The 144,179-nt window shown below is 41.4% G+C and overlaps 2 protein-coding genes and 1 long non-coding RNA gene across 4 annotated transcripts; 1 reads left to right on the forward strand and 2 right to left on the reverse strand.

Annotated features, from left to right (window-relative positions):
- Nucleotides 1–23,675: 23,675 nt before the first annotated feature.
- On the reverse strand, nucleotides 23,676–28,090 carry LOC136555201 (uncharacterized). Its single transcript, XR_010783441.1, has 4 exons — nucleotides 27,986–28,090; nucleotides 27,497–27,592; nucleotides 26,829–26,879; nucleotides 23,676–24,037 (listed from the first exon to the last, which is right to left on the reverse strand). It is a non-coding gene; the product is annotated as an uncharacterized lncRNA (long non-coding RNA).
- A 273-nt stretch (nucleotides 28,091–28,363) lies between these two features.
- Nucleotides 28,364–99,095, forward strand: FBXO11 (F-box protein 11). Of its 2 annotated transcripts, none has more exons than XM_066546293.1 (23): nucleotides 28,364–28,729; nucleotides 63,083–63,210; nucleotides 63,325–63,406; nucleotides 69,120–69,264; nucleotides 70,492–70,621; nucleotides 71,612–71,695; nucleotides 71,784–71,916; nucleotides 77,008–77,114; nucleotides 77,206–77,317; nucleotides 82,300–82,406; nucleotides 82,491–82,628; nucleotides 90,664–90,881; nucleotides 91,194–91,279; nucleotides 91,361–91,455; nucleotides 92,499–92,621; nucleotides 92,724–92,809; nucleotides 93,187–93,263; nucleotides 93,379–93,522; nucleotides 94,429–94,539; nucleotides 95,688–95,795; nucleotides 97,057–97,165; nucleotides 97,582–97,680; nucleotides 97,760–99,095. In XM_066546293.1, the coding sequence occupies exons 1-23, from the start codon at nucleotides 28,615–28,617 to the stop codon at nucleotides 97,887–97,889; spliced, it is 2,667 nt and encodes an 888-aa protein (XP_066402390.1). In that variant the 5' UTR covers nucleotides 28,364–28,614; the 3' UTR covers nucleotides 97,890–99,095. The 2 variants fall into 2 exon arrangements, with proteins under 2 accessions (XP_066402390.1, XP_066402391.1); XM_066546294.1 differs by having other exon boundaries at nucleotides 69,123–69,264.
- On the reverse strand, nucleotides 99,062–113,269 carry MSH6 (mutS homolog 6). The gene is made up of 10 exons (XM_066546292.1): nucleotides 113,177–113,269; nucleotides 111,460–111,662; nucleotides 108,835–109,007; nucleotides 105,131–107,675; nucleotides 103,554–103,819; nucleotides 102,882–102,999; nucleotides 100,627–100,716; nucleotides 99,938–100,092; nucleotides 99,574–99,773; nucleotides 99,062–99,218 (listed from the first exon to the last, which is right to left on the reverse strand). Exons 2-10 carry the CDS (start codon nucleotides 111,617–111,619, stop codon nucleotides 99,137–99,139), a joined length of 3,789 nt encoding a protein of 1,262 aa, XP_066402389.1. The 5' UTR covers nucleotides 111,620–111,662; nucleotides 113,177–113,269; the 3' UTR covers nucleotides 99,062–99,136.
- Nucleotides 113,270–144,179: the final 30,910 nt, after the last annotated feature.

Consider the following 144,179-nt stretch of genomic DNA (forward strand, 5'->3'; position numbering starts at 1 on the left):
ATCTTCCATTAGATCAGGTTGCCCAAAGCATCACCCAACCTGGCCTAGAACACTTCCAGGGATGGGGCAGCCACAATGGCTCTGGGAAACCTGTGCCAGTGCCTCACCACCAAACTTGTTGTCCACCAGGACTCCTGGGTCCTGCCCTGAGAGCTGCTTTCTAGCAAGCCCTGCCTGTGCTGTTGCAGGACATTATTCCTTACTGGGTGCAGGACTTTGCCTTTATTGGACTTTGTGAAGTTTCTCTCAACCCATTTCTCCAGCCAGTTGTCATCCCCCTTCAATGTCCTGGCCTTCAGTACATCCACTCTTCCACCAGTTTTGGGTCATCAGTGAACTTGGAGAGGTTCCATTCCACTCCAAGTCCAGCTTTAATGAAGACATTGGATAACATCAGAGCCTGCAGTGAATCCTGAGGAGCACCACCAGTAACCAGTCACTTCTTTCACTCTGATCTGCTGCATGGAATACCTGGAGTCCTGTGGTCCAGTCAATTTTCCACTCATCTTACCCTCCTGATCAGTGCTGGAATCCCAAATGCAAGGAACTCTCAGAACTTTGGGCCTGCAAGCCAAAGCTTTGAATTAAACACAGGATTTGATCTGAGACCTTGGAAAAGGCTTCCAAACTTATGTGCTAGAAACAAGAATGTGGGTTTATAGTTTAAAGCAGAGACATGTTAAGCTAAGTAGAGGAAAGTTTAGAGTTTTAGAGTACAGTACTCTAGGTTTGTGTGTCATAACATGATTGGATAAGAAAGTTTACACTGTAGCATGAGTCCATAAGACAAAATATTTAAGGATTGGGTCAAAACCATAAATATCCTTGTTGGCAGTGTTTTATTGGTTAATAAATCCTTAAAAAATCTTGTAACTAGAGGTTTTGTGGCTTTCTGAGCCATGTGGTGAAGCTGTGAGCCAAACTCACCCTTCCTGCCTATGTAGAAGATAGTAAAAATAAATCACATCATCTAAAGCAACTCAGAGGTCCTGTCTCTAACTCATCCAAAATTCCTTCACAAATCCCTACTCTCAGTCCCCTTGTCTCCAGCTCAGAACCCAGGACACTGCAGGAGGCTGTCAAAAGCCTGGTTGAAGTTCAGGTAAACACCACCCACTGCTCCCCAGTGCCTGCTGAGATGGCCATGGCCCTCTGGCACTGCCCCTTTCAGTGCCCATTGGCATCACTGCCCACAGTGTTGTCCCCAGGTTTTGTCACAGACACCATGTGAAAGGATTCTAATGCCATTGTGGTCTCCTGGTACAGCTGATACAGCCACGAGGACTTGATTGAATACCAATGCCAAGAGACAGCAGCAAAGTAAATTTTGTTTGGAAATACTGCTGCAAAATCATCACATCCATAGAGAAGGGTTTGATGTATTAGTAATCAACGTCTCTGGAATATTCCTGTAATTGTTATGGTTCCTTAGGCATAAGGAAACAATTTTCTGGATTTGGATCACTGTGTTAGTTAGTCTGACAAGCCCAAAATAAAGTAAATTTTCACACATCAATCATTAGCATATTTGCCTAAGAAACAGTGTGCAGAATTCATGCAAAATCAACAGCTTATTCAAGTAAATACATATTCATAATTATTCTATGTGAAATATTGCTTTCTGAGTTTATTCAGTGAATGCTAACTACATTCCTAACAAATATACAAAAATAACAGTTCCCCTGTTACTATGGCGAGGGAGAGGAGAAGGTATTGTGCTGGAGGACTAATTGTAAAATTTGTAAGGGTAAGAACAAGACAGTGTGGTTCCCTCAGATACAGTAATAATAATTCAGCAGCCCAAGGTTTTACATTCAAGGGTTTGGAGGGAGCTGCTGCTGAGTTGGTCTAGAGATGTACCAAAGGGGTGTTTCATAGGAGGGACATTTTCCATCACTCCGAGGTACAAGAAGGGAAGGTGTAAACCTCAGCTGAAGGGAAACAAACACAGGAACAGGTTTGCCATGAGCATCTGAAGAAAATGCATCACGAACAGGTTTGCTTCACAAACCTGTGCTGCATCTGAAGTTGCTTCGAGCTCGCCGGACACAGCCACCCCCTCTGAGAACCCATCCCTGTGACATCTCCTGCAGCCCAGCCGGCACAGCCAAGCCAGGATACCTTATATCCTTGCATAATCCTTGCAGGAATCACCGTGCTCATGTGTGCACCCGCGGCCACTCGGTACCGATCCCCCATCTCCACAATGGCATTTGCTGGGAGCGAGCAGAGCGCTGCGCTCCGCCCCTGCGCTGCACCGGCAGGAGCCAGCGTTCCCTGTTCCAGTGCCATGGCTGTGGAAAGCCGGGCTGCAGTGCCATTGCTCGGAGAGGCAGGAGGAGGCACCCTGCAATATGGAGCAGTGAAACACAGGATTTGGTGTGAGACCTTGGGAAAGGTTCGCTTTTCCCGAGCACCGCCGGGGAGGGAGCGCGGCGCTGCCCGGTGTCACTGCAGCCAGGCACAGACAGGGCTCAGCGCTGCACCAAAGGAGCGACGGGCACGCTGCATTTACTGCAAACACCTTGTAAATTTACTAACTTACACCCTTTTGCCAAAGATTGCTAAGCACTCTGCCCAGATTCCTGACGTGCAGGTTCCCAGAGCCAGTGTGTGGCAGTTTTCCATATGGCAGAGGGGCTTTTTCATCCCTAACAGGGCGCTGCACTCATTATTATGCAGCAGATTTTTTTTTTTGTTTTTTTTTTTTTGTTTGTTTTTTTTTGTTTCTCTGTACACCAGGCCTGGGATCTTACATGGAAGTGATTATACTTGCCTAAATAGAGATTCTGGTGACAAGATAATTTACAACGCTCTGTTGCATAATCATTGAGGCAAGGTCAGGGAAACCATTGATGTAGCACAGGCAGGGCAGCTGTAAATAAACCCCACATCAGGAAAGGGGCTACAGTCAGTGAGAACAGACGGACAAGAAAGGACAGAGAAGAAAGAACCTCCAGCTCTCTCACCATGGTAAATTTTTACTCCCCTCCCTTATCTCCACAGATCCCATGGTTGGCTAATTAAAGAAGGAGGTGTAACTATCAATCTAACCTCACTTGTTCTCAAATTTACCATAATTTCTACACTTGAGAGGCTGGTGAAATGAAACAGCACTACTAGAATTTCCCATTCATCAGCAGGAAGCAGAATAACTCTGGGAATAGGGCTAAAAATAATTAAGAAGCAAGATCAGGTGTTGTGCACATGCTGTACATGGGCATGCAAGCACACAAGCATTTACTGGAGGTAGAAGCAGTAGCACAGGGGGAGATGAGCACCACCAGTAATTTTATCTTAACATATGAATGCTTGCAGATGTACTCACAGCATACTTATTAGAGCAGCAAAAACGCCCAAGAAAACTGCCATCAAATTATGCCACAAACAAAATGAGCTTTTTAAGCAGATAAAACCACCAGCAGTACCTCAGGAGACACTTGGGAGCTGCTGGGGTGGCCACAGCATGCAGGGTGCTCAGCACATGGCCCTTACCCCAGCACACTGTGGGCACAGAGAAGGTACACCCCCTTTGAGCAGGAAAGTTGATATATTCTGGAAGCATCCATGTTATTTCACATGCTTTGCTGTGTTTTTGTGAGCTTTTCAGAAAGGGCTGGGAGTGGCTTTTGCCCCTTCTCCATACAGGCAGGCTGGGAGGGAGGTGCTGCTGGGGCCTTGCTCTGCTCAGCACAGGGAGGGTGCAGCTGGCCCAGGAGCTCCTCCAAAAGAGAGACTGATCAGACACACAGAAACCCTGGATCACCAAAGCTGTTCTTCAAAATCCACTTTGGTTTCAAAGGGATAGCTGACGAGGAAGATAGCTGACCTGAGAGGCAGGACTAGGATGGAGGATTTAACTAAATAAATGGCTTTTACCTGAGGAATCAGCTGTCCAGCAGAATGATTTTTGAGAAAGATTCCCCAGCTTTACTACCAGTCAGCCTAAACAGACAGTTGCTAGCCATGTTACAGGAAAAGCCTTTATCTAGTTCGCAGCTCCTCCAAGAAGGGCATAAGGGGATGGTGATGGGCCAAATCCTCAAGCCAGTGTAAACCAATGCTATTTGTCTGCCTCTGCTGGAAGCCCACTCTCTGTTTCAGTTAGGAGCTAACACACAGCAACTTAACATCCATTTATGTTGATATTTGCACTTTGCAGGGTTTGGTAGATTGCATGGCTGGCACATGTCTGGCTGAATGTCACTTGGGAAAGCTAGGGGATGTCCCTTGCAAAAGCTAGGGGATGTCCCTTGCAAAAGCTAGGGGATGTCACTTCCAAAAGCTAGGGGATGTCACTTCCAAAAGCTAGGGGATGTCCCTTGCAAAAGCTAGGAGACCTACTGGAAACTGCCATTAAGAGTGACTAGCTGACCACATGTTGCACCTCTCCAGTAAAGCCTCCCCACCTCAAGCACCTCCTTGTGATTAATCTTTCAACTAGACAGTACACATGACTGTCTTAAAAAACTCAATTTCTAAGGACAGGATGCATTAATGAACAGAGGAAAATGTGGACAAATTAGTACCTTCAAGCACTGCAAGACACAGGGAAAGGACACATGGACAGAGTGGCTGGGTCCCTTCAGAGACCACAGCAGTGGCTGTGGTGCCTTCTGGCAGCATTCCTGCATCCAGCCCTGTAATCCAGACTCCATGCCAATCACTCCAGAGCATTATTAAGATGCATGGCATCTTGGTGCAATTCAAATCAAAGCTTCTTTCCTGCACATTGGAGTGGGATAGGTAGCAAAGGTGGATGTAAAAAAGTGAGAAAGCAGAAATGATGGGGGCTTATATCACACAAGCTTAATAATAAGCTAAAATAAAAAAAAAGTGTGCATTGTTGCCTTAGACACTATAGCTCATCTTGCACTACCAGACAACTTTAACTAAGTGTATCTGGCAGTATTCAAGATTATTTTGCAAAGACTTTTCAATCTCCTTCACCAGATCCCTCTCAGTAAGACCTGATGGAGAGGGAGTTGGAATACATCATATTAGAATGAATATAAATGGTAATGATCGTGCTCCTCCACAACACTTGCACTTTGAGGAATCACTTAATTAACCCTGAATTGAACAGGCTTGCCAGTCAGGAATGGAGCAGTTCAATTGATAAGAGCTTCCTGACCCCTCCTTCTCAAGGGCAAGATTCAGTAACCCTTATTTATGTTAAACATTAGCTTACCCTGTGAGGAACCTCCAGAAATCAATAGGAATTGCACTACATGAGTAAGACTGGCAGAGTCTGATACCAATTATAAACTCAGATTGGCCCTCAGCTGGGTATTTCTGTCTGCTCTTTTCTTTTTTATTTTTTTCTTTCCATATTCCTCCTCCCCCATGTCTGCACCCAAGAAAATACAGAACGTTCTCTCTTATAAAAGGCACTTGAATGGCTGCTTCTCCTCTTTCTCTTTAATCCAAAAAGTATGACTATTTCTTGTTAAATGAAGGTAATGTTTGACAAAACTTGGCAGGTTTAAGTGTATTTCTAAACCTGGAAGGAGCTCAGCCTTTTTGACAAAATGGAAGCCACAATTTGTGACTTTTAAATGTGAAATGGTTTATTTCTTTTTGAAGGAAAAAGTCTAGCTGAAACCACTAGAGAAAGCATTAAGGGAAGCAATCTGGACTTTTTAAAAAAATATATATATATAAGAGCTACACGTTTTTCTTTTACCAAAGCATGTGAGAGAAGAGGTGGATAGAAACAAGGAGACATATTTTCTATTTGCAGCTCCTTTCCCCAAATTTTCCCAGAAGCAGAACAGGCTGTAGCTGGGTAGAGGAACTGAAAGCCTGAAGACACTGCTAAAGAGAAAAATACCCATGTGATGTAAAAGCGAGGTGGGAGAGAAAAATCCTCCAGCCTTTTATTTTGAGTCAGCTCAAAGTTAAATTACATCTTGCTGCACAGGGAAACCACATCTCCTGAGAGCTGCAGCCTGGGTTTCTGTGTCTCCTCTCTGGTCTGGCCTCCCACACTGGACTCCTTCTCCCAAAATGTCACTGCCACACACCACCTACAGCAATCTCCTTGACTCAGCCAAGGCAGAACAGCCTGTTTTGCTGTTGGAGCAACCATTGGGAATGGGGAGACTGGAGGATGGCAGGGGAGCAATTCAGCCTTTAATCTTCTAGCTCAACAGGCTGAAGGACAGTAAGCTCAGGCTGGGCAGCCCTAAACACAAGACTTTTTTTTACATGGCCTGATAAAAGAGTTGTTAGTGCTCATGTGGCAGAAACTGCATTTTTGATCAAAAACATGGTTTTAATGGGAAATTTAGAAGCGGATCTATTCTTACTGAAAAAGGAATAGCAAAAAGCCCCAGTGGGATCTCAGGAATGAAATCATGCAGAAATCATCCTTCCAATACTGATGTGCAGGCACAATAGATGCTGGTGTTTTCTTCTTCTGAATGGCTGTTGCTCATGCTGCCTTTTCCCAAGCCCAGTGACAGATTGTGCTGGAATTAGATGGGAGGCATTGCTACCTTGGAGCTCTGTGTCTGTGACTTTACAGCACTGACTAGCTTTAAGTCTCTATTTTCCCCCAGTTTAGTAGGTACTTTTCTGCATGAATTAGATGCTTCCAGATTTTTGGAGCTTGTTTTTCACATCAGACAGTGTCTGATTGCCTGAAACTATTGGATACCTAGCAAGCTGGGGAAAAAAAAAAAAAAGAGCTGTGTCTGGCTCTCTGGCTCTGGTATTGTTTTCTGCTCATGTCCTAAAGCCATGTCAGGTTGAAATAAGGTACACAGCATCTCTCCCATCCTCCTTCATTGGCAGCATCCCAGTTTCTGTGGAAAATAAAACCTGGAGCGTGCACTGACAGGGAATTGCAGCATGGTCAAATAGGTTTCTGCTAGAGAAGAGTGGGGCAGCAAGTCTGCAGGCTCCTCCCTGGCTGCAGAGACACAGCCAGCAAGCCAGGAGCTCCTTATTTGCTCTGTAGACACAGACAAGAAGATTTACTGCTTAGTGTAGCATTGCCTCTGGGGCTGGAATTGGATTTCTCCCCAAACTGTTACTTCCTTTCAAGCTCCTCTTCTCTGCAGAAAATTTTAGAAGGAAATGCCACTGGATTACACAGCTGCTGTCTGCCTGGGCTTTAAATGTGCCAATTTGCATCAGTCTGTAGGCAGTGCTGAGAACAGGCTGGAAGTGACTGCAGCCTTCCTATGTTACTAGTGGCATCTTACTTGCAAATCTGAAACAATTGAAGGGAAAAGGTGAAGTAGGACTAGGAACAGCCAGCTCTGACATACTACAAAAACCCTGAATTCTTCTTTTCTTCTGAGAAAAGCATGTGTGAAACACAGCACTCTTGAGGGATGCCCTACAAGACATCAGGATGAAGCCTCAGTAACTGATGGAAGCAAAATGAAGTACAAAATGTCCCCATGAAGTAAAAATGTGGAACTAATCATGCTGGGACTGACAATTGTTGAGAACAAACCTGTCACTAAATACATTGAAAAAATTTTAAAGATAAATTGTAACAGTATCAGTGCACTATGAGAAAGCTGATTCCTATTGTTTTGCAGAAACAAATAAATAGGATAAGAGCCCAAGTGCAGAAATGCTGGCCAGAAGCGAAGTGCTAAAGCTTTGCAATTACCTTTTCTGTTAACAGATAAGCAGGGACATTGCCATGGGAAGCATCCCCATGTAGCACCACTACAAAGCCTTCAAATGTTACCTTTAAATGTGCAAGCAGGTTTCCATCTCTTAGAGAGACCTGCTCTGTTGCTGTTCAGTGCTTGGGTTATGCAAGGACTTTGTACCTTGGCAGGCTCAGGAGAAGAGGAGGCAATGTGAACAGCCTGGAATCTGGCTGCCTGCCTTGCTTCTCACTGAAGTAATTCTGCTGTTAGGAGCTGTCACTTAGGAACCAGACAGAGATGTTGGGCTGGGACTCCTACATGAAGGAACTGCCTCAGATGTTGGCTGTACATCCTCAGTTCAGGACTGGGATGTATGTGTGAGTCAAGTGACTCAAATTTAGAACTCCCTCAGACTTCTTCTATGCCCAAAGGAAGGCATAAGCATCTGCTACTGATGCACAAGACACCCAGATGTTAGAAGAAAACTTCAACTTACTGTCACCTGCCCTTCTTTGTAGGAGAGACTTTTAAAGGGTAAAACACAGGAAAAAACCCTGCATGTGCTCAGTGTTTCCCAGAGGAGGGTAAATTAAACCCTATAGGCTTTGTTGAACCAAGAAAGCATAAAAATATTTAGTAACCACCATTCTAGGGGTGCCAACCTTTGCTGAATGGTAACATTATTTCAAGACATTTCTAAATATTTATATCAACACTGTCATGACTGCAAGAGGAGCTACTTGAGTGCCTCTCTCCTCAATGGTACGTGCTCCAGTTCAGCTGGCACGTTTGAGGAGCTGTGTTCAGTATCTTGGGTGAAGAAGCACTTAAAAAGTCATTAACTAGTAAATTAACATCCCTGTTTTCAAAGGGATGTGTGAGAGGAAGAAAAAGGCAAACTCTCGAGTTAGCACTTAAAAACATAAGTAAAATCATACAGAATTTTTTAAAGAAACTAACTTGGACAGCTGCTGTTATGATTATCTTATGAGATTCATTAAAGCCCTGTTTGACATTCAAATAAGTTCTTGTTTCTGGTGGTAAGAAAGAAGGAGGGTATGTACTTTAAAGAAATTACAGGATTTAGAAATGAAGATGAAAGATTCAGAACTACCTTGTAGTTACTTTCTGCTCCCTCTGCCCTCTTATAAACTGGAAATATTATGACAAGAGGCACAGTGACCTCTGATGTTCTGCACAGGAAGAAATGAGAAAGTTAATAGGGGAAGCACCAAATTAGACACCTGAAAGAACAGGATTAAAAGATGAATAAGAATATTATATCACTTGTCAGCACGGCATTACAGAGTCCAACTTCATCTTTTTTTCAGCTTTCATTAAAGAAATGAGTAGATAGGGCTGTTTCTTTCCCAGCCCTGCACAGCCTAGTGAAAAGGCAGGATACATTCACTCAGCAGTTGCATTCCAACAATGTGCAAGGCCTAAAAATTATTCCATGATGTTCCTATGGATTTGCACTGCACCTCTCTCCCCCCATCCTAACTGGGCACAAGTGCTCCATGCAGTTCATTCTGTGAGTGGGACTGAGCTTCCCAGAGCTGCTCACAGGCACAGATGCTCCTGGTGCTCCCTTTATTAAACCCATAAAGCAGAGGGATTTGTATCATCTCCCTCTCTGGCTCTGCCCCACTCACCCATCCCATGACAGCTCAGAAGATCAGCTACAAGTTTCCACTACAGCTTTAGAGCAACTAAAAAAATGTGGGTGCATTCTGCTCCTCATTTCTTCTCCAGCAGCACCCAAGCTTCAGGTGTGCATCTGCCTGAAGCAAAACCAGAACTTAATACTTCCTTGAAAGTATTAAAGATGTCATTAGCCACCCAGGCTTATTCCTCTTGGACTCCCATTTGTTCCTGAATATCTACCAGCCATATACCAGAGTATTTCTTTCCATATGTGGTCTGTAGGAGGTAATGATCAAATACTATGATGATGATCAAGATGCTCTAAAAATATACAAAATCTAATCTAGTTTAGATTTGACTAAAATAAACATGGACAAGGATATGCTGGGAGATGATCCTTTTACTTGGAGCTTTCACCTTAGTGTGGTAAGAACCAGATTTTTTTCTTTCCTGGTGTATTATAAATCTTGTGTTTTTCCCTAGGCAAAAAGATGTCTTGAGAACAGAGTAAGTGGGTGAAAAATATAAGAATTGGCAGACTGAAGTGTCATGGACGATGTTCTGCTTTTTATCAGCTTATTATATTTGATTTTGTGCTGGTTGTAAGCCTGGGAAAAACACATTTCATAAATTTTAAAAAATCAGAAAAAACCTAGCTATTGCAATATATCTTCACCTGTTATATGCATGCAAAATCTTCTTAGAAATGGATTCTCACATTCTGAGTGGCTTCTAAGAAGTGGATTTTGACCTTTACAAGAAATTTTAGTTACAGAGAAGTTTGGAAGTGACACACATTAAAGATTAAGATGTTCAGATATTGTAGTAGCTGGGCTGACTGGCTCAATATCAGAAACCAGTAGGGTTTTCCTCTTTCTTTTCAGCTTGTACAGGTTTGTATTGCTTGGCAACTTGCATTAGAATTTAGCTGAAAATAAAGCTCAGTCAAAAACCACTCTTATCAGAGTGAATTCCAAATGGTTTGGAAGATTATTTGGTATTCAAGTACCTCCATTCCCACAAGAACTCCTGCCTAGAAATAAGAGACTGAGTTTTAAGTTAATTAAACATGAGACAAGATTCTAATTGGTTTGATTTTCTTTCAGAAGGCTTGATGTGCCCTTCACAATTTCTGGCACATACCCCTAAGTAAGCAATATGTCACATCCCTGTTGCCATGCTGCATCTGTGGGACTGAACAAGCAAAGCCTTTCAGTTACCAAGGGATGTTCAGCCCAGGCCACTGAATTCCAGTTCTACCTGTGTGATCCCACTTGATTTACCAAAGGCTGCTTCCTTAGATATCTGCTTAACCTGTCTGAAGTGACTCACTGAAATATTCTTAGCATTTGCCTTAGGAAAAAAATAAAAAGAAGAAGCAGAAGAGTGAAAGGAAAATAAAGAGAGAAAAGGGAAAATAACTGTTCTGTGGTAATCTCTCAGAGCTTTATTTCATCTTTCATTTTGTCACTGTAAATCTCTCAAGTATTTAATTACTCATTTTTTTCTGGTTTTGTTATTTTTATAGGGGCTGTGCAGATTGATCTGGAGGATTTCTATTTTGGATGCCATTAAGTAAGTATTATCTGTTCATTCTGACAGCTGATCTCTGACAAGAAATCTGCTGTTATCATTCCTCTGTCTTTTTCCTGGGTTCAGATGGAAATATTTCACTTGAAATATTCTCACTACAAACATAAGAATTTTTCTTTACACCTGACATTATCTCATGTATACTGGCTTTCTAAGAAAAAAAAATCCCAGGGTCTTTTTTAACATCTTTCTTACACTTTATTGCACTTCAATAAAGATGAAATGTTTACCTGGGACACATCCATGCAACAGGAGAGTGCAGTTACAAGGCTGCAGCAAGGATGTTAAATGCCCACAGACGTGTCATGTCATGAAGATTGATTTAGTTTGGTTAAGGCATTTGATGCTTCCTTTTTATGTGGGGATGTTCCTAAAAGAGTGGCCTGTACTTTGGGAACACCCTTATGTGCTATGTAATCTGAATTAATCCTCTCCTTTATCACAACCTCTAATTTACCTTTCCATACTTTCTATTTCTTCTGCTGAAAGTTTCACTGGAAGAAAGAATCACAGTAAAACTTGTTTCTTTACTTCTTGTCAAGGCCACTGTCTCTCTTGGAATCAAAATGCCATAGTTGAAATCTTCAACTCCTTTTATTTTAGATTCAAGAATTTATTTTAGATTTAAAAATGTGGGCATCCACATGTATTTATCCAAAGATACAACCCCTTTCTCCATTAAAGCATATTTCTTAATCTTCTGCAATGACACCAGGAAATTGTACCCTGCCCCTCACATCCTCCTGGCTTCTCCCCTGCTTCCAGCTGCAATTTGCAATTCCAGGGGCTCCAGAGCAGCCCCACTTCCATGCAGTCACCCTCCTCCCCATCTCCAGCCCCGTGCAACAAGCCCTCCCCACCAGGTCCCTGCTCACTGAAGGGTCACGTCCCTCCCAGGACATTTTGATACCTCAAGCTTCATCTTTGTCTGTCAGGGAAGACTTCAAAGCACTGCTGGGGTCAGGGTTCAGATCCTTCTCTGGAAAAACAAAAGAAGGTTCTAACTGTAGCTTATGAGGAATGATGCAAAGCAACTGATTGCATTTTGTCAAGGAGAATGAACTAAGCCCGGGCTACCCAATAAACAAATCAGTTAAAACAATTTGCAAGTCATATTAACTCCACATTCTTTTAGGGGATATCCTGAAGGACTCGAGAGAGAGACATTTCAGAGGTATTGTACATACCAGGAGACAAAGCATTGACTGAAATACTAAAAGACTACCAATGAAATCTAAGCAGTTTCATACTGGAGGGAATTTTCTTCCTTTTCTTGAAATGCAGAAATTTCAAAGTGCTAAAGTGCAAGCAAAGACAACGGGAGTAGAATAGCATAAATCACTCTTTCAGGAATTCCAGACACAATCTATCATGCAAGTAGGTACCCATACTAAACTGCAGAAAAGAAAAATGTTGCAGAAAAGGAAGGGAAACGCATAAAACTAAATGCTAGCCATATACACTTGTCCATTGTTGAGTTATAATTTATTCACCAGAAAAAAAAAATATTAATCTATAACCAATCTTGAAAATATGAGGAGAGCTGACCAAGTTTCCAGTTAACAACCAGACCACCCATTTGTCCCTTGAGCCTGTATGAGATTGAGCAAAGGGAGTATAAAATATCCTGAAGGATGCTGAGATGTTTCAGAGGGTGTTTACCACTTAGCAGAATGGAAAGCAGCACAGGCAAAAAGGTTGGTGACACAAGCTGGACCTGAGACAGCTGGGAAGAAATGTTGGTTTGAGTAAATTTCTCAATGATCCTTCTGATGCCATATACTTAGAAAAAACAAGTAAAGACAATCTGAGTTCCTTGGACAAAATCCCCTTGCCTTAAAGCCAATTTGCTCTAATGACATTAAATCTTGTTTTGAAACTGATGAGGTTATACAGGGTAAGGGCAGAAACTGGATCCCTATCCAGGGAGATGCTTACAGCTCTCCAGAGGATGATCAGTAATAACACAAGTGCAGTTCTTACTTGTTAAACCTGACATCAGTAATGGCAAGCTATTCCCCTTCCCACACTCTATTGCAGCTCCTTGTTTTTGTGTTACTGATAACAGCTGCTCTGGGTGCAGCAGCCTGGAGATGTTCAGCCCCGTGGTGCTGAGGGCTTCACACACACCCAATAAATGGAATTTGCAGCCTCCCCCTGCCCAGGAGCTCAACTTCAACAAGACAAAGCAACCAAATGGCATCAGGAGACCAGAGCAAGATGGGAAGGGAATCAGCTAAAGGTCTCCTCTTAGTGTCAGGAGGACAAGCAAAGCCAGGCTGTGCTGGCTGCAGTCTCTGGAGCCCCTGGCTGATCTGCACTGGTGCCACTTTCCCAGAGAGCTGACTCTGACCAGGCTGGCTCTTCCAAAACAGAACTCACACAAATCCCCAGATTTCTTGCCAATTACTTGCATTTTGTGATGCAGATGTTCATTTGCCCCTCACAGCTGAGTTAGGTTACCCACACAAGCTGATTGATTATTTTTCCACGCTGATACTTGGTAAACCACTGCTGAGCCATCTGGGCCCATGGTGCCACTGAGCAGGACAGCTTTGGCTCTGTCTCTGATCCATGCATCCTCTGCTCTCTCCTGTTGTTAGCTGGTCATTGACACAGGCAAACCACTGCTGCTCCCAGCTCCAGCCTGAAGGCAGCAAATGCCCAGCAAGAGATCCAAAAGAATTTTGATACGAGGAGCTACAGCCTGAACATCAGCCTCTGTTGGAAGGGAAGGGTCAGCAAAGCACTTTCCAAGACTGATTAAAAGCTCTGCTCAGCTGCAGGAGGGTGGGAAATGGCAGCCAGGCTGACAGCTGGCACATCCTCACTGCAGAGGGATGGGGAGGTGGAGGTTTCTGTCAAGGGTAGGAACACAAATCCTTCTTGATACCAGGAGTCGTAAAATCTGTAACAGTGAATTAGGAGAGAACAAACAGGTTTTGTGCCTTTTTTTAATCCCTTTGAGGGAATTTCAGCTGTTTGTTGTGCATAAAATACACAGACATAAACTTGAACACCCTGGAAAAATTTAAAATAAATATATTTCAGGGAACTGAAGTGCTACAACATTTGTAATCCACCTCTCCTCTCCCCCTTCCCCCCCCCCCCAAAAAATACCAAAACAGAAAAATAATGACATTTTAAGAGGATTCAATAATATTTCTTTGGGGATTTTTTTGGCATACTCCACTCACGTTTTCCAACTTCTCAACTGCAGATGCCAGAACTTACTTTTTTTTTTCTAGAAAGTGGTATTTGAACATTACTAAATTATAGCTGAAGTGGGAACCGACACAACGCTAAATAAGAACACCAACAGGCACAAATGCCAATGCTGGTGATGCAAAAAACCACTAAGCCATTTCATCTGACTGAACAGCAGAAGAAACAAAAGCCTTGGAATTGCTAACAAGTTAAATCACAAATTGTACGGTTTGCTATTAAGTATGATATACCACAAGAAACTTTATCACAAACTATTAGAGCTGGCATTAATTTGTGCTTGGCTTCCACTGCATAAAGCCCAAGTGCACCCCTGAGAGGGGAAATCCTTGTGCCTGTGGAAAATAACTGTGAACTTTGCCCTGTGGCAAGTTTGTAAGAGGCTGACACAGGAAAAAAGAAGTGAGTGGAAAGGATCTGACTGGAAACACAATAGCAGACTTAAAAGGCTCTGATAAATGAAAAGTCATTCCGAGATTAGGGTCTCATTCAAAAAAATAACAAAGACATTTTCTGGTATGTGGCTGAAAATAGATTCCATATGAAAATGCTTAGTAGAGCTTATCAATACTCTCCATTCTCAGCAGTCTCTGAATAAATGCAGCAATTTTAAAAACTAAAATGGCATTTTCAAAACATTCTGTAATTTAGACTCAGAAGCTACACAACTAATGTCTTCATTTTTCCAAACCAATAATGCAGTTTTTAAGATTTTGATCTTACAATTCCTTCACACTTTTTTCCCCTTCCATCTGCCTGATCTTGTCCTCACTTCTTGTAAAAACACTACCAGCCAGAAAAAAAGAAAACAACTTTCCTTGCCTGAAAACTGAACCAGCTTAGAGTTAGTTGATTCAAATGTTTAAGAAGCTTTGTGGAAAATTTAGAGAAAGCACTGAGAAATGTTTATCATTTTCATACCATCTCTAGTATTCAATGAATCTTTAAATCTCCTTTTGCAGGGCGTATGTAATATTCCAAACTCTGTAATGGACTGTTATGAACAGAATTTTTTTTTCTTTTCTGTTAAAAATCAAAACAAAACCAAAAAAAACTAAATCCAAAAAATCCAAAAAACCAAACTGATGGAATTTTTAAAGCAAAATGAAAGCAAATTTTGCTTTGCATCTGGAGCAAGTAGATGGCTCCTACCACCAAGCTAGCTGAGAATGGGAATTGTATTTGAAAATCCTATGAAGCAGAGAGGCATCATTCTGAAGAAATTTGTTTTCAAGATTTTACTGTAAAATTAAAAATGCTTTCTGGAAAATCAGATGACAAAAGAACTCTTACTAGTGCTGCAATTCATCTTCCTGTTTTGTTTCAACTAACTAGACCGGATAGCAACTTTCTTATTTTTCTACACTTGTGATAACTCAGTGCAGATTGATAGCATAAGTAAAATCTGAGATTCCATTTTTGTATGGGTTTAGGAATAGATTTAGAATAATCTATTGTTGAAGCTGTGTAACAATAACTTCTTTCTAGCAACATTTAAAAGAATTTTTAAAGCAAATTAAAGTTTTGCTCATGTTGTAGAGTCAGTAAAGTAGGCAAATAAAGTTTTTTTTCTCAGGCTGTCTAACATTTGTTCATGGTGAAGCATGTACTAATCATTCATTTACCAGCAGGAGCACACCAGGAGGAAATTATTCTCTTGATACCCTAGATATTAGAGCAGCACAGAGCTGGGCAGGGGCTCGGCGCTGCCACGTTTCTCACGGAGCACACGCACCTGGGCAGCAGAGCCGCGCAGCAATGGCACACAGGCGATGATGCCCCGCTCCTGCAACCTCCGCCAAGGAAACAACACCCAGGCTCCCCGCAGCGATTTCGCTCTAGAAATTTAGAATTTGCTGCTGTCCAGCTCTCTGACTGCCACGCTCCCTTCCCAAAACCAAGGGAGCCGCTGCCAGCGCCACCTGGTGCCGGGCGCCGCGGGAATTGTCCCCGCGGAGCGACACCGGCACCCGCCCGGCGGCTGCTCCTCCTTGGGGATGTCTCGATTCCACCAAACAGCGTTCCAGGTTTGCGTTGGGAGCATTGGGTTTTGGTTAAACGCATCCTCTGTGTTTGCAGCCGGGCAGGTCTGCAGTTTGAAGGCAAGAACACCCCCAACACAATTATAAACACAGTCAAAACCTCCTTCTTAATCAGCCTAATCCCAATAACAATCTACATCCACTCCAGAACAGAAAGCCTCACCTCCTTCTGAGAATGAAAAATCATTATAAACTTCAAAATCCCCATCAGCCTAAAAATAAACTTCTACTTCCTTACCTTCTTCCCCATTGCACTGTTCGTATCCTGATCTATCCTACAATTTGCAACATGATATATCGCCTCAGACCCCTACATTACAAAATTTTTCACCTACCTGCTATTCTTCCTAATCGCCATACTCGTCCCAATCATTGCCAACAACCTATTTGTCCTATTCATTGGCTGAGAGGGAGTTGGAATCATGTCCTACCTACTAATCAGTTGATTAGTAGGAAGGACACCTAAACTAAACACCTTCGGAGTTTGTGCTTCTGTTAAACGTGCGGTGTAGGAATCTGGGAATCCAAACCTCCAAAAAGTCAACTCTGCGGCCATGACTCAAGTGAATAATCATGAGGCATCCGTGGGACTGCTTCCAGGAGTGGGAAAAGCAGCATATGTCTCCAAAAGTGCTTAGAGCAGTGCAATTCTGCCAATTCTATCGTGCATCTCCTAGCTGCTGGTTGAGGACGCAGCTTTGGGAGTCAAGTGCTTCCATCTGAATCTGAATTCTAACCTAAAAAGAAAAACAAACATTTAACTCTGTCAGATAAAAAAAGCTTGGGGAGGTATGAGACATGTGAACCCCCAAAACTAGATATCACCACGAGTAATAAAGCAGTATATTTTTAAATTTTTGTGAATACTGCCAAGAGACCGTGGGCACGGGTGCCTGGAGATGACAAAACTGAGCAAACTCTGGACCTTGCTCTTGGATGCAGCAGCTCAGTACATCAGCCTGCCAGGAGAGATCACAACCACCCCCAAACTCCCTAGGCTTGCACTTCACCTTCTGCCTTGCTGAACAACCCTGTGCAAGAGGCTGCAAAACAGTTCTGAATCACTTGGGGAGGAAGGGGAAGAAGAGGAGATACAGACAAATCCTATTTATTTTCACAGATCAAATGTGGCAACGGTGGGTAATTACAATTGTATTAATTTACATAAATGGTAACTACAATGTACCTCTGTCACCAGAAAAATAGCCTAAATGCAGATACAGCCACAAAAACACCATGTATTGTCTTACTCCTCTTTGTACTTTTATTAAAAATTATAAACCAAAACACAAACCTAATTTATGGCTTGTTTCTTCTCATTTCCAAAATGATCCCAGGTTTCCTCCAAGAGTAGAATGAAGCAACCTGAAGCAGCAAATGTTCCCTCTTTTTTATCTGAAATTGGGCAGCTCATAGGTTTGTGTGATGGTACAGGAAACTTATTTTACAGTTCTTCTGTTGTGGTTTTCACCCTTATGTGATATTTCTTTTTTTTCTTTTTGCTTGCTGTTCAGGCCATCTTGTATCTTCTAGCAGGAAGTCAGAGTAGCATCTCGACTGCATCTTCAAACAAGACTTTTGCAAGCTGATGCTCACAAGGGGCTCTGTTTAGAGGTTTGTTCTTGTGGGGAAGCAGGCAGCTCCTCCTGGTTGCTTCTGAAAGCATCTCTTCACTGCACTTTCCATCTGCACCGGCTTCTGTTTTAACCACTAAGGTCAAGTCTGTGTGGTTTTCCCACTCTGCCTGTTGCATTAGTGGCACTCTGAAAGTGAGACTTGCATTGGATGGGAAAGTGTTCGGTGAATTTTTAAATACCATTATTGATTTCACATTAATTTTCTTTATGAACCAGGGAAAGCTCTTATGCGAGGGTATAACAGCCAAGAAATATTTGACAAGTTGTTTAAAATCTATTGCCTGGAAGAAGCCTGATAGATCAATTAATTTATTTCCCTGCTATTTCAGTATATCCTTTAAACATATCTTCACTGATTGTTATTATCCATCCTGAAGTATACAGCACAAAAGCAATCATATATTACCTGCAGCAGAGGTGGCTACCTCCTGGATCTCTGCCACAAGAGATATGGATATTTTGCCCAAAGCTGGTTTTTCCTTGCCTTCAATGAAACATGATTAGAACATAATGATTTTGCCTCTGCACCAGTCCACACCACTCTATGGCTTCTTTAGGGCATCAAACCTGTAAAAAGGGCAGATTCTTTTACATATGCAAACTCCTCTACCTGTTACATCAGTGTATTTCACATTCCACCAGTGTTCCTTTGGATACAGATTATTGATTGCTCTCTAGTGAATAACTTTTTAGTCATTCTTTGGCCTCAGAAAATTACCTTTGAATGTTTTATGCAAGAGTATTCATTATGAACAATTAATGTACTGAAAATGTCAGCACCTCAAGAAGGCATTTTATAAAAGATGAGTAAATTTATGGCAATGCATCATTCAAACTTCCTGCACTTTTCATTTTTCTAAAATTTATGTCTTACATTGTAGTTCAATAGCTTGTAACAATTTGATGACCTGAACAGAATAATGTCAAAAATGTCTGTGTATTTTAGAAAAATTTTAGAACTTAATTTTTTTTTATTTTTTGGTTCTTCACTATTTTTAGGTATGTCATAGCTTTATAGTAATTCAAAGTATTGACTTTACAACAGCTCTTCACATGCTTTTTAATCAGAAGTGAAAAAAAATTTGGTTCAGAGGAAGCTTCAGTCTATATAGAGACATTCATAGAAAGTGAGGAAAGTCTTTTGTATCAACTGGAGGGTGGAAGGACTACTTGTACCCATTTATATTGATATTTGTTAATTTTTATAATGTAGAACACCCTGAATTTAAACCTGTTAAACTTTTCCCTTTGACATGTGGAAGGATCTCAGATTGTTTTGCTTAATTTAGTAAGCTTTAAGCCTTGAAAACGATGAATGTTTCACACCATTGTCCAAATGCTCTAAAAAAGTATTTCAAAGGTACCGCCAGCTAATTACCCAAAGCCAGGAGCAGCAGATTCTAATCTAATTTCCAGTACCACTTGGAGTAACAGTCTCAGTGCAGCTGGTTTGCAGTGCTGGGAGGGAGAGGTCACTCCAAGTGATGAGCTGCAGTCACGGGCAGCACATACCCCTCTCTTGAGTCACAGCACCACGCCTAGGAGAGCGTGAGCAGAGCAGCTCAGGGCTTGGTTCCTCCTCGGCAAGAACAAAGCTCCCCCCCAAAACCAAGAGAACCTTCAGCTCTGAGCTTTGCAAGTATCAGCTTCCTGCTCTGATTTACACTGCCACTCTTCTAGGTCACAGTACCAGTGCCATCTTTGTACCTTTGTGAGGGGACAGGTACAAGAAGCCTTGGGTTTATGAAAGAAAGTTTTGGTTTTTGAGCTTTATTAATCTTTTAGCTGACAGAGGTAATTGCTAAGTTTAATACTGAGGCAGTACTGAAGTACTTTGGATTTTAGACAAAAGTCATCAGTTGCAGAAAGATTAGGAATAAATACAATGCCAGATGACTCTCACTCATACACTACAATAAGGGAAATACTGTTGGAATGGGATCTGTATTTCAATTCAATTATACTTGGCAGCTCAATTAGAATTGCTCACTATAATACAGATATTTCCTCTGTCAGTGTACTGTAGTAATGGATATTCTTCCCTTTTTATCTCACATATGAGTGATGAACAGGATGTTTCTAATTAAAACCAACGCCAAACATTCCATTCCCCAATCTTCACCTTTTTATGTTCCTTCACTGACTGCTCTTCCACACCTCAAAAATTGACTCATAGATTGGACTGCCACCTCCTTTTTCCACACCTCACAGGCTGAGTATGGAAACCCTGCACACGCACAGCCCAACAGAGTGTGGTGCAACAGAACCAGTCACCTCTCAAGATGCTCATGCAGGCTATGGAAATTCTGGGATTGTGAGAGCTGGACCTCCCCTTTCCACCCAAACGTGTTCAGAGCTATGCAAAATTCCAGCACTGAGCAGCCACAGCCCAGTACTGCCCAACACTAACTCCTGCACCCAATGTCATGTTGGAACAAAGCATAGAGAGAGAAAATTAGATTTGATGCTTTTCCTTCTTCTCAGTTGGTTTCTGTCTCACTAAAAAAAAAAAAAGTAAGATGCCTGACTGCATTTTTGAACAACTATTAATTATTCCATACCCAAAATGGTTCACAGAAGAAATGCCATCTACACAAATGTAAACCTGAAAAAACCCAACTTGCATCAAAATAAGCCTTGTTTTGCCAAGCAGCTTACAAGACAAAGTCATCCATTTAATCACACACAGTAATAAGATGACCAGTTTGATAAAAAACAAAGACAAGGATCAGCTATTAAGAAATGAAGATTACAAAACAAACAATAAAGGTTAAACATTTATAAACTTCTAGAGTAACAGCTTCTCTACTGATGTTGAACATAAACTTAGAATGACAGTCAGTAATCTGTTTCCATAAAACAGCATAGAGACATCACTTCCCTTTATCCAATTCCTAAAAGGAAAATTCTCTAGAATATCACACTAGCCTTACTCAAGTTTTCCTTCTCATCTTAGCGAGACTTAAAAATATACAATAATCCTGATTTCCCATTTTTCTTTTCTGATTTGCTGCGTAAAAAGCATGAAAAACTTAAGCAACAAGAAGATTTAAGACTCAGGAAGTCAGGGACTCAGTAAATCTGAGTTTGTAGTACTGGACACAGCCAAGTGGAGGAAAACCAGATTTTATTTAACATATTTAAATCAGTTGTTCTGTAAGCTGCCCTTATAGTGAATGTACATTTACATATACTATATAAATTTTGTTAAGGCCTAGATCACACTCAAGTTAATCACCAAGAGTTGGTGGAGAGGATTTTACAGTGCCATTGATCTCATTTATAAATACACGCTTCTGAATGGATGATCTATCCTCTGTGTCTGCTTATCAACATAAAATAAGATAATGGTAAGAACCGGACACATTAGGGATTCACCACAAAAACAGGGTCATTGGGGAACCAAAATGATCACAGCCAAGCCTTTGGTGAGATAAAGATGGGATAGGAAAACCTTCTAGATCTGGAACAACCTAAGATGACAACTGAGTAGACTCAAAAGGGGATACCTGCAGTGTGCTACCCTTGAAATCTATTATATTTTGTCAGTTATTCCTAGGAAAACACCTCCTGCTGTTGATTAGCTGACCCTGCTGAGGTGTAGGAATGTGTACACAGAAAATGGAGGATAAACAGAAGCAAACATATCATCACCATGTGGATAACTGCACAAACCACGCAGCACTGGAGAAAGTCACCTATAGGTGACTGTAAGACATTTCTTGCCAACTTATGTGTCACGTGCCCTCAGCAGCAGAAGTCCAAAGCTCCTTGAAGGCAACAACAAACATCACCACCACGTGGCAACAGAGAGAAATTAACTGCTTAAAGTCATTACATAGGTTAAAGTCTCTATTCTCTGTGTGCTCCCGAGTTGGGGATCCCTGGAGTATGTGCTGCCTCCTGCCTGGATGCACTGCTCAACCACAGAGCAGAACGTGGGGCTCCAGCAGCAGCCCAGACAGCTCCTACAGCAGCACAGCCATGGCTGAGAGCATTCCAGTAAAACAGCTCCAATTAGGAATGACTTTCACAGGCCCAGGGAAACACTGAAGGCATGCTTCCTTCGTGGAAGGGCCATCCTTTCCCACCACTTTTCTGCACTACCATTGCACATGTCTGCAAAACAGCTGTGCCTTCAGCTGGATTAGTTTGCAGTCATTTTACCTCCTTGACCTGCCTAACTGTGCTACTGCAGAGATGCTGGTTGACAGAACAGGGCACAGGGTAGGGCAGCAAAAATGTGACTGTGAAAAGCAGGATTGCTTCTTAAGAGGAACAGCAATTTGGACCCCAACTGCAAAACACTCTTCAGGGCATCCAAAAATGCTTTCTGATGAAATATCTCTTGGTCATAAGAATAATTAGACCTTACTCCCACTTATCAGATACTGCACAACCAAGAGGTCCACCTGAGGCAGCAAGATGGAGAAAAAGGACCTAATTTCCTCTCTTCTACCTGCTCCAACTAGAGGAGCAAGCTGGCAGGACATATGTACACAATATGCTACACACTTTTTTTTTTCCCAAGCAGTTCTAATCTTTCTATACAAGAGAACTCTTATGGTAGAAAAGGATACAGCTTTAGAGCAGGACATTTAAAAGGGCATCTGTCTACCAGGCAGCAAAGTGAAAAACTGTAATCTCTCTTTTTTTACCATGAAGAACTTGTTCCCACCAGTTAACAACAACAGTTGCTGTTGGGGTTAAAACTGTCAGTACCAATAAAACCCACATCCACCTGCTCTCCAGATTTGAACTGAAGGCAGCTGTATTCACGTGCTGATGGTGAGACCACTTTTGTCTTCCTGCCTTCAGGACTGAAAGCAGCATCCATTCCTACTGCTAACCCCTTTCTGCATGGAGATACCAAATCCCATTTAGCACCCCACCTCTACAATGGATGCTCTACAATGCTGCCAACCGTTTGACACATTGAAAATGAAGACTGGGATTCCTCATACTCATTTTGTATTTAGCTGTTCCTAACAAAGGTGAAGCAAAGTGTCCTCAACTGCTCCTGCCCCTCTAGGCCTGTGATAGACCAGCTTTAGGGAACTTAAGTATTTTTTAAAAATGAGGACCTCAGAATCCCACTGAGCTATTTCTAGGGAAGAACCACCCCCTAAACCAGCAAAAAATTTCATAAAGAAGCCATTATTTTCCTTTCCTGCATCTAAATCTGGAGCCAGGCCCTCATATTACTCCAGCATCCTGGTATTAAATGATTGATTTTTCCAGTTGGGAGTATTGGATGTACTTCTTGTAGACACTTCTCATTTGGGACCTGACTCAATTCATTATGTTGAAAGATCTCTTCAGGCTGCATCCTCTCCAAGGCAATATAAGTAACACCCGCACCAGCCTTATTTGGGGGGCAGAAAACCCCAGCTCTAAAGACAGAACTCATCATATGGACACACTGCTGATGCAATGTGCAAAACAAAAGTAGGCTCCAAGGAATAAAAACTGAGTGAAGCCCATACTTGATCTCTGTATATGCATGTCTGAAAATGAACAGTGAGAAGCAAACCTTGAGTGAATGAGACCCACCAAGTCAAAAATAACCCATCATCACCCAAAAAATTATGTGATTTATCCCAAATATATTTTAATTAATTTTAAAAATCAAGCCTTGTATCAGGCTTGCCTTGTATTCAGACTATCTGAAGCACCTAAACTCAGTACAATCCAGAGGACCAAGTTTGGGAGTTTCATTGTGTACTATCAGGAAAAATGGGCTGAAAATATAGTATGGATACTTGAAACAGCTCCATACTCCCACTCTCTCTCCCTCCCTGACCATACAAAAAATCCAGAAGGCAGCTGTGTAGATATTTATCTAGCTATGAAATTTCTACCAAGACAGCTAATAATGCTTTAAAACTCAGACACAACCCCTCCAGAACTTTTTTTAGAAGTTACTTTTATTAAAAAAAAATAATTAATGAGAACTGAAGTACCACTCATGTTTCCAGAGAGCTTTTGTTAGGGCAGAATTAGAATTAACATGTTAGATAAACATGTTGCAACAGTCATGTGAGCTTATAGGAAACAACACACATTCCCCACCCTGAGGTCTTTATTTTTAGTGCAGAAACCAGGTTGATATAGCAACAGAAAACATCCCAGCCACAGACATTCACCCAGAAGGCAGCCCAGGAAGGTCAGCTAACATCAAGCTGGATTTCAGTAGACAAGGATTCCAGGTAAAAGAAGGAGAGATTTAAGAGTCTTTTTCTGCAAGAGTGGGAAGATTCTAGATGCAAGAGATGGGCTGTAAAACACAATTAAGAGGAACTGAGGGTCAGAGACATTGCAACAAAATGACATTGGAATTTTTGAGCTGCACAGCAAGCACGTTCAACCAGTTCTAGGTATCCTTAGCTATTTCTGAAAGGCCCACATCTCCCCATCTCAGCAGACACATGCCTCTAAGTTTAAAGAGCTACAAGTCAGAAATTCACGCTGGGCCAGTCCCAAATCTTCAATGCAGTAATTTTAGTCCAGGGACATATTAGCAGCATATGAGATGGCTCAAAATAATAGACAAAATTCTTATCCTTCTGAAAGCAGTAACGTGACAACATGGAGAAAGCCTTAGGTAAGGACTCTTGTACCCTAGGTTCTGTTCACAGCCCTGTTAATGCTCTTGGACAAGTCACTTCAACCCTTTCTGCTTCACTTTCATCCATACAGAGAGGGAGAGACATGTGGCTCCTTTGCAAAACCACTTGAATCAATTAAAAAGTACAATAAAAAAAAAAAATTACTCCTTGTATTTCTTGTTCAAATCCACAAGCTGTAGGTAAAGGCTTTGTGGTGGGCTTTGTATAATTAACTATAACCATGTTCTCAAAATATTTCTTGTTCTCTCACATATATAAGGAAGCAAAAGCTAGGGAGAATACTGTCCATTTGTATTTAATTAAAAGTCACCAATTAAGTTGGGGGGGTTGTTGGTTTTTTCTTTTCAATTTTCAGAATTTTTGTTTCTGAATAATTTTGAAGTAGAGCTTTAGGCCATCATACACAAGTTGAAGGCTGTCCTTACTTACATTTTGTGAACCCCTTAGAAGTAATTCACCGATCACAGATTCATTGACATCTGTTATCCTAGATTTGTTTTGATCAACTGTTAAAGCAATACCCACATCTTCAGGGTAAGGATGGGTCATGACATGTTAAATGAATCTATCCCATAAAAAGCATTTCTAATAAGCTCTGAAGCAAGGCTTTTCAGGTTGCTAGTAGACATATACATTAAATCGAATAAAATAGTGGTGATTCCTGCAGATCACTCTGGCCTCAATCAGCCTTGTTGACTTACCACTTTGCACTGTCCCATAGTAATTTCCCAATCCTGTGGCAAATTTCTTTATTCTGTAACCCCACCACCTCTAATCTCACAGCAATACTCTGGGATTATAGAAAAGAAACAGTGATTCACTATCTTGATATTTAAGTTGTTTTAACTGTTTTCACTTTAGAGAAAGTCAGCCGACTCAAAGTTGCTCTTCTGTCTCTGCACGTCACCCTCACAAACAGGAATCCCCTCCATGACAACTTGCACTAGATCTCTCTGTGAAGCTGCCTCATCTCTAACTATTCTATGCTAACACATAATTAACAAGTTACTGTTATCACTAAGCACTCTGTGGCATCTCTTCCTTCATGCAGGAAGGAAGGTGATCTCTTCAAAGCAGCAGCCAACTCTTCAAGAAACAGAGAACCAGTTATCATTAACATTTAAATACACACTCATTTGAAGTTCAGTGCAGCTCAGAAGATGGTCTGAATATGATGAGCTAGCACTTGACAACTCTGTCCAAATTGCTTATGCTATAAATGCTCCAAGCAAGCTCCTCACCCAGGTCTTGCACCTTTCTGTTCATAATGTGAGGCTGTTCAAGGGTCACCAAAAGGTGATTTGTGGCCAACATAACCAGCCCAGCAAGCATTTCTATTGTCAACAATTATGCAAAGAGATCACTGTACAGTTTAGCTCCACTTCCCATTCCCTCTCTTCCCAATTTAAATAAAGAAAAAGCTGTCTTGACAAAGGCAAAATTATCTTGCCAGTATAAATCACACCCACATTCAGGAATGGCTTATTAGCACATCATACGGGATGGCTTAAAGCACCTCCACAGTGGTCAACACAATGAAGCCAAATTATTAATTTGGGCTTTCAGTGCCATTTCCATCACAGAATAGTGTTTTCCTTCTCAGAGGCTTTACAGCAGCAAGGAAGACACAGGATGGCAAAGTACAACATTTTAAAGACTGACAAACAAACCTGAAATTATGGCCAAGTCCCAGACAGGATACATTTAACAGCTATGAGAACAGATACAGAGATTTAGTCAATAATGTTTTGATGAGTTTTCAGGCTTTCTACTGTTTAGCCTTCTAAAGTACCCAAGAATGTCAGACAAGAGTACTGCAAGTATTTCTTTACTCCAAGCCTTGTAAGCAAACACTGAATACTTACAGGAATCACTTTTTCTGCACCAGTAATTTATTGAGTCACTGAATCAACTCTGTATAATTCAGCATGAGGTTTTTATTGCATCAACTCAGAGCATTTATCCCAAACTTCTGCATAACTTCTATAGATTGCCCTTGATGTATTTTGGTTGTCAGTGAGAGTACACCTTGGACCTTAAGGAGCTAATTACAGAAAGTGTTTTTGTAGGCCAGGAGACCATTCGGTTTCAAACTAGTGCAAGACTTCTTAAGGAAGTTTAGAGTTTGCTTCAATAAATAAAGTTTTATTCTAGTATCAGAACCTATAGATTCTTGAAGGCTCTCTGAAAATCAGCTTGTCATCCATCCTTGAACAAGCTTCAAAGATTCAGAGAACTAAAAAATTGGAGTATACCTACACTGAGCAATTTCAGGTAATCTTGTGACACCAAGAATTCATTTGCTTGGTGAAGAGAGCACAACTAGAACAGCTGAACAGAAATGGATTCAAACAGTTGAAACACTCCAGTTTAAAGATTAGAAGTTTCCAGTGAGGGGAAAAAACCCTTAATCATGACACAGTAAATTCAGCACCATACCTGGGTATGATTATTCTTCCCATTCAAGAGTTAAAGCAGAGTTTCACAATGCTAATACCAAAAAAAAAAAAAAACTTTAATGATATTTACATGTAATTATGTAGCTCTACCGAATGTTCAGTACCGTAGCCTAGTAATCACTATGACAGAAACTGGCCCCAAACAGATTGATGTTTATATTCTTTTTCCCTACAAAGTTCTTCTCACAGGAGCTTAACTTCATTATCTCTTCCCCTAATATCAGGGCATTTGGCAAGAATTATTTCTCTTGGACATGGAAAAACATCCTCTACTGTTTCTCCAGTCATTCTTTAGGGCAACAAAATGTTAAGTCTAAAAAGTGCTCCTTAACAACTACTGAGATTTCTCACACATTTATATTTGGTCTAATGTGAACTGAGAATTAGAATTTCACTGTCATTTCCTTTGGAATCACAAGAGTAAGTGTTTTTAAAGCTTTTTTCTTTTTAAAAGCTGTCATTTTCTTTAGCTATATTATACCTTCATTTGTCAGCTTGAAACAAGCTCCTACCTAATGTGTTTTTAATTACCATCATTTATTTACATTTTATACCAGATAACACTCTTTTGCTTTTCAGGCATAGACAAGGGCCCTGGTTCCAGGAGCTCCCAGAGCTCAGTTTAAGTAGGACTCCACACAAACCCACCTTCACAACACTAGCAGCAGATTCCTGAGCAACCCCACAAAGAGATGATCTCTTCCTTACTGCCTGGGTTATGCCATCCATTTTATTAAGTGACTCCTGAAAAGAAAAAAGACCACAGCTAGCTTCCTTTACTTCTTCTCCCTGCTCTGAGGCCATCAGCTGAGCACCAACACAACAAATATAATAAAGGAAAAGCCTCAGACACTTCTCTGAAGCCCAAACTAAAGAGCGTTATCGTTGTATTGGGAAAAGACAGCACGAACAAGAGTGGGCACGCCGGCCAAGGAATATACAAAAATCCAGAGAGGAAAAAATGGTTAACAAGCAGCCTGGAAGCCGAAACGAGCCGGCACCCACAGCACGGCTAATCCCAGCCCAGGCAGGGTTACCAAGGCGCACGGCACCACAACAAGGCACCATCGCCAGACGCCCGCCCTCTCTCCTTCATCACACACAGCCTGAGCGGAGCCTGCCAGACCCCTCCACTACCCGTGTGCTGCCGGCGGCTTCCGGGCTGCCCCGGGCCCGGCTCCCGCGCCGGTTCCTCACGGGCGCTGCCGCCACCACAGCCGGGCCCGAGCGCCGCCATTGCCGCCCCACACGCGCGGCCCCGGCCTTTTATAGGCACCGCGCCGCCCCACCCCGCGCCGTGCCGCCCGCCCGCCCCTCCCCAACCCGCGCACCGATAGTACGGCAGCGCCCATTGGCCGCGCCGGCGCTGGCCGTTTGTGTGGGGCGCGCCGATTGGCGGAGCGCGGCCGCCCAACGGCCGCCCGCTCGCGAGCGCGTCCCTGGCGGTGTCAATGGCTCCTCCTGCCACGGAGCAGCGACGGGCCTGAGCCGGGCAGGACCGCGGGATCGCCGGGGGCCGGGACGGGGGGGCGCGGCGCCATCGTCCCCCACAGCAGCGCTGAGAGAGCCGGCGGCTCCTTTGCCTTCGAGCGAGCCGGCAGCGGCGGCGGGACCCGCGCCCGGAGATTTCCCCCCCGCCCTTCCCTGCTGCCCGCGCCTGCGAGGCGGCCGCCCCGGGGCTCCCTCCGAGCGCCCCCGTCCCCGCCGAGGCACCGGTTGCCGGAGGATTCCCCCCCTCCCCTCCCGCCGCCCACACGAGCCGGCAAATGAACTCGGTCCGAGCCGCCAACAGGAGACCCAGGCGAGTGTCCAGGCCGCGCCCGGTGCAGCAGCAGCAGCAGGAGAGGAACAACGCCGCCGCCGCCGCCGCCGGGGATCGGGGTAAGCCGGGCTCGGGGCCCGCCCTGCGCGGAGACCGGCAGGAAAAGCCCAGGCTGCTTCACCCTTGGCTCCCGCTCAGGCCGCGCTTTGTTTGGCTCGGGCTCTGCCCCGGCTCGGGGGGAGGCGGGGGCTCGGCCCCTTCCCGGGCCGGCGAGGGGGGAGCGGATCGCCCGCGGCCCCTCGGGACAGGACACCCCCCCGAGCCCCCGCCCCGTCCCCGGGGACCGCGAGCGGGCGAGCCGCCCTCTCCCCCCGGGAACACCGGAGCCTCCCCGCGGGGAGCGGCGGGCCTGGCCCTGAGGGCCGCGGGGGGAGAGCGCCCGGGGGGCTGCGGGGTGGGGGGAGGCGATGGTGTCGGGCCACTCTCGGCGGCACCTTCCCCGAAATGGTGTCCGGGGGCGGCGGCCCCGGGTCTGGCCGAGGCTCCGCGGGGCCGGGCCCGCTGCGCCGCGCCTGCTGCGCAGTTCGGGCTCCGGCTCCAGCGCCGGCGGGGGGGCCGCGGCCCATCGGCCATTGATCCCCCCCGGCCACGCCGCCCCCGCCACCCCCGAGCGGAGCGGGGGCTCGGGCCGCACGCAGCCCGGCCCTGCCCGGCCGGGGCCTAGCCAGAAAATGTTGACAATTGTGAGCTAGTGGGGGAAAGCACCATTGTGTGAGGGCATGAGGAAGCGGCGAGGTGGGATTCGCCCCTCATGGAGCCCGGAGCGGGGTGCGGGGGGGCTCGGGGGTGGCGGCCCCTCGGGCCTGTCGCTGTCGCCCCAGTGGTGGCTCTGGGGGTGCCGCTGTGCCTGTGCTCGAATGTGCAGGGCTGCTGGTGGCTGAGTTTTTTTTTTTTTTCTTTTTTTTTTGAAGGCGAGATGGGGGTGGGATTGGAGGAGACATTTTGCATGTCTTATCTGGTGGATTAGATTTTAATTTTTTATGCATTACCTGTCACAACTCCGGCATGATAAAGAAGACTGATCCGTGGTGCGGTCTTAGGTGTACAAATGCCTTTTTAAAATTAAAAAAAAAAAAAAAGCTTCATTGTCAGCTGAATGTCTTTTGTTTGAATATCTAGGATATCGCGTTCAGAACAAGGTGTTTTAACTACGGAGATGCGTCGTGATAAATATTTTAGTGCATTTTATGCAATCAGAACATTTTAAGTAAATGAGGTAAAGAAAATTTAATATGAAGAAGTATTTTTAATTCTCCATTCCTCTCCCTCCCCTCCCTCCCCTTCCTTCCCCCGCCCCCCCTCGCACACATTGGTCAGAGCAAAGAATGTTACCCAGACCAGATTGCTGTGTATATAACCAGAGGATGTGATGTCTTATGCCCAATTATGGGTCTTGTGTAAACCTTCCAAAATCTTCAGTAATTATATGATTAAAATGACTTCTCTGGTATACTGACATTTAAAAGAAAAACGACAACACAGAAAATAAAGCAAAACAACAACAAAAAAAAGAACTTCCTCTCAAAGACATGCACTGAGGGTTTTCATCATCAACGTTCCATATGCAGAATATAGGCATTTTTTCAACCTCATGACTTACTTTGCCTTTTAAACAGATGAAAATACAACTTATAAAAGGCATCCAGAATGATGTGCTTATGGATTAAATTCAGTGATTATTCAGTTTTACGTTGGACTGCCACTGTTCATACATTACTAATTTGCTAAAGATACAGGCAGAAACTTTCTCTATTGAAATGTGAGGCTGCACTGTATTTGTATTACTCTGACATTTCTGGAACTCTGGACTCACCTATTTTTTTATTCTTTTTCTCACATTGTTCTTATGGTTCACATGGTTGACCACTCAGTGGTGATGAAATTATAACAAAATCAAATCCCATGGTTTGTGGAAATTACCGTCCCATGTGGATCACTGCTAGCTTTTTCCTTGCATTTTTGAAGGTCAGTTGTGCTAGTCTCACTTGCCCAAAAATGTGTCAACAGCATTAAGATTTTTTTGTCACTAGCGTTCTATCTGCATTTGGGGGTGTCTCTAGTGCAGTTTCTGTTCTATCTCAGGATTTGCAAGGTCTGATCCACTATATCTGGAAGGTAATTTCAGTTTTACCTGTGACTTTGATGGCTTTGTGCAGGGCTATTGCAGTAAAGGCTGATGAATTATGCTACTAAATTAAAAGCCAATATGCTGGGGTTAGACTATACCATGCAAATCAGTGTTGACTTTTTTCACCTTTATTCCCAAGCAATGTAGGTCATCCTAAAAAAGGCTGTACAAAAGAATCAGTATAAGTTATTAGGAAAGGGTTTCTATTGAACTCAGATTTAAATTTGTTAAAAAAAAAAAAAACCTTTTACTGGATACTGTGAGTGCAGCTGTGACTGAACAAAAATTATTTTTTGTTACTGTTAATTTCTTTCCTCCTTCATATTACAACTCTGTGCTTATAGGCACAGATATCATGGGACAGAGTTGATAATACAGCTCACAGTTAATCTTTGGAACTTCTTGTTTCATATCATTAAATTGCTTAGTAAAACATGTACTAGGTCTTGAGCTTTATTTATTATTTAATGCTGCGTAAGTAGACAGTGTTTTACAACTGAGTAACAGCTGTTACATGTTCACTGCTGGGTAAAAATCAAGTTATGACGCCTATTGTTAATAAATTGATCACTGAGAAAAAATACTTTTCTAAAAATCCTTCCTCAAAGGCTCCTTATAAGAATTTAAAAATCATACAAAGCTGTTCTTTTTACTGAAGTAATTTTCGTTTTATGTGTGTAGTAGGAACAAATCTAATGAATATATAACCATGCTGCCTATAATATGCATTGATGAACAATACCTGTGTTCTGATTAGTGGGGGAGATCATAAATGATTGCAGATAAAAATATTTTCTCCCCCAGACTCACTGTGTTGTTCAGCCAAGATAAGATGTCATCAGGATACACTTCCCAAGATGTTTTGCCTTATGCTCTGCTGTTCACACCTCCCTCCGTCTAAGTTAGCCACTCTGCTACACCATGCCACTTCTGTTCTACCTTCTCCCTCCTGATCTCTCCTCAGTCACCAGTGGGGTTACCAGTGGTTTATTCAGTGGTTTTGCTATTCTGCATGAATGATATAGAATAGATGTGTCCTTTTATTTTCTTTAGGACAAAGGTCTCCCCAAAAGGAAATCTGGACTCGGTAATGTTTATGATTAAATATTCCCATGTTTGCTTATAGTGCTGTTTTTTTCTTCCTTGATTGTAGAGGTTTGGCTAGTTTTGCTAGGAAGAAGACAAGGTTATACACTTACTTTAAAAGACCAAAAGATCTTGTCCGGAATGCAGCTGAAATTGTCAACCGCAGAGCTATCATATGAATATTTTTTTCTTGTTTCTCTTCTTCTCAAAATAATAACTCCATTAGTGCATATGTGCCTGTGTAAAACCAGCACATCATTGGCTGTAGTACTAATGAGGTTCTGAGCTGCATGTCCAGAATTAAGTGCTCTTAGGCTTGGCTCCTGTGTGCTGATAAGTCCCCAGCTGCATCTGCCATGGTGCTGCTGTTCCCTGCTGCCGGTGTCCATGTGACAAGGCAGGAGCTGGCTCCAAGCTGCCTGCACCAAATGCTAACTGCCTTTTTTTTTTCCCAGGTTGATTTTTGGCACGAGTGCTGCTACAAGGGAAGGGATAACACTGAACGCCTGTGGGTGTGGTGGGACTGTGGCAGCTCCATTTTAGATTGGGTTAAGCTGGGTCAATACTTTTGGAGCTGAGGCAAATTTAATACATGCATGCTGTAAACCTACCGTGCAAGTTTGCTTCCCCTCCTAGCCCCAATCTATTTTGCAGTGAAAACAAGATAGATACACCCATATAGTCTGTGTGTCACTCTGCAACTTCTGAACTTGTTAGCTCGTTTAAACCAAAGTTGCCAAAGGGGTGTGAAGTTTTTTGGCTGGGCAGAGGACGAAGACAATGAGGGAAAGACATTTATAACTCACCCTCTTCTACCCATGCCAAGAAGCAGCAACCAGCTGGCCTGTCAGCACACAAGGTAATTGAATTAGTCATTTACCTGTATAAGGGACACGAGGGCTTGACAGACTGGGAAAAGGAGTGGGTTAGGCTGTGTAAAACAAACATACAGAAACTAAACTCCAGTAGAGTTCTTGCTCACAACATTTGAATTTTGTAATGTTGAGATAAATATCTTAGGAAAGGTAAGGAGTCTTTATTTGGCTCTGTTTCAAGTGTGTGTGTGAAAGCACATGCATTATTATATATGGTTTTTTTTGTATGTGCTAAAGGCTTATTTGGTGAGTGCAGGGCAGTAACAGTAACTGAATTAAATTATTCTTATTCTGAAGCAAGTGCACAGACTTGCATCAAAGCACCTAAATGGGTTTCAGTTTTTGTAGGGTCACCCCTTAAGGCGAGAAGTCAAGTCAGGCATCAGTTGCTCCACATGGAAAGAAATCTAGTTAAGGCTTTTCTCTTATTTCTTGAAAGTGAGTCACGGGCTGGGAAAAGATATGGAAATAAAATTATTGTTTTTGCAATGAAAAGTTTCCAAAGTCTACCTTACAGATAAAAATTTGGAGTCTCTAAACTTGGTTCTTCAAGTACAATTTCCATTTCCCAAAGCCTCATTCTGCATTAGGAGTGCGAAGGAGTATCCGTGTACCTTTGTTGTCCTTCATATAGGACAAGTGCCTAAACCTATGCTAAAGCTTTCTATTTCAATTGGAGAGATCAAAATCAAGTGTATTTGTTCTTGGCATACACAGTAATGTTCATTGCCTATAGTCTTGGTATATTTTACTCAATCATAAGACTATTAACATCTGTTATAGTTTCCCAGAAATACCAAATCTTTTTTTACTTTCTGTGTGACAAAAACTTGGAGCCCAGTGGTTTAAGAGATAATGAAGCCTCCTCCACGGGTCTATTTTATATCTTTGTGGTTTGGGGAAAGGTTATGCTCTGTGCCCCCCTCCTTGCTCTGGTGCTTCCTGGGACAATCACAGCTACAGAGTAGACCAAAGCTTGCAGTGTATGTCAGGCTTTTACTGCAGGTGTACAGGCATGAAGCATCTCATTTGTTGAGCATAAATAAACATTCTGTGCGCTGGATGTGAGGCTTTGATGTAGATGCATGGAAGTGGAGCCCTAGGAAGGCTGTGTCAGGCAAGCAGCTGCCTGGGAAGGTCAGGCTGGCAGCCTGCTTTCATGGCAGCTCCCTCAGCACCATGGTGAGCCCGGTGTGCCTCACGAGTGCTGAATATGCAGAGCCACTGCTGGGCCGGGTGTTTGCTCAGCACACTGAGCACACACACACACAGAGGTGGCATCCCAGGGGCTGCCACTGCAGCCAGGACAACTCTTTGGCCCACACTCTCCTCTGGGTCCCTGGGTAATTGGAAGGAGGATGCACCAGGTGTGTTGTTAACGTGCATCACCTGTGGCAACACTTAAACTTCCTCTTGCAGGCCTTGCCTGTAAACTCTTTGGTCTGCTAGGAAGAGGAGGTAGTGTGCTTCTGTAAGGTTTCTAAATTGCATTGATTAGTGATTAAGGGTATTTAGTCTTACACATTACAACAGATGCAATAGGAAAATTAACCCAGAGCTGCACAACATATGGATAAAAAAAGAAGCAGAGGTGAACTGACTGAACTAACAGGAATTGAGAAAATGGAAGGTTTGTCAGTTGAATTTGTCATTGCCTAATCTTTTCACGGTTTCAGATTATTAGGTATTTCTTTCTGTTTTTTGTGTGATGTTTCTGCATTCAGCACTTGGATTGGAAGGGGAGTAAAACGTGGCGATTCTTGCTCATGATACTACTGTAGTATCTGAATATAATCTAGGTTTTTAGTCTGAGTCCTTCAGTTCTTGTGGAATGGGGGCCAAGGAGGGGGGAGGGAAAGAAAGCAAATTAAAACATGCAGTGAAATTACAGAGTATCAAAATTCTGCTTTTGTAGTATATTATTGCTTTTAAATTTTTGTTGAAGAAAAGAGTGAGTTCTAGATGTGGGTTCCTAACTAAAGAAGATGCTCTAGAGGCATCTTCTATTATATGCCTTGTACTTCCTGTTAGAAAGTTTAATTAACTTTTCTTGAGATGATTAAAATACATTATTCTGGAATCCTTCCTAAAAGATAGCTTGAATAGTAATTATTGTGGTTCCTCTCAATAACAGTTTTCCTGATTATAAAAATCAGGAAATTCCCTGTTCTTAAAATTATTATTCATTTGTGGGTAGAAGCTAGGCTAAACAGGCAATGAACACTTATAAAACCTGGAGTTCTTTCAGTAGGCTTTTGGGGACTATTTTTTGTGCTCTCCTCTGAGAGACTTCCTTTTCTTGCATTTTTCCAAGAGAGCTAAGTAATTGTGGAGCCTGTTTAAGAAGGAGGTTGTCTTGGTTCTCCTGCTTCTAACTTCATGCTCAGCCTTTGCCTTGCTTTGACCCCCTTAGCTCCCTGAACCATATCACCACAGAAACCAAGCCTCCAAAGCACTGTGAGTAGTGACCTGCTGCTTTAGCTGTTGGAGCTCTCTAACTGCAGGGTTGGGTGAGTAAGAGAACTGCCCATCACTGGGACTGGCCCTTGGCCTCACAGGTCACCCCTAGATCAGCTTGGCTGTGGTGTGGGGTTGGAGCCTGCCCCAGTGCCTGGTGCCAGTGCTGTTTGAGAGGAGCTGTTGCAATGCTGCTGGGGCTCTGTGCTGTGGGACATACAATGAAACCTTCTGTTCGTTGTTACAGAAACCTGCAGTTTCCATTCCGTTGCCAGGTTTGTCAGGTCCCTCTGATGTCTTGTATGTGAGAGTTCAGGCACTGCTTTGTTCTGGGAGCTCAAAGTGCTGCATAGTTGAGCTCTGCCTGGAAACCTTGTCACTCAGGCTCCTGGGTTTGTTTCTGTTGAGCTCTCTACCTCGACTCTATGTAGGTTGTTCCACAGAAGCCTGTATAGATATGCTTCCCATACATACCGGATATCTCTGGTATTCCAGTATCAAAATAATAGTAGTGTTTATCTTCTTGCACAACCAGTTCTGTGTTCCAAAAAACTGATTCAGCTGTACCATGTGAGTCCCAGTCTAGTGCTGGTAGAGCCTATAGAGCTTTTCCTCACTTTTTCTGTGCTGACTGACTGCATCGAGCTAGAGAGCTGAGCACTCCTGAGAATGAGATTGGAAAACAAAAGCTTGGGTTTTATCCTACTTTGAATTGCCACTACATGGCAACAAGGCCAAATGAACAACTGTACTTGAAATTCCTATACTTATTTTAAATAACCACTGTCCACACCAGCAGACGAGCTGAATTTGCAGTCTCATGGTCATCGTACTGTGTGTATGGTTTTATACTGAAGGGCTGATTAGCATTAATAGGTCATGTTACAGTAACTATTTCCTTTTGGTAATCCCAGTTTGTAGTATTTGGAAACAGCCTGTTTACCTTAAGGGCTCTCATCTGTGGGTTCTCTTCTGTTGCTTGTTTTCAGCTTATGCATCCAGAAGCAAAGGTTCCAGGGTTTAGTGTCTTGCTTTCTGAATAGGGGTGAGTTGTAGCTCTACAGCAGGTCTACATTTCAAGCTATCTTTGTATTTGGACAGGTTATTGTAGGATGACAGGTTACCATATGTCAGCTGATCTGGGGTGTCTGATTCACAGTAATTGTTCATGTGTATGCTCTTAGCCTGTGGCAAATGGAAGGTAATTTGAGTTAGCTTGACCCTCTTTCATTATGCTCTTGCAAGGCACTCCCTTCTCCATGTGGATTGTTAGACCTGCTGAAGAGCCTTGGCTAAAACAATAATGCAGTTTCTGTCTCTCAGCTAGTTTGGCTGTAGAACAGCAGGATGAGGACTTCACCACCTTCCTGTATTGTTGTGGTTTTGAGACCATACCTTGCTGAAGAAATAAATCCTACAAAGATGCTATCCTGAAAACCAGTCAGATGTTACAATTGCCAGGTGTGTTTTTCTTTAGCAGAACATACAAAGTTTTATTAGTGCACTTATAAACATATAGAACAAGTTGTTTATTTCACCGTATCTTGGTATACTTCTTTCTTGTTTTCGAAGAAGTACATTTTACCTTGATTTCTCTCAGATGATGCTTGGTAATTGAAATAAATTGTAACTGCAGTGTTAGAATTTCGATGTTCTCATTCAAAGCCTATTGAAATCCCAGCTAACTGAAAAATTCCCATTTGCCAGAAATGGTGCTTAAATTTGATCTGAAATTACATGAAAGGTAAAACAATTGATTTTCTTTTTAGTGCCTAGTTCTTATTTGAAATTTGATTTTGCAACAGCAAATCCAGTCCAGTCTGGTTCATCAATAATTGTTAAAAATCTAAAATACTACTTAAATGTTTATGGGAAAATATTTTTCAGTAGTGTGATACTGCCATCCTCTCTTGCTGCCTTAGTAAATTCTTAGGCTCCCAAAGAGAAACCCAGAACTGTCTCTTGAATCTATTCAATTTCCTCTTCTTCCACAGATTAATCTCTTTACTTAATTACTGCATTACTGGTCCTGTGTGTATATAAAGTATCCTTCCTATTTTTTCGTTCTTATTTGGTCAATAAATGTTTTTTTCTAGGAGATAATTGGGTAAAATTTACAGTTCCCAAGCTTCTTGTACTTGGAAAAGTCAGAGGAAATGTGTAAATTTCTTCTTTAATTGGAATTTGAGACATAAGTCTTGGTGCAGACTTGTAGTCCTGTGAGAAATAAATAGTTGGGAAGTTTATCAACATACCTTTAGAAAGTTAGGTTTGTCAAAGTACCTTTAGAGAGAACATTATGTTGCAGAAGCATGGGAAAACTTCAGATTTTAGTCATTGTTTCCAAGAACTGGGGACAAAATTGAATGCTTTGTCCAAATAAGCCTCTCCTGACAATTGGGAAAGCAGGAGGCCAGAAAGGTGACCCAAATGCTGTTGGGTCATCAATGTAAATTGTGTGTAGTGGCTGCTCAAATTAATGTTTGCTATTTCCTTCAGTTGTTGCTGTCCTGACGAAGGACTACAGCTCTCGGATGGTTGTTACATTAATCCTGCTCAAGATGTGATGCCTCACCCTTCTCTGCAGGTGGTAGGATCTGTGACCATGTCCTTGGACATGCATCCACACTCTTTGAAGAGCAGTTATCCAAAATAAACCAGTTACTCTGAGTTTTGTTTGCTCTATTTGGACCTGTGTTGGCTGCAGCTGTCCAAGATGAGACCATAGGTAGAGACAAGAGGTAGCTGAGCTCCATCTGTTATGACTTTGGAAGAGCAAAGGTCCAGGACAATTGCCATGTATGAGAGTGCATAGTGGTTTTTCCATCACAGAAGAATTGCTTTTCATGGAACCACACACTGGTTTGGGTTGGAAGAGACCTTAAAAACCATCTAATTTCAATTTCTAATTTCCCTCTTGTATTAAGATCCATTTGGAGCTTCCTCTGGTTCCATTTTGAGTCTCCCTAAAGCTCTATGATAATTGAGCCTCTAAGGTATGTGCCTTGGATTGCTGTTGAGAGAACCTCCTTCAACACAAGAGTTGTTTGGCCAGCTAGGCATCGGTGGGAGGAGAGAGGATTAGTGCTTTGGGCTACTGTTGCTGTCAGGATGACTAGGAGAAGAATGGGTGTGATTGTGATAATGGGTGATACCTGAGCAACTTCAAGTGGCCTTTGATAACAAGTTTAGAACCTTTCATATCTTGCCAAATATCTTCTCATTGATCAGCAGCTTGTGATCAATAATCTGCTGATACACTTGACAGTATCAGTATGGTTGTTGGTCATTGTCAAATTTAACCTTAGTTTGAAAGGTCTAAGTAACTGAAAAGGGCATATCCCAGTAGGTTCAATGGGTGTCTGTCTAATGAAGCTCAGTTCTGAAGATCAGTTCCTCACAGTACTTGTCAGTGTGATGTTGGCTCTCCCATTTTGTCTAAATAACACTTGAACATCTGAGCTTGTTAACTTTAAACAGGACATAATGTTTGCTAACAGCCCCATACCCTCTAAAACTGTTTTAAAATGTCAGAAAAGAAAGAGGAGGTGAAATTATTGATTTTTTGGTTACAGACAACCTAGCTTTTAATATGTAAGTTTAACAGAAAATGTATTGATCATACTAATATTGAAATCTGTAAATTTGTAAAAATGTGGCCAAAAGAGAGACAACAGAAAATTAGTTTCAAACAAATTTTTATTTTAAAACTTCAGTCTCAATAGTATGTGGTGTTCCAGTTCAAGATCAGTTTTCATTAATTTATTTCAAAAATACATTAATTTTTCAGCCTGATTTTTTCTGGATAACTTTTTTTAGAAACTGAAGCTTTGAGTTTTCTCTGTGCCATGGGTTGCTCATATGCTGATTAATACAGTGGAAGTTAAAAGTAGGTAGTGTGTGGAAAAAGCATGATTTTTAACTCCTCTTTTTCAAAGGCCTGCCAAACAATACCTGTTATCCATTGGTGCTGAGTGGATTCATTGCCATGTTCTTGGGTAAATCCCAGCAGACTGAGTGCATTGTTTTTCATTAATTTCAATTGACACAATGACCAGTATCACAAAGAATGCAAGAAGCTGCCAGTATATTTTTGTGTGTATGTATAAGATTTAGAAATGTTGCACAGTTGTGTGGCATCAAGAACATTACCTGATTCATAGTGAATTGGGCACAGTGATTTTTCAATTTTTTAAATACACTTCAGTTGTTATCCTAATGTTTCTTTCCTATCGGCAGCGTTGGCCCTAAGCATTCCTCTGGGCTACCACTATTAGCAAACAGGTAGTCTGGTGACATGGTGCTGTAATGGCTGTGAAGGGCAGAAATTTTCAACTCTTTATGTCACTGGCATGGTAGAAATAATTACCACTTTCATAACAAGCAAATTTTAAATAGTAAAACAGACAATTTCTTTTTCTTATTATCTTTATGATGTTTTGCTGCAGATGTAGTCAGTAAAATTATGTATATATACTGAGTATTAAACATTAACTAAGATTTATTTCTTGTAACCTGTGTAGGGTCCTGTTGACCGAAAGATTGTTTTGAAATAATATAAATGCTGTGTGCATTATGGTGGCTGGGGTAACTGCTTGAGCTTGGTTAAGATTTCCTTAAGATTTCTGGGACATATTTTGTCTTCTCCCCAAGTTTAAAAGTACTACAGAAATGGCCAAGTACATTACAGAAAATGAATTTTAATTTGTCTAGCTTTTGAAATCTGTGTATGGTTTGAGAAAGGGCAAAGGCATCAGAAGAGCAGGGTTTAACAATGTGGTATCCTTCTTGGGTTGAGTTTTTTCTCTCAGTTAAAACCAAAAATCAACCTGCTCTTTTTTTATTAAAAGAGATAAGTGATATATTTCCTCCCAAGTCTTGCCTCTACCTCCCTGCCGTCAGGTATTTTTCACTATATATGGAGACAATTCTTAAGTATCCCATTCTGCAACCCCAGCTGGCAAAAATCTCCCCATCTAGATAAAATTTCTTAGAGACAGTCACTGTAGTAGTCTTAGTGACTTTAAGAGTTTAAATAAGAATTTCTTCTAAGAGTGGATTTGTATGCATGTGTGCATATTTAATTTTTAAAGTGAGAGGACCAATTCAGTGGTTCTTTGTTTCCTCTTTTAGTATTTCTAGTAACAGCCCTGCAGTGGGTGGAGTAAGACTAATGAGCAGTTTCTAGTCCAGAAGGTTCCTGACTTACTGATCTTTTCACAGAAATCCTTACTCTTGTATATGCTCAGAGTTTACTTGGGAAAGAGCTGTTCAAGCATTCAGTGATGTAAAAAGAATACTAATCAGTGCACTCAACTTTAATCCTTCCCTTCTGCCTGAAGGTCTTGTGTTGGAGTTGCAGCAAACATGGGGAAATATCTGTTATTCTGCCACTAGTGATTGCCTAGAGTAATTTCAGCTACTGGTAAAGGATCCCCTTTGTTTTACTAATTTGGATATTGGTATTGCAGAGCTCGTGTGTCTTGCAGGCCTTTAGTGGTGTCTGTAGCTGTCATTGCACACCTGGGATGTTCTGATGTATCATTGTTCTGACATCAGCAGTGGGAAATGAAAGCATGAGGAAATGGCATAGCTTGCCCTAAGTCACCAGGGAAGTCTGTAGGCACAGTTTCACTGATATTTTAAGCAGTGTGATTGCAAATGGCTACCAGAAGGGATTTTCTCAGTGATTTGCTTCTTCCTTCCTTCATTTTAATGACTGTGTAGCTGTACAATCACTCCCACTGTGTGTGGGAGCTGGTGGGAAAAGGTCTGCACCCTCCTTTCTGGCAGTATTATACACTTAAATTGTTTTATCTTTATCATGGAACCACATCTGTGGTAAAGCACAGAATTGAACGTGATGTCCTTGGGTTCCTGTGGTTGGTACTCCAGTTGTGAACCATGTGGTGTCTCTTAGTACAATACCTGTTTTCTTTCTGGGCTTATGCTAGTGCTCATTTTGTCCCAGGCTAAAATCTGGATGGGTGTACTGGGAGCTGTTGCTCTCAGTTGCCCTTTGTTCTGTGCTCCCAGCTGAACCTTGTTCAAGACGGGGATCACTGAATGGCTCAGGATATGGCTGTGGTGGTGCTTTAATCTTTCAGGACACCATACGAAGGTAAGGGAGAGTTGCAGTTGGTTGGCTTAATTATGCTGGGCTGAAAACTGGAGCTGCTCTTGCAGTGCCACGTGAGCTGTATGGCCATCTGTCATTGGGGCACCAACTTACATTCTAAGGGGCAGCTGGCAGGGTTGAGGCTTGCTTTGCCTGGCAGACTTTTTTTTTCTTTATTTGCCAGTGTGTGTCAGTCAAAGCCCTTATTTGTTGGTAAGGCAGAGAGTAAGGCTTGTTTTAACTGTTTGTGCAATTAACTTTAAAAACATCCCAAGAGGAACAGTGGGCATTTCTGTGAGAATAAATAATGTTCTTATTACTTGCATTCTGTGTCCTTATAGACTCTTTTTTGTGCTTTTGAGATACAACATTGTGACAGTTGTGAAGCCATAGGTGTGCCTGTGGGTGCACTGAACCGTACGTATGGCACAAGAAAATTACACATTTGTACTAAAATGCAGTGTGACATTAGGAAAGCACAAATACCAAAGGAAGTGCATTGAGAGATGACCTACAGCTCATGTGGAAGATTTAAACTCTGAGATTTTGCTTTGCTTCTTCAGGAACTTCAGCATAGGCTTCTGAGTAGGGATGTGGGAACTCCTAATGGTATTGATCATATTGGCACATTGCTGTGAACAAAAAGAGAAAAAAACACTGGTAACATTTTATCTGAGGAAGACTATGTGAGTTTATAAAAGGTAATGGTTGGGAAAATAAGTAGTTTAGTTTTAACAGGAGAAAGCATTGCAGTTGGCAGTCAAACAGTGTATGGCTTTTAATTTGAAAAGCTTTGAATATTTTTATCAGAAAGGGAAGTACTGCTCCCTCTCTTTTTGTTTGGTGGTTGGCTCTTTTGTTTTTTCAAGACTAGGCATGAGTTAATGGTTTAGTGGTTCTGGAAACACTTAGCAAGTCCAGCATTTACATTGGCTTTACCTGCTGTAACTTGGTCATGCCTACAGCCCTCAGATGTGCTGGGGAGAGAGGCTAGGAAGCAACATAATTTAAATAATGGATTCCTAGTACTCAGAGGTAATCTGGGCTGCTACAGATGATGTTCTGCTCCAACTTGAACCTGCTACTGGCTGCCCTAAAAGGACCTTTGTAAAGATGGTACCTGGCATATGGGTGCTTTATCCACTTCTGTCCACTTCTCCATCCATTGGACCAGAGACTTTTAAAGGGAATATGTGCAACATGCATTGCTCTGGTATGAATCCATAGTTTGGTCTCAGAATCTGCCACATTGTTGATTGTGCCTTTCACAATCATGTCTAGGAGTAAATGGTAGGGCTTCCAGGCTGTTAAGGTTGAAGTCTTATGAATGTGCAATAGAACGTGTCTGAGACATCCCCTCATTGCTACACGTAGCTCAGAGAACAGTCTGGAATTTAAATTTTCCTTATATCTGTCCTACTAAATTATGTTGTTTGCTAGAGGAAAGCATTTTTTTTTCTTGTACATGTGGTGGAAACATTTGACTTTAATAATTGCTTCAGATTTGCAGGAAATTATATTTAGTTCTCTGTACTTTTCAAAGTTGATTCAAAAAATAAAGCTGTAATGACTTGGAATAAAATGTTACAACTGTTCAGAAAGGGCACTGACAAAGTATTGTACTCATTTGTACTGGCAAAATGAAGTTCAGTGGCACTTTCACAATTACTTCCAGTGTAATTATTTCTGATAAGGAACTTGACTGATACTGTCTGTATTTTGAGATGTTCAAGTCCATTACTTAGTTGCCTTGCTTTTGGTCTTTACTTGGGCACCATGCTCCCCAGTAGGACCACATCAGAGACAACTTCATGTAGGGACCTCCTGTCTGAGCCTGTCCCATCACTGCAGGAGGAAGTCCTGCTATTAGTATATTTTTAGTGTTTTTAACTTGTGTTTTTAATACATATGTGCCTCCAGTGTCATTTGTGACTGAGTGGGGAGGAATGTGTTGATGGGACTTCGTCCCTCCTTTATATCTCAAGTCTGTTCTATGCTGGAAAACCAGAAGTCCTCTGTGTTTACAGTGAGACAAGTTGACAGTAAGGTATGGCTTTATAAAAAATGAAAATTAATTTTGAATTGCTCTGTAGTGAAGATGATTGTACCTCTGTATTTGTCCACTACAGGTACAAAACAGATATTTTTGCCACTTGTGTCATTGACAGTTTTATTCCTGTGTTTATTCTAGAAGTTTTCACTTTTTAAGAGTTTCTTCCCAACGCTGTCTTAGCTGAAGGTTTTCAGGACTTCAGCCACAATTGATTACTTTTCATTAAGGGAAAACTTCTCTTCTTTTCCATTTGTTTCCTAAAGAACATAAGATATTTTAATAAGGGTTTTCTTTTGTCTTAAAATCTAAGCTTAAATAGCCAAACTGGATTTTGATTTTGAGATGCACGTGACTTCTTTTATTTTCTTCTTAAGTTTGAAGGCTCTGGTTCTCAAGTGTGAAATGTTATTAACAATTTTTTCAGAACCTGTTATTTCATAGCTCTTCACTTGGTTCCCAGGAATGATGACATTTTCTGACTAGTAGATGGCACTATGTATAGCAGAGATGGTTCTTGCCCTTGGAATGCAGAAGACTCAGCTGCTGTGAAAGATGGTTTTAGTCTGTGCACCTAAGTGGTGCTCTTAAAGTCTTGTTAGCATAATACTGATTTTGTGTCCTTAATTACATGCATTCAGCAGTTCACTGCCTGGTAACAAATCTGGCCTGAGCTCTAAATATGACTTTTACTCTCTCAGTCTAGGTTGTTATAAATGTTTAATATTTTTTCATTCTGATAACTGCATTTGACTAGTGCACTTGATCAGAAAGTACCTAATTTGTTATTTCTGTACACTGTATTTCTGCCAGGGCTCAATCTGGTCCTGCACGATTTACTCCTCTGTGTATTTAATTAAAAGGAGCAGGTGTATGTTGCTTATAGGAGCCACCAGCCTCTTGCCTGGAGGCATTGCCTGGAGTTGCTTGTGGACTGTTCTCCTGGAGAGTGCCTATGTTTTTTGAGGAATATGGATTGCTAGATTGCCCATGTCAGTTAAGGTAAAAGTTCTGGGAAGCAGCATTTGTTCCTACCAAAATACTGGTTTGTGAAGTTGTGAACAAAACCTCAGTAATCAACTAAACCTCAGAAAGTGAACCCAACCCACCATATTTACAGCATCTGGATGTAAGATGGATGGTGGTGTATGTGGAGGAAAATAAGTAAAGGTTGCTGTAGGTTACTTGTTGATTAAATTCAAAATGGTGAGACATAATGCAGTATTTTAAAGAATTATTCTTAAAATATGTACTTTGTGTAAAACAATCGTAAAATTACATGTGAACAAATTATTTAAATAAATACAGTACCATTTTTTGTATAAGTTTACTCGTTCAACCTATAGAGTATGAACAGTTTGTTTTTTTAATTAGCCATAGTTTGAGAATAAACATGTCAAAAATTCAATCTGACAGTTGCTTAGAATACATCTCAAGACAATTTTTTAGCTATGTTGAGCATGAATATAACAAAGATGACTAATACTCCATGGGCTCAACCAAAATACAAGGGGAACATGGCAAAGCTCAATGCACTTATAAGCTGTCTTTGATACATATTAGAACATGGAGAATATCCCAGTTTTGCCTCTAGAACAGAGATGTAAGAATGCTGTACTTGATGCAGTATAATTAATATTTGACAAGTATTGTATGTTTTAGTTCAGTGAGAGAAAATACCCATTTATTTAGTAAGCTGGTTTTAACTGTGTTCATGACCTTTGTGGCATACTTGAAGTTGAGTGCACAAAATATATTTCACTTGCTGGAAATGTTTTGAATGCTTTTGATTTAAGAGCAACTCACAAAGGATTCTTTTCTTTTGAGTCTCTAGTGATACTGAATCTGCTTGTGTCTGTGCTGGCACTTCAAATCTGACAGACTACATAAATGTACTTATGTAATGGGGGGCTTTTTGTGCTTGCAAATGGACAGTGTCTTGCACATTCTACATGTGTAGGATTTGAAACTCACTGTGATTTGTTGTTCTGATTTTGCATCTATGGTCTTGCTGTCCCATGGTAGGCATTGGTCTGTGGAGAAGGTGGATGTGGAGTGACTGTAAAGACAGGATCATCAGTCTGTAGATGCTTTGCATGCAAGGTTTTCCTCTAGGAACACTTAGACACTTCAGAGGCACTCTTCAAGGTAAAGATGCTAGGTAGTCAATAAAAAACCTCTTGTGTTTAGAAGTGATGTTTAGTACTAGATTGGTGCTGAATTGTTGGCATTGACCCGTGTTCCCTGAAGCACTGCAGTTCTCCAGGATTAAATTATACAGGAAATGTGAAAAGACAGGAGCAGAATGAAGTGGTTCTGACTCTTAATTCTTCTAAGAATTTAAGGTTGGTTCTTATTTTGGTTTTAATTAACTAGTATATGTATGCACACATGTGTAGCTCTTGCTATGTGACAAGAGTCTTGAGCTTGGCTCCACCAGAGACAGGACCTCCTGTGAGTCCTTTGAGAGTCTGAGATATAAAGTAGAATATCTTTTTCTGGAAATATTTTTCTACATGTGGCAAATGAGAGGCATCTGTTTAAGGGAAGGTCATCTCTACAGCAGTGCCTCAGCTTTGTTTACTTGTTGATTTCTGGTTATTACTGGACATTCCAACTGCCATAATATTTTCCCAGAATATCACTGTAGATAGTGCAGTGCATCCATCTGCTATGAGTGTCTATTGTCTATCATATGGAAGTAAAAATTCATTCCATCATAGTTCAGTCACTGGCCTGTTTCTCATTTTGTGCCAGTATCAGAAATGTACACAGCACTGGCATGAAATAATTCACTGACTGTTAAGTACTACACTTCAAAGATAGCAGCCTGATTTGATGTCAGGCCTCATAGTTTTTCAACCATGGTTTGACTGATGCACCAAAATTTCTTTGTGTTCCTTACTTGTTAGTCATCAGTGGTGGCATATGCTCTGACATCTAAAGAAAAAAATATTGTGAAGCAGCTCCTGTACAGTGACAGGGTTCTTCAAGGTGTATTTCTTTATTGCCTGCCTTCTAGCTGTGCTGGCTGCAAGCTTTTGGATTCACAGGGTTTGGATAATGCCCACTTCTCCAGCCCTTACCTGGTAGTATAGAATCCATGGGCTATGTGGTTTTTTCCCCAGTTTAACTGCTGCCCAAAGCCCTTTTGGGAGTGGTTTTTCAGAAGCACAGGAGTGGCATTGAGATGGTTTTGGTAGCTTTGGGTTGGAGGGAGGAGGTGGCTGCTCTATGAAAATTTCAGTTGCACAGTAATGAGTGTGACTGTGTAGTTGTCCAGTTCAGTAAAGAAAAATGTGGGATAAGTGTGGTTAATGAAATTAAGGACTTTTGGTACTGAATTGATCTCCTCCTAAGTGCTAACACAAGGCAAAGTAATTCAGATCAAACATTGGAAAGTGGTTCACTAGATTCTCCTTTATTTTCACAGTAATTTTCAGTAATATTTAAATTCAAATGAGTTCATGGAAAATACTTTTTCTACCCTCGCTTTACAGTAGTGATGTCTGAAAGAAGCAGCAGGTGAAAGAATATAAGCAGCAATGTCTTTTAAATCCTCCCCACCTACTTTTAAAGATGTTAATCCTTTAACTCATGAATCAGGCAGAGCGTGCCAAGATGGCAGCAGCCAGTTTTGGTTTGGCTCTGGCAGTTCCAAGCAAATTTGTGAGTGTAGAGTTCTTAAACAATGTGCCATCATCTCATCCCAGATTATCAATTAGGAGAAGGAATGGCTGCAAGCAAACCAGCAGGGAAAGAGATGTGAGTGTTTTCATGTAACCCCTAAGCACTGCACAGTCAACACACCAGTCTAAGCCTGTGTGAAAACAAGCTCACTGTGCCTCTGTGTTGTCTTACTTTCTCCTGTTCTAGCCTTGCTTGCAGCTGTGTCCATGAGCTCTTCAGGGTAAGTTTGAGTTTTTTCCCCTCTGCTCTAAGTGTTTGAAGTGACTGACTTGGCTGAGTCTCCAGGTGCTCCTGTGCATTAATAACAGTGGAACAATTGAGTAGTTTGCAGGTGTGTCAGATTGGTAAATTCAGAACAGGTGAAACTGTGACAGGATGATTTGATGAAGGAAGCTGAAACTGAGGTGATGATTACAAAGACTGACAGAAAATAGGGCCTGGAAAATAAATTCAATTTGCTGATGTTATATAACCATCTTAGTGCAGCCTGTAGATTCATTAGTTTGGGAACATACTTTGTAAGGGAGAGTGATTGTGTGTGGCTTTGCTTTTAGCAAATTGACAGTAATTTAGAGTGAAGGTGTAGGAGGTAGAATATATTAAACTCTGACTTTCTAGCTGGTGTGATCTTGTCTAGCAGGTGAGTTTTTCAGCGTGTTCAGACAGCATGTGTTCCAGCATACTTCAATTTACAGCTGCAAAGGTCCTTGAAACCATGAATTGGCACAGTAGCACTTCTTGATTTTTCTTTTTAATTTTATTTTTGTAACTGCTGAGAGCTTAATAATATGGAGAAAGAGATCAACCATCCTTTCTGTACCAATGACATTCACAGGATTGTCAAAGATGGTGTACAGTAATAGTGTAAGTATTACCTCATTCCAGGTGAAAGACCTGGGGGTGGGAGTAGACACTATTTTGAAGATCACCCTTAAGTAGGTGGTAGTTGCATGTCATTCCTCCTGGTGTGAGCAGAAATGACTGGAAAAGGCTGAGGTAGGGAGAGGAGGAGCAGGAGGGGAGTGTAGCTTGCTGCAGATAGCCCAGAGTCGTTTCTGAGCCTCGGGAGAGCCCAGCAGGCACAGCCCAGGGCTTCCTGCCTGGCAGGACCATGGCCTCTGCTCAGCTCTCTGTGTCTGGGGGGCTTCACTTCTGAACAGAGCTGGGGGTTACCTCTGCTCTGCTACCACCCCAGCAGTGCAGGTTTTGAAATCTTCGTTCTCTTAAAGGTCTGGTGGATGTCTTGGAGTTTGTCTTCCCTTCTTTCTCAGCTCCAGCAGTGAGGGATTAATCTTCTCCTGTAGCTCTGTAATCAAAGCTTTTATTTTGGTTATAACCACGTTTGAGCAGTGTAAACAAGATCACACAGTCAGGCAGGGGTTTGTTTACTTCATGCTGGTCTTCCAGGTAAACACTAATAGCTCATTACCTTTTTGTCTTTAATGTGGAAAGGTGAGGAGAGAAGCAGCTTGAATCCTCATCTTTACAATTTCTGCACATTGCCTCTGCGACTGACCTCTTAGAATTTTTTTCTGTACGTATAATTAAAGATATTGAAAAGGAAGGATGTTTCTATCAGTTAATCATCATTATTCAACTTCATAGAAACGTTGCTGCTTCTCTAAAACAGCTTTTGGTTACTAATACCTTATCAGTTGCTGTCCCTTTACAAAAACACTGCTTATTTAAAAACAAATGGATAAAGACTTGGTGATGTCCCACTTGCCTGATCAAGTGTATAGAAGGGCCCTGGGATGTTTTACAGTCTTAACTCTTGGTCAAAATACACAGCACTGGTGTTTTTCTGCTCTCAAATCTTTGGACCGGGATGATGATGAAATGAAACTGAGTCTGACAGTTGGGAAGGAATGATGGTAATGTGTGAATTATGGAAATCTAAGAGAAGGACACAGTTTCTATTACTTTAACAAGTTATATTTTAGCAGTTCTAATCAAATCTTTAAATTGCTGTGCTGGGGGTGCTTTGATTTAACTTAAAATAGTATTTCTTCATAATAGATTTTTGCTGACAAAATACAAAATTCTGATACAGATTATTTGACAACTTAACATAGTAACACTGGTGTGGAAAATATCCACATTTATGTAGCAGTGTAGTTTTACATGTGTATGGTTGAAAATACTAAGGTCTGTCTTCCTGTCCTAATGTCACCATGTCTGGGATTTTTAGAAGTGTGGAGTACTCAGCAGAATTAAAATGGGCTGAGGTTTTTGAGATGCTGAAATACTACAAACTTATGTTTTATAGCAAAACAGTTGGATTGGAGATTCAGTGAAGGCCAATGGTAAGGCCTTGTAATAGAAATCTGGAGGGGTAAATACTTCAGGTGTAGGTATATTAAGCAGGAATGGGAGAGCGCTTACCTGATGAGAATGCTGGAGTCAAGCAGTGATTGAATTGTTCACCAATGGTGCCTTCTGCCTTTGCCACATTAACAAAGCCATGGCCATCTTAGAAAGGACTCACATAGTTTGGAGACTCCACAAACTCCAGGCAACCTGTGCTGCTGTTTAGTCACCCTCACAGTCAAAAAAAAGAAAAAAGTCTCCTTATGGAAATCTTTTTCTTATGTACTTCCAGTGCTTTAATGCTTTTTCACCTTATTTGTGGACAGCTGTAAACTCTGTGAACTTCTTCACAGTGTTTTGGGCCAAGGAAGTCTTTGTTTTTAGTTTTAATATCTGAGCAGTTTGTCCTGCAGAAGAGATAATTATCTGTAAGATTGATTGTCATACAGAACTTACCTGAAGGTTTGTTGGCCATCTGTCTGGTTTGTAATACGATGTTCCTTCTTAATGTTAATACTCTTTATACCTGCAGCTTTTTAAGGATAGAGTCAGATGACCTAAAAACCACAATAAATTAGTACTGTGAAATGGCAGCCCTCTCCAGCAAGGTATTGTGACTCATGTAGTCTGTTGATGCACTAAGTAAAATTAGTTTGGCTAAACAAGGGGTGTTTTCTGTTCTGGTGGATCAGTGTGTTCAGAACTGTATCAGGTCTGCACACCCCTGACTCTTCTCTCACAGTGTGTTTTTGTGTATATATCAAATTTGTCTCCAGAAGAATGCCTTGATAGCTCTGCATACACGCAGAATTACATTTTTATTTTGTACATGTTTAACTTTTCATCAACACTAAAAATTATTGAAAGGGAAAAGATCAAACTGTGTAGGCTCACTGGGGATGTGGGGGTGACAGGGTAGTCAGCACTAGTCAAGGCATGAAGGGGAGCCTCACCATGGGGCAGCTGTCATGCCACATCTTGACATCTTTGAATACTTTCTAATCAGTCTTTCAATTTTTAAAAATTTTTCTTTGGATAAAAAATAATTGGGAAGTGTAGGTAAAATAACCAGAAAAGAAGTTTATTGATTTCCCTTTTTTCTGCATGTGTTTTGTCCACTGACTCTCCAGAGTGCCCTGGTCTGTAAATACACTGCTTGGTCTAGATATCTGAGAGAAAACATTTGAGGTCAGTGCGTAATGACAGAACTGTGGAGATATGAAAAGAGAAAATTGACCATCTTAATGTGCAACTTCTAGATTATCTTTGATTTTTTGGCATAGTGAGAAAGAACATTGTTCTTAAAACTCCTTTAGGTCCTTTTAGCATAGGGTCTATTTTTTGATGGCTGTTTCAGTGTCTTTCAGTGGCTCACAACACAGGGTTACTGTGTATAGTGAAGGGCTGTGAGAGTCTGCATGGAAGGGGCTGTTGTTACTGGGCTCTTCTTCAAACATACTGTTTCCCTATTGCTTTTTGCTGCATATGTTCAAACACCTTTTACAGTTAATGCACATGATTTAAAAACACATTTTTGAATGGAAATTTACCATACTGAGACATAACAAATTTGTAGGAAGTGTGGTGGCTCAGACCTTCAAAATGGAGACAGAATAAATGGCAAAACCCCCCTTCTGTCTGGTCTTAAAATGACTGAATATCCAGAATTTGGGAAACTAAAAATGGGAGTTCAGGTGTGTGAGAAGGAGTACCTGTTGAAGAAATTAAAAGTTCAGGATTCTGCTGTAAGTATACAAAAAGACCAGACATAAAAAGACTGTGGAAGAAGAAAAACAGCCCTATTGAAAACTGTCAGTATTTCTGGACAATTTTGACAAAACCAAAAAAATTAGTAGTTTCTTTCCATTTTCTGACCTATGCTTGCTCTCAGGTGACTAAGCTTACTTGGCCTGCTTGAACTTTATTTCCTCTTAATGTTGTTAAGAATAAATTTGAAATGGAAGTAATAAGCATCTACTTTTGACAAGGAGGTATCTATAAGGCCTTTTATTTTTTTAGATGGGCATTTCCATATTGTTTAATGTAACAGATCTTTAGTCAAATTGGGACCATAAGAAAAACAGTTGAGAGATACTAAGAAAAGAAGCTTGATTTATTTTTAAATGAAATTGTCAGTAATTGAAAATAGTTCATCACTTACAGGGCATCGTCTGTGGTTTTAAACTTGAGAGTGTTCACTGCAAAAAGTCATTTTGGAAACTCTTGAATTCTGCAGCCATTACAACTTCAGAATTTATCAGGAAAAATGTATCTGCAAATAGTGTAATTAATTACCAAAAGATATAATTAACAGCCAAATACAGATTTTTTGCCCTCTACCACCACCCACACACCTTGACAGTTGTGGGTGTTTTAGTCACTGAAATTTTACCAAAAGCAGAAATCAAAATCAGTATCAGAATCAGTTGTTGTTCATTAAATACGTGTTTCTGAAATTTAAATGTATATATATACAGGTGTTAGATATATATATATCTGTATCTATCTAACAGCTCCTCATGATGTGAAATGACAGTGTTAATAGAAAATACTAATGGAAATTTAATAGCTACTTAAAAAAAGCTTTGAGAAGTTCATTGATGCAGCATTTCATGCATGATACTGCTTTTAATGGCAAAGATACATCAGCCTCTGACAGCCTGTTTTTCCTTGCAGTTGAAAACAGGAAAGTTAAAACCAGCTGAGTGTTGAGGGGTGGTTGCTTATGCAGTGCTGTGGAATGGGCTGGATAACTTAATGTGTGCAGAATTTACACAGTGAAAAAAGAAGTGTATGTCTGTAAAAATAAACTTGGTTTTTAAAAAGTTCTATTTAAAGGTAGAGAAAACAAAAAAAAAAAGGTAAAAACTTCATTAATGTATCAAAATGATGTCATTTGGTTTTCTAATAAAATCAGGATGTAATTTTATTATTTTTCCTCTCCAGATATCCAAGAGCAGTAACTTCTGGATTGGGGTGTTTAAGACATCCTTAGTCTACAGGGCAAGGAAGAACAGAGTGTTCTCCCTATGCCGCAATTTCCTTGAACATATAATACGAAACCTTCTTTCCAGCTTTCCTCATGTTTGTTTTGCAACACATGTTGGCAGTGGAAAACAGATGATCCTGTTCTCCAACTTGTATTTAAATAATGTATTAATACAGTAAAATTTGGTAGAAAAGCTATTTAGCCTTTATCTCCCAGAATAGGTTTGAAAAATTATAGTTGTTCTCTGTGTAGGATTTACTTTTTCTCAAAGCAGCTTGGGTTTAGGTAGGCCCTTAGTCCTGCAGTCTTTGGTGTTGTCAGCAGTTTCTTATTTTTACTGTAGCTCTTAACAAATTTAGTTTTGAATCAGATGTTGACTATTGCAGTGGTGTTTTAGAGTTTGATGACAGATTTCTTAACCCATCTTAATAACATATATGTTGGCAAATGAATATTTCCCTCCTGCACCCCTACGATACTTGGCACTTGCAGTGGTTCCACACTTTGTTTTCTCAGTTATTTCCCTGAAGCTAAACAGAACCATGCCTTCCTGCTCTTGACAGGCACCTCAAAGTTGGTAATTTAAGGAACAGAATAATAGGAACAGTCATGGAGAAGTTTTCAGAGTAAGGATCAGATGAATGACTGCATGTAAAACCTTGCCATAGTTAGGCTTGTAAAATTCAGCCTTACTATGATATATGTTAGATACAACAAATTTTTGACTAATTCAAGGATAAGAAATGCTTGTTTTCCCTTTTTTATATGTGCATGGCTTTGGCATAATAACACACACATATATATTTATAGGTACATTTTATTTTCATTAAATAACCTTTCTTGAAAGGTTAAAAATAACTGTGTCTTATGACAAGGGGTCTCTTTGGTGAATTAAAGAGCAATAATTGGGCAGGAACTAAAGATTTTCAATTTTCTTTTCCTCTCCAGTGTTAATGTATTTATGTTTTCAGGATACCGTTGTTAGTTATGGTGTTCTTATAGTGCTATTTCAGTTTCTTTGGGGGGTGTATGTGCTGGAGTTTCTTTTGGGTTTTGTTTGTTTTTTTCATTTCAACTGTAACATTTGAAATTCTGTGTAAGTGTTGATTGTAGTACTAGGGCAGCAGGAGAATTCAGTGTGCTTGTTGAATATCAGTGTAATAGTAAGGGGAAATAGCCAAAAAATGTAGCAGAATTAATAGTTTTTTCCTTTTGCAGTTTGCACAATTGTCTTTTTCTAGAGACATGCTCTTGAACCTCCAGAATTGTGAGGAGTGTTGGCACAAGGTGTGTTTTCCTCCCAACTCTCTGTCAAGGTTACAGGGTCCATATTTTTTCTTCTGGACCTTTTGCTGTCTCTCTGCCTCTTCACAGACTAGAGGTCAGCTTGGAGACTTTGCTTGGTACAGTAGAGAAGAAAGACAGCCAAACCCAGTAAGCTGTAAAGTATTATTAATATAGTTTTCCTCCTTTTGTTTCTTTCTTAGAGGAAATGATACTGACTATACCCCTTGGAACCCAGCACACAGAAAGGGCTGTCTGGCCTTTCATCTTGGTTTTGGTTTTTTCCTTAGGCTTTTTGCCACTGCAAGAGATATCCATGACTGCCTTTCCTTGTCATGTTAGGCATTTCAGAAGCTCTTTTATTTCTGAAGCCCTAAACCAGGAATTTCCTACAGTTCATCAAAACTGCTCTTTGACGTAATGAGGTTTCAGCTGGGCCAATGTATTGATAGATGTCAGTTACTTCTCATGGAGAGTCCACAGGAGGCAGATGGCTTTGCATGGCAAGTATCTCCAAATCTGCTACTACACTTAGTAGCAGGAGATATGTTTTTTTTTTTTTTCAGCCTGTGTTACAACAGTGTTCTGCAGATGTGGCTCATGACAGCGAAATCTGTGGGAGGCTTTCATTTCCTGAAAATTGGGTGAAATGATTGTGCCCTGAGATGGTGTTTTACAGGGGTTACGCTTGCATAGCTGCAATAGTGTTAATTCATAAAGAGACTTGTGAATTGTTTTATTGCTCTTTCAAGAGGAGCCATGTTTCTCTTGGTTTCCCATGGATGACAGAAAATTCCTGTAAATGGATCAATTATGGAGTGTAGAAAACTTGAAGTGTAAATTGAGGATGCTTTAAGTGAAATCTCTGCATTCTCATTGAATCTACTCATTCCTAGACTGTGGGTTTGCCCCAAATTTTTTGAAAGATATCAGAAACTCAGCTAGAGAAGAAATGAATAGTGTCCTGCTCCTCCTTCAGTTCAGCAGTGCTAAAGGAGGTGAGGCTGAAAATAATTGCTGCCAGAAGTTAATACAAAGAGGAAATCACAAACTTCTAATTATTTTTCTGTAGTTATTGGTATCAAGAATATCCAGACTTAGTCTTATTAAAAAACTGCTTCATAGTTCAGGTACTTTCTGCTTATTAGAAATAATATGTCCTCACAAATAACTATCTCTTATTAATTTTGCATGTGCTTATTAGAACATTCACCTCCTGAGTTTTGGAGGCTGGTTTTCATCCTGTTAATGTCCAATGATTTGACTGACATCATTGTTCATGGAAGTGAGTTCTCTGGGTTTGGTAATTTTTTTGATGGTTTGTTCATTGGTTTGTGTGATTTGATGGGGGTTATTTGCCTTTTTTTTAAGTACCAATGACTGATTCCACAGTTCCTCTGTTTACACCTTCTGGTGACTTTGGTGTTGCTGTTGGAGAATCTGTAATTCCCTCCTGTTTGAGAGACACTTTACTTCCTGGTAAAATGGGAATTTGGAATTTTTTGTAGGCCCCAAGGGTGTGGTCACAGGGTTCCATTCTCATCTCTTTCTTTGTTCAGGCACCTTGAAGTACTGCCTGAAGTTGAAGCATGAGGATTGATCAGAAACATCTTTTTGGTCAGAATAAAGTGGCAATACTTGAACCTATTTCAGTGTTTTTTATTGTTCTCACTGGCTGTGCTTTTCTAATGAGATGAAAGTTGCTGTATTTCCGCCAGAGAGGGAGATGACCTTTGAGACTGGTAATCTGACTGCCCTAACAAATGAAGTGATATGGCCTGGTAGAAATTTTAATTGGTCCTACTTGGAATCTTGAGTATAATCATACAATAGATAAAAAAAAAATCAGCTTGTAGTAATAGTCTATTTTATTTAGTGTTATTCAGAAATGTAACAGTGAAAGGCTCTTAGCACTGTATTTCTGAACCTTAAAATCTCCTTGGTCAGCTTTTTCACTGTAGCACCAAGGAACCATGCAGCAAGGCCACAGTGTTGAAAGTGTTGCTTTCTTAATGAGGAATGCACCCAAAAAGGGTTCCTTGTCCCTTCTCAATGAAAGCTTGTCAGAGCAGAAGTCAAGCTGCCTATTAAGCAGGGAGGGAAGTTCCCTTAATACTTGCACAGCAGCCACCTGGAGAGTTGTTTATTACTTTGCTAAATGTTATAGATGGTGCTGTAATACAGTTATCATCAGTCTGGGAAAACAATGTAATTTTAAAAAAATACCAGAAAATAAAATCTGTCTTCTAATTCTAGTTTATCAGTTCTACATTCTAGTGCTGATCATTAGAGCTGCTTGTTTGAAGAAAAAGGTCTTTTTCTTCTCTCTCTAAAATGAGTTATTTAACAAGTAGCTCAAGTATGCAGGTACTTGAACAATTATTCTCTGTGTTTTAATAAAAAATGTGCATGTTAGTGATTTCTTTTTTTTTTTAGAAATTCAGTCTTTAACTTGATGTGAAATACTCTTCTAGGGGCATGGTTGTGGAAAGAAACCAGAATTTTTCATGAAATCCTCGTTATCACTTTTTGATTCTGGCTTTTGAAAAGGAATATATTCTTCATAGTAGTTGGAGGGTTTTTTAACTGGTGTTAACACATGTTTTTTGTGCTAGGTGGTTTTGGACTGTGAGCTCCCTAGGGAATGAAGTGTAAAGATGTGAATAGCTATTTGTGACTGCTGATAATTTTTTAAGAAATATAGATGAGGACAAGTTTTGGGCTTGCAGCCAGTGTATCTTTCCCATTTGTCTCCTTTTGTATTAGTCTGTTTTGCGTCAGCTCCAAGAATTTAAGGTTTTACCTTGCTGTGTAAACCATGCTTTCCTGTGCAGCATTTTGGGGGTGCCAGCTGCCCCAGCAGACCATTGGGGGGGTGGTGTCTCTGTCTGGTTTGAGTGACCTGTGTGAGGATTGTTGCAGTGGGCTTCACAATGTGATGAGGAAGAGAAAAGATCAGATTATTGAGAATTTCTTGTGGAAATTAACTTTTATCTAAGAATAATGCTGAGAAATAGTGTCAGCTTTAAGAAACTCTCTATGTAGCTAGAAGTAGTTGCTTTTCTTCTTTTAGAAAATACTTCTAAATATGTTGTAAAAATAACATGAGCTTCTGGATAAATACAGAGATAGAGTTTGAGTGTCTGATCTATTCTTATTCTTTTTAGGCCATCATGACTGCACGACCTATTTCCAGAGAGAGTAATAAGATGTCTTGTTTAGGTATTGATGTTTAAATGCTTAAAATGTAAATGCAGAAAAAAGTACTGTTTGAGTCTTTGGGTGGAAGGTGGTGTGGTGTGTGTGTTTCTTAAATATTGCTCTGTACAAGTACTGTGACTTATGGTTTAAGCATAATTTTTCCCCCTCTTTGAATTTAAGAAATAAATCTCATACAGGAAAATTTCAAAGTATTCCACACAATTTTTGTTTATTTGATAAACTGTTACAAGCTATAGTGTGCTTTGCATATTGTTGCATATCTTTGGTTTATTGCCAGTAAGAAATTGTATGTATATTTAAAATATTCCAGTAGTCAGTAATGGTTATTGTGTCTGGATGTTGCTTCCCAGAAGGCAGAATCTCTTTATTCCATATGGTGTTCAGGAAGTCTGATCTTTCTGTAGTCTTTAAGAAAACATACATTTTTAATGTTAGGTCTGTCCCCTTTCCAGTCTGAGAGCCTGCTACTCTGAGTAGCAGTTCTGACTCAGAATCTTTTTCTTGCAGGATCTCTTCCAGTTCCAAACAGCTTTGTCTCCAGTCAGAGGTTAATCCTTCTCCTTGAGCAGTGCCATCAGAACCAGACACAAAATACTACCTTTTAGATTTTACCTTTTTGTGAGCTGAGCTGCTCTAGATAATGCTTGAAAAATGCTGCTGGGTTTCTTTCCATTATAATTAAAAATATATCACAATATTTATTAAAGTCTGTGATAATAGTAACAAATGAGTTTGCAGCTACCTATTTTAATACCATGTTTTACATTCAGCATAAAATTGAGTGGCTGTATACATGCCTCCTGTTTCTCATGGACCCTTTGTTTTTCCAAGTCCACTGTGAAATTTGACTGTAAAGGACCACCACAATGCTCCTGCCTTTAGGATGTGTTGGATCTGAGCTCTGTGAACTTTGCACGTCATTTTTCTCAATTTTGTAGGAGTTTTGTTAGCTTTGGGTGGGGGTTTCTGGGGGTGCACTTGCTTTTTTTGTGATATTCCTAGCTAGTGTTTTTTTTTCTCTTCAGAGGTCCTCAGATAGCTCTCAAAAGAAAATGGTCTCCATTTCAAAAGCAACCTTAAGCCATCCATAATTTAAACTAATCCTTAAATGCTGCCTGGAATCAACACGTAAGCTTCCACTGGTGTGAGAAACCTTTGCTCTGAGATACAGAGTAGTATGTGCAAATTCTATATTCAGTATCTTTAATGTTTTGGTGCTGTATCTGCTTTCAGGTGTCAGCCACTTGTTAGGAATGTTTTCAAGGACACAGGATGAGTGTCAGTCACACTACTGATACATGCATTTATTTAACAGCTCACTCCCAGAGACTTGCTCCTTAAAGAAAAATGGTGAGTGGGTGTGTTTGCTTGGTTTTTTTGGGCAGCAGTTTGTTGCAGAGATGTTGCTGTAAGTGCAAATACAGAACTGCCTTGAATCTCTGCTCTGTAAGTCATTTGCCTTCATTGTTAGCTCTGTTGGGGGTTCCTTCCTCTCTATGCCTTTAAATTTGTGTCATCCTCTTTTCTCTGTTAGAATTTTGAGCTAATCCAGAAGTGGATCCAGTCAAGTTCTTGGGGCTGTCATCTCACAGGCTGACAGGATACTTGATATGGGTTTTGCCAGATTTATGGCAAGATGAGGTCAATCCAGAGCAAATGAGTTGTATCAGTTAACATTCTAGTTGCTTAGTTTGTGTTTTCTTCTAGTTATGAAGATAGACAGTTTTGGAATTTTTTTTATTTTAATAATTTATTATTTCGTTCTGAAGTTGTACTGGTTCTACTTAAAACACTGTTTAATTAACTCTTCCTGTTAAAATTTGTTTGATAGGCAAGATGAATCATGTCTTCATTCAAATAGGTTCAGTATGGATTAACCTAATTTTTCAGAGCTGCTCTTCTAGATATACTCTCAATTTGATATGGATTTTCCTGTCTGAAAACGAGTTGGTTGGATTTCTCACCAGATTTTCCCCCAGCCTGAAGGAGCAATTTCAGTGCTGTGTCTGTTTGGAAATATCTGCCACCCCCAGGGCTCTCCTTCTCCTGACTGCAAATCTTTTTGGTTGGTTGGTTTTGTTCCTCCTGCCCTGTTTGGGGAAGGTAGAGAAAACCAGCACAAAAATAAGAGTAAAAACTTAAATGATCAAACACTCCAGGTTAGTGTATGAGCTGCCTTCTTTGGGATCCTCTTCCTACTGTTTCTATTTTATGATGAGTCTATTGGGGGAATTTAAAGCTTTTTTTCTTTTAATTTTGAAGAATTTATCAACCTTACAGTTGTCAATTATATTAACAATGTTTTTTGGAAATATTATCTGAATGCAGATAAGGTAGAAATGAAACCACATGCACGTGTTTTGAAACATGATAATTTTTTTCTAGAAGTGACCTAGGGGTGTATATTTTTTAATAGATAGCTCTTGACAGCACTTTGTTACTTCTCTGTAACTTAAGTCTTCATGAAACAAAAGAAATCAGTTGTATAATTTTATTTTTCTCTATTTTAATCTACTCACTTCCACAGCATCTGTGGAAATACAAAGCACTCCTGACAGTAGTTGCTAGAATGGCAGATTTTTCTTCTTTTCCTCCTGAAGGTATTTGTTCTTTTTGGTCTTTTGTGGGTCTTAAAGCTTATAGTGTTACACTTCAGGTTCGTGAGTCATTTTGAACTATCAGATGAGATAATTCTTAATTTAAATTTAGGTTTTGACCTGTCAGAGTCACGAAGTTCAGTAAACATGATTTTATTTGAAATTATTTTATCTTACTATACAATATAATTGGTGTAAAATATTTGGGTAAATATTTTTATTTGAGAGCAGACTCAGCTTAATTTAATCTCTTAAAAACTGCAAACATACTGACTTGGTTGAAACTGTGACAGCATCTGGCAGTCATTTCAGCAGGTGTTTGTATGATGATATTAATATTACACACGCACTCTTCCAAATTTGTTTATTGACTTTTATGCTTCTATCATCAACAAATGTGATTATAATGCTTTTTATGTGTGTTACTGCCTGATACTGTTACATTTTAAAATAGGGTTTTTCAAAATATTTTGGAGACACTGTATTTTAAAACAGATATTTCTGCTCTAAAGCAGATGTATGTTGAAGTGATTTTTGGGAAGGATTTTCAAAATAGAGCTCTGGCAGTCTGATTTAAGAGTTTTTTGCTCAGGGAAGGGCAGTGTGCAGTGTTGAAGAAGTATTTACTTTGTGAGCAGCATCTCTCTGAAGGCTCCCAGTGTAGCTGCCTTAGTCTGCTCAGGGCTTTCAGGGAGCATCTGGAAGGCTAAAACCAAGCACCAAGGCTACTGCTCAAAGAGGTCACCCAAGGCCTTCAGGTTCCCTGGTACTGTTTCACTTGGCAGTAACTACACAGGCTGCATCTGGAAAAATAGGATCAGTTGTTATTCCTGAAGTGTCAGAAATCCATGCAGAAGCCCCTCAGAAGTGTGGCAAAAACTGCTGGTGAGAGACATCACAGTACCCTTCCTTTGTCTTCCTTGGTGTTCAGATGGAAAAAGGAAGATTTTAATTCTTCTGGTGCCTGCTGTGAGTGTGTGCATATCCCTTATTGTCATCTGTGCTGGAAGAGCAATCTTTTAGTAGGACACACTGCAAGAATATGAATATATTTCTGTTCTGCTTAGCCAGTCCTTCAGTGTTTCAGCCAAACTGACCTTTCCTTCCGTTTTACCCCACAGGCTTCTGCTGTCTCTTTCCAGCAGTAATATGTTCTGTCCTTTGTGGCCTCCATGGGTGGTGTTCTGAAGACCTGACTGGATTTTATCTCTGCCCTTTCCATCACCTACTGAGAGAACAAAATTCTCTGCTTTGCTTTCTGTTTTTTTCCCCTGTTATTTTTGCTTATTATGCTGTTGCTGTATTTCATGTGGCAATTTTGAACCATTGTACTGACCATCCAGAGCTGGGGGAAAATCCCAGCTGTTCTGACAGTCATCTTGTGTCTTCAATGCAAAATAGGGGAGCAGGGGGAGCTTGAGACACCATGCTTGAAGTCCCCAGGTAGTTTCTGGGGGATATTAGTGACAGTAATCATAATTACTGTATCAAATCTAAAATAGAAGCAAGGGCTGCCGAATCGATCCCTGCTGCAGTGTCTGAGTACATTTGGGTGTTTTGCTGTGGGGCTGGTGATGGTGTCTGAATTCCTGCTGGCAGGGCCTGCTTCACACCCACGGCTGTTTTTCTGCTCTGGTGTGCCAGGGAAGGCTGGGAGCTCTCCTGTAGCAGCTTCTGTCTGCTGCCTGCCTTGTTAATTGAGAGGGTGTTTTCCATCAGAGATGCAAGGAAAGGGGTAAAACCAAGTGACTGAGCTGTGAGTGTGCACTGAGTCTGCTCTGAGGTCACTGCCCTCCCACAGGCAGTGATCCCCACGCTGAGCCAGACATGCCTTCACAGGAAAATTCACTGCAGTTCATCTATCAGTGTCCTTTAGGCTTTTTGCATAATTCATAAATACTTATCCTTCCAAGGTAGTGAAGTGATCAGATGTGAGGTGTACCTGGGAAGCAGCAGGCAGGGAGTGTGAGCCAGCTTCCAGCTGAAGTTTTGGAGGTGGCTCTCTTTTAAAAAGTGGTAGGTCTTGATAGAAATTTCACAGTTCATTTCTGTCCTTAAGAGCTGTGCTGTTGGTGGTTCTTCCCAGATATGTGGTCTTGTGGCTGTGCTGAGCTGCACCAGCTGTTGGGCTGGCTGAAGGCTGATCATGGAGGTACTTGCAGGTTAATTTTCAGGTGGATTAATGAGCTGATGAAGCTCTCCTGTATTGTTCTGAGAGCCTGTGTGGAGGTGTACGCATCACCAGTGAACTTCATCTTTGCACAGCTTCTGTCCTCTATTTGGATCTTGTGGCAGTGTTGTGATCTTTAATGGTTCATGGCAAGGTTGCCATTTATAAATATCTGCTAAAGAAGGGGAAAAACAGTTTGGGGTTTTGGTGGCTTTTTTTCACTGATGTAGCAGCTCAGGCTGCATGGTATGTATAATCCAATATAAGCACAATGTTTTGTAATTTATGATCAAAAACCCCAACCCAGAAACCCTTAGGAAAATCATGAGATTAAGATTTTGAAATGTGCATGAGTCACTTCAGAATTGCATTGCTTTGTTTTTTAAACAGACTGCTGTAGTATTGGGAGTTTTATTGGTGGCATATTGGGTTCTTTTTTGTGTTGTGTTTTTTGTTTTTTTTTTTTTACATTAGTCCCTTCAACCTAATGTATTCAGGAAAACTGCTGGCTCTGTGGCATTGCTTTTATGGCTATTATTTTCACATCTCATTTTGTTCAGCTTAAGAAGAAAAAGACAACTGAAATGGAAAGGAAATGCAGAATTGTTTTCTCACAGTTAAGCATCTGCAGAAAGTATATATTTTTCTTAAGTGGAGTTGGTTTAATTTATTTTCTAGATGCTTTTTGTTCTGGCCTTTTTAAAATTCTTGCAGCTTTATAATGTAATGTTAGTTACAGGGCATGCAGTGATGAGTAATTATTTCTTGCTTGTTTCAAGTATGTTCCATAAATATATGAACAGGGAAAATTGAAACTAATGAATCAAAGCCTTTAGAATTATACTCATGACACTTTCTGCACTTCTTTTTTAAAGGGCATGGAGAAAATATGCTCTTACTTTTTCAAGTGTAATTTAGGTGAAGAGAATGTATGTATTTAAAGCTACCTCCATTTTACAGAAGCTTTTGTGTGCTGGCCTAAGCTATTCCCAAAATGTTTGAGGAAAAGTCAGTCTTGAGTTTTGTACTAAGTGCTATGTTTACTAAAGGATTTCTTGATAACATTTAGTTAATAATTGACACTTCAGCGTTCCTCATTCTGCTGATTGTGTAGGTAAAAGATTTGAAGTAATGAGGTGATTGAGTTAGCACAGTGAATTAAATGCTTGCAGAGAAACCAAAAGTCTCGGTTTTTGCTTTTTGTTAATCTGCTTTGGTGTAGCTGCTGTGTGTGTATGGAGAAAGTACACATGAAGGAACTTAGATTTGTATGCTGTGATATTCTGACCTTTTTTTTTTTACTAGAAGTACTCTGCTCTCTAGCACTTCCTCCCCACCCTTCTGATTATGTACTTGCCTGAAAATTTCTGTAGCATTTCCCTGGTATAAAGCAAAACTACAATTCCAATTATCAAATTTCTTTTTTTTGTTTGCAGATGATGATGTACCTGCAGATATGGTTGCAGAAGAATCAGGTCCTGGTGCACAAAACAGCCCGTACCAACTTCGCAGAAAAACTCTTCTACCTAAAAGAACAGCTTGTCCTACGAAGAGCAGTATGGAGGTAACTTCTTCGTGTTTAATTGTACAGCAAGTGTTACTGTTTCAAGAATATGAAACTAGTTAGTATTTTTCTTAAGTTATCTAATTACACTAATTCTAATTTATTTTATTAAAGGGTGCCTCTACTTCAGCTACTGAAAACTTTGGTCACCGAGCAAAACGTGCTAGAGTATCTGGGAAATCCCAGGATTTATCAGGTAATAACTTTTGTGCAAAAAAAGGGCAAGGGAGAAGGAGTTAGAGACATTTTAATGTCACACATTCTCCCACACAGATTGTCCCTGAACTATTTTTCTTTGTATTCTCCAACTAAGAAACAGTAGTGGGGAAAAAATAGCAAAACAAAACTCCAGGCTTGTTCTGATCTTCAAATTTGGTAGCATGGTTTTAATCAGAATTTTTTGAATCTGATCCTTTGTTCTGTCTGCTTCATTGCAGGTATGTTTTGGTTTGTTTTTTTATTCTCATAGTGCTGTGTAGTTGCATCTAAGCTGCTGCTAGGAGCAATAATACTGCAGTGCTTAATTACCATTTCTCATATTGATGGCATTGTTCCATTGCATTTTTAGGGGTAGTCTGGGTATGTCACCATAGCACTTCATTGTGGAGAGAGGGAGAGACCTGGTGTGTTTGTAAATAAAAACCAGATATACCTGCATACATAATGTATGGAGGTTTTTGCACACATCTACAGTAAATGTACGTTGTATGATAAACACACATCTGGTACATGTGTATGTAACTGTATTGTGTGTATTTTATTTGTGTGCACACACTTTGCAGGTATATACAGGCATACACCCCCTTCTTGTTCTCTTTTCTGTGTAGTTTTTCAGTCTCTCTGCTTCTATTATTTTTTGTCTCCTGACACACTCTTCAGTTCCAGGAGATCTGCTGTCACTTTTGCCTGGAAAATCAACACCAGTGCTTGCCAACTCCCATCGATGTGGTTTCTCCTGCTTTTCTTGCTTCTGTTTTTCTTAGTCCATGTCTCCCTTAATATTGTGAATTAAAGCTGAGCAGCTGGCACAAGACTTTGGGTCTGTTTTCATGTCTTCTGTTGAGGTCTGCTCTTTCTGGCTTCTCATTTTCTCCATAGCATAGTTTGTTGTCTTTTTTTGTCCTTTTCCCCCTTTGTTTTATTCTCCCCCTCTTTGATCAACTCTCTAATTTCAGCAGCTGTTTAAGAACCATTTAACTTCAGATTTATTTTTTTGAAATAGCCAGAACCAATTGGACATAACCCTGTGTCATTTTTCATTGATTCATTTCCTGATTTGCTCTCTGGAGCCTTGTGCAGAATTGTCTTGTCACAGACTTTGTTTCTCTTGACAATTCTTAATTTTTCTTCCATTTCTTTCACTCTTTGCTGTGTTTGTCGCTGTGCTTTTACTCTCCCCCTTTCTTTAGTGAAAGTGTGTGACTTTCCAACATGAATGACACTGATTTCCTGAGGAATTCTGCATGCTTTCACTGTGCATTCCATTTGTTAGATTCTTGAGCTCATGTGGGGATTGTGGAGGCTCCTCCAGCATGGAATTGACAGAGGAATCACTGTAAACAGTGATTTTACAATTTTACTTTTAAGAACGTGTTCAAACCAGTTGCAATGTAAGAAAGGAGTGTCCTCCTCAAACCATTTTCTATTAATCTCTTTCCCAGTATGGGTGACAGTTAATTTTTATTCTCCCTGTTGAATTTCTAAGAGATTCCTCTAAATTTGTTCAAATGTTGATTCTGGTGAGATTTATTTTAACACACAGTCCCCTTCACCTCATGTCTTTTTGTTGGCATAGGTAATGATAGCTATTGTAACTGAGTTGTGGGTGTGAGGCTTCTTGGATTGTCATGAGTGGTGACTGTGTATTGTCATCTGGGCTGTACACGTGTTTATTTTAGACCTGCAGATTAAACGATGGCAAAGGACTAGAAATACAGGAAGATTTCTTGGTGGAAAACCATTCCTTGTTGTACAGACTCTGAGTGGAGGAAAATTCAGTGAAGTTGAAAGGAGAAATGCCAGTCAACTAGAGTTTCCAACTGGAGTGGAGCCAGGAGTCGGAAAAACGTGTATTTTAATACAGATTTCAGAGTTAGTTCTGCTGGGAGTGCTGCTATTTTAAATTTCTCTTTTCACTGAACTATAGATTTGCAGTACATTCTGAGACTTGAGGTTACTGGCTCACACACTGATTGTTCTGTACACTAGGAACATGCATAAGTTTACAGAACTTACTGACTTTTTAAATTGATTTTTTTTCTTTTCCTATTGATTTCCTAGGATCCTTTCCCAAGAACAATACATGCTATATTTCTGACATATTTCTGCTTCTTAAGAAGAAAAGATTTTTACTAAATACATCCCTGTGGAGCAAAAGAATTTGTCTCCATCTTCTCCACTAAAATGGACAAAAAAGGCAACCATACAAGACATAATTTACACTTTTGGATTCTTGGGATGGCATTCTTTGTCTTTGTACAAAGAAGGAAATTCACTTTCAGGCAGCTTTCCCTGCTCTTTGTCTTGGTATTACTTTGCTAGTCCCTATCAGCTAAATGATCAAAACTGAAACTGAATTAGCTTTGTGAATATCCTGTGGAAACTGAATGACATAACTAGTTGTGTTTCTAACTTTCAGATGTGCAGTATAGTAATACTTACTAAATTATAAATAGTTCAACTGTCAACTTGCAGTAGGGCAAAGATAAAGATTGGTGATGACCTCTCACACTTCATTTTTATTTTTACTCTTACCTGGTTTTGACACTTATTTGGAAAACCGGTTGGGGCTCTTTTAATATGAGTATGCATTTTGTCCATTACCTTGACTTCATCAATAGGCATGAAAGTGTCAGGAGTAGGAAGATAGAAATGCTTCTGATCCGGTGGCCAGACAAGCCTTTTAAAACTGTTTTGGCTCATTTTTGTAAACTGAGAGGAAGAACACATTGATTACATCCTTGCTTTGACACATTACTAAAAGATATCCAAGATGTGAAGTGTGGATTTATAGAACAAAAGCATGTTGGTCTCTCTTGGATACAGAGAAGTCTTCACATTAAGAGGCAAATTAGCTTTTTCAAATTATACTGGAGAATTTCACTTGGTAATCACTGTATCAGTGATTTGAGTGGAGAAATCTTAAATCAACCCCTGCTTAATTGAGCAGAAGGGCAATTTAAATGAAATTGCTCACTTCTACAAGATTTTGAATAAAGCTGAGTGAGGATAGCAAACACCTGTAAAATCATCATCTTCATTTTGAATGCACTGCCTAGGTTTCCAAGTAAATGCAACTTGAAAAATTGCAGGGGCAAGAAGGTTAATTGAGGCTTTAAAACTTTTATTATTATTTTTATTTCAAGTGTTTTGACACTTTCTCAAAGTTGCTCCTTGTCCCTTGCAATAAGGAAACACATCTGGATTTCAATTTTGATTTTGAAATCGAGCATAGGGAGGAAAACAGGAGTATGAAGTTTGGAGCAGTGGGAAGGCACCGTGTTAATGAACTTCTCCATTCAAGAAAAAATTATTCAAGGTCCTAACATAGATAAAGGAAGAAAAAAACCTGCAGTTTGTTTCTGGAAGTAACTGTATGCCTCAGGGATTTGTGTTAAAAGGAGAAGACAGGTCGTGGAAAACTTGGGAAGATTTATTGTTTTGCATCTGCAGTATAAGATTTCAGCTTTCAGTAAGGCACTAGAAGACTACATCTAACTGGAAAGCTACCAGAAAAATATTAATTCAGAAGCAATGTCCAATTATCTTGTGATGCATTTCAAGAGTAATTAGGACTGTAGAACAAACTGCTCCTGCCTGTTTGACCCTTTATACTTCCAGTGGAAAAAAACCTTTTTAAAAACCATTGATAATTTTTTTTTTTAACCAGCATTGATAATGCATGTAACATTTTTTGGTGATGTACAACCATGTTCCCTTACTGGCTGCTGTTAAGCTCTTCAGGCTTCAGGCCCCCCCAGGTGTTTCTTGAGCAGAAGGCCTTTCCAGACTACTTGCATTTTGTAAGTTTTACCAACTTACTGGATTCAGCCTGGCTCATAAGGCTTTGTTTTGTTTTGTTTTTTCTTGAATAAAAATAATTTTGTAGTCTGCCATTAATGCTGTTGCAGAAGAGAACTGTCTTGGCCAACTTCTGGGTATTCATTCCTGTTTCTTTCCCTGTGCCCCATGCTAGCAGTTCTGTAGCTTGCAATGGACTAAAGCAAGGAGCTGATCATAAAAAAAACTAGAGGAGGAATAGGATGCTGTGGGAGCAAATAGCTGTGGGCATGTGGAGTGGTGGCCATTACCATTTTGGCACAGCATAGATTTTTGTTGGATTGAAGTGGCACATACCTATAGTTCAGGGCTGTAAACTGTGATACTGCTGTGAGCAGCTGTCAACTGCATAAATACATCAATACATAAAGTGCATCTCTGGCATCTGAGATGAAATTGGCACTCTGGAATCACTAAGGGGACATTCATAGGATGGCACAATAAGGAACACTTTCAGGGAAGGTGCTGCAATCTAAGGAATATTTCAGAATTTCTTCTACGTGGTCTGATAAGAGGTGTAAGCATGACACCCTGGAAAAATCACTTCTGTCACAGTACACAAGTTCTGGTGATATGATCTTGCAGACCCCAGTTTAAGGTGGGGTAAAAAAGTCACAGTTTGGTGCCTGCAGTTTCTGTCTTCTCCATCTTACAGCTGAAAATAACATTTATTTGTGCTGTCTTGCCCAGGGGAATCCTGGGGCAGTTTGTTTTGTTTATATGTGAAATCTCACATGGATGTTATTTTTCAGAATGTTATTCCCTCATATTTAGTAGGTCATCTTCCTTAAGGTCACTTCAGTAGGCTTCTTGTAGTAGCCAAAATGACAGTCTTGTTGCTCCTTAGGCTCAGGTGCTCAGAAAATCTGATGTGGGGGGCATTACATGATTACGTGGATGTAGTTGTGCTGTGAATTTAGCAGGCACAAACTCTGAATGCCTTGCATACAAATGCTCTAAACTTTGGAAGCTGCTCTGTGTGGTTGTGCCTTTAGAATCATAGAGAGGATGCTTATGGCATTAGCCAAAGAAGTGACCTTTGCAAGCAGAACTCACCTGCTCTGAGGGTTCCTCCCCAGGAGGGTCTGGTGACAACACAAACTGCAGGCAGGGCTTTCCCAAAGTATCTGTTGTTTGTGGAGTGTCCATAGCAGGGTTTAACAAAGTGCACTCCTGTCTCCACACAATGGCATGGGAATGCAACTTTCTCCAGCCTCTCTGAAGAAATGCATCTGGCAAGACTAATACTTCTTCTGCTTTAGATTTTTCATTTTAAAAGGAGGAGCATAAATGGAAGTAAGGGGAAGGAGGAGACTTGGGAGTTATTGATGGCTGTTGATTTCCTACATCCCAGATGTCCTCTTTCCCTAATGCGTTCATTGTGGGAGAAGAAGGAAGTCTTCCTAGTAGTTTTTCCAGAGAGTGACTATTTCTGATTAAATTCTTTTGTGTTTGAAAACATTTGCAGACATTTTGGCTTTGGGATTGCATTATTATTATTGTATAGATAATGTGGGTTAATTGAACCACAATGAAGCTAATAGCAGTGAGAAGCCAGCATTTCTGGAACATGCACAGTAGCCTGCTTAACATCTGCACTTCTTTGCAGAATGATTCCTCCAATAGAAAAGATGGAATAAGAAGTTTGGAATGAGGACTTGAAGTCTGTAACTTCAAGTTACAGATTTTTTGCCTTTGGTTTTAGAAGAAACAAGCTTTAAAAAAAGGCTGCCTTGAGATAATTGACATTTTAAAGGGGAACCTTTCAAGTGACAAGTTGCTAATTTTTTGGAGTCAGAATTTGAACTCAATAGTATGTCAATAACCTTGTATTGATTACTGTTTAATAGCAGCACCTGCAGAGCAGTATCTTCAGGAAAAGTTGCCAGATGAAGTGGTTCTAAAGATCTTCTCCTACCTGCTGGAGCAGGATCTCTGTAGAGCAGCTTGTGTGTGTAAACGCTTCAGTGAGCTGGCTAATGATCCAATTTTGTGGTAAGTGAAAAGCTATTCCTCATTATCTTGAGAAATACTAGATGTGCTGCTCAAGATGCCAGTACAATAGAAAAATTGAAATGCTGGTTACAATTAGTTGAAGGAAAACCAGTTGTATTTTATTATGTCTGATTTAGTTAAGCATTATTTTTGTATTATATGTATTAAACACTAAAACTTGACTCTCTGGTAGTGTAGATACTAGTTAAAATGCCTGTTTTAAAAAAATCAATTCCTTCAGTTGCCATTCCTTCTTCCCCCTTTAACCTTTTTTAGGCTACTGTGGGGATTGTGTTACTTCACACAGAAGGAACAAAACATTTCTTCAACTTAGATGTGAGCTTTGTCTAGTGTTACTTAAATGGGGTTTTTGTTTGGTTTGAGTTTTGTTTGTTTTGTTTAATGGTTGGATGCTTGGGTTGTTTTCTCATATGAGTCTGGTTTACTCCTGGGTTATTGAGAGTTTTAATAAATGGGAACTAAATTTGTACTTTTTTATACGGGAAAAAACCAACATATTTCTTAAGCTGCTTTGATTTAAAAGGTAAAGATTAAGACTAAAAGAAGAATAATAAAATAACATCCCAGAACTACCCTGTATTCCTGTCCTAAAGACAGCTTTGGGGATGTCTTGTCAGATGAATTACAACTTCTGTGATTCAGTGTCATCCTGTAAGTCTGGGCTTAGTATCAGCAGGCTCAGACACTGCAATTATTTGCATTCTGGCACTAATGAAAAGAATCCAACTGCTGTGTGCTGTTTTCTTCTTTTTAAACCACTGTAATTTGTTCACTGATGAACTCTTTGGAATACAGTGCATCACTTGTTCTCACTGAATGCATTTCTCAGTCTTTTTTTGGCAAGGTGAGGAAGAGGTGGTGGCATGCTTGGTCTTAAGTTTTGTTATACTTGTGCTACTAGCTTTTGTAAGTGTTAATGCTGTAGTTAATGTACAGTTTGATTCACAAATAGTGTATGTAACTGCTTAAGTTTCATAATGAAAATTGCATGTTGAAAACTTTTTCTCTTGGCTTATAAAACACATACAAATTTTAGTCAGAAAAACACAGAAGTCAGTACAGCAAAAAAAATTTGTTTTAAGTGGTAGGTGCTGATCTTGATTTTATTCACAGTCACTGGCAAATTCTTCTCAGAAAAACCCCAGGTTTTAGCCTTTAGTTTTATATTAAAATGGAAAATTAAAATTAATTTTCTCTTCTGCTCAGGAAAAGATTGTATATGGAAGTATTTGAGTACACTCGTCCAATGATGCATCCTGAACCTGGTAAATTTTATCAGATTAATCCAGAAGAATATGAGCATCCAAATCCCTGGAAAGAAAGCTTCCAGCAGCTGGTAACAGTTTTATTCATTTATATTCAAATTCATGGGTATTTATAAAAGTAAAAACACACACTTCTGAAATGTGGCTGACAAACAGTAATTACCTTGGGTTTAGACTTCAAAATCCTTGTGGTGTTGTGCAGTAGGGGGAATTCAGAAGTTATTTCCTGTTTTGAGGCACACTTTAGGGAGACACCACATGGTAAAGTGGAGTCCTTGAGTATCCAGATCTGCTGTTTTGGGTTTTGCATCACTGAAATTTTATGTACAAGATTGTAATGGTCTGAGACTCACAGTGTGAAAGATGCTATTGTATATCTTACTAAACCAATGTATATGGTGAACCAAACACATATTGGTAATGCCACTTGGGCTAAATAGTGATTTACAGCTGGCCTGACTGGAGGCAAACAACTTTCCTTTAAGGAATGTGATAGCACCTCTAATCCAAAATTTCAAAGGTACTGAAGGAAAGGCCTGGCATGATCATATGAAAACATAAGTAAAGGAAATAAACATCAATGTGAGTGTACCACACAATGCCATATGTTGTTGGTTAATGAATTTCTGAAGTGCATTGAGGACAAATGCTTGACTTGGCTTCTTTAAGTATTCAATCACTAGTGAAGGTATGGAATTCTCTTTTCCTCACCATATGAATGCAGTTTTTTTGGCTAGCTGCTAGAGAATCAAGAGATGGAAGTAAGGACAGCTCTTGTGGAATGCTTCAGGTGTATGAGGTTTTCAGTCAGGTTCAAGGCTTATGGCTGTGTAAGTAGTTGGACTCTTGGCTTAGTTGATCATTCCCTTAGGCTCAGACACTTTTTGGTGTTGCCATTTCAAATTGTGTGCCTAGAGTGGGAGGTCAGTATATGACCTTACTTTCTGGGACAAACTGATACCAGCAAATGGCTTGTTAATTAGGGAATTAGTGGATCTCCTGTCAGTGCATTCAGGCCCACCTGTCTGCAAGCTTCTCACAAACTCTCTTCCTTCTTTTAGTACAAAGGAGCACATGTAAAGCCAGGTTTTGCTGAACACTTCTACAGTAATCCTGCAAGATACAAAGGAAGAGAAAATATGCTGGTATGTTCATAAAGCAGTTCTTAAAACTATTTATATATCTATGTAAATGGAAATGGACATTACTCTAAATCTGTTCCTTTTCTTCTAGTATTATGACACCATTGAGGATGCTCTTGGTGGAGTTCAAGAAGCTCATTTTGATGGACTTATCTTTGTTCACTCTGGTATATATACTGATGAATGGATATATATAGAATCTCCAATCACCATGATTGGTGCAGGTATGTAAACTGGGAGCATCACTGTCTCAAACTTGTGTTCATTACCATGATACTCAGGTATATTAAATATCCAGTATAAATGCCCATCTTCTTTCATCAGCCTAGCAAATAAGTAGTTTTTGTACAAGTATCACTAACTCAAAAGTAGCTGAGGCTTCAGACTGAAGTGCTGTTGTCTGCTTGCTAGTTCTCAGAATAACTTAAATTATCTTTTTATTCATTATGAGAAAAAAAATGGAATTTGTCAGAAAGCTTATTCAGTAATAGGACTGCAGTTGAAACTTTTGCATTCATACATTCATATATATATAAAACCCATCTCCAGAGTAGAAACCAGCAGTGACAACAAGCCCAAATTAGTATCTGTCCCATTTTCTTCAGTATCATAATTCCATCTTGAGGAAGGAAATGAGAGCATCCAGCAGAAAGATTCTGAGACTGGAGGTTCTTCCTCTGTTCTCTGACAACTGTTCCTCTGAGCAGGAATCTTTATGGAGAAGGAAATAAGACTTGGAGAATGGGAAGGGTTTAGGAAGTTAATATAATATACCAGGCTGCCCATTGTGATACTTGTGGAGCTGCTTGCTTTTCATGTCACTACTAGGAGCATGCCAATTCCCAGTAGTATGTCACTGGTGGGAATTCAGGCTGTATTACTGTCTGGTAGAGATTTTGGTTAAGGTGTCTCAGACCTCTTGCTCCTGTGGTGATCTAGAAGGGAATTACCTGCTGTTTTGTGGTTTTGAGAAGCTGTCTCTCTGGTTAGTTTGGTTTAATGGGTTGTGGGTTTTATCAAGGGTGCTGGGTTTGGGGTTTTTGTTTGTAAGGGTGGGGGTTTTTGTTTGCTTTGGTGGGTGTATTTCCTACGGATATGTTCTTTGTTTTGCAAAGTTTCTCTTTTTGGGTATTTAACTGTTCTCCATACCAACTGTTTTGTTCTTGAGTGTGACTGTTCTGGCACTTCTTGCCTGGGTTTTGCAGCCTTGGCAAGGAGAATGGTTTTGAGCAATGCAGGCAGATTGTTCCAGTGTTATTCTGAAAAATTGTCCCCACAGATCTGCAAGATGTGGCTGTGTTAGTATGAGAGTTTGTCAGCTTGTGACTGCATTTCTGGAGCTAACATTCTGAACATGCCCACTTACATTGCTTTGGTCTGTGTTGTGGAGAGCTTTTGGAGGACAAACTGGATTCCTTTTGGATGAGACTAATTTACAAGACATGTTCCTGGAATACTCTTACTGCCCTTCTGTAGCCAGTGTGTGTTCAGTCAGAGGGACCTGGGGAGGATAGTGCAGAGTCAGTCCCTTCTCCCCTCCCTTCCTGCAGCATGTGCTGGGGGTGCCTGATCCTCAGCTCTGGTTCCCTCTGTGGTACCACTCCTGTGTTAGGCTGCTGTGCTTGCTGATGGAGATGTGGCCACAGACAAATAACCCTTGGCTTCTGTTTCACAGAAGAGAGGATTACAGTAAAAATAGGGCAGGTCATATTCATGAAGTGTTTAAAATCCAGAGATATTGGATCAGCACTGTCCTAAGATATAAAATTTCCCAGTCACTTCATGACACTTGAAATTATATCTTGAATATCTGGGTAAACTTCTGCATCTTCTCTGTCTCCTTTTAAGTTTTGAAAAGCCATCTGCTTTCCCTTCCTCTGGAATTAGCCTAAGTTATTCAGGAAAACAGTTATCTTAAGTACAGTCCTTTAAAAGCCAGGGTTCTTTATTGTGTATTTTTGTAACAGAATAGCTGTCTTGGGGAACAAAACCTCCAAGAGGAATCCAGCAATGCTAGATGTATTTATATTTCAGTTTTTGGCATTGCTGACTTCACTTCCTCAGACTTTCTCTTCTGAATGGTGAGTGACATTGTAGAGAGAGTCAATTTTCATTTGACTGGAAAAGAAAACAAATTAAAGTGAACCGCTAAGCCTTGGAGAACTGCCTCTTCTCTGTTCAGTCTGGCATGCTTTGCAGAGTGGTGGGATTAAGGCAGCACCAAACCTCTCTGCATTTCTACTCAAATTTCTTTAATAGTTTATTCTTCTGGCTTCAGAAGAAGCACAACATTATTAGGAAGGCAGCTTAACATACCTTGAGCTTGGAAGAAGCTTCTGCTTCATCACAAAATGTGCTTACAGAATAATGCCTTTTGTTTTTTGGTGGGTGGTTTTTTGGGTTTTTTTTTTTTGGGGAAGTGTTTTTTTGTTCAGTTTAATTTTGGGGTTATTTCTTCCCCTAAATCTGAGGGAAAGAGTTGGTTCTAAAGGAAGGCTTTGGAAGTATTACTAGTACTCTGGCATAGCTGAATTGCCAAGAAAGAAGCAAGAGAAGAGGTTCTGTAAGAAAATTGTCTCATCTGGTTCAGCAGATAGAAATACCTTTGGATTTTTAAAAAGGATTCTGTTTTTCAGGGTTGGAGAGGGGGGTGTTTGCTGCAGGAATAGGAGCCTTCTATGGAGTGTTCATTTCACTCAAGACACAAAATCTCCCAGTTGCTGAGTTTCAACAGTTGTACAGACGTGTCCTGATCTGAGAATCTTCACTTAATGTGTATTTTCAGAGCTACAGCTTTCGTTTTTTCCCTTCATTTTCCATTTGATTTAAATTATATGCAAGTAAATGAAAATGGATTATCAAAAGATCCTTCAGTCAAGAAAAAAAATTACTAAAGCCAATAGGAATGGTTATTGTCATTTTAAGGTTGGAAAAATCTAAAATTGTAAGACAACTATTACAATTGTTTTACTTTATATTGTAAAGTTTTTTTGGATAAAAAAAACCACTTTACAATATAAAGGATATTGTTTTACTTTAGAGTGCAAGAGTACTTTCACATGCCTGAGTTCTTCTTCAAATACCCATTCTGCATTTTGAATTGAAAGCTTTCTTTTGAACTGGTTTAGACCTTTGTGGTTTACATCTTGTAGACTGTAAGATCTAAAAGGGTATCTGGTTTTTGCTTGGTACAGTTGGACAGGGTTACAGTTAGTTCCTGTAGAAGGTAGTGATTTTTTGTCTTCTAATGCAAGGAAAAGGGAAATTGTTTTATTCCTTATGAGGAATTAACTAATTCTGAGGCAATATCCAGTTAATGTATATTTCTTTAGACAGTCCCTTACTGTAGGCTTTCTGTTCCATTATTTCTAAATGGTCTATCCATGGTCCTTAAGCTGAGCATGGATTCTGATCCTGGGGAACATGACTCCCTTAGGTTCCAGCAAACTGAATTCTTGGGAGCTGTGTTTTGCTTGATTACAAAATTTATGGTCCTTTTCTTCCGTTTCCAATTCTAACACCGGTTTCTTTATTCTAAAGTGGCCTAAGCCAAAAGCTGAAATGGAGATATTTCTCTGAATGATTATTTCACAAAGATTAAGCAGAATGTTGCAGAGAATTTCATTGGTGCATTTGGAATGAAACTAATGCTTAAGGAAGTCTTCACTATTTTCCTAGGGAGACCTAAGTGCAGTGATCTTACTAACTGGCCTGTTCCATGATGGGCATTCTGGGACCTTCCCAACTCGGAAGTTACTGCTTGTGTAGCAGCTCATGAGATGAGAGGAAGGTGTCTGTAGAGAACATGATCCAAGTGCTTTGTGAACAATTCCACAAATCTGTTTGATAGTGTTTCAGAGCATCCAATGTGCCATCTTTCTGTGCCACCCTGAAAGTTCTGATACTGATTTATGGCTCTCATATCCTCCTTGGGGCTCTGTTTATTTCCTGGGTTGGTTCAGGTGCAGTACTGTGATGCTGTTCCTTTCTGTGTGCTGAAACACACAGATTTGTTTATGCCACTGCATTTGCACCATGGTGAATATATAGAAATGTCACCAAACCACAGAAATATGTTTTGTATGATGACACAACTCCTCATCAAAGCCTCTTTTAGTTGTTATCTGGTACTAAGTGAATAGTGGTGTTAGAGGAGAGCCAGACTACCTTAAAATATTTGCAGCTCTGCAGTAATGAAAGCGGAGATTGAGCTTTCAGATAGTGAGAACAAGCTGTGTAATAATGTAAATGTTGCTTCATTCTGACTGACATCTTTCTGCCAGAGTGATAAAGAACAGGACATACTGCTTGTCTGTACTAATGTCAACAAACAGAAATCTGCTCATGAGGAATCCTGTGCATAGGCTTTTCAATAAAATACAGAATTTAGGATAAATACCTGATTACATTTGTGTTATATTGGGAATGGTTTAAAATGCTATCAGATAAGTTATGTGCTATAGTATGTCAAACTTCCACCTTTATATTTGGTGTGTTGAGGGAGGGCTGCTTCTGGCTTGCATGTTTAATGTGCAGGTTTGAATCAGACAAATGATCTTGCTTGTGAATGAGCGTCATTGAATTTATTCCAGTGAGTGGCTGAGGTTAACTGGTGCTCCCTCTGCTGGCTTGTGCCATCCCCACGTAAACATCACCTGCCTTTGGATTAAGGGTAAAGAATTGAGCAGAGCCTCACTGCTAACACAGGAAATCAAATGGCACATTATAGCATTTTGCAAGTGAACCACTTCAGAACCTTTTGTACATGCTGCCAGTAGTATAGTTCAATCTAATTCAATAAGTTGTTGGTTTTTTTTTTAATAAAGAGTAATGAGGATATCAATTCAAAACTCTGAATCCTACATTTGAGAAGTGTGGGGAGGTCACTTGTAGGTCATGAGTAGATTAGTAAATAGTGGTTCATGTCAGTGATGGAATGAATGTTTTTAGCATTAATAAAAGGGTTTGGAATACCAGAAGAAATCATACTTGGAGCAGATTTAAACTGCCTCTAGCCTGATACCCATGTCTAAGCTGTTAATTGTAAGTAGTAGTCAAAAACTAGCTGTGTAACAGAGGAGGTTTTTCTCACAGTACTAGATATTACTAAATTGGTGCCACATTGTCTTAGTTAAAGACTAGTTTCTTCATTGTCTTTGAAGCTTCCTTTTTTAAAATCCTTTTGACAAGAGGACTATTTATGTGCCAACAATAGTGTTAATTTTCCTTTGTTGTTTCAAACAGAATTCTGTAAGTATTTTGAGGATTCTTTTTCGGCAGCATAAACTAAGACTTTTTAATTGTTCTCTTTGCAGCACCTGGAAAAGTAGCAGATAAAGTTATAATAGAAAACACTAGAGATTCCACCTTCGTTTTTATGGAGGGTTCTGAAGATGCCTATGTTGGATATATGACAATCAGGGTAAGAATCTCACCTGAAAGCAGATCTTTTAAAAAAAATATTTTAATGTCTGAGCAGTTAAATACAACATTTCTGTTTTCTTCCTTTTCAGTTCAACCCTGATGACAAATCTGCTCAGCACCACAATGCACACCACTGCTTAGAGATTACCGTGAACTGCAGTCCAATTATAGATCACTGTATTATCCGAAGTACTTGTACAGGTTAGTGGGCTTTTTATTGTTTGAAGAAACACAACAAATTGAGTATGATTACAATTGGCATATCTTTATTTTTTGATGCAGGTATTCAATACAGGTCTGCAAGCCTTAATTGCCTTGGAGCATCACTGTTAGAGTGACTTCTTTGTGTCCAAAACCTCTGTGATAATGTGTACTTGGTTTTCTGTTAGAATCTGTTTGGACTCGTTGGACAGTTGGTTTGAAATTGAGAAGTGACAGTTCAATAAACATACCTGGGTTTGGTGTATAGTTGTAGCTGGCAGGATGGGGCATTTGAGAGGGTTACACATGGGAGTTGTTCATTGGGTTTGTTCTGATGTTCAGTATTGGGATCAATGGCATTAAACAGTCACAAGATGTAACTGCTGAGCTCAGCTCACCCTGAGTGGAATGATTTGACATGTTCAGAGGATGAGTAGTAGCTCTACGGGCAGAAGTGTTGCAAGATTCATTTTGCTGTTAGAGACAATGAGGAATTTATACCAGCTGATTTGGGAAAAATCAGTAGTTGAGGAAAGAAGGAGTCAGTGTCTGGAAGTGAGGAGCTGGATGGCAGTTTAGTCACCAGCAGGAAGACATGGCAGTTTCTAATCACTGGACACAAGATATGGCAAGTTGAACATCTTTGAACACAGCCAGATGGAGTGGAGTTGGAGTGTGAGAAAGAAGAGGTTCAGGAGAATTAAGATACTGAGTCTTCGTGTGGAAATGGCCATGTGAACTTCCCCAAGGTCAGCTAGGGAGAGGGAATGGATCTGTGCAGCAGGCTGTGCATGGAGGTTGCTCAGCTCACCATAAAGGAAAGGAAAAAGAAAAGAGTTCTTCCAACTAGATATAAAAACTACATTTTTCTGGTACTGCCTGTGAAGAATACTGCAGGGAACCATGATGAGAACAGTGGAAGGATTCCTGGTGTGTGCCTTCTAGAGGAAGATGAGCTTTCTTGAAGGTTTTGGGCTATCAACCACTGCACTTGGTCAAGGCAGTTCTCTGCTTTGCAGCTCTGTGCTTTGCATCACTATCTCTTTTATTGGAGACACATCAGTGAATACTTGGAGGTGTTGAAAATGACAGAAGAGGAGCAAAGGACGGTGAGCTGCTCCCAGTATCCCAGTTATCCCAGAGTTAATGCTAACACTAGGAAATTGAAATATACAGAGAAAAGGTATTCTGGAACTTACCATATACCAATACTGGGAACCCTGACAACCACTGAGTGGAATTAGAGAAGGCCACATTCAATCTGAATATTAAAGTAGTTTGAAGAGCTGCATGATTTCAGATGGAAACATGCCTATAGATAAGCTACTAGATCCTGATATTTTTGTGAAAGTTGTTTATGAAAATTAAGTTTAGATTATTTTTTTCATACCACTTTCTGAGAATTTTGAAGTTTTGCTCCCTCCAAAACTCTGGATTTCTGAATCTTTACTGTATTGAGTTGTTGATTCACTTCTCCAAAATTAAATTATTCTCTCTGAAATTCTGTTCAGTTTTGGAGGCTGTGTGTAGGCTATACTATCATCACTTATCAATTATCAAGTTTTACTGGCTTTTTAATCCTACCAAGCCTTGCTATTACCTACTCAGGAAGTACAGAGTTTGTGTAAAAAGGGAGGGGGAATGGCAATCTGCCAGAAAAGGCATTTACTGTTTCCAGATAATTGACATCTCTGAAGTATTGATCCATAGGCATTCAAAACCTCTTTCCTAGCACATGCTTGATATCCTTTCTGTAGATCTCCAAGTTGCATTAAAGCATATTTCCACATTACGTCATATGTAAAGTTCTTAATGTATATCATATGTAAAGATGGGAGCTATGTAAGTGCAAATGCATTAAGCTGAAAGTTCCTGCTGCCAGTCCCAAGCATCTTTTGAAACATTTTCAAATAAAGTTTAAATGGCAAGATACTGAGTCAAGAGGTTCTGTTGCATCCATTGTGGAAAAAATCTGTTAGCCCTCACCTCGATGGATAAAAGTAGTAGTGGATGGCAATGTTCCTTTTTTCAAAAATTTTAATATTGCTGAAGTGTGTGCAATCATTTATTCTGAGTAAACAAAATAAAGCTTAAACCAGTACTACATGTGCTTTGTACTCCAAAAGGACACATTTCACACAATCAATACTCAAGTCCAGTGAAGAGAGTCAGAATAAAGATTGCTTTCATTTAAATAAACAAGATGTGATAGAGGTATGCTTTTAGAACATCACACCAGGTTCCAAAAATCCATAGCTCCTCAGTCTCAGAAAGAGATAGAGGAAGGGGAGTGAAAGCAGTTATGAAATGCAAGAAAGAATAAGTTATTAAGAGTTAATACAAATAGGAAATTAGCAATTGAAGGAAACTGTGGGGACCTCCCTCTAAAATAAAAACACACCACTTTACTGCCACAAAGGACTTGATAAACAAGACAAGATGCAGCATCTGTCTGGAAGAGACAGTGCTTGTGTCTTAATTTGGGGAACAAAGGGAGTTTCAGCAGTGATGCTGATCCATCATAGAATGGAAAAATTTGAATGGCAAAGTGTTGTGTAATTTTTGTTCCATATTTAATGAGAATAGGCAGGAATGATAAATGCCTTCATCCCCTAGAGGGACAATGAAACACGTTCCACTCTTGACAGTAACTGTGGATGAGGTTAAACAGCTGAGAAAATAGACATTCTAAAATCATGCTAGAGTTTAGAAAGAACTGACCAAGAAATTCTCTGGCTTCCTATTGTGTATCAAAGGCAACTTGAAACCTCGATGAGATGGTCTTTGTCCCTGGGGGAGGTGGGAGGGGAGAGACCACCCAGGGTCAAGTACAGCAGGAGTACTGCCTGTTGATCCTGGGTAAAATGATGAGGTGTAAATGCAGGGGTTTGGTCAATCAAGAATATAAAATTTCTGATGAATCAATTTAGTGTATATACAGAAAGTTACAATGGTTGCATTACACTGTTGGAATTTTTGATTACTTTCTTTGACAAAAAGAAGGCAGCAGTCCTTCTGTATAATTACAGAGATAATTATAATTATAATCTGTATAATTACACAGATCCTTGAAACATGTTTGACATCAAGACATAGTGCCTTAAAATATTAGAGTTCTACAGAATGCCCAGAGTCTACACCAAGTAGATGAAAAATAACCTTCAGGGTAACTGTAATGGCTTTTTTTTTGTGGTTATTTCAAAGATGACTTCTTGACTTGAAGAGAAGAAATAAGATCCATATTTATGAGACCTGTAGACTTTACTATAGAGTCTTATAGATACAATATGAATGTAATATAACTACAGTCTTAAAAATAACCAGGATGATGGGTTGCTATGACCTTCCTGATAGGTGGACAGTCAAACACCACTCACGTCAGTCTGACCAAGTGCAGAGTTACACACACACAACTTGCTTTTGTTCCTATTTCTAAGTGCTAAACCCCTCTCCTGGAATGCTGGGCAAAGTTTAAAGAGTCACTGTGGATAAACTGCTGAATGTGAGCCCTCCTGTAGTCAAATGGCCAAAAGAACTGATGTGATCTTTAGTTACACCTATGGGAACACCAGGTAGAAGTAGAGAGACTCTGTTAATGCCTCTGCTTAGTCCTGCTTCACAATAAAGTGCTCTTTTCTGGTGTCCATAGCAACATGTTGGAAAATTTAGAAACTGTTCAATGAAAAGTCATATAAGGTAAAGCAGAAAACTTTGGTTGTAGCAACTGTAATTTGTTACTTTATCAAGGAGAAGGCTGAAGGAGCAAATTGCTTGCACTGAATGTGCGTGTGTGCATTGGATACAGCATACACTGGTATAAAGAGAACTGGATGCCAAAGCTGGAGCAATTCAGATGAGCAATTAAAGTGTAAATTAAAAGGACAACAGCCCTCTAGCCAGCTAACAAGCTTTATGCTAGTTTCTCAGTTGCTGGAAGTCAAAGTTATCAAAATTTAAATATGTTTCTACAAGATATGTGCTGAAGTTCCTGCTACTAGAATTGAAGTAGGACTTAATTCAGGGAATTAGTATAGCCTGTATTATTCATAAGGTCAGACTAGACAATCAAAATAATTTCTTTAGGAATTAAAAAAGAATAAGCTCTCTGTAAATGAGTCTGTGAATTATTTAAGCATAGTCTTCGTGGTGCTTTGCTAGAAGAATATATGAAAACTGACTAGTAGAGCAGGTACTGGCTTGCTTATGTAGTGGTGTTTAATTGTGGGGACTGTGTGTTACGTAGGCCAGGTTCCCTGAGATGAGCTCTTACCTTTCAGAAATCACTGTTGATTTTAGTGCCTGCAGAATTTTATGTTGTCACACTTCGTGGAATTCAGGGAATTGAGCTGGTATGCTGAAGTCCTGAACAATTTTGAGTCCTAGTTTCCTGGAAAATATTTATTTTCTGGGTTATGGTATGGTAGCTGAAATCATTCAAGGAGTTTTGTAATTTGGCTGGGGAGAGACCTGTTGGTTTATGATGTTTATTCTGTACTCAAGATTGTGTGTCTGTGTCCTGCTGAGTATTGGGTAGACAATGTGTCTTTGTATGCTACAAAATTATTGTTTGGCCTCTTTGATGTACTGAGTTGTGAAAATTTCAAGGGAAGCACAACAAGGCAGTAATTAGAGAATTTTGTTAGATTTCTGTTGTGCTCTGCTTTGAACAATCAGTATACAGTGGGCCTAACACAGGCAAATAAATGAGTGAGGACTTTCATAAGCATGAATTCTTGTGTAAACCATTGTCCTGGCAGCTGTTTAACCTTGGCAGGATGATTTTAAAGTGACTCCTACTGTGGTTTTTTGCATCTGCAAAATGATGACATTGGTGTTTTTCTGCCAGTGGCTTGCAATGCTTTGGCTCTGTGAACACCAAATCTTTTTAGAATATCAGTTCACACTAACTTTTCTTGCTCTGCCAGACTATTTATAAATACACTATGCTTTGAAGCTATGGTAACTGTACTGTTTTCTTCCAGTTGGCTCTGCAGTATGTGTTAGTGGCCAGGGAGCTTGTCCTACTATTAAACACTGTAACATCAGCGACTGTGAAAATGTTGGACTTTATATTACAGACCACGCACAGGTAATTTTCCACATTCATTTCTTTACTTTGATAACCTGTTTACTGTTCTGGATTCCTGTCTTAATTTACATTTTTCTTTCCCAGGGAATATATGAGGACAATGAGATCTCCAATAATGCGTTAGCAGGGATTTGGGTTAAAAACCACGGGAATCCCATTATCAGACGGAATCACATTCACCACGGGCGCGACGTTGGCGTTTTCACTTTTGACCATGGAATGGTAACCTATATGTTTTCTTTCGAAGAAAAAAATACACATGCTGTAGAACTGAAGTCTTCCAATTTTCCCTGTTATTGGAGAAATCTTTTTTTTTTAAAAAAGCTCATTTAGTCATGAACAGATAGTTTAAAATATCCCTGCTGTTGTTTTCTTGCCCTTAAGTGGGAGACTTCACTTTAAAGACAATTTTAGCTGAAAGAGGTTTAAGCAAGCTTTTGCAGTTGATTGGCAGCCTGTTACATTGTATTATGTTGCAGTGACAAAATACCTCTTGAAACAGGATGTAAACTGTAGGCTTACGTTTATACTTCATTCTTTTCCCTTTGAAAAAGAACAAAAATAAGATGCTGTATGATTTAGAAATTAAAAAAAAAAGCTTTGTGAAGACTTAGCCATATTTTAATGTTAAAACTCTGAAATAGGGTATGTACACCTTCTCTGGGAAGAGGGCTTTTGTAGCAGGGAATTAGTTGTGGAATTTTAACACAGAATTTCATATGAGAATTCAGGTCTTCTTTCATAAATGTTTATTTGTGTCGGGTGAAGCTCATCACTTCCAAGTACATGCACAGTAGTGAGAAACGGCATTCATAGCCCTTGAACTAGAAGAGATTTTTGTCTCTAAAATAAAAGATGATTGCTGACTTGTTTTAGGAAAATATTCTGCATGTCTTCTAAAGAGTGCCAAGTCATTGTTTTTCCTGCTTGAATGACAAAGTCCCAATTCCCCACGCCCAGCTGGCAAAACAAGCAGTTTTCTTTCAGTCACTCTTAAAATTACAGATCTCTAAGGATGCTTTCCATAGGGTGCAAAAGCTCTTGATCCCCAGGTGTAAGGACTCAGGAAAGGAAGGCAAGAGACCTGCTGGGTTGGGACTAAAGGGCAGGATGGAAATGTACAGGCTGTGGAAGCAGGGCCAGGTGACCTGGGAAGAGGCCAGAGACACTGTCCAGTTGTGTAGGGATGGGGTCAGGAAGGCCAGGGCATGGATGGAGCTGAACCTGGCAAGGCATGCAAGGAATGACAGGGAAGGCTTCCACAGGTATCTTTCAGAAAAGGAATAGCAGAAAAAAAGCACATCACCCCACCCTCCCCATGAGTAACAGCAGTGAGAAGAGATGAGGAGAAGGCTGAGGTACTCAACATTTTGCCTCAGTTTTTACTGGCAGTCTTCCCACACCTCTTTATTGGGTGGACCTCAAGGCAGGGACTGTGGGAGCAAAGTCACACCCACTGTAAGAGAAGATCACATTTGTGACTGCCTGAGGAACCTGAATGTACAGAAGTCTTTGGAACCCAGTGAGATGCATCCCAGAGTTCTGAGGGAAGTGGCTGATGTAGGGTCCAAGGCACTCTCCATGACACTGGAAAGTGATGGCAGTCAGGTGAAGTCCCTGGTGTGTGGGAAAAGGGAAACATTGCACCCATTTTCAATAAAGGGCAGAAAGGAGGACCCTGGCAGGGACTGACCTGTCAGCCTCACCTCTGTGCCTGGGAAGATCATGGAACAGCTCCTCCTGGAAGCTGTGCTAAGGCCATCAGAGAGGTGACTGGGGACAGCCAGGACAGATTGACCAAGGACAAGTCCTGCCTGACCAGCTTCAGTGGGGAAAGGAAGGGCTATGGATGTCATTTATGTGGACTCCTGTAAGGCCTTGACACATTCACAGAATTCACAGAATGGCCAGGTTGGAAGAGACCTTAAAGATCATCGAGTCCAGCCCATGTCCAAACATCTCAACTAAACCCTGGCACCCAGTGCCACATCCAGTCTTTTTTTAATCACATCCAGGGACGGTGACTCCACCACCTCCCCAGGTATTCCCCTACAAACATCCTGCTCCCTAAGTGGCAAAGATGTGGATTTGATGAATAGACTGTTTAGTGGATGAGGAATTGTTTGGATAGTTGCATCCAGAGGGTAGATGCCAGTGGCTAAATCATGTACCTCAGTGGTCTGTACTGGGACCAGTACCATTCACGTTCATCAGCGATAGAGACAGTGGGATCAAGTGCAAGTTCTAATCCAGACCTACTCAGGTTTTTGATGGCAGTTGGCAGACTGTAAATAGCACTAACAAGAAATGCACTGTGGGTACAATCCAGTGAGGCCTGTCTCCTCTTTGCCCAGGTTGCTGAGGGGCAGAGATAAAAGATTGAGGCAGTGCTAGTTGTAGCTGTTGGATTTGTGGTTTTCTAGTTTCAGTAGAAGGCAAACAGGTCACAGGGCTGCTGCTTTTGCGGCCAGCATAAAATCTTGCCAGTGGAGGTGGAACACCCCACATGGTGGGATTCTGCTGGTAGCTGCCTCTTCTCCACTCTAATAGTTACATCCTAAGGACTGTACTTGTTCTGTTTTGGGCAAGATTGCAGTAGCTGAGAATGCCCTGCTGGCAGCCCTCTTCTGATGGATGGCTTTACATCATTTTCTGTCCTCTAGAGATGATGTTGCTTGGCTGGTTTGTAGAGAGTGGTGGCAGATGTCTTTGGTTTATATTATCTCATTGTTTGGACTGCATTAAGCTGTGTTTAATATACTGTACAAGCACTTCTGATCCACTTCAGTGGGTACATCCATCCCTTCAAGACTTAAACAGGCCTGGAAACATGAAGTGATTTCAGCTATAAGAAAACTGGTGAAGGAAAGTGCTTCAGCAGGGGAGGTGTCTGTGTGTAGGCTTGAGGGTTAATTGGAAAGTCTGGGTAGGAGCTGCTTCTTGTTTAAGTACTGAAGTATAAATATTAAATATATGAGTACTGAAATATTAAAAAAAATTAAAAGCCAGGCTGAATTCACTTGATTAATTTTAAATAAAAGTGCATTTGATCTTTATTCTTACCAATGAAATGTCTGTTTCAGAGCTGTGATCAGTCTGGTATCACAAGAAAAATGGAATAGAAATAAATGCTTCCCTTTTGTTTTAGGGAAACAGTAGCACATTAAAGAGAATGTGTGAATAGTATTTATCTCAGCTGCAAATAGTATTGAAATATTTCATAGTCATAAACTCCTTTGAAAGATTCAGTCCCCCCCGTCTCAAAGTCTGCTTTGGCAGCATCTTCTGCTTTTGCATCATGTCTAGTGATGGAGTCAATGAAATTACATCACTGGCAATGTTTATACGGTCCTAAAGTGACATGGAATCCTTCAGATACAAATCCTGTATTCCTAAACAAATTAATGGATTTTGTATTTTTGCTTCTCTCACTGCAGTTACTTTCTGTAAGTTGTTGGGGTTTTTTTGTTTTTTTTTTTTTTTGGCTTATGCCTGTGAAGTGGGATAAGTGCATTCCAGTGCTGAATTCCTACCCTACACATTCTTTTCCTGTGGGTTTCTGTGCTGGAATGCTGTCTCCAAAAGGTTCAAGAGTGCTTTGTTTTTCAGTTTCATGTTTTCAAACTGTTCTTTATGTTTTGATACTTGTAGAAACTTAACCTCTTATTTCTAAACTGGCAATATCCTGAGGTTTGCCTTAGTGCTGTGACATATATGTAACAAGCTGGCATTAAAACTGCAGTGTGGCATTGACAGCCCTGGGTGCCTTACCCTGACCTCTCAGGAACCTGACATGAGTTACCAGGCATCTGTCATAAATTGTATTTTGTAGTTGTCTGCACACAATAGAGAAGTTCCAATTTAATGTAAGAATAAGCCTGATTTTACAGTTTAAAGCTGAGCTCTAGGCAAAACAGTTTTCATTTTCATTGCTCCTAAATGAGAAGCTTGGGTTTTTTTTTTTCTGATGAAGTAAAAGTGTAGCAGCATGTGTCTAAGTTGGGTGATCATGCCTAGTTTACTTCTCTGTCTTCTAAATACTACAAATCAGATCACTTTAAAGAAATGTGTATATAAAGTCCAAAAAAAAAATTAAGCATATGCCAGATTCTATAGAGCCTACATTAAAAACTTAACTGCCTTTTGCTGTGCATAAAAATCAAGGGTTTGTTTTGCATCTTGGATGTGATTTTCTTTATGTTGCATTTGAATTTTCATAAAATGCACTAACTCTCAAATAAGGACCCTTCCAGGGTTTGGAAGACAAATTTTATAAGCATAGGCAGTTATTCTTTTTCTATATTGGTTTCCTGTTGTCTTTTTTTTTTTTTCTTTCCCCTACCCTATTGGGAATACCTGAGTCAATAAATATTTAGGAAATGTTAAATCTTACACAATTATATCTCTTTTCTTGTAATACCTGTGTTGTTCAACAGTAATACTAAATGCCTCTGTGTTTCTGTAATGTTGTAATCTTCAAGACAGAGAAAGAAGAAAAAGTCCTTTTAGAAATAAAGGGGGCAGAGGTCTTGTGAGAAGAAAAGCAGCAACAAAATCTCATCCGTTAAAAGTTTTAACTCTAAAGCATTTCAGAGCCATGTTTGTTAGACTGGACAACATGCAGAAAGAAAAAAGCATCCAAGTTCAATCACTGAATTAGTCTTGATGTAAAAAGTCTTCTGAATTTTTTCAGCTGTGCAGGATCCCATCTTTGTGATCACATCTTTTCTGTGCAGTGTGTGCCAGGTGGGAATATCAGCATGATCATTGCTGTGGTGTTTGTTTCTGATTCCTTCGCCTGCTCAGAGCTTACCAGGCTGCAGCAGTGTTCTTGCCCACACATGCTGTCAGTGTAGCCTTTCATTTTGTGTCCACAGCTAATGCTCTGCCTGGGATTGTAAATAAATTTGATGTACAGAGCTGCTTGTTAATATTTAGGATTTTCAAGCAGAAAGCTACTTTGTAGTTTTTTTGTAAGATTGTAATACTTTTTCCACATGCATCCTCCCTTCCTTCTTATTAATCATTGGGGCCTCCTTTCCTTAGCAATCCTGGCACTGTCTGGTGCTGTCTCCTCCAGGTTCTTCTTCCATTAGCTGCTGAAGTATAACCAGAAACCCTCACAAAGCCCAAGTCAAACACCCAGCACACTTGAAAACCATTCTTAGAAGGAAGTGGAGGCAATATAAGGCTTTCAGTCCCTCTGTGCAGACTTCCTGATCTCAGTAGCTGCCTGGCAGAATCTCCCAAAGGATCTGGGCTTGAGCTGCCCAACAGCTGGACAGAGCATAAGGGTTGGGCAGCTGGAGTGTGCTGAGAGGAGCAGCTGTGTCTGATGGTGGTACCTGGTTGTAGCTGGAGCTGGCAGTAAGCTTTGTGTTACAAGTGTTGCTGGACCCTGTGGATAACAGGTCATGGAACTCCATACTTGGAAACACAATTTCCATTTTAAAAAATTGTCCCTAATATTCCAAAGAAAAACTGAAGCCACAAGTTCATCACCAGACCTCTTTGAGAGGCTGGAGTTCAAAGGCACAGTAATGCCTTTTGAATGGGTGTGGCTGAAAAGATACCAGGGATTGCTGGGGGCATCTTAAAGACTCAAGTCAGTATTAGCCCTTTCTAGGGGGTGAATTTGGGCCAAAAAAAGTTGTTGGTATCAACAGAGAATGTCCTGGGAAACAGAGGCACAGGAAATAGGAAGTCTGGGATGAGGTGGTTGCTCAGAATGTGTTTCTGACAAACAGCAGCTCTGTTGGTCTAGCTGACTGGAGTTTAACAGTGATGCACACAGGTGATGGTCAGACTTGGTCTCAACAGATGCAGAAACCCACTGGGTTTAACTGCATCAACTCAAAGCCAGCCCTTCAGCTTAAGCTGGCTCTGATTAAGGTGGGCTGGGCTCTTTAATGCAGTTTCTCTTCATGGACATTGAATGTTACAGGATCTTGCTCAGCAGAAAGCCTTGACTTTCTAACCCACGAGTCAGGTTATAGAGGAATCTGAAATACAGATTTATTTTGGTTTTTTCCCACCCTTTGAAGGACCATTTCCTTCACAGAGTCTTACAGCAAATTCCTACTTTCTTCTGAATCAGAAGTGAAGTTTTCCAAGTTAAATAGTGGTGCTTGTGGAGATCCTGCAGGCCACATGAGAAAGGCTCTGTTTGTTTGCAGCTTCTACCTGGAATCCAAAATGACTGTAATTAAGCACACCTGAAATACCCCTCTTCTTTCATCATGGTGCTGTAGTCAAAAACATTTGGCACTCAGAGGGAGAATAATGTGTGAAGTAATTAAAAATATGTCAGACCATGTTTAGCAATGTTTTAATTGAAATTGTGTATTCCATCAGGAGAATCAGGCTTGCCTTTATATACCAAATTGTCATTTTAGATAAGTTTCTCTGAGAGCTTCATTTTAAGGGAAAATTTAGAGGAAAAAAAAAGTGATTCCTTTCAGAATAAGAAGTCAAAAGCCTGCCTGTTGGCATGAAGGCATATTTCTGAGGAGATGTTTGGATTCCCCTATCTGTTAGTGTGTCGCTTCCTTGAGAACTCTGAAACCATCTTGACCCACTTAGGATTGGATTTCTTTAAAGTTCTTGAAAAAAACATCCTCTGTTCTGAATATCTACAGAATGTAAATGTCTTCCATTTGACTTCATTTGTTACCCAGAGGAGTCTGAGGAGCCAAGCTGTGCACATGGCTAGCACTTCTTTGGAGAATCTTTAATCCATGCACTGCCTTTCCTGACTGCAATCCTCAGAGCAGGGAGAAGAGCATACTACCTTGATTTCCTCGTTAAGCTGGATGTATTTCTGATTTTTTGTAGTCAGTGTTTGATGGAGTCCCACAGCAATTCACAGCACAGTGAAACAGGGTGCTGACTGCTTAGGCTGGCAGTAGATTGAGTAATTTCCACGTGATAGGTAGTAGCAACTCCAGGCCTGAGGCATTCCTGGGAGTAGATCATGTGAGCATGGAATCCAGTTACTCTGAGCAGTAGCAGGAATTTGGGGAGGGTTGTTTGTTTTGGTTTTGGGTTTTTTTATTGGTTTGGTTTTGGGGTTTGTTTGTTGTTCGGATTTTTTTTTTAGTGCACAAGTATAACAAGTCTCATGCTGAGCAGGTCTAAATAACTAACTTAGGTGGCTACAGGAAAAATGGTGCTGCTGGAGAAAGGCTTGGGTTAGAGCTTTCAGGAGCTTGCATCTAAGCTATCCACAAATTACAGCACATCACTTGGTGGTTGTCTACCATCTCCAATAAGAAATGCTTCTTCCTGTCTTTCAGTTTAGTTTCTATTCTTCTGCTTGGGCAAAATGGGCATGAAATACCATTGAAGTTCACCTTAAGAATAGGTTGAATTTGAATATTAAAAGGTTCCAGGACCATGTCAGGAAAATGCTGTGAAAGGGTTGACACAGTTACTTAGCAAGGCCCTGGAAGTAGAAGTGGAGAAATCATCAGGCAGGAAACAATTATTTTGCCAGATGAATTCTCAGGTGGGCCAGTTCATGGTGCTGCTCTGTGGTTGGCACAGAAGGAACATGCCTGGCATGGCTTTGTGCAATGACCTTTTTTATCCCTGCCCACAGCAATACTGTTTATAATGCTCTTGTTTAAATACAGTTATGTTGTAAGTCTGCTGCTACTGTTAGAGTGTCTCTGTGTATACCATTTAAAAAAAGAGAAAAAGGAAAAAAATTTACCACTTGGCCACTGAGACTGATCCAACTCTGGAAAAATTACTGAATTCCTGCATTCTTATTATTTATTTTGACCAGTTGTTTCAAAGAAATTCAGCACACTTCTTCCTAAAGAAACCATATTTTTGCCAAATGTCTATAGTTCCTGGCCTGAAAACAAGCAGGTAGTTTCTCCATAGCACTGTCCTTTTTATGTTGGGCCTGTGGGCTTTATGGCCTTTGAAAGGAGTCTGATCCTTGTAGCTGCTGAGGAAACCTGATACTGGGTCCTATTCAATGTGCTATATCTAGAGTTGCCATTTTTTCTTGGTATTCCATGAGTAGTCATAAATAGCAGTGCAAACATAGTGTCTTTGAAACGGTATTTTATTTTTGGAAAAATGAAATTATATAGTGTCAATAGTTGTTTTGATTAGCTATATAAGTACTTACATGTTGTCAGTTTTGGTACTGTTCCTTTTAAATGAGGATTGAATTTAAAGGGAAGGGAATAACCTTCATTTAAAAAAGGACTTTTACAGGAAACTGCATGTTTTGTGTCTTAAGGGTTATTTTGAAAGCTGCAACATCCATAGAAACAGGATAGCAGGCTTTGAAGTGAAAGCATATGCCAACCCAACAGTGGTGCGGTGTGAAATCCATCACGGCCAGACTGGAGGAATCTATGTGCATGAAAAAGGAAGAGGACAATTCATAGAGAACAAAATCTATGCAAACAATTTTGCAGGTGTTTGGATTACCTCAAACAGTGACCCAACAATAAGGTATTGTTTTCCTCATTATTATTTCAGTATGTAGAAGAAGGAGAGATTTGATAGGGATGGGATAAGTGCACGCTAATTTAAGTATGGGGAGCTGTAAATATTCCTGTATCTGTAGAAATGAAAGTTCTCTGTGTGTTCAGTTGAACTACATTTTTAATTTGTGTATGCACTTAGAGGTAGGTCTTTCTCAAAGCAACAGAAAATAAATTCTTTATTTTAAATCTGAATGGGGTACAGTCCTGGCCACTACATACATATATAGTATTGTACAATGTATAAGAATAACGTCATAATGTTGATTTTTTTTCTTAGGGGGAATGCAATTTTTAATGGGAATCAAGGTGGTGTTTATATCTTTGGTGATGGAAGAGGCCTTATTGAAGGAAATGACATTTATGGTAAGCTGATTTGCTTGCTGCATATTGATTTCTGAGAAAAATGAATGTGTAAGTTGTATTAAATTCCACTTTTATTGGCAGGTAATGCATTAGCAGGAATACAGATCCGAACAAACAGCTGTCCCATCGTTCGACACAATAAGATTCATGATGGTCAACATGGAGGAATTTATGTAGTAAGTGCAGCCTAGGACAGGCACAGACTTGTGTTCTGTTTTAGAAATGTAAAGGGGGAAAGTACCCTATGTGAAATCTTTGTGCTTAGAATGCTTGAGCTCCTTATGTTAGAAACCAGGTTCATGGTAAGCAACTGAAGCTGGTGCTGCTATTTAAAAGACTAAGGTTTTTATAAATGCCACTAAATTTTTCTTATTACAGAGTAAAATATTTAAAATGGGATAGATTACAGAATTTTATTGTTGCATGGTTGAAAGCTTTTTGAAATGATTTAGTTTTTATAGGAGTATGTCATAATTTAAAAAAAAAGCCTGTTCAGCTCTTTTGGAGTATAATGTGTTTACCACTAACCTCAGAGAAGATTTTTTTTACTGCCTTCAGGATGATAGAAATTGGAATTGTTGTATTGCAAAAGTGGGAAATAAAGCCCAATTCCCAATGTGTGCAAGGGCTCTGCTAACTGAACTGAAAGAGCTGTCAGGTTCCCTTAAGCAATATCAGATTTTCAGAAATATGTGTCTGTCTTTCTGCCAAAGGTTACCTAAGGTCCAGCTAACGCTGCTAGTGTGCAGCTTCCTCTCTTCATTGAGAAAATTTAACCAGAACAGCTTCTTGCCCTGACTGAGAAAACTGTTGTTTGACCTCTGAGCCCAGACATGTGGTGACCTTCAGAGCCATGCCAGCTTTTTGTCCATCTTGGGGACAGAGCTGGGTGTAGATTTAAGAACCACAAGCCAGGGCCTTCATGTGAGTGCACAGCACTGGGGAGACATCTCTCCTACCAGCAGCCAGCAGACATTTACAAATAGCACTGCAGAGCCTTGAAACAGAATGACTTACATGCAGGGTGTTCTTTGTTTCATGGCAAATATTCAAAATCATGATATGCTGTTATTTAAAAAAATGGTGAAAAAGCTTACTCAAATGGAAAGGAATTACTTTGCTGCAGTAAAGAAGCCGGGGTGGGAGGAATGGGTAAAGCAGAAAAAATAGTATTGGTGTTTAGCAGGTTTTCTTAACTCTTAAACCATCTTGTATTTAGCATGAAAAAGGACAAGGTGTGATTGAGGAGAATGAAGTTTACAGCAATACATTGGCTGGAGTCTGGGTGACAACAGGGAGCACTCCAGTCTTGAGGAGAAACAGAATACACAGTGGGAAACAAGTGAGTTTTGCTCTGTGGTTACAAGGGGGCCACAGAAAAGGAAGTCCTGTGGTTTTATGCCTCATTAATTTGGAACTAATAATATAATTCTTGATGTGTTAGGTTGGAGTTTATTTTTATGACAATGGACATGGCGTGTTAGAAGACAATGACATCTATAATCACATGTACTCAGGGGTTCAGATAAGGTAACATTTATTCTGATTTTCTGCCAAAACAGACGTAGCTTGTTATGTGCTCTATTGTGTCTTTTTAGCTGTTCTTGTCATTTTGTTTATAAAAATAACTTTTTTGAAATCCAGTATGTCTGAATACCCTCTGCTTTAACCTACAAGAAAGTTACCAAAAATACAGCCTGGGTATTGACTGGAATGTGTGGCCCTTGAAGTCTGTAAAGATAAATTATGTTTGCATGTTTGGAAAGAATTGTATTTTACTAAGATTGTTAAGCAGTGAGATCCATGGGGCACTTCTTTAGAAGTATTTGAGATGTTTGGCCTTGGGGTATAGTAAATGACTATAAATGACTTATTTTAATGACTTTTAAATTACTTCTTTGCTTTAGAACTGGAAGCAACCCCAAAATCAGACGCAACAAGATCTGGGGTGGTCAGAATGGTGGTATTCTTGTCTATAATTCTGGTAGGTTTGTTTCTCATGTTTATCCAGAATTGTTTGTGGTCTGTGGTGTTATATTATCTTCTCATTTATTAGACATTTTGATTTTATTTTTTTTCTACCCTTCCTTCAATTTTAGGGCTTGGATTTATAGAAGACAATGAAATTTTTGATAATGCAATGGCTGGTGTATGGATTAAAACAGACAGTAATCCTACACTAAGGAGAAATAAAATCCATGATGGAAGAGATGGAGGCATCTGTATATTTAATGGGGGAAGAGGTAACTTTTTCCCTTACTGTTTTTCACTGAATGTTCTGGATAAGAGTTAAATTTCAGTTTAAGCAGTGTTCTTTTTAAAGTGCTCTTTAGAAACACAGCTCTTGTCTTCTGGAGTGATAAAATAGTTATAGCGAACATACCCTAATGCTTTTTAGCCTTAATTACATTAGTAATACTGAAATCTGTGGGAGGCAGAGAGGTAATTAATCTCATCCAAGATAACTGTTAGATTGCTGCTTAAGGACAGTCCTTTTATGCCATTTGCTTTTCTAAGCTTTGCCATTTGACTGAAACACAGTGTTGGATTCAAGTCACGTAGCCAAAATCATGCACCTGAGCAGTTTAGGTTCTGCCAGAGTGTCCAAGATTCAGGGGAAAAAATCCAGAGATCTTTAAGGAATCTTTTTTGCACTTGTAAATTCAGAAGTGGTCCCTGTCTGAAATCCCCTGACTGTTGTGTGTCCTGATACCAACTTCTGATATTCTGTAGATAATCACTTGCTCTGAGTGAGCTTTAATTTTAACCCAGCATTTTAAAGTAATCCTGTCCTATAACAAAAAAGTGATTGGCTTTTGGCAGCCTGTTCATTTTAAAAGACAACAAGAGAGAGGTGTTAGAAAAATTAAAGAAAAATTTGGAAGGCAGAAAGATTTAGTTTTCTGCAGTGGTGCCTATGATCGCAAATTCCATGCTGTGTACTGAAAAAATACACTTCCAAAATTATACACTGAGAACTATTTTAAACTGGTATCACTGATGTCAGTGCTACTGGTGCATATTCTCCAAATGAAAGGAGTTATTAACAGGATTGTGACACATAAGATCCTTTGAAAATATTTCACATAAAGGTTACAGGTCAGGAAATGCTCCCAAGCTCAAATGTAACATCTGTTGGTCTGTCATAGGTCTTCTGGAAGAGAATGATATCTTCAGGAATGCTCAAGCTGGTGTTCTTATCAGCACCAATAGCCACCCTGTGCTAAGGAAAAACCGAATATTCGATGGTTTTGCTGCAGGTTTGTGCTGTTTAAATCAAATTTGGAAGCTTGGAGTGAGCTATTCACAAAGCTTACTCAGTTTCTTTACCCCATGGTATTTAGATGTTTTAAAAGAGACTGGGATATTCTTCAGTGTATTCTAAAAGTCATTTGAAAATTCATTTGAGAATTGTAGTCAAGGTATATTTACAGCATGTTGGAAAATGGCACATATTCTGTCTTGTCATTTTTTTGTGAAATACTTTTCATTATTTTATTTTAGAAGCAATTGGTAACGTTGTCTAGGATATATTCATAGTTGATGTGCTGGATGCTGGTATGAATATCTTATCACTGCTTTAAAACCTAGGAAACTGAGCAAATACACATTTTAAAGAGATTTGAATTGCATCTCAAGTTCAACTTTCTCACTCCTCAAAGTTGAAAAATTGTAAAGATGAGCGTTTCTTTCTCCAAAAGTGATGAAGAATGTTTAACAGTGATTTTTTGCAATTTTACTGTTTAATCATCACAGTTTCATGCGTCTTGCATTCCATTCCATTTCAACTAAAATTGCATTCTTGAGTTTTCTCCCATCTTTCTTTCAGAAGAAGCAAGTTTTCTGAGAAGAGCCTCTAAAGGTGTTGTTTCAGTGTGGTGGGGGGGAAGGATAGGTTGCTGTCAAGAGCAGTCCTGGACAAATGACTTGGAAGACACGGGTTACTGATAAAAGCTGAGAATTAAAGAAATGAATTTTAGGTGCCCATCTTGAGAACTTTTTTAAAAAGATATTTTAAAAAGGGTAAGGTATGTGCACAAGAACTTTCAAATGTACATGAAGATGACAGCTCTAAGCACCCAAAAATCATATCCCCTTTGAAAATAAACATGATCATAGTACCATTTTATTATCAGATAAACTAGTAGTGTGTTGTTCCTCCCAGAGACCATGCATGCCAGCTGTAGCTCTTTGAAAGGATTCAACAGCAGCATTTGAACAGTTTTATAACAAGTTACAGTGCAGTTTTGTAGCTATGTAATTTTCCTTTTTTTCCCCTTGAGTTTATGATGGCTTAAAAAAATAAACAACCAAGCTGTAGATGACGAGAGAAGTACAAATGCACAACCACCAGGAATTTAACTTTGCCACTCTCTTCTCTCTCCTTTGTTCCCCTGACCCACTCAAGGTATTGAAATAACAAATCATGCGACTGCAACATTAGAAGGCAATCAGATTTTCAACAACCGCTTTGGAGGTTTATTTCTAGCATCTGGTGTCAATGTCACGATGAAAGGTGAGCCCAAGTCCTCCTGGCTTGTGTTTGGTCACTTGTTTGGTGCTGCTGGCTTGTGGCTTTATGGTACCCTTTGTGGCTCACAGCTGGTACCACCTGAAGCAGAGTTGTGACTAAGTTTCAGCTGAAGGTTATGAGCCACATTAAGCTGTGTTAAGATTTTTAGACAGATGGGTTCAAAGGTAAATGAAGGTTTTACTGTTATATTAAAACTGTGATCAGCTCTTCTCTCTCAAAGTCACTTCTTGAACCAGTTCCTGATCTTTGGCCCATCTCAGACTCCGATACTACTGATTTAGTACAATAGAAAGTATTTTTCTCACATATCCAAAAGCAAGTGTCCAGTAAAGAAACATGCCTCACTTGGCTTTTAGGATCTAAAAGCATGAACATTTTCAATCCCAAACATCTTTTTTCAGAAAATATGAACAGTTCACATACATAAAATTCCCTTGTATAGTGGGGAAGTGTGCATGAGACAGGATCCTCTTCGACGAGATGGGAATGATGGTTTTAATGCCAGACAGCTTGAGGAGGTTATTCAAGAAGAAAAAGGTTCAGTTTGCAGGAGTTTTATGTACTTGCTGTACATAAAGCTGTTGAACCCTTTCCTGTGAAATATTTGTGCCTCTTAAAACCCAGGCTCTGGCTGCCTGCTTCCCAGCACCTGGGCTTCCCAATGACATCACTCAGTGCTCTGATGCTGCTGGGAGTGGGCAAAACTTTTTGAGGTGCACTTTGGGAGTAGACAGAAGATCAGGTAGATCAGTAACAGAGGGGATTATCAAATTTGCTGTGCCTTGGACACATCTTAGAAGTACTGGAACTGGTCAGACCTAATTTCCACTTCCATTGTGTTGGAAAGTACTTTATTCCTAAACTTTCCTGGGGAAAGAGCCATCCTTTTCCTCTTTCTAAGGGATGTGTAAAAGGCCTTAGGGTAAATGAGAGGCTCCTCAGCAGAAAGGAGCTTACACATGCTAGGAAGGCTTGTGTGTCTCTAAGCATTTATTAACAGCCAGGTTCAAAAGGAGGCTGTCAAGTATTTCGTGCCACATGTGCAAAGAGGAACAGTGTTACTTGCTTCAGGAGCGCATGGCACTCTGGGCATGTGGACATTGAGGATTTTCTATTCTTAAATGCCAGAGCTGAAATGCAGGTATAGAACTAATTGTTCCTAATGGGCCCTTGGGTTAAATGCATCAAGGAAAAAAGTGTCATTGATCCAGATGTGATTAGTCCTGGTTTTTCCCCCCAACAGATAACAAAATAATGAACAATCAAGATGCCATAGAGAAAGCTGTCAGTAGAGGCCAGTGTTTATATAAGATCTCAAGCTACACCAGCTACCCGATGCATGACTTCTACAGGTAACAGGTTCCTTCCCCTCACCTACAGAAAGGGGGTTTGTACTGGAAAGCCTTTCTCTTCCTGCAAGGCCCCTAGAACAGTTGCTGGGTGTGGGTGAACACACAAATGTGTGCTCTTCCTCAGCTGCAACAGAAGAGGATTTAATAAGTTCCCATTTTCTGGAATTGACTTTGGGCTTGAGGAAAACAGATTGTTTCTGTGAACCTGAGCCCAGGGCATTGCACAGCGCGACTGTTTGTGATAAAAGTAACAAAAAGTGTATGTGAAATCCAAGTTTGTGTAAAATTCTCAAACTTCGCAGTCCTGTGCACCCTCTTTCCTTCAGTGCATTTCTGGCCCTCCAGCCTCCTGGAGCCCTTTCCCTGAGAGCTGCTCAGGTTCTGGTTCCTGCCTAACATCCTGCTTTTCCCTGCAGATGTCACACCTGCAACACCACAGACCGTAATGCCATCTGTGTGAACTGCATCAAGAAGTGCCATCAAGGACACGACGTAGAATTCATTAGACATGATAGGTACGTTCCCAGGCAGGGTGTGGGGCTGCTCCCAGAGCAGGAGGGCATGGCCACTAAGAGCTGTCTCTCTGTGTTGTAGGTTTTTCTGTGACTGTGGTGCTGGAACACTGTCCAATCCCTGTACGCTCGCCGGAGAGCCTACACACGATACAGATACACTATATGACTCTGCTCCACCTATAGAATCTAATACATTGCAGCACAACTGAGTTCCTTTTCAGAAAGAAAGTCCTGCCATTCTAATATCATAACTATTAAAACTTTTTTTTTGGAGGAAGTTACACTTGCCCATTTCTGCAGAAAGAGACTGTATTAAAGCGGATGTGTGAGGTGTTGACACTATGGAGCTCAACCTACCAAAAAAGAAAGTGGCAATATGTTGACTCAGGATAACAGAACTGGGCGTTTTAGCATTACTGTGTAAACAAAGACTTTGAAGGGACAGAAGTGAAGAAAAATAAGCTGCAATTTTGTACAGATACCAACTTCTGAGAGCTGGTGTTTTTACAAGTAGCATTGAAACGCAGTCCAATTTGCAGTAGTACTTCTGTAGACAAGCAGCATTCTTTGTTGCTGCCTTTATGGACATGGGTACCAATCGCTTTTGTAACATGGTAAAAATGTGAGCTAGCACTTCTGCATTTCTTTTGATTTTTTAACATTTATTCAGATTGAGAAATATGATTTTAATGCTTTAATCTCATGTAGTTTGTTTCTAATTTCAAGCAAAAAATCTTATTGTACTTGAATGTGTCCTGTTTTGTTAGCACACCTAGACTTGCTGTAACTGTACTCATGTCCCAGTATGTACGTTCTTTCTATGAAAGAGAAAACACTAATCTTAAATTATATCCAGCAATTTTTCTGGTGTCCTCTGAAGTTAGAATAATCTCCTCCCCTGCCCCAGCAATAGTCTGTACTCAAACCACCCTAACAAAATAAAGAAAAGCGAGTGTTTTAATGAGACTTCCTAGACTATAATGCACTATAAAACAAAGTACCCATGTAACTAAGTTTTGTGAAAGAAATTTTACTATGTTTTAAAGTACACAGTAGAAAGTCTCCTCAAAACAGTCTTGTACTTTTACTCTGTTCATAGTTTTTTTTGAACAGTCTGGACATTACTTACATAACCTGCTGGAAATCACAGCAATTTCCTGCTCTAATGAAGCTGAGACAAGTATATATACAGCCCTATACAGTTTCATAGCTTTTTTCCATTTATGTGTATTGGTGACAGTGGGTAATCAACAGCCTGAAAGTGTATGCATGTACCATAACATCTAGACTTAATATATTGTGGAGTACTCAATAACCATTATGTAGAGGGTAGGTATGAATTAAAGGGTTTAATTTCCTAGGAAAGACAATGGAAAAATGGTCATTTTTAAAAAATAAAGTTTATTAGATCATAATGTTGTCTGCTCCCACCTTCTTGAGAAAGCCGTGCGAGTTCCTAAAGCCGGTTGATCATCGCCGTGAGTTTCTGAACCGCGTTTGTGTCACAGGTTGCTCCATCCACCACCTGGCACAGGTACCTGGGGGAAACAACCACCTTTACTGACAGGGACACTGAGGGCCAGAGCTTGAGATTGCCATTCCTGCAATAGCTTTAGGAGACATGGATGTTGAGCCTGGTGTAAAGGCTGCCAGCACACCCCCCCAAGCACCTCTGTGTGCAAATTCAGACTGGCACAGTGACCAAGGCTTAAAATACTGCTCATCATCTCTGCCCTCCCATAGTACCTCCCTCCCTCCCTGTGAACATCTGATGTTCACAAAAGTAGTTCTAACTGCCCCTCGTGCTGTGACTGAGCAAAAGCCACTGCCCAAATATTAAAATGTGTTCCTATAAGCCATTTGCAACTTTGATACAGAAACCCTAGGCCTTACCTAAATATTCTCAGTGAGACGGTTGCTTTTTCAAACTCTTTGGCTTTTCTGTGCCCCTTCTGAATGACTTCCTCTGGAATATCTGCAAGTCTTGCAGCGTTGAAGCCATAGCTCTTTGGGCAGGCTCCTTCAATGAACTTGTACAGGAACGTAATGGTTTCCCGGCTTGGATCCTCACTCTCATTTTCAACCATGCATGCCTAGGAAGAGCAAGTCACAAGTTAGAGTTTGCAAAATTGACCTGCAGCCTAAGAAAGGCATGGGACACCATGTCCTGTTCCCAAACCAGCCGTTTCTCAGGGCAGAAGAGCACAGAAAAGCAGGAGAAGTCCCAGCAGGGAGAAGCCCATCCTCCCAGCCATACCATGTGTCCCAGGCGCACGGCCCTGCTGTGGGAATGGTCCTCCACCAGGGAGTGGTAGTGAGTGGAGAACAGCGTCCGGCACCGGATCCTCTGCGCCAGCTCCTCCACCACCGCGCTCGCTATGGCTGTGCCGTCAAACGTGGCCGTGCCTCTGCCTGGGGACACAACAGGACAGCTGTGGCAGCACGAGGGGCACAGAAAAGTCAATCCACAGCTCACGTGCTGCTAGACAGACACCCTGCAGACAATGCAGCAAGGCATTTGTACTGTTTGTTTCTTCCCCTCCCTGCTGTGTGCAAGACAAACTAACAGCAGTGAGGGCTGAGAGCCACCAGCAGCAGGGGAAGGTGACCTGGGTGTTGGCCCCGTAACAATCACCCTCTTCTGCACTGCAGAAAAAAGATGTTTCTGCTCCCCTGAGGTTTGCTGCAAGTAATTATGCAAAGCAAAAGCAGGAAACCACAGCTGGAAATAGGGTAATAATGACGGGAGTGGGAGGTGGTGATGAGTTCCCAGGGCACCCAAGATGTGTTCATGTTAGAGAGGCTGACACACCAGTTAAACACCACCATCATTATGGTGAAACTGGCCCTGTGTACTTGGCTGCCATTCAGACAGCCCAAAAACCTTGCAGCCAGTCTTTCATCTCACAGATTTAGCTTCCATCTATTACAAAATGGTCTAATTACCCAGTTCATCCACGAGAACAAGGGAATGCTCTGTTGCATGCTGCAGAATGCTGGAAGTCTCACTCAATTCAACAAAGAAGGTACTTTCACCTTTAAAGGAAATGACAAAAAAAAGCGCCACAAAGTAAGTCAAAGATCTGAGAACCACAACTAAAACCTCATTTAATCTGCGCTAGAATCTTGGTTAAGCTAAAGTGAAACTCAGTAGCTAACTGAAGATGAACAAAAACATGACACTGTTTTTTCAGAATGAAAACAGCAGTTTCCCTTTTGCCAGAAAACACAGGTCTCGGTTCCTTTAGAATACAGGAATAAGCACAAGCACAATTAATTAAGTTTTCAGGCCAACACACCTGCTTACTTTTAATAGCACCAGTCAAAAGTAACAGTCGGACAAAAAGAGGGGCACAAAGGCTACAATGGGAAGAATTTTTGTCCCTTTCTTGCTCTGAATGCAGAGGGACAGGCTGAAGGTGTGTGTGGCTTTCCAGAAAAAAAAAAAAAAAAAAAAAGCAAGCAGAAAATCAAAGACTAAGAGACTGGAATTACTGGTTTGGTTGTGATGTCAGGAGGGAACTATTTGGATAATAAAGGCTTTATTTGTATGTTCTCTCCTTGAATGAAGTATGACAAAAGCAATATTCTGCTGCTAAGGCTCAAGCATCTCATGGGAGTTTCAGCAACCCAGATAATACAAAGCCTGAAATTTACACCTGAAATTGGTTTTAGCAGATTATGAGCAGAAGTACACAATTATTCACACCCTTCCACGTGATAAACCCACACTTACAAAGTCGGGATTTACTTGTTCTTTGTGGAGATCATTACAAATAATTACAAGTAGCAGCAATTTATACCATTAAAGGCAAACATTTATTTCCTGTGCTCATGCTGCATGAGCACTGCTTTGCTCTAACGAAAGTTTTCTAACATTAATTATTAAAGCAGTGTCCACCAATCCTGATTTTCTGCATTTATTTAAAGAAATTGCCAGGATTTAATGGTTTCAACAATATTTAAGAATAACCATTTATTCTCTTCAGAAAATAAAGCCCTAAAATTTTATTACTGAAAAAATTAACTTCATAAAAGTCCTGCTGACATCCATTACAAAGTGACTGCCGTGGAACAACTTTTCAGTGCTTTCCTGTCTAACACAGTGTGCAAACAAATGCATCAAGAACAGATTTCACAGCTCATTCTTTGCAGTGCTTACCCTCACAATTGAAATGTCAAATCAGAAGTAAAGTCCTCAGTTAACTGAAAAAAAATTGAAAATGCTAGATGCTAGACCATCTCTCATGAAGGAAGGGCCCTTCTCATCTCTACCATAAGCATTTAAGTATTCGTTCACACTTTTGATTTCTTCTTGTACTGAAATTAAACAAAATGGAGACAAGCTGGGCAAAGAAAGCCTTAACAACATTCTCTAGCTGAGTAGAAGAGCCTTCATTTGGGGAAGTGTCAATATTTTTTTTAATTAAGAACTTGGAATGATTCATTTCCAAATTCCTTCTGTGCAACAAGTTCAGTGGGCTTAACTCCTTTCATATTCACTGACCCACATTTTTCAGCAGAGAGATCACAGAAAACCTGTGCCCTCCTTAATGAGCAGTGATACTACTCTTAGTACAACAATCATTTTATTTTTCTAGCCCAGTGGCACTTTGCCCATCACCACTGGCAGACTTTACCATTCCACTTGTCATGTCATCCTCCACTTGTATCTTCCTCTCCACTAAAGGAACAAAATACTCCAAGAACTGTCAACTACTACTTCCAAGAAGGACATCTGCCTCTCTTGCTCATCAGAAGAAATCAGATTTCAAACATAAGGTATTCTGATTGAAACAAGGGACTTCTGCAGTCCTTGCAGGAAGGTACAAAGAACTCCTGTGCAACAGCTGCCCCAACATCACTGTTCTATTTCAGAACACTTACAAAAAGGTATCAGTGAGAGTAGAATATAATCAATTCTAAAAAAAGATATTCCTCAGACTTGCATCCAGCTGGGAGTTAGGCTTTTAATATTAAAATTCATTAGGAAGTGATCCCCTGCATCTGTCAAAAATCGAACGGACGCACACATGAAAAAACAAAGCCTAAGTACAATCCTGTCTCCACTCTGAACAACAAAAGAAAAGAATGCACAGCTCTCCCTGCAAGATACTGTTGTTCCCTTTCCAGCTTGCCACTGGAAGCAGGAGCAGAAAGTTGGTGCCCCCTGTGCAGCTAGCTGTGTGTGAGGCACTCACCGGCCATGATCCTGTCGGAGGCGCCGAGCCGCGTGAACACGCGGTCGATGGGCGTGAGCCTGCAGGATTCCGCGGGCACGTAGCACCCCAGCTGGGCCATGACCACCAGGAGACCAGCCTGCACAGCAAACAGGGACAGTCACATTTGCAATGGTGCTTGCAGCTTCAGTTCCACACACAGAGCGAGGGCACGAAGCTGTGTTTCCCCTAAAACAGGGACTGGAGTACAAAAAGCTTCCCGTTGCTTTAACAGCTCCAGGCTGCAGCAGCAGCATCTCTGGCAGGACTGAACTACTCTGAAAGCCTTCAAAACACAAATTATCACAGCAAGCAGTGTTTATAAAGCGACCTCCCTGCTGATCTCTAGTTTCAGCTTGTTCAACCTGCAGAAGCATCTTTTGCCAGCTGATGCCAAGTCCTGGGTAAGTCACTTGAAAAAGATAAACGGTACTCTTATTGCCTCTTCCCAACCAACTCTCCTAGGACAACTAAAACTTACCCCTCCCTACTAAAGCAGACAATCTCTCTGAACATGAGCACTTTCTACCAGCCTGTGCAATTGCTGCACACCCTGAAGGCCACATCTGGGACCTCCTGTGACACCCATGACAGCCAGGCCCTGTAATTCCCTCACCCAAACCCCACAGGTACCCTGGGACACATGACAATCACCTGTCTCATGAGCGTAGATTTGCCACCCATGTTGGGGCCAGTTACCAGAACACAGGAGGCCTCACTGCTGCTGCCTTCATCCTTGATGCCTATCACGATGTCATTGGGAATAAAATCATCTCCAAAGAAAGTTTTTGTGATGCATGGATGGCGGGAATTTCTGAGTTCCAGGAAGGGAGGAGCATTATCTGTAGGCAGCAGGATTACAGGTCGGCACAGAGGTCCATCACCACCTTGACTGTAGTGAGCAAGGGACATCAAGACATCTAGAAAATGAAGAGAAATTCCAGTCAGTTACACTTTCAAATTTCTTCATGCACTGGAATTCATTTACTCATTGAACAGCAATTTTGTAGAAACACTTTTCTATTTTATTCCATTTTCCTCATAAAGGAAACACCCACGAAGGACTCCAGAACAAGTAAAAGGTGGGAATATTTACAGTGTCTTTCCTCATTCCTTCCAGATTTCTATAGATGTCATGATAAAAATGCTCCCCTATAGTTATTTTAGTTCAAAAGCCTTTAAAATCCACATCATTTCATTTCAAAAGTTCATGTATAAAACAATAATGTATTGCACTGGTTTTTCATTTAGAACAAGGAGGAAATCAGCTTCTGTGACAGTGAATTACTTTGTGAAGAATCCCAACTCTGCCTGAAAGTTGCCAGAGGAAAACTGTATAAATATTAAAACTCTGTGTGTCCAGCAGGAAGCAGCAGCACAAGACCCCTCAGTTAGCTGAGCCCTGAGGTTCTAAAAGCTGATCACCCACACAATGAGACTCTTCATGATTTTAGAGGCTTTATGTACACACATTACAGCTGAGCCTGGACACCGAATTCCTCTCTGCTGGGAACCAATTCAGCACTTGCCCTGAGCTGTGGTGTGGCTGATGTGACTGCTTCCCAGCTCTCCCAGCAAATCCATTCCCAGCCAACACTCCCTGCCTGCCTGCCCTCCCTTTTCTGCTCTAGTGGCATTCAGAGACTGCTTTCATTTTTCCCTGGAACAAAGACATCCCAGAGTGCCTCATCCTAGCAGAAAATCCACAGGACAGAAGTATGCCAGTCCTGAGAAGGGAATACAAGAGATTCTTCTATCTCACAAATTTAAGGAGGATTTGGGGAAGCCTTCTTAGTAGACTACCTTCTTCAAGGCTCAACAACATTTTTATTTTTAAAGGATGGCCAGAAAGCATCCTGCTCAGATAGAAAAAAAGCTTACCAGCAGGTTAGATTTTTATAGCTCCATTTAATAAGAAGCTACTAATCCACACACAAGGCTCTGGAAGCAGTGAGGCCCACCAGGCTACACTGAACTGGGAGAAACACTTGGCTGCACATCTACAACCATGCAACGGAATGAAGAAATAGCTTGCAAACATCACAAGGCCCAGCAACTCTCCTGCCATTTAGCAACAGGACAGAAACAGGGAATCACTGTTAATTATCAAAGCCCTTACCACAATCAAGAGCTTTCAAACACAAGTCAAGAGCTGGCAATGAGCTTCCCCAGATCAGACTTCACCAGCACAGGGGTAGTTTTACAGTGTCAGAAGGAGGCAAAGCTCTTACCCAGCACAGCAATGCACTCCACAGCTGTCTGCCAGTCCTTGCTGTTCTTGTCGAAGTTGTAGAAGAGGCGCCTCATGCAGTCCTTGAGGGCGGCGTCGCGGCGCTCCTCGGCGTTCACCATGGCAGCCAGCATCTTCTCAATCTCCTTGGTCCAGTAGCGCTTGTAGCCCTTCCTGCTGGACCTCAGCTCGTACTCCTCGGGCAGGTTACGGGAGATGACACTTTCTGGGATCTCCATCTGGTACCGGTTCTTGCCCGTCCCCCAGTACTGCACGGATTTGGACCCAAGCAGCTTGCGCTGCTTATCCAGGTACTTCCGAAGGTCCTCCTCGAGAGCTCGGATATCCTCCAGTGCTCCATCATAATCGGGGTCGAAGCCCAGCTTGGGGGTAATCACTCCTGTCTTCCGAGCCTGGTTGTGATCAAAGGCAGTGTCCCACCTGGTGAGCTCTGCACTCAGGTCTGGGAAGCGGCCATCGGGATTTTTGGCTTTGCGGGTGACCAGCTGCCTCAGGACTCTGGATTTGAAGTCACTGGCAAACTCCTCCATGAATTCAACAATTTCATTCATTATTTTGAATCCCTCCAGGGTAGACAGAAAGTCAGCAATTTTTTTCTTGCTGTATTTGAGTTCTTCATAGAAGATGGCCCTGCTGTCAGGATGGTTCTGACTTTTGAGTGGTGACCCAATGCTGTGAATTTTGCTGAGCAGTCTTTCAAGGTCAGGCAGTTTCTTGAGGTACTCAGTGACTTCAGACATTTTATCTGGCACTGCCAGGAGGTCCTCGACAGCATCCAAACGATCATTGATCGATTTAGGATTACAAAGTGGAGCGCAGAGCCACTGCTTCAGGAGTCGCTTCCCGAATGGTGTACAGCAAGAATCAATCCTTTCCAACAAAGTACCTTCTGTGCTTCCATTGGTTCCATTCTGCAGGACTTCCAAGTTCATCAGGGTGACTCCATCCAGCACCATCCGCTGGCCAGTTCTGCCAAACAAACTACTTGAACTCATGGTTTTTGTAATAGCAATATCCACAGGGACATATTCCTCGAAGTTTGCCTGTGATAACAGCTCCTGATCAATCAGACATTTTTTGAGATAGAAGACACATCCCCCAAGAGCTGACAAAGCTAACTCACTGTTTTCACCAGGAGTTAATCCCAGGGAGTCACTCTCTGAAGTCAGAGATTTGATTACAGAGGGCAGAGAACATCCATTTTCAGAATTCTGCTTCTCCTTGAAATATCCTTCCTCAAGAAGGACTTTTAGTGTTTTAGACGCATTCCAGAACTGGGAACCTGAGGTCAGCCCTTCCTGAATGCAAGAAACCAGCGAGCCCTTCAGAATCTTCTGTGTGTCCACAGACAGGTTCCCCTTCTCAAACAGCACCTGCACAGGGGTGTAGTGAGCTACCAAAGTCCTGAACCTGGAGCAGTGGCGGTCGTCCGGGAACTGGCCGACGTGGAACTTCCCCATGGAGGTGTCGACGAAGCAGACGCCGTAGAGGCGCGTCCCGGCCGCGTCCTCCTTCTCCTTCACGCTCAGCAGGAACTTGCTGTTGTTCTCAGAGGGGTCGCAGTCCATGACGCTGTAGGTCTGCGTTCCCTTGGTGATGATCCTGCAGATCTCCCGCCGCACCACCTTGTCAAACCTGCTGGAGTGGCCCGCGGACCTGCAGCGCGCTTCCATCATTTCGGGCGTTTCCGTCTGCTCCACGCGCGCCACCTTGTAGCCCTTCTGCACCAGGACGTCGGAGAAGCGGCCGAACGCCGTCTCTGGAAAGCCTGAGTGGGCCCAGGTGCCCTTCATGAAGATCAGGCCCAGCTCATTGACGCCGGTGACTGCGTCCATGTGATACAGCTCGTAGAACTTCCCCACCTTGTAGCAAATCACGGCGTCGAAGTTCTGGCTTTTGAGCTGCCACCACCTCCGCACGCCCGGCGTGCACTTGTTGAGGTAATCCTCGGGCACGTGCAGAGTGCAGGGGTCGTAGTCAGGGTCACCCTGACGCCTCCTGTGCGCATCCCTCCTCTTCCCTTCCTGCAGCCAGTCCAGCTTTTCGTGCTCCCACACCGAGAAGCCACCAGTGCCTCCACTGCAAGCATTTGCTTGAGATTCAAAACTTTCAGGTGCTGCAAAGGATGTCAGCTTAGACTTGGCTTCTGAAGAGACTGCTGCTGCTCTTTTGGGTGTTTCAGAACAGTCATTTCCCAGGCTACTCCTTTTAGCAGGCTTTTTCACCTCTCTTCTCTTTCGTTTCGAAGGGACTTTTACGGGGCTTTCTGCAACACTCTCTGCTTCTGTCTCTGTGTCAGAAGACTCATTTTCATCCACCCCACTACTGGCTTCCTCACTGCTGGCTGCTTCTTTCCCATCAGGCTTGAACTCCACATCAGAGCCATCGTGGTCACTGTCAGAATCCAACACTCTCCTTCTCTTGGCTTTCACAGCTCTTTCCCTGCTCATCACTCGCTTATTGCTTTTCACATCCTCCTCACTATTACAGTCTTCACTGTTGCCTGATGCATTTTCACTCATCTCCTGGAAAAATAAATTATTTTGTCTGTAGATAATTCTGGCTACAAAGATACTGCTGCATAAAGAAGTGCAAAAATGTGCAACAACACAGTACCTATGATGCTTCAAGCAAGAGATAGCAGAGCCACAGCCAATTCCAAGTATCTTAACAGAACCCAGGTTTTTTTCTGGACAAGTAACTTCTACTGGCCAGTAGCATAATCACTCTTATTTCTATTCTTTAAAGACTCATTCATTACTGTGCATATGAGATGCTGATGAACAAAGCATTTAAACTACACAAAAAAGAATATGGCACATGTAGGAGAAAGGGAAGCAACTCCATAATTTGCCTTTTCAGCTTCAAACTTTAATGGAAAACCAGCAGTGGAGGGACTGTAGTGAGTACAAAGTGCCACTGCACATAACACAATGCCTGGAGTGGCACCTGTCCCTCAGGGCACTGTCACACTGGAGACTGAATATTATGAGCTAAGGGAAGCCACCATCCCACTGACAGTGTCCTCATACCATTCCTCTCCAAAAAAATCTATTCCAAGGCATATGGTGCTTCTGAAATAATAGCTGAATCAACACAACATGAATACAATACAGTAAAACATCACTTTTTAGTTACTCCACCAAGACTGCTGTTAACAGTGCAAGAACTGGTATTTTAGTGCTACTCCACAAGATGAGGGTGGGCTCCAAAAATGCAATTTAATGCCTTAGATGAACAGTCAAAAAGGTATAAATTCATATATTAAGACACACTAAAACTCCAGATCAAACTTAGGGCAACTTGGGACTATGAATAGCAGATAGAGAGGATAAAATGATGCATCAGAAAAAAGCATTTCTGGGTGAAAAAGTAGGTCACCAGGGAGTGATGAGTGAAGACAGTCAGAGAAGTTGAGTAGATTCTGAGGTCAGTCCTTACCATACAGAACACCAAAGAGACTTGTCTTTCCAACTAGAAAAGATGAGAGACCAGCATATGACCTGACAACACAGAAGCAGTACAAAAAAGACAAATGGATACATATGTGTGCAAGATTAACGAGGAGATAAGCTGTGATTACTGTACCAGAGAACTGCAGGATATTCCATGCTCAGCTCCAAGTCACAGCTTCTAAATTCTAGCAATATTTCTGCAAGTGACAGCAATTAAGAAACATTTTACCTCCATTTCTTCCTCTTCCTCCTCTGTGTCTGAAGGCTCATTGCATACTGCCAGTTCAAGCCTCTGGGTTTTATCTTTGCTCATGGCATCATCTGCCAGCACCATGGCTCTTTTAATTTCAGGTTTTGTGCTGTAAAACATACCTCCCTTCATCGTCTCCTTGTCTGATGAACCTGTAAAAAAACACAGATTTGTTAAGAACAAATGCTAAATGCTAGACTTAACATTTGTTAAGTCTAGTGATCATAGTTCACTTTTAAATGCATTCAGACAACTAGCATTCATATTCAGATAACTAAACTCCTGTTTTTTAGCTGCTACCACTCATTCTCACCACATCTTAAATACAGCAATCTATCACTCCTTCATCCTGATGAACTACCCCCGGGGAAAGTACACCCATTCACAAATGAAATGCCTACCTCCATGAACACTTGAAGAATTGCTTCTATTTCTGTAACTCATTAGCACACGTGAGCACTCCTGGGCTCAGCTCTGACTCACTCTCACTGTAGTTAGCACTGAATTTAACACTGGCAGAGCAGCAGACAGACTGACAGACCACAGGGCTGTTTTAGCAGTGACAGGTAGGTTCAGCCAGAGTTATCTTCACTTTCTAGGCACAGGCCACCTATGGCACAGACCTGAAAGCTCTGCTGGCCTCCAAAGTGGTGCTCTGAGTGCAGCCAGGCACCCAGCCCAGCCCATTAGCCAGATTAGCTGATGGCCAATCACGCTGGGCACCCAGGCTGCCGCTGCAGGGCAGTGAACAAAGCCTGCTATTAATAACTGCGGCATTCCCTCCTCCTCCTCCTGCACAGCCCCTCCTGCCACCACCTGCACACACACAAACCCAAAGCCAACCACTCTACAGACCGATTTCAGGTCCTTTTCCCCACTCTTGTAACCCCATCATCCAGCACTACTGACTGCAGCTTCAGCTCTAAACCAGTGGCACACAAAGGCAGCGGACCTGGAGGAGGCCAAACACCCCAGAAACAACTCAAACAAAACTCTGACTCTCAATCAACTCCCAGTTTGCAGTAGCAAAGCAGGGAGTTACAAGTAGCTGCTTCGACAGCGCAAAGGCAACACATTAACAATCCAGATCCCCCTTTCGGCTTTCCAAATGCAATGAGGCAGTCTAAAAATATTTTGCATTAATATTAAATGTGACTGAACAACGTCAGAAGAAAAATCTTCTCATACAATTGAGCTGCAAATTTAAGGGTGCAACACCTGCATATTCACTTAACCAACTGCTGTGCACCTCCACTTCCTCCTGCCCACCTGTTACAGGTCTGGCCCTGTGTTGTCTGCACTTACTTTTGTCAGGTACAAAAAATAACACAACCCAAGAAACTTACCCATTTTCTTACCCAAAGACTCTAACACTTTTCCTTTGTATATAAAAATGCTTTTTGTTTGAATTTAAAGCAAACAGGTATTTTGAATGTTTTTAATCTGTTCTGCATTCAACACTTTTCCTGTGATAGATCTGTGTATCTGTGCTTAAACTTCATTTTGGCCATTTTCTTTTGGCAAATTGATTAATTCCCCATACCTGTAGTTGCTTCTTTGTGCAACTACAAGCTCTCAAAATATTTTGATTGTTTTCAAATACTTTGGGGAAAGACACATATAACCATGGACCAATTTACTTGCAATAAATTATGCTAACACTCATGGCAATAACATTACCATTTTAATTTAAAACCATGGCTGAAGTGCAGCACACTGAAGTATAGAGGAGACAAAAATGTGGCTACATGATCACGAGATGGAACTCTGACTGTATAAAGGGAGAAACTATTTAAATTCAGTGACGGTTTTTTTTTTCAGTGACACAAGCAAATCCTACAGGGCATCAGAAATACTGTAGTACATATGAAGTATTTGACTAACAAGACAGTTTACAGCCAATGATTCAGTTTTCAGCAACAGTAAAATTATGAAAAATAGGGGAAAACAGATTATGTTTGTTAAAATGGTGAGATTTATTATGCAAAATGTTAACTCATTTTTACATTTGATTTTCACTAGTTAGCCATGTCATTTCTTCAGTATCACAAACACCAACTCTGATCTGTAACTACAAGCACTGCCCTCACCAACACTCAATTCTCAAGTAATATATTTTATTTACAGAAATGCTGCACTGCTGAGAAGAAACACTGCAGCAGAAATAATTTTATTTACCCCATATCCTGGGCCTGGACTTTTAATTCTGGACATAATACAGCTGCTTAAAAACTGGTCTGACATTCCTAATACTTTAGGGATTTCAGGGCTAAAAGTGGAAATACTGTGTTTACCTTTACATCATTTTTATACTGAAGTAAAGGAAATATCTCCAAACATTAGCAAGCTTTAAGTTTGTTTAATTAGTTGTTCTAATCCATTAAACAAAAGGGCTTAGTGTTTTATGTTTCAAGAATTGTAAAAATACAAATATACATGTAACCCTCAAAAACCTGTCACTTACAAAGCACAAAACATGCTCAATTCTACTCTTGGTTTTGCTGTTCTTTCTCTATGGAGAATCATATACCCTATATTCCAAGCCTGTAATTCCAAAACAAGTGGCATATTTCCATTTCAAACAGTTTTGTTTCTATCTCTTACCTTTGTATGGCTTCAGGTATTTAACACTGATCCAGCCCCTCGTAGGGCTGTCATCAAAGAACTGCACGTGGACACGAGTGGATTTTCCTTTCCCTCTGACTATTGTCCTTTCAGTGGGGTGGTTGTATATCAGACATGGCCACCAGGGATAGCCTTCCATCTTGGCCCACACCAGGTCCCCAGGAGAATATTCACAGGAGACACTGCAGAGACAACAAACGTGTCATTTAAGGAACGCAAACATCTGGAACAGCTCTCTTCATAGATGTCACTGCACACTGCTGCTGAGCATTCTACCCTCCAACCTGGATTACACAGTTCTTCCATACCACCACCAACTCTTCTCCTAAATTCTTTTTAGGTGCCCCTCCAAGTTTTGCTGGATTCCCACAGAGACAGAGCTTTATCACAGAACAGTTTGGGTTCAAAGGGACCCTAAAGGGCACCTGGTCCCAGCCCCCTGCCATGCACAGGGACACATCCCACCAGACCAGGTTGTTCAGAGCCCCATCCAGCCTGGCCTTGAACACTTCCAGGGGTGGAGCACCCACATCCTTCTCTGGGCAACCTGTGCCAGTGCCTCACCAACCTCACAGTGAGGAATTCCTTCATAATATCTAATTAGGCCTACTCTCTTGCAGTCTGAAGCCATTTCCTCTCACCCTGTCACTACATGCCCTTTTCCTGTAGAAACTAATTTTCAACCAGGCACCTAAAGAAAAGAGTAAGACTTTAAAAACCCTCAGGCTACAAAAAAATGAATAAATAAAAAAACTCTACCTGCACTGCAAAGCACCTGGTGCAGCTTTTATTTGCTCTCTCCTCCTTCCCACAGATTTCACCCCAGCCACTGCCACACTTCCACAGATGATGGCTGGGACACTCCTGCAGGCTGTGGCCCAGCCACCAGTGACACTCAGTGTGCTGACAGATGGGACACTTGCCATCGTGGCGTTCAGCACAAGAGAGAAAAGGAGCTCCTGGAGCGGGTCCAGCAGAGGGCAACAACGATGACTATGGGAAAGGAGCATCTCTCTTAAGAGGAAAGGATGAGGGAGCTGGGCCTGTTCAGCCCTGAGGAGAGATGACTGAGAGGGGATTTCATCGGTATGTATAAATACCTAAATAAGGGGTTGCCAAGAAGATGGAGCCAGGCTTTCCTTGGCAATACCAAGCATTAGGACAAAAGACAAAGGGCACAAAATTCCACCAGACCACAAGGAAGAACTTCTTGACTGCGTGTGTGACTGCGCCCTGGAACTGATTGGCCAGAGAGGTGGAGCCTCCCTCCCTGGAGGTACTCAAAACTGAACACAGCCCTGTGCCATGTGCTCTGGGATAACCCCACTCGAGCGGGATAACCCTGCTCGAGCGGGGAGGTTGGGCCAGATGCCCCACTGTGCTCCCCTCCAGCCTGACCCACTGTGTCCCTCTGTGACACAGCACGGAAAGCAAATTTAAAACACGAGCGCGGCACTAGTTCCAAGCAGCACAACCCGTCCCCGCAGGTGTCCCACTGTCCCGCCGGGAGCCCAGGCCGCTGCGGGCCAGCCCGCGGGCCCGGCCGGGCACCGCATCCAGGGAATGGCGAGGACCGCGCCAGCCACGGAGCGACAGCGACACACGGATACCCCAAGGGTCCCGCTCAGACCGCCGGCGCCTGCAGCTCCGTCCCGCCTCCCCTTCCCGCCTTGTCCTTCCGCGTCCCCGCCGGTACCTGGCGGCCTTGGGGGCCTTGGCGGCCGCGCCGCCCCCCGCGCCCTTCTCGCCGTTCTCGCCGCGCCGCGCCGCCGCTCGGCCCGCGCCGCCCGGGGGGCTGCCGGCGGCCTGGAGGCCGTTCCGCTCCCCCGAGGCGCGGCGGGGCTCGCTGCGGGGCTCGCTGCGGGGCTCGCTGCGGGGCTCGCTGGCGGCCGGCGGGGCCGCCTTGGAGAAGAAGCGGAGCAGGGTGCTCTGCCGAGACATGGCCGCGGCGGGAAGCGCGGGCCGCCCTGCGCGCCAAACCCGCGCGCCCGGCCCCGCCCCGGCCCCGGCCCCGCCCCGCCCGCAGCTTTGGCGGGAAGCGCTGAGGGAGCGTTCGGGCCCGTGCGTCTCTGTTGGCCCCAATTGGTGCGAAACATCTGGAAATTTCCGCGAGAAAGGACGTTGGGGGATCTCTGATCTTTGCGTGCTTCCAACCCTAATCAACAGGAAAGGGGATTTAACGCCTGAAATAGCGGCTGACGAGAATCCCTGAGTGACGTTCGGGTGTTAAAAAGATAAATGACTTGTGGCTCGGGTTACCTTGTTAAGGTTTAGGGCTCGAGGTGATCTCCGACCTCGGGAGAGGTTAACAAAGCCTGGGGAGAAGGATGTGCAGCTGATAGTGGACACAAAGAATGCAGAATTTATGGGCCCCAAGGACATTTGGCAGGACCCCAAAGATAAGGAAGAAACTAATTCTAAACTATTAAAAATAAAGACAGCTCAGCAACTGTGCTGAACCAGCTCCAATTGGGTAAAATGTAATTCTGGCAGAGGGAGATGGTGACCACCACTCATGGACCCAAGAAACCCACTGACCCAAAAGAAGGGAAAGACTGAGTATGGGACTAATTAGCAGGAGAAGCAAGAGAATCATTAATAAGCAGAAGACAGAATACTAATTAATAAGAGAACTATGTAACTTTTAGCCAGTGAACATTAATGCCTTTGTTTACTAAAATGTATAAATATTTAAAGGTTTTGTCATGCTGACATTGAGGCTTTGCCACCCAGCACCCTTTTCTGTGCAGAACTGTGAATAAATCAAATATCTCAGCTCTGTGTGTGGATTGGCCTCTGGCATACCAAGTCAAAGAACCCATTCTGGGACAACAGCTACTGCCCTCTGTGAAAAATGCCAATCACCTGTCTTTAAAATTTTAAAAGTTTAATAGTAATAAAGTGATTATAAAAATAGCAATATAGTTAGAGTAATAAAATTTTTGGACAATTTGAATTAGGACAATATGAGACAATAGAAACAAAGTGTTATTTTTCTGGGCAAAATAAGCCTGAAAAAGGACACACGTTAACAGAGGATTAACCCTTAAAAACAACAGCCTGTTGCATATTCATACACCTCATACATGATGGATAAATTCCATTGCAACACAGGATTCTCTCTGGTCAGTGTCAACTTCTTCCTCCTAATCCTAATGGCATCTTCAGGGCTGAGTGAGGCGGGAAGAAGTTCATTTCTTCTGATAATGGGGCAATAAATTCTCTTTCTCTGAAAGATTTTGGTGTCCTGGGGCTGCTATCTCAGTGCAAGTCCTTTCTTTAGAAAAAAGTATCCTACATAGCATAGTTTCTATTTTAACATTATGTTATAACCTAAAACTATATTTAACACGCTACTTAAGAGAATCAATACAGCATAACTTTCTAACACAACACATATAATATTCATTTTAATATTTGCGAAGAGCCAATCATAAAATAGGCATTTTTCACATCTCCAAACCCCATTCCCTGCCTGCCATGGGGCCGCAGTGCTTGTTAGGGTCAATGGTGCGATGGCATGAGCTGGAGGCTTCCCACAAAAACCCCCTCAGGGAAGGAGCAGTTGTGGCACCGGCGTTGGACAACCTCCTCCCTGCCCTGCAGCGCTGTGGTGGCAAGAGGAGAAGCTGGTACATGGCCGGAGGAGAAGCTTGGACAGCTGCCAGCCCCACTTCTCAGCTGGTTTCACTGGCAGAGCTAAGAAGTGGCAGCTAAAATAACAGGATCTCTTCCCATGGTTTTGTTTTTTGGTTTGTTGGTTGTTTTGGTTTTTTTTTCATATTAATTGGTGAGGCTACGTCCTTTAAAAGCAATTTTCTGATGCATTATAACACGTGGTGCACTTGGTGTGACTCTTGCGGCTGTCCTGTGCAGGGCCAGGAGGTGGAATTCAATGATCCATGTGGGTCCCTTCCAACTCTGGGTATTCTGTGCTTCTGTGACTGTAAGACAATTCCATTTCATGGTTCTTGACTGGTATGCTTGAGATACAGCAAAAGAACAACTTATTTTTATAAGCTTAAATCCACACAAAAATTATTTGCTTATTATTATTTTGCAAATATTATTATAAAAATTTTGTTACCCCCCAAATAATACTTGCAAATATTATTATAAAATTATTATTTGCTTATTATTATTTTGCAAATTATTGTTATTTGTCACCAGATGCCAGTTAGCACAGCTTTTCCTCCTTTCACTAACATTGCTGCTTGACATTTCAAGCCAAAGCCTCGCCTTCCCTTCTGCACAGCTGAAGAGAAAAAGCCTCAGGTGCGCTCCCACCTCCAGCAAAAACGTGGAACTGCAAGTCCGAGCTTTAACCACAAGAGGTCCTGCAAATCCGGCCGATGTGGAAGGATTTTGAAAGCCTGTTCCTTCTAAAAGAGCTACTTCCTTTTAACATCAATGCATAACTTCCATTTAACTTGTCTTCTATTGCAATCAGAAACAATCTGGTGTGGTCTCTGCCTCAAAATGAAGCAAAAAAGCAAAGGCATTTATTTTCCCGAGAAAAGTGCAGCAGATTCCACTGCATGTGGAGTGCTTGGAAGTGGAACACACTGCAGGATGACCCCCTCAGCAGGTGTTGCTGGTCCTATCAAAAACACTCACCAGGACCATTACCTGCACAAGTGTTTGGGTGGCTCATTTTTGTCAATTTTTTGCTTGTAAATAGGCAACACAATTTATATTTTTCTGGAAAATGACAGTGATCATCCATCTGGCAGGTAGAAGCAGGGAGATGGGATGAGGCAGGAAGGGGGAAAGCCTGGGCAAATGCTGAGAGCAGACCCAGTTTTGAAAATAAAGACTCTTTTGAGCAGACTCCTGATAGATTCCCCCTGGAGATGACTCTTGTCATTCTTGTCTTGATCATTTGAGCAATGGAGATGACAGGAAAACATGAAGGGCCATCTGAATTTTGTGGCCTCTGGAGCCAAGATGGTGTGAGTGGCACAGAAGTCATTTTATTGTTGGGGTCGAGTTTGGTGGCCCTGGGGTTTCTTCAGGCTGGGAGGGGCATGAGTCAGTCCTGGTGGCTCTGCTAGAAGAGGGACAGGTTACTGATTTGGCAGCACTGTGAATGTCCCAAGAAGAGGCTGTGATCCTGAGACTTCACAGACCACAGGGTCCAAAAGCTTGGGTGAGGAGCCTGGCAACTTTGTAATTTGTCCCATTCCACCATACCAGTTCTCCAGGTCTGGGGTGTCCCTGTGTCTGTGTCTGGGCATGCTTCCATTCATGGTGACAGCCACTTGAAAAATGTCACACTGGAAGCATACCTAAGTCTGTCATTTAGAAAGTCTGAATCCAACATCAGACACCCTTGCTGAGGTGATATCCACAAAACCAGAAATTTAAATTTGCAGTAATGGGTTGTTACATATCCCCTTTTCTCTGGGATCAGGCTGGGGGAAGCACAGAGCACAACAGCATTTATTAGACACCTTTTGTCACACTGCTATTAATAGCAAGGGACTCATTACACACTGCATTCATTTATTCCCGCGTGCAGTCCGCAAACATCTGCACTGATGGGTGGAGCAGGAGCAGGTAGACCAACCCCAGCTGGTTACTTAAAAGCAGAGGTGTGTGTAGATGTGTCAGGATGTTCAGGAAGTCCCTCCAGATCGTTTTGTTTCATCATTAATATGTGTGTATGTGTGTGTGTTTTATATATTCATATCCATAGATAGATAGACAATCGTGTAGTTTTGCATATAGTAGCCTTCATGGATGTTGCTGGCATTGTGCAACACCCATGGCTGATGCCAGTGGATTTGGACAGATTTGGCAGAGTGTCTGTGCTCAGTTTATCAGTTTTTGCAGATTCAGCAGGACTGTGAAGTCTCTGGAGCTTATCAGTTCTTGGCAGACACTCGGAAGCTACTGCTTGGCACACACGTCCCCTCTCTTCAACAAGCCTGCTTGTTCCTGGTGCCAATTTCTGCATCCACACTCGTGCCTGGTGGAGCCATTCACACTAACTCAAGCTGAGGGGGTTTTTAGGACAGAATCTTCATCTTCTCCCTAGTAAAATTCATAATTCTACTTGTTTTTCTGCCAATCTCAACAGGGTAGGTTCTAGAATAGTTAAAACATGAAAGTCTGAAGTTGTTTGATAGGAGATTACAAAAGGTGTTATTACTGAAAACTCTACAAACTACTCTCTCCTCCTCCTCCCTTTTTAAAAATTTCCTATTTTTGAAGAGAAGGCCATTGGGAATTATAAAGTTGCTGTAGTGCAGACTTCACACGAAACTCATCTGAACACCAAAAAATACTGTATTTATCATAATTCTTTTCCTCTCTCTCCCCTTGACAATGCATACACATATACTCCCACACAGCCCTCAACCAAGCTTTTTAGCTCCTGAAGTGGTTCTGAAACTTTTCCATTCCAGAGACAGTGGAAATGGTAAGGATTTGTCTTTTTTCAAGATAATACCTCAAAATTTTTGAAATTAAACAACTTTGGCTATACCTAGCTTTTCTAGGTTATGCCATGACCCTCTGCTATACATAGGCCTTTATCCAGAGTCTAGAATAATTCATTTCTATATTGTTAGTTGCTGGAATAAGGAAAAGGCTACAAGGTAATTTTGAGGTCTTTCTGGAAAAAAATGAACTCATGTGTGTCAAGCAAGCTACTTAAAACAATAACTACAACAGAAAAGCAAAGTGCCCCTGAAGCCAGGTGCCTGGTTGTTTATCTTCTGTACTGTTTGCTACCTCTCAATATTCTTTGGAAGATACATTTAACAGGAAGGAAAAGTCATTCCTTGGGTGAGGGGTCTTGCTCTTGAAGTTGCCAGGTGCAGTCAAGAGCAAATTGGTGAGGCTGAGGGAGCAGGAGGATCAAGGCTGCTCCTGGCAGAGGCAGAGCCTTTGCTCACCCAGCTGATGCAGACCACCAGCATCTGAATCTTAGAATGGCCTGGGCTGGAAGGGACAACATCCCAGGACCAGAATCCCCAGGTCCTTCATGGTGGGGCTGCTCTCAACCCCTTCATCCCCCAGCCTGTCTTGAGCGTGTCCAGAGGAGACAACAAGGCTGGTGAGGGGCTTGGAACACAAGCCCTGTGAGGGACATTTGAAGGAGCTGGGGTTGTTCAGCCTGGAGAAGAGGAGGCTTAGAGGTGACCTCATTGCTCTCTGCACCTTCCTGAAGGGAGGCTATAGACAGGTGGGGTTGGTCTCTTCCACCGGGCAGCACTGACAGAACCAGAGGACACAGCCTCAAGCTACGTCAGGGAAGGAGAAGGTTGGATATTAGGAAAAGTTTTTCACTGAAAGAATAATAAAGTACTGGGATGCTCTTCCCAGGGAGGTGGTAGAATCACCATCTCTGGATGTGCTTAAAAAAGACTGGACATGGCACTTGGTGCTATAGTCTGGTTGAGGTGTTAGGGCACAGGTTGGACTCAATGATCTTAGAGGTCTCTTCCAACCTCATTTTTCTGTGATTCTGTGATTCTGTGATTCTGTGATTCTGTGATTCTGTGAGTCTGTGTTGAGTTTGCCCTGGCCTCTGTGCAGGACCTTGCACTTGGTCTTGTTGAACTTCATGTGACCTTCATGGGCCTCAAGCCAGTCCAGGCCCCCCTGCATGTCACCCTGTCCCTCAGGCACATCAGCTGCACCACTTGGCCTAGTGTCACCAGCAAATTTGCTGCTGCTGCACTTGATCCCACTGTCCGTGTCACTGTGAAGGCATTAATACCACTGGTGGCAGTCTGGGGGACACCACTCACTCCTGGCTCCCACAGGGACACTGAGCTGTGCAGGCAGCACAGGGTGCTGGTCACCACCACAGCAGCCCCAGACAAGGGGAGGGCTGCCCTGTTCTTCTAAAGTTCTTCTGAGCCTTCTGATGTTTACATTTTTGTAATGGAGTTTCTCACGCACTTTTCATGTAAATAATGATTGTTTTGCATTCCTTTCAGGAAAAAGAGAAAATTGATAGACTGTTGGTTTGACCAGTGTGGTTGGAGAGGTAGCAACTTCATCCTCCAATCCATGGTCACTTTTTAGAAATCTATAAATATCAAAGTTGGAAATAAACATCCCCTTTTTTGCCGTAGACATCTCAGAGTGTGAGTATCGTTCATTTTGTGCCCTATTAGGACAGGGAGGGCATGGATCAGATCCAGGGTCAATCCAGGGGGAAGGGCTACAGGCAGGCACAGCTGAAGGGAGCGTCGCTCAGGCAGGGGCTGGGTCCTCAAGGCAAGCAAAAACGGTGATATCAAACTTTTGAAAGCTCTTCAGATGAAATTTTGCTAAAAGAGTATTATCTGTGAGAGTTAGTGTCAAGAGCAGTCTAGGAAATTCCACTTTGGTGGGTGTTTGAAGCACCAGCTATGTGCACTACCCCTCTTTATGTGTCCACTGAGCTGAGTGACAAATTTGCTTCCAGAGCTAACAAAGCTCTTAAAGTGAGAGAAAAAAAATCCCAAAGGCCTAGCTATTATAGGTAGAATTTTCTCAATTTGAACTGAACTGTTAAGATTGTATTATCCCAATATTTTGCAGTTGTCCCACTGTAACAAATGTAACGATTTCCACTTTTCTCCTTTATTTTAAACACATTTTCTCAAAAATTTTTTGTATCTTTTTTTTTCATTTTTGGCACAAGAAATGACTGTGGACGAAGATCATTGGATTTAACTGCAAACACCTAGTAACTATTAAAAAAAAAAAAGAAAAATTAAATAACTGGCATACAAATAGCTTCTGGGGAGTGGGAAGAGGGGTCCACTGCTTCATTTGATTAATGTGTTTCCTTTCTCTGGGGCTGATTTGAGCTGCTTTGGTCTCCACAGAGGTGAGGTGGTCAGAGGTACCACTTTGCAGGGCTTACCTTGGTGACAGAGGCTGCCAGGCCAGCCTCAGACTGTGAGGTGGAACAATTCACAGGGACAGTTTCACCATGCTGATACACACAGGTCTGAAGGCAACCTTGACCTTCCTCAGAAGTTGCCCCAAAGGAGAATTTAAGCATGAGGTGAAGGCTGCAAATAAGGCAACCAGGGGAAAGGTTAAGTTTTAGAAAAATACAACCATGACAAAGTGTTTATGAGTACTGAGGTCATTCTGACCTAAATATAATCAGTCTGGTAGGCTGCTAAAATCACATATTCTAATACACTCATTTTGTATAGGCCTGGAAAAATGTAAGGGGTTTTAAAAGGGCATTTTTTTCCCCAGCACTAAGTTTACCACTTGTCAGCATCCAGCATACATAAATCAGAAACTGTTCATGCAGTAACTCATTGTCCTGTAATTGGGCTGAGAAACCAGCTTTATTTTAGTAGCAGAGATGATTAATTTCCTCTTTGCTTGCTTTTTTACATATCTGCAGACAGTCAGATTCCTTGTACTAGTTTAAGAAGAGCTTGTACAGCAGTGAGAAATGAAGCAAGAACTGCATGTTTATTTAGGGTCCCTTTAATGTCACTGTATGACTAAAACCTTTCAATTTTTTTTTTTACATGACAAAGCATCAAAAAGAAGAGATGGAACTGTAAGATTTCAGAATAAATGACATTTTAGGATGCTTTGCTTATATTGTGCCTTCTCATAGATGCAGATCTGAAGTGGGATGAGAGCTGTTGGAACAGCATGCAGCAGAACTACCAGAAACAGGAGTTCAAAATTCAAGAAGAGTCTAAACATAACCTGTGAAATTAATTCTCAACCAGAACTGCAGACAGACTGCATCTCCAATTCGGATGTGTTTCATGTGGTATGGTATAGATCTGTGCATAATAATAGGATGTCCTAAAAAAAAATTAGAAAGGGAAAAAAAAAAAGGCAGGAATCAAAATAAAAATGGGCCAGGGCTGAAGATGATCAAGCTCTTCTCCATGATTCCATGCTGCTCCCACAGAACAGGAACATTCATCTGCTGATTTTGTTGGGTTCAAGATGCTCCTGCTATTTCAAAGTGTAGTAGCCACCCACAGTTATCCTGTTTCCTGCCTTCTGTTTTATTGTGCTTCTATTAACAGTATGAACACTTGTGGATTTTTCACTGATACAGTTTGATAATTTCAATTTGCAAAGAAAAAATAGCTTGGAAATCCAGAGAAAAAAACAGCTGTAATCAAACAGTCTGACCTGTATAGCACCTGGCATTGAATTTCCCTGAGTCTATCCCTGTTTAAATCAGATGATCTCTTGTGGAAAACAAAGAGTTTTGATTTAAAGGTTTGCAAAGACTGGTAATGGCAGTGGTCTGTTAATAAAGTACCATGAGATATTTGCAGCTATCAGGGCAAGGGACATAAATTTGAACTGGATGGATAGGGTTAAACAAATTCCAAGCTTTTTCCCAGCACTGAATCGGTAAATCGGTGTTGCAAAAAGGAATTATTTGTATTTTGCATTCCTGATGTCCTCTTGCTTCAGAGTTGTCACCTGTCAGCACTGGTGATGCATGAGAGAGGCAACTGGGGAGCAGCCTGGTGATGAAGAACCAGAATGCTCACACTGAATGCTTCATTCCTGCATCCCTGCCAGATCCTGCTCGGAGAGCCGAAGGGAGACTGGTTCCCACTAATTAAAACATGGCAAAAAAACAAGAAGAGGCTTCTTTATTTCCTTTTTAAATCTATAACTTTGCTCCTTATGTGGAGCTGATCTATTGCCAAGTGACTTTGGCACTAGATCTGGAGAAATGTCTTCCAGAAGTTGTTTTTCTGGTGCGGGTGCAGGCTGGGACAAGGGTGCGGTGACATGGGGAGAGGTGGCCTGTTCTGCTGGCACTGGATGCTCTGAGTTTCACACTGGAGCAGTGCTGTGCCCAGTGAGCCCTGTCCACACGAGATCCATCCTCTGACTCAGACCTCAGTGATAACTGGTTTTCCTAGCAAGAGAGAGAGAGTTTAACTGTGAGCCTTTTCTGAATGAGTATGCTTTTAGAAGGAAATGGTAACCAGTCATCCTACTGGAGATGAATAGCTCAATAGCTCCTCTGAGCCCTTTATTGCAGACTTCTTTGTGCAGATGCTCTGAGAGGTCTCTTTCCTGAAGTTTCTGTTTTGTTGGCAGCTTGGTATTTATGTCACTTCATTTTTAAGCGTGCATTCACCGAGTTTGTGACAGTCAAGGGCTCACTGATTGAAGTGAGTCCAGAAATGAATTTTCCCCACAATGGCAAGGTTAGTGCTTGTAAAGCAGCACAGAGGGCAGAAGGGCAGAGGTGCTCAAAACATGATTTCAAATGCTTAATAGGAGTTTGTTTTCATGAAATTCACTGTGCTTGCAGGTGCACTGGGGAGCTGGTTCAATACTCATTTCTCTAACCTGCAGTTCACTCTGTTTTATAACACTGCTATTTTAATGCAGCTTTGTTCTCACCATCACGTTATCCTTCAGCAGATGGGCTCAGGAGCCACATAACACAGATCTTCCAGGGAGACAGGGCTTGAGATCTCTGAGGTGGCACAAATGGCCTGTCCCTGAAACAAGTCGTGCTTGGCCTGAGGTAGAGCAGGGATCCTTCCCTGGTGTGTGTGGTTTAATATAAACCAGGGAAAAGGTGGAGGCTGAGAGCTCACCATGGAATCCCCCGGGCTTTCCTCCTGCTCATGCCCATGATGGTAAATCTGCTCTCCCTCCTGTACATGGCAGTGTGTTGCTATAGGACATGAAAAATCATAAGTGTACACACCACTGCTCTCAAGGTGAAGAAAAGGTAAGTTTATTTTCTGACTCCAACATTTATAGTTTTCCAAAAGTGTCAGTGGATTGGAGGGTGAAAGTGCCACCTCTCCAATGACACTGGACAAACCAGCAGTCCATCAAATTTCTCCTCCTCCATAAAAGAATGCAAAACAATAAGTTATTTACAGAAAGTGTGTGAGAAAGTTTGCTACAAGAATGTAAACATCAGGAGGCTTAGAAAATCTTAAAAAATCAGGGCGACAGCAGTGCTCTGTGTGTCACTTCTCTTGCTCCTGTCCATGCCATTTTTGCCACCCCTCACAAGGGCAGGATTCCCTCTGTGGTTGCCCCTTTTTTGTTGCTGCATACACCGTAGCTCTCCTCACATGCTACAGACATGAGGTTTCCCATTATTTAATTTTTTCTGTAACTCTTTTCTCTACAGGCTTCTCCAGTCCCTGCCAAGAGCTCCATTTGGAGCTGCTTTTCTTTTCTTTCTCATTGAGAATGAAGCCATGCAGGGTGCTAATATTATATTCTCCACCAAGCTGCTGTTCACAGACGTGAGGACAATGTTATGCTGTAAGGTGTTGATCTGTAGGTGGTTGTCAATCTGTCCTCATTCCCCTCCTACTTTTCACAAAGTTTTGACCACCATAACTGAACAGAAACAGAGGCAAACCCTGCAGAAAAATACCACCACATTTGAATATAAAGTCCAACTCATTATTTTTTAATACTGCTTTAACATTTGGAAAAATATCAAAGCATCAAATACTAAAGCTGACACTCTAGTGGGTCCCTAATAATTATTATTGAAAACAGTTGCTGGTATAATTGTTTTGGTGCATAGTAAGTTCTATTACAACCTGCAATTGGATTTGTAATCTCCTATTGTAGTGGCAAAAAGAAAATAAAATTACATGAGGTGTACGTGGATGGCAGCTGTTTCATGATATGGCAATTAAGCAGGCTGGGGAAGCAGTGAGGCAAGGAGTGACATGGGGACAATTTGCCTACAGTACAGAATTGCTGGATCTATTTGTGCAGCTGGCATCCACACCTTGGAGAGGCAGAGAATTTAAAACTGAATTCATTTCACTTAAGGACAAATTAGGGACAGTGCCAAATACACTAATCCTTTCTACAGGTCAGATATAAAAATTATTTTCTTTCCCAAGCAAGTTTCTATTTTAATTAAAACCTCTAAGATTGATTGATATTTAAAAGAAGAGGTATGCTTCTCCACCCCTTCCTTTAACTGCCTGCTAAAGCCAACAGTCCAGTCATGATCCAGTGGCATTTGCATTACCATGGAACTCTGCACTGACAGGCACAGCCCTGGTGGTCTGCACTGAGCAAAAAGGTTATTTGAAGCTTCATTTTTAGGATCACTGCAGTATTTTCTTGTCTGATTTCCTGTGGAGGATTTGGAGGAGACATGTGCCAGGCTTTTTGCTAGGACAGAGCAGGTTTCCTGCGGTGTGAAATCTTGGGAAGGATGTGCAGCCAGTCCTCACGTGCTCCCCTTGAGGCTGGCACTCAGGCAGCCCCTGGGGGTGATCCAGACCCCACACAGGCTGCTCAGCCCCTCAAACACTGCATGGATGACCCTGCTGACACTCTTCCTCATCAAGGAGCTGTCCCCATAGCTCCTATGGGCTTCCTGCACTGCTCTGCAGAACCCACTCCAGCCAACGCTGATGGCACAGCATTGCTGGCTGTTAAAAAATGATGGGCACCACCTCTGTTCATTGTATGTTTAACACAGGCACAAAAATACACAAACTATGTAGTTCTGAAAAAAAAAATTGCAGGGTTTTAAGTGCTTTGCTGAATTGTAGTGGGATAATTATCTCTCTGTGAGCAGAACTGCTGCAGCCATGAATGACAAGTATCTTGTCTAGGGGACCCCATAACCTGTGAACTGTGATTTTCATCAGAAATGGGAGTTCATGTGTCTGCCAGACAGCAAATATCTATATTTCTCCTTTCCACAAATTTGAGGTTACACTACTTGCATGGCAAGTCTGCTGCTGTCAGTGCTGCCTGAACTTCAGCAGTTAAAGCTCATAGCTGTGACATTCATTCATGCATAATTTAAGGTACAATCTCTATCACTAAACTTGACTTTTCCACAGGGTTACCAGGAAACAAGGCCTCAGTTTTACCCATTTCCTTTTCATTACTGTTTTTTTCAGCTTCATGTTTAATGGTTTTCTGTTTGACACATTCTCTTTCATTCCTGGTTTCAGGAAGGCAGCTTCAGCCGGAAGACTCCCACGTCACTGCTTGACTTGTCTGTTACCACGTGGCTTGAACATCCTGTGTTCATAGTAATAATTCAGTGCAGGTTTTGTATTAATAGAAGTACACCTAAATCCTTTTCACTTGCCTCTGAGCATCTGCTGTCTCCTCCTACATTCTTCCTTAAATCTTAACACAGGGTCCCTTAGAGAAAATCCTGCTTCACACTTAAACGAGCTCATTGAATTGGTACTTTTTAATGCATATATTTTTACATGTCTATTTTCTGTGCATGGAAAATGCATTTCATTAGTTTGAAGCATTTTGTGTTGGAAAAATGGCTAAATAGATGCAGTAAAATCTGATCATTTTCTGGGTGAAGTTTTTGTTCCCTGTCTTTTTCTCTGCCCTCAGGTGGTGGCTTACTTTCCTCACAGCCAATTACAGCTGGGCAGCACTTGCAATGGAGATTTGTAAGTTTTGAAGAAACTCTTTGGTAACAGATGGCCCCATTTTTTTTATTTTTTATTTTTTTTTGTAAGGACTGCTGAAGTCCTTTAGTATCTAATTTAGGTAAAATCTGTGAGCTGACAACAGACTTATGCTACATTGCCAACTCGGGGCATTAAAAAATAACAAGTCTTTAAAATATAATGAACTTTTAAATTTGCCAGGTGATTTTTCAATCCAAGGCGCTGAGTGGTCTAATTTTCAGATATTTCCCTGGAAGAATTAAAGTCAAGAACTTGCTTTCCTTTCAAATAAATTCTCATGTAATCCTTGGGATTTTAAAACCAAGGTTTCACAGAAGGTGTTGTCTGTTGTGAATTGTGAAATAGAAAAAAAAAAAACAAACTCAGACTTGCAACTGTGCAGCTGGCAGTGCACAACAGGGCAGTCCTGCACCCTCCTGGGGTGCATCTGCTGTGTGTGCCCTTGGGTGTGGGTTAGTGACTGTACACACTGACACGTGGTGGTAAATTCAAAAAGTTCTCTTTCCCAAAAAGGGATCAACTTTCCAGGAGTGGACAAAGGAGAGCCTGCTTCCATTAACTCTCCACTGATCCATGGAAAGTACCAGTGGGCAGGGAGAGCCTGAGGAGGCAGCTGTGCATCTTCTAATGGGCCTGCCTGGAGGGGCTGGGAAGGGCACAAGAGCTCAGTGCTCACAGTCATCCAGCAGCTGGAGGGATGTTACCTTCTGCACCTGCTTCATGTGGAGGTGAGCAGCTCCACTGCCAGTTACTTCCACCCCACAGGCAGATGCCAGCTCAAATCACAGATGTTCACTGATAGTGCCAAGATCAGAGCAGCAGCCCTTGCACAGCATCACAGACCAAGCCCTGACCTCCTGTGCAAGCACTGCAGTCACTCCAGGGGCCTGCAAAGCAGTCCTGAATTTACTGCTTCATTTCAAGGAGGTCTGCCTAAAGTGAGTGCCAATTGCCATTCATCCATTTCCCAGAACTTCTCAATGCAGCCCCCAGTCCTCGGTCTCCTGCTCCCACCTGACTGACTGAGAGCAGCCCAGCTTTGTGTAGGACAGGGATGTGACACCAGGTCACACTGATGTCCCACCTCACTGAGATGGGGCACGTGTAGAAGCACAGATCTGCCCCAGCATCCTTCCTGCCACGCTTGTGTGGGTGGAAGAATGTGGTTAATGCTTAATTTTCATGGTGCTGGGGTGCTGTAACAATGCAGCATCAGGATGCTGAACCTGTTTCTTCTTGGGCTGCCAGTGCACTTTCCTCCACTTTAAAGATTTTGTGGCAATGGTCTATGCTATTGTCAGAAAAAGACAACTCCTTTCGGAGCATTTTGCCATATGAAGTGGTGAGACAAAAAGATCAAAAAGAATAAACCCAAAATAATAAAGCAAAGGGGGAAAAAAGCCCCAACACACACAACATATGTCCTGATTCTTCTGAAGAATCAGGACATATGAGAGAAAAAGAAAAGTATTTGAACAAAGAGAAGAGTAATCAGTGGAAGCAGGAGGGGAAGGAATCCTAAAACATGATTCTGGAGGAATACTCCATCTCTCCTTAAGGTACCTCCCTGCCTCAAAAAGAGCTGCAAAGCTCCAGCTGCACCTGAATCTCTTTTAAGCAGAGTGTCTGTGTATTCCTGCTGAAATGAGTCTTTGTGACTTGCTCCAGAGAACCATAAAGCTATTTCTGAGTGAGCAAAAATCTGTTGGTGTAGTCTTTTGTTGGTTTGTTTTTATTTAGAAGGATTGCTTCTGTTCTCTCACAGCCAAGCCAGGGACCAGCAACACCATCCAGGATACTGCAGTAGAGGGAGCCACACCATCACCACACCATCCCTAACTGATCCTGTAAGTCTTTCAGTAATATTTATTATTATTATTATTATTATTATTATTATTATTATTATTATTATTATTATTGTGCAAGAGCTGGACTTCTAAAGACATTTAAGTATCAAAAAATAGAAAAAAAATTTAAAAAATTTGGAAAAAATATAGAAAATTTTTTTCATCCTTTACACAATATTATAAGCTGTGTTTTCTCATATCCCTCTATAAAACATTGAGACTACTGGTTAGCCTGACTGCTCAATATTCCCCCTCTTCCAGAGTTTTGTTAAAAAAAGAAAAAATTTATGAGTCAAGCCAAAACACTAATACTGTAGATTTTTGTAATCTTTTTTAGGAAAGTTCCAAGTTTACATAGTACTGTAAAGAAGTTTGCAGGGGGAGCATCCCTCTTGTGATGTTTTCAAATCCTGCCAGTAAGCACAGTCAGTAGTGGGTTTTTCTAAATATCTTTCAGCTTTTCTATGCTGAAATGGTCTTTTTCCCCCTGCTTACACATTTTGACACCCTTAACTTTTTGTCCCCACTTTCCCCAGTCTTTTTGCTGTTGGTAAAAGGTAAGCCAGTTAATATCTGCACTGTTCAATATATCCCCAAATTGCTGTGTGATAAACAAGAGCTCCCCTACCAACACCAAAAGTGTTTTTAAATGAATTTTAATTAAGTTAAAATGTTAGATGATTGTTCTTTTTGAATTGTAGTGGGAGGTAACAGGAAAAAATGAAGCTAAGAACAATTCTGCCTTACTGAGAAATGATATCCCCTAGGTTTGCTAAGTAGCACATTAATGATGCATATGGATTATTAAATTCTGGAGAGTACATCACTGGCATGTAAATTTCCCTTAGGCATGTGGTTAGATCACTAAGTACCTGCATTTGTCTTCTGAAAGAGTGATTCATACATAGTTGATTGGGATTTCATACCACACTTACACCCTCTGCAAATCCCTCCTTCTGATTGACTTTTTGATTTGAGTATCAATGGTAACCTCTTGTAACTTGGATTTCCAAGATGTTAGAAGTAAAATTTTTCAAAATTTAGATGTAGTATGAGGTGACACTCCAGGGATTTTCAGATTTAAGGACAGGAAAAAAGTTGTGGCACAAAACAGGTCTGGCTTTTGAGAGGATTGGCATCTAAAAATTAATTACTTCAAATCCATAGAATGATTGAGTGGTTTGGGTTGGAAGGAACCTTAAAGATCACCCAGTTCCAACCTCCCTGCCATGGAGAGGGGCACCTTCCACCAGGTTGCTCAGAGCCCCATCCAACCTGGCCCTGAGCCCTTCCAGGGAAGGAGCATCCACAGCTCCTCTGGGCACCCTGTGCCACTGCCTCACCACCCTGAAAGTAAAGAATTTCTCCTCACATCTAACCCAAACCTACTCTCTTTCACTTTGAAGCCATTCCCCTTGTCCTGTCACCCATGTTCCTGTGAAAAGTCCCTCTCCAGATCTCTGGGATCCCCCTTTAGGTACTGGAAGGTGCTCTGAGGTCTCCCCAGAGCTTCTCTTCTGCAGGCTGAGCAAGCCCAGCTCTCTCAGTCTGTCTCCAGCCCCCTGGGCATCAAATCACCCCCCAAATCACCCCTTGGCTCAGTTTTGTGCCACGGATCAGCATCAGCAAGGGGGTGAGAGGAGCATTTTGAAAGTCTGACTTCATGCAGTTTGGAGAGGGAGAAGTGTGAATTGCTTTCAGACTGGGCTTCTCTGTGCATGAATTGCAACACTGTGGTTTGGTATTCAGTCAGAACACACGGTACTGTGGTACACGGGATTTTGTTTGGGATTACAAACGGGGAGAGCTGTATATAAAGTTTGCTGAAATTTTTCATACAAAAAATTCATTTGCTGACAATGCACTTTTGGATCAACTGGAGTTATTTGTAAACCCAGACCAGAATTTGGCCAGTAAGCTTCATCAACAAATATAGAAAACTTCCTAAAATTTTAAAAAGTTTCTTTTAATACAATATATTTTAATGAGGTATGTGATTTTTCATTTTAAAATAATGCTTAGCCTTGAATTTAACTATTTAAGATGGCATGAAAGTGTATTAAAAACTAACAAAATAATAGTATTTGACTTCAAAACAATTTTGTCTGACCTCAAATCATCGTTACTTTCTCTTCTGATCAGGATGAAACTCCAGACTTTTCTTTTGACTAGACTTTAAGTAAACCCCATACATTTATTTATATATATTTTTAAATATATATATTAATATATATATAAATATATTCATTTTATGTATATATATATATTTGTTCCACTTCTTTATTTAAAAAAATAATGTATTTGCCTCTTTAGGTCTCATTTTAGAAAATCTCTGAGCTGCCAATATATGAATGAGGCTCTGTCACTCACCTTCTTCTTGCAGGTGCATCACATGGGAGGGGAACCTGGAGTATTCCTTGCACAGTGGAACTGAGAAATAAAAGTCTACAATTTAATTGTAATTAACTTGTATTGTAATTCTGTAATTCTGAAACCAAGTGGACTTAGTTCTCCTGTGGTAACCCTGTGTGTTGATGGCTTACAATGACAAGGAGGATTTTGTGAATTACATGAAAGATTGTTAGTAGATATTGTATGCTTGGGTTTTCAATAAGCCTTTGACAAGGCTCCTTGTGAAAAGGTATTAAAAAAATTAGGTTTCCATGGGATTGGAGGAGAGGTGCTTTTATGGTTTGAAGTCTGATAATGGGGTAGGAAGCAAAAAGGAAAGACAAAACTGTCATTTTCAGGACAGAGAAGGGTCAACACCAGTCCTCTCAGAAACTGGATGTGAGGCAGGCTTTATTCAACATCTCACCCTGGGGAGGCTGGTGGGATGAATATCGCCAAATTTATGGAGATTAGCAGTCAAATAAGGCCCTGAAGGTCAAAAAGGTGGCAGATGATGAAGGTCAGAAAGGTGGCAGATATGCCCCAGAGCAGATAAAAGTCTATTTTGTAGATTGAAGTCACTGTCCCATAAAATTTGGAGCCCTTGGGAAAGGCTCCTGCAGCCAGCACTGGCAGGTCACTGAAATCCTTGGCTCAGAACACGGAAACAGCCAGAAAAGCAACAAAACACCATCAGAAAGGGTCCTGGCAACAGAACTGATGGCACCTGGGTGCCTTCACAAAGGAGCAGGGCAAGCCCAGAGCTTGTGCTCTGCCTGCTGGTGGATCCGGTCCCAGCACCTCAATATGGGCAGGGAGACACTGGACACAGCAACGAGATTTTCAAAGGATGGAGCCACTGCCTTGCATGGAAAGGACAAAATGGCTCCATTTTGGGGCTCCATGGTCCCACATTTATCTCCTTTCCACGCCCATTTGTTTGGTGTGGAAAGGAGAAGGAGGAGTGGGATGTAGCTGAGGTTTACAAAGTCACTCCAAGCTGGATGGGGAGCTCTTACTCAGCAAGGTGTGCAACCTGGGGGCTGAGGGACACTGACTGAAAATAACAGGAGATGGGTTTAAAAGAGATGAAAGATGTACTGCTCTCCATAACAAGGTCTGAACTTGGAATTAAAACTTTTAGGTTGAGGTAAGAACAGTTTAATAATTGAAAACAAATTAAAATATAATAAAAATAGTAAATAATAATGATTTAAAGATCAAAGAAATAAAGAAACAAGTGATGCACAATAAAATTGCTCACCACTCACTGACTGATGCTGCATTCCATTCCTGAACTCAGATCATTCCCTTTTCTGGGTAACTCCCCTAGTTTATATTCTGGGCATGATGTTTGGTGTGGAATATCCCTTTGGCCAGTCTGGGTCCCCTATCCCAGCTATGCCCCCTCACAGATTTTTTCTTTTCCATCCCTCCTCCCTGACAGAGCATGGGAAAAAAAAAGTCCTTGACTTAGGATAAACATGACTTAGCAAAAACCAAAACATCAGTGTGTTATCATCATTATTCTCCTGAATCCAAAACACAGCCCTGCACCAGTCATTGAGAAGAAGTTAATTCTATCCTAATGCAAAAAGTGCCCAAGCTCAAGTAGTTTTCTCTCAGGATCTCTCCTGTTGCCACTGCTGGACACAGCACTTGGTCTGGACCCAGCCAGGATGTTCTTTTCTCCTTGTATTCCACATTTCCAGTGAAGTCTGGGCTGGCCCATCCCTACAGTACTGAAAGTAGCTCATTGGAGCTGTCACCCCAGTGCAGGTGGGCTCAGTACCAGATGAAGGGGTTTTTAAAGTGGGGAGAATTGTGGTTGCTCATCTTCACAGGTTTCCTGGGCACAGTCTAAAGTTTCCTCATGTTACCTTTATTTTAGAGAGGTGAGAACACGCTTTTTGCTTGTGTGCGAAAGTCATGAAATGACAGTGAGTAGTCACTTCTCAGAAGTCTCTTCTCACAGACAGTGACAGCCCCTTCTGTGGAGCTTTTTAAAATACAGAATAAACTGTGAATTAGCAAAGACACACTTCTGTCTGAGTCACCAGCCCAGTCCAAATGACATCTCAAAGCTGTGTTGTGCTGGAAAGACTCATAACTGTGGAAGCCAATTTGAAAAGTACTTATTCTTAATAAATGACAAGGAGTAACTCCAGCAGAAAGGAGCTGGCTGGCACAAGACTCCTTCCCCCTTGATGTAAAAGTCAGCCCACAATGTCAAATACTTTGACTGCCTGTGGGGTCCCAATACTGCCTGTAGGAGATAAAAGGCAAGTATGCATTGAGGGGACAATAATATGGAGGACTAAGCTACAGTCTTTATGTAAGACATTCAAAACTACTCCACAAGCCTGCAAAAAAGGACAGAACCCCCTAGGGTTTATGATGAGAAATATGTGTAAAAGGGTTAAGGATCTAATGTGCCTCGCTCTTCCACCATAAAGATTTTTTGTGAGATTTCTAGAACATGAAGTCAGATGCTGCTGCCAAATCTGCAGCCACAGGGGGCTCTCAAGTCATGAAAAACAGCTCTTTATTCCCTTAACTTATTTGGATTTATAGGATTACTGTGCTGAGGGCTGGCTCGATGCTAAGCACCCTCCCACATTTCAACTGGCTCTTGAGAGAGCTCTCAGCAGTTGTTTTTCCCACTGAAGCAGGGATCCTGAGAACATCACAACTGGAGGGCTTCATGCTCAAGTGATCTCTGTGTCTCACCCCAGCACCTCCATTCACGCTCCTCTGTGCAGGGTGAACTGAGAGATTTCATGGTTTATTGACAAAATTGTGAGATCCACGCTCAGGAAGAAAAAAAGCCAGGATTGTGCAGAATTGTGCTGCATCTAAGAGAGGAAATATTTATCTGGCAACGGTAGTGTTTCTTATAGCTTTAAAGGTCCAAAAAAGCCTCCAAACCTGAGTTGCATGTAGAGACTCACTGGCAACCTGCACAGAGCACTGCCAAAGACTCCTCTGGAAGCCTGAAACATTTTGAACCCCTGGAGAAGGTCTTGTTTATTAAAAAAACACTGCATTTTTTAGTCTCTTCATCTTCCATGTGGCCTTGAAGCTTGTACTGCTGTAGGTCTCCCCTCTTTGGTGACCAGTGACAAACCTGAGGCTTGAAGCTGTGTCAGGAGAGGTTGAGGTTGGATATCAGGAAAAAGTTCTTCCCCCAGAGGGTGTTTGGGCCCTGCAACAGGCTCCCCAGGGCAGTGCTCACAGCACCAAGCCTGGCAAAGTTGAAGAAGCATTTGGACAAAGCTGTGCAGGGCCAGAAGCTGGACTCTATGATCCTGATGGGTCCCTTCCAACTCAGCATATTCTGTGATTCTGTGCTTCTGTGATCTTTGTTGCTACACTGATACACACTACAGATGGTTTATACATCTGAGCCAGATTCTGTCTCATTTCTTTTTTTTTTTTTCCTCTTGACTTTTTCTCCTCCATTTCCTATTCCTCCAAACTGATGCACTTTCGCTCCCGTTCTGTTTGCAGCTTTTATGTGTCACATTCTGCTCTTATTGCAGGGGTAAAAACCTGGTGGGCTTGGCATGACACCAGTGTAGCTGGTCAGAAGTGCTGTCCTGGCAGCTGAGCTGGGTTTTTGGGGTCACCAGCACCCCAAGGGTGGATCCTTGGGTGGGTGCTCCTGCCCCTGCAGCAGCGCTGCCTTTGGAGCTGCTGGCAGGGTTACACACTCCGTGACTCCTAAAGTCAGAGGACAAAACTCAAATCTGCATGTTCAGAGACGCCTGCAGATCTTGGAAGAGGCAGTAACACTGAGGGGGAGGTGCTGAGCAGAGTTCCAGCAGTAACCTCTTACCTAACTGAAGTCACAGCAGCAAATCTGGCTGTAGCCTACGCTGCTGTCTCCATTCTCTCTGCTTCTATTGTTTGTCAATTTATTTCCCTTATTTCCTAAAGAAAATAAAGCCTGAGCATCTCTTCATTTCAGCTTCTTTTCCCCAGAAATGTAGCCAGATAAATGGGGCTACTGAGAGAGAAGTAAGAAGTAGAAATGCATTCGCATCTAGTTACATTATGCAGTTGTATTTCTGTTTCTATTTGTACTCCAGATGCTTTACTATGACTCCTTCCTTCAGTTCTATTTCCTTTTAACTCCCTGTTAAGGTTTTCTTTATTCTACAAGCCAGTAGCATACCAAAGGTTATACTGAGTTCATGGTAAAATAGAGACCTCAGTTAAATGTCATGGTTTATTCCAGTAAATCAGAAATAAGCATATTTTCAGTCCCTTGAGATGACACTGTCAGATCACAAATACTCAAACCAACTACTGTTAGCTGATTAGAAGATGAGCAATTACAACAGCTTTGCCCAAAAAGCCCCCCTCCACCCCAACCTTAAAAATCACTTAAAAGCCTTTATTAGTTACAAAAATACTTCAATGATTTAACAGATGAAAATAGTAACAAGTACCAAAAGACCAGATGATGCTTTTGGTTATATCACATAATTGAGTTTTAAAAATGGAGAGGAGCCAATTCTATATAGTAGGAGTAAAGCAGGCTGATAACATTATGGCTCAAAGGGAAGAATGGCTTTCATCAATTCTACTTTTCTGCAGAGTCCTGGCTTTTTTCTGCTGCTGGCCTTAAGTGCCTAATTGTTCAACACAGTTTCCTGACAGATTCAGCTTTCCCTTATCCCCATGTGGACTTCCAGGGCTCTTTACACAGAAAAAATAACAGTTTACCAAGCTATGCAACATTCATGAACTTTCAACATTACTTTTCATTAGACCCTTTTATTAAATGACATTCCCAATAATTGGTGGCTGGAATAAAATAATTCAGAGCCCATAAGTATTGCCAATGAACCTTCCATGACTCTACTCAGGAGCCTTCTGCTCCTGGTTGTACTTAATCAGTGCAAGCAGCAGTGGAAAATAAAAACCTCTTCTTTTTTGCAAGAGAAGAAGGAAGAGCAGCAGGGCAACCTGTAATACCTACATTGATTTGCAGGGCACAGTGATTTAGTGAGTAGGCAGGGCTTGCCACAATTATCTGTTCCTTCCTTTTCACTGCTCTTTGCAGGGCTGGCTGTCTCTAGCCTTGCTGGGACCATGGATTCAGGAATAAATATGAAATGAAGTTACATACAGGAGTTCACACTCCTTGGAGAACATCTCAGGCTCTCAAGCATATCACATTGCATCAGTTTCCCTGGAGCTCTTGTTTCAGGCCCTCAGGCAGATAACATTGCATCAATTTCAAATTTTAAAGCTTAAAGCTCTCTGTAAGGGCAGGAAACTTGGCATTTCTTTTTCATGAAAATGCAGAACCTGATGTAATTGTATGGCACTGTGAGCTGGAGCCCAAAATAACTGCATTGTGCTGCCTTGACCATAAAATTACTGAAGGATTTGCAGTATTCCCTGAAAGTTCCTGCAGAGCAACAGCTCTACCAGTGCAAGAGCTAGCAGGACTGTAAGTCATTAAAACAGTGCAGGGGCTGCAAAAAACTGGGCAGTGTCTCCAGAGGGCATCCCACTGTGCCGGCTCAGAGGCTCCTGGAGCATTTCAAGGAGCCCCAGAGTGGCAGCCATGGGAATGTCCCATCTCCACAGGGGACATTTCTTAGGTGTCCTGGGTGGCTTTGTCCTGTCATGCTCTGTGGCAGCACTGAGGATAAGAGGAGAGCCAACCATCCTAGAGAGCCCAAGCCTCCCTCTGCAATATTCCTATGGAAACTTGGAATGCCTGAATGCTGTTCTGGGCACACCCAGAGGTTCAAGCTGTCTGGCATGTTCAGTGAGGCAAGAGATGAAAGGTTTCCAGGAACACAATTTTCCCTCTCCTTTGTCTTTGTGTGATGCTGACCCCCATCAAGGAAGCACTCACCAAAGTGTGGTTTTTATTTTGTTCTATTTAGAAACTCTCGAGTTCTTTCAGATTCCAACCTGCTCTTAATGAGTGCTGACAATTTGCCTTTGCCAAAACTGATATTCAGATTCTTAAACTATTATCTTTATTTGACTCTGCATTAAAATTTCAGTTTAATTATTTCCAGGATGTGGGTTAAAGAAATTGTAAGGGGTAATATGTCAAACACAAGGTAGATTCTTCATCACCTAAAAAACAAATATCAATTTTATAGATAGGAAAAGTAATTTGATTTAATATTTTGCCAAACAGGTCTAATTCTCTTTACATTTTACTTCTATAGAATAAGCTTTGAAACAATAATATTCCTCTGCAGTAAATATCTGATGCTTATTTCTATTTTGTTATTTGCTAAGAAGGAATTACTTATTAGATCTTCCAACATTTTAGTTCATAATATGGTTCAAACTATGTTTTGTGTAAGGATGCTGCACAACTTGTCTGAAAATAATTTGGAGATAGAGCTGGTAACCAATCTATGTGTCAGACAAAGCAAAAAAATGTAGTTAACACATGAAAATTGCACAATGAATCCAAACATGTTTTTCAAGGGTTGCATTTTCCACTCACAGGAAATTTTTGGAGCAAGTAATTTTAGTTTTCAGGTAGCTTCCACTGGACAGAGAGAATTCCTTGCTCTTCAGATTTGCCAGGCCTGGCTTGTGTTCCATGAGAATTTAATTAATAACAACAAAATAAAGCAGAATTTGCTGGTTAAATACAATGAGACGCATCCTGGGAATAAATCTCATACACAAAAAAAATATAAAAAAGTAAATTGAGCACCAGCAAATAGCAAATTTGAAAATGCTCTCTGAGAGATGCTAATAGGAATCTGTAGATTGAGAGAATATGATTGCATGCATCTGATACCTCTTAGTCCTTAATTGCATTCAATTAAATCAGTTGTTCAGGAGCTCACTATCCCTTCTCAGATTCTCAGACAGCTGCTGCATAAGTTCTGATGGCTCTGAGTTCATAAGTAATTTATTAGAGTTAGTCTCATGCTTGTCAAAAGCGTCAAAACTTATAAAAGTATTCTGGTAGATAATTTCAAGCAGTAGAAAGCTTTTTCCCTCTCAGAAACCTGTGTGATGGTCATGAATACCTGCTGTAATTTTGTGACTATTGGTGCTAAATTTGCTTGTCTTGCCCAACTGGGTGTTCTTCCAGTCTGTAAGTAGACTGAGATTCTGGAAAGTTTTTTTTTTAATTTTTTTTCCCCAGAAGAATCAGGATTTTTTGTTTGTTTGTTTGTTTGTTTGGAAAAAAAATCCAGAGGCACTGGGAAAAAAGCTCCCATTTTCTCAAATAGTAAGGTCTATGTTATAAAAACTGAGCAGGGAGCTAGAGCCATGAGTTTGCTCCCTCAGCCTTTGTTTGTAACATTTCCAATGTTAAAGCTGCAACTTCTGCAAGCAGAGCAGGAGAAAATGGATCTTGAAATACAGTATGAGATGGTGCAAAACCCTGTGGACACAGCACATAAAATAAAAATGTTTTATTCTTTCATAAGACAGCAAAACTACTTAGATCTGCAAATCCTGCACCTTCACCCAGCTTTCTGCTCTGGGTGGGATGGAGGATACCCAAGTTGTGCCCTAGGGTGGAGGTGGGACATGGCTGGACCAAAGAGTTCTGCATCTCCCAGGTATCTAACAGTCACAGACTGTGCACTTGTTACCCTTCTTCTAAACAGTTTCTGTCTTCTTGCAATAAATCTGTGATTTTCAGGGAAATCTGGTTTAATTTTACCTAAAGACTTTCTTTTCCCATAAACTGTCATGGAGTTAAGCTACATTTCCCCCTCTGATTTTCAGCATTCTTGTATTTTTCACTCTGATTATTTCAGGTTTTTTCATCACCCAGTGTTTTGAGGCACCAGCGGTAGTATTGTTGGTGTAAGAGGGTGATAAGGATAAAAAATAGATTTTATCAGATAAAATGGAAAAACAGGGCACCTTTCAGCCAACTAAAAACTGGCCAAGACTTTTAATGAAATAGTACTTTAGATTTGAGAATATCAGATGACCTCAAACAAGTTGCGGTTTTGGTCACTCATGAATTTGAACAGCATGAGGAGGCTTGAGCCATTCTGCACAGTAACCCCTGTCATCCCAAAGGCTCATTTTCCACTGCAGGGTGATAATTATCCTTTTTCCTCCTCTATGTTCACTCATACTATTATCTGGCACCCCTTTACCACAATTCTATCCTCTTTGCTAGATTCTCTTCCTCCTCTGGACTAAAAATAAGCTCAGTCCCTATACATGATTTGCCTTTGCTTCTTAACCTGATAAAAAGTATATTCAATGTCAGCAATAAATTAATTTTTACAAAATATTATTTTAGCTTTACACTTTCAAAGTTATGTTCACATGTGTGCTTCTTTTACTGCTCCCTTTCTCCTGCCTTTATTCACTCCTCAGCCCTGAGGTCAGTGTGCTTCCATCGAGTGCCTTCATCTCTCTGCCCACAGATCATGCTCCACTGCAATTCAGCAGCTCCAAACATTTACATTTAAAAATCATGAATGCTCAGGGATACAGAAAGGCTGTCAGCAAGAGAAACATCACCAGAAACTAAAGATTTTTGTGTACACAAGGGACACAGCACCGATTTAAATGTCTCATGTGCTCTTGTATCCATTGTGCCTCAGCCCTGACCTTACAGACTGGAGTTTGCAGCTAATGGACCTCATGATAGCTTTTGATTTTCCCAGGGTGTCTGGAGGTGGCTATCTCACAGCCCATGCCAGGAAACATCAATCTCTCAGTTTTTACAAAGCCTAATGGCTCACAAGCACCTGACTTCCAGCTGTAGGAATATGATATTTTAAACTGCTGCCTTTCTTGTCCTTCTAAATTCTTACCCCAATCAGTTGAATGTCAGTCAAATTAATCCAAAAAACACAGAGGATGAAAAATTATTAACTTTGCTCCTGCTTGTTTTGCTGAATGAAGTCCATTTGTCTTATGCTTGCAGGCTCTGGACAGTTTAATGAAGTGTTGACATGTACTAATGACAGGCAGGGAACTGCAGCACTCCTGTTTGCAGGGTTACTTCTCCTCATTTCACATTGGGCACATCAGCATCCTGTAGCAAGGACTGGAAACCATCACAGGCAAAATACAGAACATTTTGAAGTAGACTCTTCAGGGTTTTTGAACAAGGAGAAGAAATGGAATTAATATACTACTGGGATTTTATACATTTTTACCATATGTGATGAAAAGCAGCAAGGGGTATATGGGACAGAACATGGCTACAGTACCTTACAGAAGAGAAAAAAAATATCAGTTGAAGTCCTGAGGTTTTCTCAGTCTGATTCCAGTGTTCCAGCCAGTTTGTTGAGTTTTTACATCTGTGGTGTCACAATGGCTACAATGAAAACATTGTATAAAATATGAGGCATTCTTACAAAAAGAAATAGCTGAATGGGCCAAATTGTGCTGCTTCTCCAGATGCCATACACCAGTCCTAACCTTCTATCAACTTCTTGTCATAGAGAGGTACAGATTGGTTTTGAATCAATGCCAGAAAATCTAGACTTTGACCAGTCATAATTTTTTGGACCAAGAATTGGTCAAATAGAAGAACTTGTTTTTCAGATGCAATTTAATGTAATAATTTCAGTTTGCTACTGTCTGCTCTTAAATTTTGCTGAAGTGAACCATTGCCTGGCAGGAACTATTTGGATAGCAGGTAACAGGGGTTTATATTGTGAAGCAGAAGTTAGTGGGGGATCACTTTTACTATCCTTTTCAGAAGCTCTCCAAGGAGATTTTCTCTGCACATAGGAAGCAGCTTGCTTTTAGCAGAACTGTGCTTTGCCAGCAAAGTGTTGTGCTGCAATCACAGCTCTTGGATGAAAAAAGAGCACAGATTTAAAGCTCTGAGTCACATGAAGAGGGCTGCATCCCTGCACATTTTTTTTTCTGGCCACTTGTATTTGTGAATAGCACAAACTACACAGCCTTACCCCAAAAGATTGTGTGGGACTCATTCAGGATTGCCAGGCACTTTGCTATTTTTCATAAATTGAAGAATGTTTTTAACTCCAACAGAGACCATCAGCAGCAGTCACTTGTGGACACTCACATACCAGAAAGGCTGTTGCACTTTGCAAGGCAGGTGCTCTCCTCCCATTCTGCTGCCAAAAGCAGTTTTCCCTTTCTTTCCCACTCTGGTTACCAAACCAAGGCAGAGAGGCCTGAAAGGTGGAGGACTTAAAATAACCAGATCAGATAAGAGACTCCTAATCTGGGTCTGCTTTACCAGGCCTGCCCCCTGAAGAGTCAGAAGTCAGCTAGTTAGGCACTGAGAGTGATGCTTTAGAAAGGAAGAGAAATTCTTCTGTGAGCATTATTGCCACTGGGATGGAGTGATTTATCTTCCCCAAAGCTGTATAGGAGCTCTGCCCTCGCAGAAACATCCAGGATGCAAAAATCTGACAAGAAGGTGCAATGATTTATTAAAAGTCTTTGCAAGGAGCCCTGATCTGTCTCACAGCCACTCTCCACTTGCCCCTGGATGGTATTCCTTAGAAGGGAATGTCAAAAGGAGCTCAAGTGTTTTACCACGCTGCATTGGTGACATGCATCAAGCAGTAAGACTACAAATACAATCTGTACCTTTGTGTCAAAAAGTTTATACAAGGTTGGGACTGGTGTGTGGCATCTGGAGAAGCAGCACAATTTAGCCCATTCAGTTTTTTATTTTTGCAAGTATGCCTCATATTTTATAAAGAGTAAAAATACTTGGAGCAGCAGAAGCCCTGCAAGAGTTGCCCACTTTTCCTCTTCTAGGAGACAATATCACCCCTGACAGTAAATAAAAATCACCTCCCCCTCATCTCCTCCTCCATATCTGCTCTCCTACCCTGAGTTCTCTTCCTTTCTAGCTTTCCTATTGACGAGGATTTTTTTAAACTTTCCTTATAAAACCCAAAGACTGACCTGCTTCAGTGCCCTCACAATGAAACAGAAGGTTATGATGACAAAATTATACCTTTTAGGAAGTTTGGAGAGATAACTTTGACAGTTCAAATGCAATTGCAGCTTGTTACTTAATCACCTGGTACCTTCCCCACACTCCTTGACCAGGATATAGCTGGCAGGTGAGATACAACAGGAGCACAGAATTGTGCAGATTGGAAAAGATCTATAACATCATCGAGTCCAACACTAACTGAGCAGTGCCAAACCCATCACTAAACCCTGTCCTAAGTCATCACTAAACTGAGCAGTGCCAAACCCATCACTAAACCATGTCCTAAACAGACTTTCAGGGATGGTGACTCAACCATTTCTGTGCATAGGCTGTTCCAATATTTTACAACCCTTTTTGTGAGTAAATCTGTCCCAATATCCAGCCTAAACCTTCCCTAGCACAACCTGAGGCTATTTCCTCTCCTCCTGTGACTTGTTACACAAAAGAAGAGATCAACACCCACCTGGCTTAAACCTCCTTTCAGGGGGCTGTAGAGAGTGATAAGGTCACCCCAAGCCTCCTTTTTTCCAGGCCAAACACCCCCAGCTCCCTCAGCTGCTCCTCCTCAGACTTGTGCCCCAGGCCCTTCCCCAGCTCCACTGCCCTTCTCTGGACATGCTCCAGCACCTCAATGCCTTCCTTGCAGTGGGAGGGCCAGAACTGGGCACAGGATTTGAGGTGTGGCCTCCCTGGTACAGGTTTCCTACAGGGTCCCAGTGAGGATGATGTTCAGGGATCACCTGCTGTGGGGCCTCCTGCTCTTTTAGGGGTGTGTGGCCAAAGAGCTCCGAGTGGCACTGGTTTCTGCCTCGCTCCTCTCCTGCCAGCTGCCAAGTGTCATTTTTGGCAGTATGTTTCCCTGAGCCTGACAATTTGATTCTTCCTGAGATCCTAATAAGTGCTGGCTACTGCTCTGGGGCCATGGCTTGTGCTTCCAGGCTGATTCTGCTTGTCTGCTGGAGCCTGACTGCAGGGAAATGCATCCTGCTGCCTCAATGGCAGGCTGACAGTTTTTCAAGCACTTCTTGAACCTCATCCAGACAGAGCTCACCAGGGGGACAGCTCACACTGCTCCTGCCAGCAAGGAGAACCCAAAGTGTTTCTTGCACCCTGGGTCAGATCTCTCCTGGGCAGTGAAGTCCTATTGCTTCCCCCAGGGCAGAAGAAGAAAGATCTGCACCCTGCACCCATGTGAGGGGTATCAAGTTCTGACAAGAATGCCAGAACTTCTGTAGTTCCTGCTGTCATTGCTGACATGCAGCAGGCTGAGCTGGCAGGCATGGCATTGGAAAGGTAGGAAGGCTGTCTTCTCAAAAAGGTAGGAAGGAAAAGGTAGAAAAGACTGAGGGGAAGAAGATAAGAAAGTGAGAGGTGTGGAAGTGCCCCATCTTCTTCCCCACACTCTGGCCATCTGGAAGTTACAGGATCAGAAAACATCAGGAGAACCAAGGAGCTGCTCATTACTCTTTTTGCTCTGCTAGGCTTCCAGTGCATTTGTGCTGCTGCAGCAAAGGTGATCTGAAGAAAAACACACTGAATCCTCTCTGACAACCTGTGATCTCTCTATTTGTGGCTTGTGTTTTCCTTGTCAAAATTCCCATAGCTCTAGTGCTAGGACACTGGCTCCTGGCCTGTGTACAGATATGTGTTAACTACATTTTCCTTAGCATCCATCATGCACTGCTGCCAGCTCTGTTGCTTTTGCCTGCAGTATGGATATTCCCTGAGAGCTTATCAGGAAAGTGCTTGCTGCTTTTCCACTGCTCTCTGCTTGCTTGCACCAACCCCCTCCTGTATTACATTCTTCCTTCAGTCTGGTATCACTTGTGCTGGGAAGATTGTGCTGACAGTCTGCAAGATCTGGATTTGCTTCTATTTTACAATGTCATGTTTTGTTGGATGACAAGTCCTGCAAATCCATGGGCAGGTTGCTTGAGGTTGGACCAGAGGAAGGTTTTTCCAGATGTCCCTTGCCTCATGATGAAGCTGCCATATTCAAAATGCAGTGATGTGCAGCACTTGTGCTCTGCCTAGAACCCCTCCAGAATTCTTGTCCCTGGCTTACAGAAGCACATCCCTTAGCTGAAAATGTCTCAATCTAAGATCAAATATCCCAGCTCTCTGTTCAGATCTTGCATCTCCTGCTTCATTGAGCTCAGCCCTATTGATAGGCAGTGTAACCTTTCCCAGCACTAACCTGCTGCAGTGCTGCAGAACACAGAGAAATTGTTGAGAAATTGTGCTCTCTGCCTCCATGTGCCATAATCACTGGATCATGGGTTGATCATGGTGATCATGCTGATCATGGGCTCAGGAAGAGTGAAAATGTTATTTATATATATTTATATGTTACATTTCACTCACTGCTTCCAGCCTCTCCTTTGTGAATGGTAGCTGCCAGCAGAACAGGCGGTGGCTGAAGGTGCCCTCAAATAATTCTTCTTTCTCTATGCCAAAAGCTTTTGTGGAGTTTGCTTCATTTCCCAGCTCTCACTTTGACTGCTGTAATCTCACCTGTTTCACAGGCTGTTGTCACATATGGAGGAGCAGGCAAATCAAAGGGAATCAACAGAGCTCCAGAAAAGCTCAGGTGGTAATGGTGAAAGTTCAGTTCACCTAAATTGTTAAGCAAAATAGGCCATGAAATCATGGAATCCTAGAATACCTCAGGCTGGAAGGGACACATGAGGATCATCAAATCAAACTCCTGAAAAGAGGAGGGGAAAGAGGAGAAATGAATATAGTTTGGCATCTGCAAGAGATTTCCCTATAGAAAAATTAGGGTCCAGGCTCCCATCTGTGAGCAGGCTGCTGAGTGACAGATATTTGACCTTGAGCACTGTTTGAACACCCCATGGCTGAAGATTAAAGGTAGAAATGTTTATGGGTGGATGCAGATCTTTCTGAGGCACTTGCTGGAGCCAGAGGAATCTGCCAGAGCAACAAAGCCTCTGTGTCTCCATCCTTGAGGATGCCAAGGTGCCTCCTGCTTGAGTTGAGGGGAAAGGTCCTCCTGTATTGACCATTGGTTGGAAGAGTCCTACCCTGGTGACACCATGCCCTGTCCCTTCCCAGCTCAGGTGCCAGACCGTCATTTTTTCTCTGACCCCTCCCCTTTGCCTCCAGGTGAGT

This window comes from Molothrus aeneus, chromosome 3, assembly GCF_037042795.1.
Source record: "Molothrus aeneus isolate 106 chromosome 3, BPBGC_Maene_1.0, whole genome shotgun sequence".
Classification (NCBI taxonomy): domain Eukaryota; kingdom Metazoa; phylum Chordata; class Aves; order Passeriformes; family Icteridae; genus Molothrus; species Molothrus aeneus.

Excerpts from the sequence above, each read along its gene's own strand:
- FBXO11 (XM_066546293.1), top strand. The coding sequence starts at position 28,615 with ATGAACTCGGTCCGAGCCGCCAACAGGAGACCCAGGCGAGTGTCCAGG. Across the intron at positions 90,882-91,193 it reads AACAGTGACCCAACAATAAG|GGGGAATGCAATTTTTAATG; the intron begins GTATTGTTTTCC and ends TTTTTTTCTTAG. Across the intron at positions 94,540-95,687 it reads ATTCGATGGTTTTGCTGCAG|GTATTGAAATAACAAATCAT; the intron begins GTTTGTGCTGTT and ends GACCCACTCAAG.
- MSH6 (XM_066546292.1), bottom strand. The coding sequence starts at position 111,619 with ATGGAAGGCTATCCCTGGTGGCCATGTCTGATATACAACCACCCCACT. Across the intron at positions 107,676-108,834 it reads AGGAAGAGGAAGAAATGGAG|GAGATGAGTGAAAATGCATC; the intron begins GTAAAATGTTTC and ends TTATTTTTCCAG. Across the intron at positions 100,093-100,626 it reads TGTTCTCGTGGATGAACTGG|GCAGAGGCACGGCCACGTTT; the intron begins GTAATTAGACCA and ends TTGTGTCCCCAG.